This window comes from Microtus pennsylvanicus, chromosome 4 (assembly GCF_037038515.1).
Source record: "Microtus pennsylvanicus isolate mMicPen1 chromosome 4, mMicPen1.hap1, whole genome shotgun sequence".
NCBI classification, from domain to species: domain Eukaryota; kingdom Metazoa; phylum Chordata; class Mammalia; order Rodentia; family Cricetidae; genus Microtus; species Microtus pennsylvanicus.
The window spans coordinates 107,054,814-107,195,700 of NC_134582.1; the positions used below are offsets into that span (position 1 = coordinate 107,054,814).

At 43.6% G+C, this 140,887-nt stretch overlaps 7 protein-coding genes and 3 non-coding genes across 15 annotated transcripts in view; 5 read left to right on the forward strand and 5 right to left on the reverse strand.

Moving 5' to 3' along the window:
* The window catches only part of LOC142848264 (zinc finger protein with KRAB and SCAN domains 3-like), a 10,807-nt gene extending 1,435 nt beyond the window's left edge, over positions 1-9,372 (reverse strand). Inside the window, exons 1-3 of the mRNA XM_075970078.1 lie at positions 8,695-9,372; positions 6,068-6,224; positions 1-4,202 (exon numbers count right to left, since the gene is read on the reverse strand). The exon at positions 1-4,202 is cut by the window's left edge and continues 1,435 nt beyond it. Coding sequence (XP_075826193.1) covers positions 3,340-4,202; positions 6,068-6,224; positions 8,695-9,111 — 1,437 coding nt within the window. The 5' untranslated portion in view covers positions 9,112-9,372 and the 3' untranslated portion in view covers positions 1-3,339. The remainder of the gene's footprint in view (positions 4,203-6,067; positions 6,225-8,694) is intronic.
* A 9,319-nt stretch (positions 9,373-18,691) lies between these two features.
* Nkapl (NFKB activating protein like) lies at positions 18,692-21,285 on the forward strand. The gene has a single exon (XM_075970082.1). It carries the CDS (start codon positions 18,747-18,749, stop codon positions 19,926-19,928), a length of 1,182 nt encoding a protein of 393 aa, XP_075826197.1. The 5' UTR covers positions 18,692-18,746; the 3' UTR covers positions 19,929-21,285.
* A 6,801-nt stretch (positions 21,286-28,086) lies between these two features.
* On the forward strand, positions 28,087-41,160 carry Zscan26 (zinc finger and SCAN domain containing 26). Of its 2 annotated transcripts, XM_075970079.1 has the most exons (6): positions 28,087-28,233; positions 32,950-33,024; positions 33,121-33,180; positions 33,970-34,287; positions 34,538-34,655; positions 36,736-41,160. In XM_075970079.1, the coding sequence occupies exons 2-6, from the start codon at positions 33,010-33,012 to the stop codon at positions 37,632-37,634; spliced, it is 1,410 nt and encodes a 469-aa protein (XP_075826194.1). In that variant the 5' UTR covers positions 28,087-28,233; positions 32,950-33,009; the 3' UTR covers positions 37,635-41,160. The 2 variants fall into 2 exon arrangements, with proteins under 2 accessions (XP_075826194.1, XP_075826195.1); XM_075970080.1 differs by lacking the exons at positions 33,121-33,180; positions 33,970-34,287.
* Positions 41,161-50,508: 9,348 nt separating this feature from the next.
* On the forward strand, positions 50,509-50,613 carry LOC142849164 (U6 spliceosomal RNA). The gene has a single exon (XR_012910557.1). It is a non-coding gene; the product is annotated as a U6 spliceosomal RNA (small nuclear RNA).
* A 9,558-nt stretch (positions 50,614-60,171) lies between these two features.
* Positions 60,172-72,930, forward strand: Zkscan3 (zinc finger with KRAB and SCAN domains 3). 4 transcript variants are annotated; one of them, XM_075970072.1, is made up of 6 exons: positions 60,172-60,285; positions 66,128-66,605; positions 67,907-68,054; positions 68,368-68,432; positions 68,694-68,817; positions 71,219-72,930. In XM_075970072.1, exons 2-6 carry the CDS (start codon positions 66,189-66,191, stop codon positions 72,121-72,123), a joined length of 1,659 nt encoding a protein of 552 aa, XP_075826187.1. In that variant the 5' UTR covers positions 60,172-60,285; positions 66,128-66,188; the 3' UTR covers positions 72,124-72,930. The 4 variants fall into 4 exon arrangements, with proteins under 4 accessions (XP_075826187.1, XP_075826188.1, XP_075826189.1 ...); XM_075970073.1 differs by having other exon boundaries at positions 60,218-60,285; positions 66,131-66,605; XM_075970071.1 differs by having other exon boundaries at positions 60,247-60,564.
* Positions 72,931-76,532: 3,602 nt separating this feature from the next.
* On the reverse strand, positions 76,533-89,835 carry Zscan12 (zinc finger and SCAN domain containing 12). 2 transcript variants are annotated; one of them, XM_075970077.1, is made up of 4 exons: positions 89,687-89,817; positions 88,080-88,486; positions 83,575-83,719; positions 76,533-82,051 (listed from the first exon to the last, which is right to left on the reverse strand). In XM_075970077.1, exons 2-4 carry the CDS (start codon positions 88,479-88,481, stop codon positions 81,144-81,146), a joined length of 1,455 nt encoding a protein of 484 aa, XP_075826192.1. In that variant the 5' UTR covers positions 88,482-88,486; positions 89,687-89,817; the 3' UTR covers positions 76,533-81,143. The 2 variants fall into 2 exon arrangements, with proteins under 2 accessions (XP_075826192.1, XP_075826191.1); XM_075970076.1 differs by having other exon boundaries at positions 76,534-82,051; positions 88,080-88,533; positions 89,687-89,835.
* A 7,971-nt stretch (positions 89,836-97,806) lies between these two features.
* LOC142848269 (olfactory receptor 2B11-like) lies at positions 97,807-98,751 on the reverse strand. The gene has a single exon (XM_075970085.1). The coding sequence runs from the start codon at positions 98,749-98,751 to the stop codon at positions 97,807-97,809; it is 945 nt and encodes a 314-aa protein (XP_075826200.1).
* Positions 98,752-108,095: 9,344 nt separating this feature from the next.
* On the forward strand, positions 108,096-108,168 carry Trnam-cau (transfer RNA methionine (anticodon CAU)). Its single transcript has one exon. It is a non-coding gene; the product is annotated as a tRNA-Met (tRNA).
* Positions 108,169-112,360: 4,192 nt separating this feature from the next.
* Trnat-cgu (transfer RNA threonine (anticodon CGU)) lies at positions 112,361-112,434 on the reverse strand. The gene has a single exon. It is a non-coding gene; the product is annotated as a tRNA-Thr (tRNA).
* A 3,261-nt stretch (positions 112,435-115,695) lies between these two features.
* On the reverse strand, positions 115,696-121,277 carry Gpx6 (glutathione peroxidase 6). Its single transcript, XM_075971063.1, has 5 exons — positions 121,185-121,277; positions 119,683-119,836; positions 118,884-119,001; positions 118,341-118,440; positions 115,696-116,624 (listed from the first exon to the last, which is right to left on the reverse strand). The coding sequence occupies exons 1-5, from the start codon at positions 121,269-121,271 to the stop codon at positions 116,418-116,420; spliced, it is 666 nt and encodes a 221-aa protein (XP_075827178.1). The 5' UTR covers positions 121,272-121,277; the 3' UTR covers positions 115,696-116,417.
* Between the last annotated feature and the right edge of the window lie 19,610 nt (positions 121,278-140,887).

The following is a 140,887-nucleotide window of genomic DNA, read 5'->3' on the forward strand; positions in this document are numbered from 1 at the left end:
CATGTTGTGGGATAATCTTTTTGTACACTGTGAAGATATGACTTTGCCAAGGCACCTTCTCATTGATTTTCTTAAGGAGCTGAGTGGCCAATAGGTAGGCAGGAGAGGATAGGCAGGATTTCCAGGGAGAGAGAAAAGGAGGAAAAATCCAGGTGCATAGATTTTGCCTGCAGACTGGGACCACATCAGATCATACCAAGGAGAGGTAAATGTCCTACATGGCAGACTGTATATTAAAAAATATAGGTTGTTACAAGAGCTAGTTGGAAACAAGCCTAAGGTAAAGGCCAAGCTTTTATAATTAATAGTAAGTCTCCACGTTGTTATTTGGGAGCTGGCAATCCAAAGATAGTTCAACAAGAAAGTTTGCTACACATTCAGGCATTGAAGTACATTCATTTAATGCAAGTACTCAGATCTCGGTAAGTTCAATGCCAGTCTGGTCTACATAGTGAGTTCCTGCCTAGCCAGGGCCACACGAAAGGACCAGATTCTAAATAAATAAACAAACAAACAGATAATAAATGAATGAATGAATGAATAAATAAATAAATAGAGAAAGAAAGGAACAGAAGAAAATAGATAGGTTGTTTCACTTCAGTTGGAAGAGTCAACCAGTCAACACAAAATTCCTAAAAATTATTTAGCAAAACATGCAAAGTAGCATTTTTTTTGTGCTTTGTAAGTCCATCCCAGTGTCTGGAATAGTAGGCTCTAAAAACACTTTTCTATATTTCCCTCTTCGGCAGAAAGGCTTTGGGGTCAAATGCCTCAAAGAAGCAAAGGGTTTCTTTGTTAATGGAAGTCACATTGCCCCAAGTTTCCTGATTTGTAAAAGGCCTTCACAAGCATTCAAGCAATAGCCAAGCAAATTAAAGACCAAAGAAAAGTAAGCCAAGAAGCCCATAAAGAATGTTGAAGTTTCAGGGTTATAAGCAAATATTTTTTAAAGTATTTTATTGTCACGTAACTTATTTTAAATCTGCTTGACTTTTATATCATGTCTCAACTTGGCTTTAAACAGGTGAACCTGGAACAATATTAAAGGAGAAGAGAAATTGCCTAGTAGCTTCATGAAGATAGTATAAGTAAGAAAAAAATTAAATGCTAGAAGATTCCATGGATAAGTCTAAAAAAGTTTGGAAGGCTAAGTTAATTTTAATAAGACAGAAATGAAGGCAATGAAAGATTATAGGGAATTATTAAAGGGAGAGTTTTTTAAGTTTTGAAGCCAGAGACTTCAAAGCAGGAATTCAAAAACAGGTACTGTTTTTGAGCAAACAAGAACAGCATGCTGATAATTTACTAAAGTCTGATGTCATTTCACAAATGACTGACACCGTCTTCTGAGGTATAAGAAGAAAACCACAGATGATTGGACTGAACTATTTGAGTTATCATTTAAAAAAAAACCTTACTTCTTACAATCAACTTGCTGCACTGAGCCCTGACTGCCCAGGTTTGCCTGTGAGCACTTTCCACCAAAGATTCTCAACCTGCTTCCTAGCAGACGTGTTTTCTCCACTGGGGTTAATACACCTCACCCATTACTGTTCTTCTACTTTCAACCCATAGGCCAGTTTTGAAGGCATAAATAATAATGATGACTATTTGATGTGAAGCTTCTGACCTGGAGGAAGTTTGATTAGCTGACACAAGTCTAGAGTGAGTTTTATACAAAGAGGAGAGGGATACCCAATGTGTGCTAAAATTGGCTAGGCTCAAGGTATGGAAAAAGTGAGAAACAGGATGTTGAGTGTGATCATCTATTTTCATTGTTAACTTGACTGGATTTTAAATCCCCTAGGAGACACAGCTCAGGCAAGTCTGTGAGAGGGAATCCAGAGAGCTTTCATCCAGGAGAGAAGACCCAGCCTGAATGTGGGCAGCACCATCCCAAGGCCCGAGGTCCAGAAATGAATTAAAAGGGGAAAGTGGAAGACAGCAGAACATCGGTATTGACCTCTGCTTCCTGTCTTCAGGCAGAGTGCCACCAGCTGTCTCGTGTTTCTGCTATCATGCCTACTTCACCATATTGTATCCGTTCAAAGCATGAACCCAAACAAGCCATTTCCTCCTTAAATTGTTTTTCTCAGGTTTTTTTTTTTTTCACAGCCCTGAGAAAAGTAACACACATTGAGCAGTACAGAACGGACATCAACTGTATCATCATTCGCAGTGCTGGCTAGTTTTATGTCAGCTCAACACAAAATAGTCATTTGGGAAAAAGGCACCTCAACCTATAAAATGCTGCTACCAGTCTGGCCTGTAGTGCAAGCCTAGGGGGTATTTTCTTGATTGATGATTGCTGTCAGAGGCCCAGCTCACTGTGGGTGGTGCCACCACAGGGCTGGTGGTCCTGGGTACTAACATGCAGCAGGACGAGAATGCCATTAGGAGCAAGCCAGCAGGCAGCATTCTTCCATGGCCTCTACTTCAGTGCGCCAGCCCTGACTTCCTTCAGTGATGGAGTGTAACAAATGATTCTAAGCTGAAATAAACTCCCAGCCACCCACCCGAGGTTGCTTTTTGTCATGGTGTCTTTCACAGCAATGGAAACTCTAACTATTTTGCCCTATGAAGATAGGATTGCTATTTATTTGCCTGACTGAAAACGTTCACTGTAAAGAGAGAAAAACTAAATGTTTCATGAGTGTGCACTGATGGAGTTTTACAGACAGGGAAGTCTCCCTGTGCCTTCAGAAGACACAGGTAGCATTCTTACTATACTCTTTATCCCCATGAAGATATATGGCATCACCAAGTCAAATTCTGTAACATTACTTAGCATGAAAACTGTAGGATGGATTCAGAGTATAGAACCTTAGCAAACACAAACATCCCGTGAGAGTTTCTTCAGAAATCTAGACATGGATTTTCAGAGATTTGACGGTCATTTCATCAGTCCCTGTAGTAAATATTCACTAACACAAGGCACAACAGGAGGGCCAGGACCTCAGAAATCTGACCAAAACATCAAAGAGTCATGTTGACAAGCAAATGGTACAAAGAGTCTGCCCCCCAAATCTGGAACCATCCATCCAGGAGAAAAATGTGCTAGCTAAGGGCAACTATTCTGGAAGACCTTGTAGATCCACAGATTGGGAACAAGAGACTCCAGTGCCCCCTAATCCAGAGAATGCTCCCATATCTCCTTATTAGCGGGTATTATTCTAGTTGCTTTTAGAACAGAAAAGATAATTCACCTCAGCCAGATTATACCATCTAACACTAGCTGGTGTGTATGGGCAACATCCTCCCTTCTGCAGTCAGCAAGGGCTCCAGAGAGCCTTCAGCTCGCTGACAAGCAGGTACCAACTCTGGCAGGGATGGTACAGGTCACTGTGATGCAATCTTTTTCCCCACGTGGCTTCTCTGATGTTGAACAAGGTATGAAGTTCGGGTAAAGCCTTTTCCACATGTGTTACACTGGTAGGGCTTCTCGCCAGTGTGGATTTTTTTATGTTCGATAAGACTTCGATTCTGAATGAAGCTTCTCTCACACTCATTGCACTGGTGAATCACGGGAGTTTCAGTACCATCCCGCTGGCTTTCCACCTTACTCTGACTTCTCCAAACCTCTCCAGGCAAAGACTTGGGAGCAGTTTTAGCCCCGTGGATCCTCTGGTGTCTCAAGAGATGTGAGCTACGCCTAAAGGCTTTGCCACACAAGTTGCACTGGAACGGCTTCTCCCCGGTGTGGATTTTGTGATGCTCAATGAGGCTGCAGCTCTGGGTGAAGGTCTTCCCACAGTCATCACACTCGTAGGGCTTTTCCCCGGTGTGGGTTCGCTGGTGCTTGATGAGGTTTGAGCTGTGACTGAAGACCTTGCCACATTCTTCACACTCATATGGCTTCTCACCAGTGTGAACCCGCTGATGAATGACAAGGGCGGAGCTCCCAATGAAGGTCTTCCCACAGTCTTCGCACTCGTAGGGCTTCTCTCCAGTGTGGATTCTCTTGTGTTTGGTCAGGCCTGAACTTTGAGCAAAACTCTTCCCACATTCATGGCAATAGTGTCGCCTGTTCTTTGCGGCGTTCGTCTGTGTTGCCTGTAACTTGCCTTCCTGTTCACTGGCTTCTGCACCTGCAGGAATCTGAACAGTGTCTCCTGCCAGGACGCTCACTGGCTGCTCGGGCTTTTGTTCTGTGTACTCCTCAACTGGAGGCAAGCCCGTGGTTTCAGTCTTCATTTCCACACCTGAAACACAATTGTCAGGAAGTGTTTACTAAGGCTGCAAGGGAGAAAGCTCTGAGAAAAACAGCAAGGAGGCAAAAGTTATAGAGCTCCCTGAATGCCAAAGAGAAATATTTAAAGTAAATATTTAATAGTTAATTTATTTTTAACAAATAAGATAGTATGTTATTAATTATTTATTAATATGTTGATTAATTTTAAAATTTAATATAATCTAGAGTATATCAATTAAACATTTTTATGTTTAAATTTGATATTTCAATGCAAAAATAACGGTGGGAATAAAGGGAACAACAGGAGTGCTGGGGAGGAAAGAAACCTGATAGGAACTGGGATTCAATGGAAAAACAGGAAGTGGGGGAAGGTGGTGAGGACCAAGACCATGAAACCCAATGACGAGCCAATCAGCATAAAAATCCCTAAAAACCATTTAATAAAACATGAAAAGCGTCATTTTTGGTACTTTATAAATCCTTTCCAGTGTCCTGGACAGTGGGTTCTAAAACTATTTCTCTGTATTCCCCTCCTCTCTAGACAGGCTTTAGGCTCAGGATCCCCAGGTGAGGACCATAGACTCTAAGAACAGTGAGGCTGAGATGTACACTAATATTAAATAGACCTCAGATATACACCTAAGATACTAAAGGTGGGACAAAAGCAACATAAGCAGCAAGTGAAAATCTTTCTGAAACACGTTCTAATAAACTAAGGAAGTAAGGACTCCAAAAAGTCAATCAGCGGTCGGTGATACGCATTTTCACCTCTGTTCAAATAATCACTGACAAGGGGCTTTCTAAGGTGGAGACACCATCAAAGAACTCCACGCCTTGCAAAGTTCAGTAGGTTATATTTACAGCAGTTCTACTATTGCTGGGTGTGGTGGTCTGAATGAGAACAGCTTCCATAGGCTCAAATGGTTTGAATACTTGGTACCCAGTTGATGGAACTGTCTGGGAAGGACTAGGAGGTATAGTCTTATGGGAGGAGGTGTCTCACTGGGGTGGACTTTGAAGTTTCAAATGCCTATACCCTCCCAGGTAGCTCTCTCTGCCTCATGCCTATGAATCAAAATGCAAGCTCTCAGCTACGATGCCAGTGCCATGCCCATGCCTGCATGCCTGCTGCCATACCCCCCACCATAACGGCCATGAACTCTAACCCTTTGAAATTGTAAGCAAGCCCCAATAAGCTCTTTCTTCTATAAGTTGCCTTGATTGTGGTGTCTTCTCACAACAACAGAAAAGTAACTAAGACACGGGGGTACTCTGACTTTACAAATTGTACTTTGTTTTCTTTGTAGCACTCTTAAATATCCAAAATTACACTATTGACTTTTTTGTTATCTTGTACCACTAGAATATAAATCTACCAGAGCGAAAATTCAGTTTTATTGATGGTTCTATTCCCAGTACCAAACAACAATGCAATGGTAGAGAGGCCTCTAAAGATACCTATACCTACCTATATACCTACATACATATATACAACATATACACACCAAACTGAGATCAGTATGTTGCTAAAACTAGATTAATTGCTTCTAAATATCAATTTTAATTGCATCTTAAGATTCACGGGATTGGTTAGGAAAGCTTTCTGTTTTCTTTTTAATTTCCCCTTTTCAGTCTTAGAAATAATTGGTGGTGGGCATAGAAAGTAATTGTCAAATAGACCCATCTTTTAGGTGACCATTAAATGAAAGTAAATTAAGTCTTTATAATAATTTACACAATGTAGGACTGGGAATGTGGTACCTCAGTGATAGCATGTTCACTTAGCATGTATAAAGCACTGAGTTGAATCCCTCCCATCACACACACACACACAAACACACACACACACACACACACACACTCACATTCTCTCACCTCTTGCTTGTAAGGGTGAACACTCTGAAGATTCCTGAGATGAATGCTTGAGTGGACTCTTCCTTGTCTGGGAGTGGCTACTTTGTGAGTTCTGGGATGGCTTCAACAATGCCCCGTTGCAGCAGAGACGTTCTCGACTCCATTCGCCATTTGGGACCTAAAAGTCATTCATTTACTTTTATTTATTCAACCAAACTTTCCCATCACACTCTGTGTGAGGACTTTCTCTTACCATGCACTGATTCTAAGAGCTTTGTGAATATTAACTCATTGAAATACAGACAGCCCTGTGAAGTATTGGGAGCAGAGCAAGAAGGTCCTTGCACCCACAGATCTCCAGAGAATCCAGAAATGTTAAGCGTACAGGATCATCTTTCCAAAGGGAAAGATAAAAAACCTGTTCTTCCAACCAGAAAGCTGAGAACTGGAAGTGATTAATGTCCTGGTGATCTGTGTTATCTGTTGGGTCAGGCCATAGTAAACTCTTACTACCAAGACTGAAGGGGGCTAGTAATCTAAATGACCCTTAGAGCCAGAGGGTCCCCCAAGTTCCCACAATGACTAATATCCCAAATGATCTCTATGGTATCTGCATGACTGAGACCAGGCCAGACCCTTAGGCTGTTAAGATAGTGCAGGTCGCCTATCTCTAGAACCCATTCTCTCTCTTTTTTTTTATTTTCGAGACAGGGTTTCTCTGTAGCTTTTGGTTCCTATCCTAGCACTAGCTCTTGTAATCCAGGCTGGCCTCGAACTCACAGAGATCCGCCAGCCTCTGCCTCCCGAGTGCTGGGATTAAAGGCATGTGCCACCACTGCCCGGCTTAGAACCCATTCTCTTGGAAGACATGACAAGTACCCTGAGTTGAGTCTCAATGTAATTAGGCTTCCTTGTGCACTGGGAATTGTATCACACCAGCAAACTTTTCTAAACTATTCCGGGCTCTAATACACTGGAAATAAAGAGCCTGCTATTAGACTCCCCAAAGTCTGATCCAGGTTGAGGAAATCAATTTGCATCAGGTTTTCATTCTTATCTCTTCTTGGAGTTCACTTTCCTGTATGGCAGCTGCAGGGACCCTCCCCATTCAGTGAAATATGGGATTGTTTGGAATTTTGTAGCTGAAACTGAGGCCCAGATTAAGCAGCTTGTCCATGTCATTGAGCTCCTAAGTAGCAACGCGACAGTGGGAGCTAAGGCAGAACAGCCACAGAGCTTATGGATTAACCATCTTTTTTTGCTCCCTTGCTCTGTCTCTCTACCCTTATGAAGCTGATGGGAAAATCTATAGAAGTATTAATATCTTGTCTGAAAAATAAACATAGTAATTTCCACTGAACAGGGGTTTTAAGAAACAAATTTGATTGCAGTATGTGAAACCAACTAAGACAGAACGTAATAGGTGGTGGATCCTCATTAAAGTTTAGTTTCCTTGCAGGCACATATAGTAAAATGATGCTCAGAATTTCTTACATCTTTTACAAAGTCTTGAACTGACTGTCCACTGTTACAGAGCTCAGGACAGCAGCTCTAAGGCCAGAATCTTGGTCTCCTGATCACTAGTTAGAAGGTTCTAATCACATGTCCTCTGATGCAAGGACACTGGAGGCTGAAGAAAGGAAATCTCCTAAAAGAGGCCAAAATGTATTTACATGTGTAGATTGGTGCTGCCCCAACCTTATCAAGAGATGTTTTTCTACACAGTTGGCAGCAGTTAACATGGAGACTCAGAACTGTCAAAGAGCTGAGAATAAATGGCTATTGAGTACTTATCCTTAAATAGCACATGTACACCAACCTCTACCTCTCATGGCTCAGGGAACCTCATGAAAGACAGGGCAGAAAGAACCTGGGATGGGGAAGAGTATTGCAAAATGCTACTTTCTGGAAAAGACATGGCTACTGACTCAGGAGCTCACTGCAGCTGTGTGAACAAGATCAGACAACATCATCAGTCAACATTCCAGCGAGTGCTACTAACTGGACTTAGCAGGTTACAAAGAGGAGGGTTATATAAAGGGGGGAAAATATAATGGAGACACATAGTTAATGTGTACAGACTTCTCCCCCCTCCCCCCCCCCACACACCGGTATTGTTTTTAAGGCCAGAAGATGGAAGTTAAAACCAGGCCATTTTCTACCAGAGGATCAAACAAGGGGTCCATGAATTTGGACAGGAAAAAAACTTTCTAGATTCTAGGAAAACTGTGGAATTTCCCTCCACTGTCAATGAGAACAACAAAGCAAGGTGGCTAAGGACGACAGCACTGAAGATGCTGTCACATGTGACAAGCCAAGAAAACACGTATCAAGTCGTTTGTACCCACTGTGCTCAAGCCTGTCCTCGGGTCTTACTCAGCACACCGGTTAGGAGTTCACATCTAACCTCCACCACTCTGCTCGACACAGTCTACCCGAGCTGCGCTAGCTCTGAGTTCTCCCCAATCCTTGTACTTTCCTTCGTGCTTTTAACTATTCTGAGAGGTCCAGGCCACCTCGCTGTTGCCTCAGGTTCCCAGTTCAGACTGAGACTTCGCAGGCTCTAAGCAATGCCTCCCTTGGATCTTGCTCGAGGTTTCTGGAAGGCACAGGGCATAGGTCTCAGACCCTAAACCTGTTCCTTCTACCTGTGGAGGCGTCTCGTCCAGCTGCCTCTCCAAGTACTCCAACAGCGCCACCACCTCCTCCCCGCTGTCGGGGTGCTGCTCGCGCACCCAGGCCTGCAGCTCCCTTGGCAGGATGGTCAGGAACTGCTCCAGCACCAGCAGCTCCAGAATCTGCTCTTTGCTGTGCATATCTGGCCGCAGCCACTGTCTGCAGAGCTCTCGGAGCCGGCTAAGCGCCTGCCGGGGTCCAGCAGCCTCTGGGTAGCGGAAAGCGCGGAAGCGCTTGCGGGAGCGGTCGGATGCAGGGAAGCTCAGCCAACTGGCCTCCTCTGCCAAGGAGGAGACCTCTTCCTGTTCCACGTTCACCACCAGAAGCCCACCCCCCTCTTCTGCCGATGGAGCGATTAGGGCTGCGCTCGCCTGTGGCTCTCTAGCCATTCTGCGCCAAGCCTTGGCTCACGCAAGCTGCAAGCTGCGGATCCTCAGAGGATCCTCTGAAGATGGGAACTCAGTATGGATCTGTCTCCTCCTCTAGTTCCCCGGGACACACGGAGGCACAGCTGCACTGATATCTCCGACAAGCCTTGCCTTTGCGGAATCCTCCTTTGCACTCCAACCTAACCCCACAACAAATATTCCCAATGAATGCCCCGGTCAAATAAACTACATCCAGACACTGGCTGGAGCACAGGAAACATTGTGGAAACCCAAGCCACTTCCTGGGCTCTCTAGGATGCTCTTCTCAGTGGTTCTATCCGAATTAACTCATTAGTGTCTCTATCAGTACCTCAATTCAAGGGAGGATTGTTCGGGGAAGGATTAGAGCCCAGGGTCATACTGGTGTGTATATTTAAGTCCAGGAAATAAGTTGCCAGGGAGCTTTGATTGTTTTCCGATCTAAAGCTTACCTTCATGGTTGTCACAATGCTGACATTAAAATTTAACTAGGAAGTAGACTTTGAAGAAAACAAAGTTGGGACCTGATAAAAAATTTGGTACCTCTTAGAAACCACGAAAGAAGCAGGACACTCACTTGTCTGGAGAGTGTCCCGACCTCTTCCTGCCTCTCCCTTTCATGCCCCTCCGGGCCAAACTATCTGAGAGAAAATCATCCCGACCGTGACTCATGTCCCCACTGCCCACCATTTTGTGGACCGGTAAAGCGCCAGTGCGGCCCCTGCTATGACACCTGCCCAAATAGCTAGAGTCCCAACTCTGCTGAGCGCAGACTCCCAAACCTGAGAAAGGCAAACTGTCGTCCATTAAAAGGAACCCAATACACAGGTCAGCCAGGAGCAATAAACTTTATTTCGACCCTGATTAGAACAAAACGACTGTTGTGATGGGGCAAGATGGTGCACAAGCTCCTCCATCCTAGATTCCTGCTGAGGCCGTTTCCAGGTTTAACTAGAATCTGATCTCCTTGGGGTATCTTATGGAAAACTACCCAACTCTCTGCTGGGAACCAAAGGTCAGGATGTCCTATCTAACATACCTAACCTTTGTTGAAATTGCTTGTTTGTGCGGAACTGCCTCCAGCTAACCCTTTATCTTAGTTGTCTATTTGTGCAGAGTCCCCCTTAGGTTGGCTAACCTCTTATCTGAGCTTCTGTTAAAACTGCTGGCTTCAAATTGCTCACTCTGCGGAAGTCCCCATTCAGCTGCCTGGGGGAAGCCTCAAGAGGTCTCTACCCTTTAAAACCTCTTGTTCTAGACAGTACACCACACCTAGCTCTCATGAACACTTGGGTGTGGTACCAGCCAGCTGAATGAAGACTTCAATTGGCTATAGGCTGTGTCTGAGGGGCCAAGTCTGGTAAGCTTCCCATCACTGTAAAAAGATACAGCTGAGACAATGGGAAAAACTAGAGGGCAGTAATATTAAGCATTTATTGGCAATTTAACTATTAGAATGATCCTATCATTTTTATAAGATTTATTTTTATTTATGTGAGTCTGTCATATGTGTGTATGCCATACATGTGCTAATGTTTGTGAAAACCAGAAGAGGATATCAGGTCAGTCAGAGCTGCAGGCAAGTGTGACTCAAACTCAGGTCCTGTTGAAAGACCCGGAGAAATCCAGACCCCTCTAGCAGAAAGAATAGGGCCCAAAATCTAGCAGGGAGAGAAGAACCAAAAATCTAGGTTAGCCGGTTCAGTGACTCTGTTCCAGGAATTAGCTGACCATAAAGTTAGATTATAATCTTGAGAATAGTCTTGAGAAATGGGGAGTTAGCCCCTTGTGATGATCACTGGTATTTTTGGAATTTACCAATGACGCCCTCCCTTTGGGCTGTAGTTTCTTCCCCTAAATACCCCCTGTTGTAACAAGAGCAGCGGGCTACGTTCCTGGCACCTGGCCGCCCGCACAGCTAGCTTTATAGCCAAAATAATTACACGGAAACTCTATTCTTTTAAACACTGCTTGGCCCATTAGTTTCAAGCTCTTACTGGCTAACTCTCACATCTTGCTTTAACCCATTTCTAATAATGTGTGTAGCACCACAAGGTGACTTACTAGGGAAGATCTTAACCTGCGTCTGTGTAGGATGGGAGAATCATGGAGACTGCCTGACTAGGCTTCTTTCTCCCAGCATTCTTTTCTATCTACTCCGCCTACCTAATTTTCTGTCCTATTAAAGGGCCAAGGCAGTCTCTTTATTTAACCAATAAAATTAACAGAAGACTCTCCCCCATCAATCCCCTCTCCCAGTTACTCGGGGTCAAACTCCTCTACCCCTTTGTGGGATATGAGTCTCGGCCCCAGTGCGCTGGTTCCTGTCCTGTCAATAAACCTCATGTGATTGCAGCAAGGATGATCTTTTGTGAGTTCCTGGGGAGTCGTGTTGTCCCGAGATTTGAGTGAGAGTCTCCCCACTCTGGGGGTCTTTCACTGTCATGGTTAGGGTTACTTTTGCTGTGATAAACACCATGACCAAAAACTACATGGGGAGGAAAGGGGTTATTTGGCTTACAAATTCTAATTATAATCCATTGTGAAGTCAGGGCAAAAACTCAAGGCAAAAATGCAGAGAACTGAAGCAGAGTCCTTAAAGGAACACTGCTGAGTCCGTGGAAGAATGCTCCTTACTGGTTTGCTCTCCTGGTTCGTTTGGTTTGCTTTTTTTATATATCTCAGGACTACCTGCCCAGGGATGGCAGAGCCCACAGTGGTCCAGCTCTTTCACATCAATCATCTGCCAGGAAAATGCCACACAGACTTGTCTACAGGTCAGAATGATAGGGGCATTGTTTTCAACTGAGATTCCCTCTTCTTAGATGATGCTAGGTTTGTCAAATTGGCAAAAATCAACCAACAACGGTCCTCTGGGAGAAAAGCAAATGATCTTGACTACTGAAATATCTCTCCTGCCTCTCTATAATTTTTTAAATCATTTATTAGAACTTTATATTGAAATATCTGTATACATGTATGAGACAATATGATGTCTGAGGTTTGCTGAAGCAAATACTTATCAAAAAAAGGAAGAAAGAAACAAATGACACAATCATGGTAATTGTTGAAGCTGGGTGAGAGGCATATTGAGATCCAATGTAATGTTCTGTATAGAGCTACAAAAATGTTTCCACAGTAATTTTTTAATTAAACAAAATCCTACCTTCCTTGATTAATGAATAGTTCAATACAAAAACTATTAAGTAAGTCTAAAAGAGATGGGATAGGAGATAGCAGTTCATCCCAGAGTGAAGGTCCATTCTGGCTTAACCAGTTAATATTCATCTTGTCAGTTTGAGTAGATTCAGAAGAACCTAGGAGATCAATAATACACACACCTTCTAGATTGGCCATAAAAGCCACAACCCCACAAGCAGTACAATGTTTTGATGGATTTCTTATATGATGACGTAATTTGGATGGAAGTGGAAACCAGGAGACAAAGCCTAACTGGAGTAGGAAGGTCTTTGAGATTTTGTCCTTAGGGGCTGTGTCCTTTTCTTTGCTTCCTAGTTGGCCAACACATGTGAAGAGCCCCTGCTTCATGCTACTGCCACCATTCCTTCTCTGCCTCAGGGGACTGAAACCCACCTAAAACCATGAGCCAAAATAAGTCTTTCTTCCCAAGCTGTTTCTGTTGGGGATTTTGTCAGAGTGTCACAAAATTAACTAATATACCAGTGCTGTTAATTACTGTCTTATAGCTGTGGCAAACACCTGACAACAAGAAGCAGCTTAAGAAAAGTGTATTTGGCCTCTCAGCTTGAGGGTGCAGTCCATTATGGGAGGACCATGGCAACAGAAACAGCAGGAAGCTACTTAGCCATGTCTATGTCTTGGTATATCAATATCGGGAAGCAGGGAAAGATGAATTCTGATGCCCATCTGCCGTTCTTCTAGTTCTCTTTTATTTTATCTGGGATTCTGGCCTATGGGACAGTGCCACCCCTCAGCCTTGGTGGTCCCTTCTTCCTCAGCCAGTCCTTTCAGGAAAAGCCAGCACAACAGACACAACCAAGGGTACTCTGAATTAGTACCACCAGGTATTTATTTATTTGGGATAGGTATGTGTACACACACTTGAGCACATGTTTCCAAATGTGGAGGCCACAGAAAAATGTTTAAAAGCATTTAAGTTCCGTTGGCCCAGGGCTCACAAAGTAGGCTAGGCTAACTGGCCAATAAGCCTCGGGGATCCACCCATCTCCACCTCCTCGGCACCGGAATTACAATAGTTTTTACATGAGTCCTCATCTTTCACAGCAAGCACTTTGCTGACTGGGTTGTGCTAGCACCACACACACACACACACACACACACACACACACACATGCACGCACACCACATACACACATCTTAATTTAATGAAGTTAATTACCACACCAGTCATAACATATAAGGACTGAGCCCAGTGAGAGAAGTGAAAAGAGATGTGGAAACTGATATAAACAAGATTAATTAACCAAACAAATACTAGAGATATTAGTACCTTTTTACTCTCTTGGAAGTTATAAATATTGGAAAAACTCAAAATGTATCCTGTAGTATTAGATTGGGATTGAGATGTCAGTGTGAACCAAGGTCTCACTACCTGTAGTAACCTCCGGAAATGAACATAGGTATCCAGATGTGCTGTTTAGTTTTTTAGCTATTTGACACCAACTAGGATCATCTGGGAAGTGCGAAACTGAGTGGAGCAAGTGTCTCCATCAGAGTCTCTGTAAGGTAGACTGTGAAGGCATTTTCTTCATTAATTCTTGATGTGGGGAGACCTGTATCACTAGCGCCAGTGCCGTCTCTGAGGAGGTGGCCCTGGGTTGTATAAAAATGCAAGCCAAGTGAGTCATGAGGAGTGAACCAACAAGCAGTATTCCTCCATGATCTCTGCTTCAGTTTCTGCCTCCAGGTTCCTGGCTTTACTTCTCAGGTTACTTTTGTTCATGGCGTTTTATCACAGGAAAAGAAAGCAAACTAAGACACCAGATATACAGAACATATACACATGAGTATGCACATGTGCGCACACACACACACACACAACACACAAAACACGAAACAGGAGTCTTTCAGAGACAAAAACTAGCATATCCAGAACTGAGCAGTGTTCATATATCTCAGTCTTTTTTATTACTATAACTAAAAACTATAAACTGAATGGCTTATAAACAACAGAAATTTATTTCTCATGGTTCTGGAATATGAGAAGCTACAAGAGCTTTTCATTCTCAACTGAAGGTATCATCTAGCTAGAGAAAGGGCAAGGCAGCTCTCTGAGACATCTTTTTAACAGCACTGACTCCAAACATGAAGGCTAAGCCCTCACGCTAATAATTTCCAAAGGCCCCACTTCCTAACACCAACACACTGGTAATAAGGTTTCAACATATGAATTTGAAAGAACAAACATGCAAGCCATTTATGGAGATTTGGCAAACAATATAGATTAAAGATATTATATACAACCCACAGTCATTAAATGAATTCTTGATTGTTTCCCATTTTTACAATTATTATTGTTTCATGTGCATGGGTGTTTTGCCTACATATATGTCTGTGTACCAAATGCATACCTTGTGCCTGAGAGGCCAAAAGAGGGCATCAGATTCCCTGGAACTGGAATTAGACTATTGTGAACTGCCACATGAGAGCTGGGAACTGAACTCAGGTCATCTGGAAGAGCAACCAGCGTGCTTATCCACTGAACATCTTTCCAGCCCGATTCTAGATCTTAAAATATGTTTTTATTTGAAGGATATTATTAGATCAGTATACCCTGTACCATTTCTATTCAATTTCATTTTATTTTATTGTTTAGGAGTCCTAGTATCAGAGCTCTGTGGTGACGTGTGCTTATAATCCAAACACTTCAGAGGTAGAGGTTGGAAGATCTGGAATTCAAAGTCAGCCTCAGCTACCTAGTGAGTCTGTAAGTCAGGCTAGGCTATGTGAAACTTTGTCTTAAATAAAAAAAAATTAGCAAGAACAGAGGGCTGAGGAAACAGTTCAGTTGTTAAAAGTACTTGTTGCCCTTGCAGAGGATCTGAGTTCGGTTCCCAGTACCCACACGAGGCAGTTCAAAACTGCCCGTAGCTGCAGTTATCGGGGGCCCAACATCCTTTTCTGACCTCTATAAGCACTACAGATGTATATACTCTCTCACGCACATAAACAAAATCCCTTTTAAAAAACAAAACAAAAACCAGGCAGAGCTTCAGCAAAGCATCATTCCTAGATTTTGACTCACCTTACTTTGGGAATTTTTCAGCTCAGCCTCCTAGATTGCAATCTAGTCTAGATTGCAATGACTGTCAGATTAGGGAATGATATCATACATGAAAGTTTGCCATTTCAGATTCTGGGATGTAAAGTGCCTTCAGGGGGTACTTCTAAATGACTGTGTTTCTGAAGAAATATCCCTAGAAAAAGAGGAAGCTTCCAGACCAATGCATCTATATCTCTGGAGCAGAAGACTGTGAAACCAAGGAAAACAAGACTCTGGAATTATCCTTTACCTATTTACTTACTTATTTCCCATTATCAGAAACTTAAGCTCTAACTTTGGTTCCAGAAGTAATCTGGATTTTGCTTCCAATAGGGACAAACAGGCTTGTTTGGTGAGTCACCAGAAACTGAGCCTTTGGATTTACGAACACCAGGCATACTCCGCCGCTACTAAGCAACACTCTGAAAACTCTTCTGCTTTTTGATGCAGAATCTCATCAAGTTGCCATAAGACCCTGAACCAGCGATCACCTTGCCGCAGTTTCCTTGGTTGCTAGGCTGCAGACCTGCAACACGAGGAAGCTTACTAGTGCCTTTGGAGTAGGGCGTAGGGGTAAGCAGGAGTCCTTCACTAAGCAGAAAGGTGGAGGCAGAAATGAAAGTGGGAATGGTGAACCACGTGGCAGTAAAACACAAAAACCCAAAAGAAGAGATGGTTGTGTTGGAGAGTTCAAGTCCACTGGGAAAGACAAGACTCAATCCAAATTTAGATTAAAATCAGATGAATTTATTCTTACTGGTAGTGTTGTGCCCAGATTATGACCCCCAGAGAGAGACCACCAGCGAGGCCCAGACTGTAATAAGCGAGGTTTAATTAGCATAATACAAACATGTTTGGAAACCATCTCTGACCCCGCTGCAGTGAGGTAGAGAGGAGTTAAAAGTTCCTTTGTGGGGTTAGCTTATTTTAAAGGCAAGAATCCCAAGCAGCCTTTCTAGGCGGTGGGGGGGGGGGGAGGGGGGAGGTCTGGCACAGGTGCAAAGTCTTTGCTTCTTTCCATCCTTCTTTGTTAGGGAGCAAGGCCATGCCACTCCTGAGTCAGGACATCCTTATCACCAGATGGTCCCATCCTGACTCTAGGCTTTGTAGTCTCCTGAGTCGGGAGGGGCCCACTACCCTTCCTGGGAGCGTGAAGCTAGCCTGGGGTTTCTAATTTTAAAATATTCTGTTAGGAAATTTCTTCTCGCCCCTTTGAGAATAAGGGGTGAGGGTCCCACAGTAACAGGAAGGACGGGCATTTTATAACCAAATCAAGAGCCATAGATGGTTAAGGGAAGCATATTTAAGGTGTCCATTACAATTATCTTATTTCTGTGGAATCCATGGCTGCGTGGGAAGTTGCTCTACTCCCCTTAACTGTCTCTCACTCCCATTACACAGGGATAGAGAGAACTGCTTTGTTCTTTTTCCCACAGGGATAAGCAGGTTAATGAAAGCCAGGGCAAGTGGTGACTTATCTCATAGCAAGTACACCATGCTTTCATCCCTATCTCATAACAGTAACATCATTCTGCAGAGGATGCAGACAGCTACGCTAGGTGTTATTCTTTTATAAAGATATAAGGATGGGGGGGTCAGTCCCACGAGAGGCAGAGGTCCCATGAGGGGCAGCCACGGGTGACTTGAAGGCTCAGCAGGTCACCTTGGTGGGTAGGAGACTATGGTGGGTGACAGACAGAGAGATACATCATCATGCAGAGAGAGAGTTGGGTTATGGCATTTACTTACTGGGTTATGGAGGGGAAAGGGAAGGGGGAAGAAGAGAGAGAGGCAGAGAGAGAGAGTATGAGAGAATTAGAGAGAGGGGAAATGATGTGGGAGAGAGAGAGGGAGAGGGAGAGGGAGAGAGAGGGAGAGAGAGAGAGAGAGAGAGAGAGAGAGAGAGAGAGAGCAAAAGTTACCTCTTCAGGAGAGAGAGAGAGAGCAAAAGTTACCTCTTCAGGAGAGAGAGAGCAGAGGGAGAGAGAGAGACAGAGAGAGAGCGTGAGAGAGCAGGAGAGCAGGCTGGAGAAGGCAGGAGATTAGCTTGCCTCTATGGAAGGGAAGGGTTGAAACTGGGGCAGGGTTTTTCTCTTAAAGAGACAGGGTACCCAGGTCAGCAGATCATAACACTAGGAACCTAGGGGAATTTTAAGGCAAAGATCAACAGCTAATTGAAGAACTAAAGTTCCTCCATTTTGTCCTCCGCTTCCATCTTGTGTCTTGTGTAAGCTATTTCCCGTAAAACATTCCAGTACTCAGAAATGGCTAGGGGCAAAAGTAACAGGGTAGCCATCTGAAAAGTACGGATGAATGTCCCTGTCTGAAGGTCAGCCAATAAAAAAATTGACAAGCAACAGGCAAGGTTTGAAAATGAAAATCTGTGAAAAGTCCCTAGATATGAGCCAATCAGGATTGAACCCTTTACCCCAAAGCCTGCTAATGTAACTTTCCTGGGGTTTGCCTTTAAATAATGCTCTCTAGAAGGGTGGGGTACCTCCTCTCGCTGATGCACTGAAGAGGTCCCTGCTGGGTTGCAATTATGTGCACGATAATAAACCTTGCTTTTGCATTTTGGTGAGTTGGTCTCCCTGGTGGTCTTGGGCCCCCCATGGACTGGGCACAACACTAATAAGGAGATGACTCATATAGAGTTAAATTTTCTTAGCCATCACAGGTGTGGTGATGAAAACCTTTAATTTTAGTGCTTGCATGGTAGAAAGAGGAGGATCAGAAGTTCAAGATCATCTTTTCCACCTAGTGAGCTCCAAGTCAGCTGGGCTGCAAATGCTCCACTTAATAATAATAGGAAATAGCGTGGTGGTGGTGGTGGAGCACGTCTTTAATTCCAGCACTCAGAAAGCAGAGGCAGGAGAATCTCTGCAAATTTGAGGCCAGTCTGGTCTACAAAGTGAGTTCCAGGACAACCAGGGCTGTAACACAGAGAAACCCTGTCTCAATAATAATAATAATAACGATGATGATGATGATAGAAAGTACATACATGCATAGATACATACAGCAGAAAGACAATGATAATTCCATTTGTTATCCCAAGGAGCTCAATGTAGGGAATGTAAATCGTGAAATGTGGTATGAGTGAGTCTATTTCCTTGAGGCTGAAGAGGGCATCTTGCGCAGACCCCTGGCCGCTTTCCCTTCCATCAGAGGCAGGCACCAGGTATGTACTAACCCTTCCCTGGGTCACGCTGCAGAATTGAGCCTAATGCGCGTGCGTGCTGTCCCTAGTGCGCCTGCGCAGTTCCTAGCGCGCTGGCCTGTGTGGTAGTCATGTGCTCTCCATGATGCGGCCCCTGGAGTAACCGCCCAGCCAAAGGTTTGAAGTCGGCCCATGTCGCCCGTGTCCCGATCCCGTCCTAATGAGGACACTCTGGGCTCTGAGAAACGACGGCGTGCCTCGGACAGCCCACCGTCGGTGTTACAGATTCGACGATCCCCTCGGGGAGGCGGTTTCGGTCTTCGGCTCAGCGGGTCCGAGGGGCTCGGCCCTCCGCGAGGTCCAGAGAGGCCCGGCCCCAGGTCTGGGGAGCGGCCGCCACCGCCAGGGATCCGCACATTTGCCGCCTCTTGGTCCTCCTCTTCCGTCTCTGGCTACCGTTACCACCATTATGCGGGAGAGCGTTTGTGGGCCGAGGACCAGGAGAAGGAAAAGGAGGAGAGCTGTCGGCAAAGGAGGCTGAAGGAAAGAGAGAGGATAGGAGAGCTGGGCGCGCCCGAGGTGTGGGGACTGTCCCCCAAGTTTCCTGAGCCAGATTCGGATGAACACACACCAGCTGAAGAGGAGGTGAAGAACCCGAAGAACAGCAGTTCAGACGTCGCCAGTGAAGAAAAAAGCACGAAGACCGGTCATTCAACAAAGAGAAAAAGGAAGAAAAAGCCCTCCAAACGGAAACGTAGAAAGTATTGTGACAGTGACAGCAATTCAGACTCTGACGTTCAGTCTAGCTCCTGGGGCGATAAAAGGAAAGTTAAAGCCAGGAAGAAAAAGAAGAAAAAGAAACACCGGGCAAAAGAACTCAAGAAGAGGAGGAGGACTAGAAAAGAATCCAGCGAGATACGCTGCGAAGCTTTAGAAAGGGAATTGCCAGAAGAGGCGTGGATGGAACAGTCAGTGAGTGCAGATGCCCTGGATTTAATAGGCCCCAAAGCACCGGTAATACATACCTCTCAGGATGAGAGACCTTTGAATTATGGCCACGCTCTGCTTCCAGGTGAAGGCGCAGCCATGGCTGAATATGTAAAAGCTGGAAAGCGTATCCCACGAAGGGGTGAAATTGGGTTGACGAGTGAAGAGATCGCCTCCTTTGAGGGTTCAGGTTACGTCATGAGTGGTAGCCGACATCGCCGGATGGAGGCTGTAAGGCTGCGGAAAGAGAACCAGATTTACAGTGCTGATGAGAAAAGAGCCCTTGCATCCTTTAACCAGGAAGAGAGGCGGAAGAGAGAGAATAAGATCCTAGCCAGTTTTCGAGAAATGGTATACAGAAAGACGAAAGGGAAGGATGACAAGTGAGAACTTGTTTGTTACTCTGCGGGACTTTTAAACAACAAAGGTTTTGTATGGCGAAAATAATAGTAAATAGTTCTACGGTTCCCCAGTGATACTGCGCTCACTATGCTACTAAGTACCCTAGGGAAACACTTTTTGAGACTTCACTAGAAAGTTTTACAAACATTTCAGGGAATGAGTAAAAAGGTGAATGTCACTCCATTCCCACCCCCTCTACAAAAGCAAATTGTCTTCCATATTCTTTTGTGGTTTTGTGCATATGCAAGGTATTTTGCGGAACAAAAGTTAGTACTACTAAACGAAGAGTGCCCCATCCCATCTGTTACTGTGATCCTCTCCCCTCCCCCACCAGGAGTTTACCTTTTGGTCATTTGCCCCAGAAAGACAAAAAGAACTTGAGAGCTATACCCGAGAAAATAACCATTTGGACCTATCTGGATTCAGTGGACTGTGTTCTGCTGGCTGTAGTTACCACACTTGGTAAAAGAAACTGAGTTTTGTAACAGAAAAGCCTGGGAAACTATGTTTCCAGCATAATGTTAATAGAATTTGGGCTTTTTCTCTTTTTCCATGACTCGTTTTCTTAGAGTGGTTTCCCTTATAGAAAGAAAGAACTGCCAAATCTCTTGAACGAATATTTCCTTTTGAAGTGGTTGGGTGTTTTCTTACTTTAATACAATGTTGTTTCTTCATAATAAGAAAGTAGCACCATCAGCTGTGTGCACTGTAAAATTAGGAGAGTCTTGCTCTTTCTCTGACCCTGTGCCAGTTTTCCTCTGATCCCTCTTACTGCCAATGGGAAGATCCTGGGTTTGGGTTTGGCCAAAATGGTATGCATATAACCAAATTACAGTGGTATTTAAGGCTAATGATAACACTATTCTGGTAATTTGTTAATATGTACTCTTGCTTAATTTATTGATATGATAGAACTTTTATAACCACTTTTTGAAAGATGAGTTCATAAATTTTGAACATCAGAGCCTAGTTTAGTCTGAAAGTAGATATATAGATCTACTTTATATATATTGTGTTTACCTGCAGTCATTAAGAAGCTGAGGTATTTTCTCCCAGAAGCAGTACTTGAGAGTAGTTTCTTCTCCATGTGTATTACTACATTACTGAAAGTTTTATCCGCTATTAATTTAAGACAATCTTATTGGAGTAAGTTGTTTCACAGTAGTTTGTTTACGATGTCATATTTATTTCCAGATTTTTGTGTATTTCTCATATTTCTTCACTGAGTTCTTCCAGTGAAGTATTTAGAATCATCTTTATGTGAAGCATTTTTTTATCTTTTTATTGAAAAAATTTCTGCCTCCCATTTCCTTCCCCCTCCTCCCACTCTTCTCCCCTCCCCCACTCTTCCCCCCCCCCATTCCCTCTCCCTCTCCAGTCTGAAGAGCAGTCCAGATTCCCTGCCCTGTGGGAAGTCCGAGGTCCTCCCCCCTCCATTCAGGTCCAGGAAGGTGAGCATCCCAACAGACTAGGCTCCCACAAAGCCAGTTCATGCAGTAGGATCAAAACCCAGTGCCATTGTCCTTGGCTTCTCATCAGCCCTCATTGTCCGCCATGTTCAGAGAGTCCAGTCTTTGTTTTTCTGGTCAGTGAAAGTGGATTTTCCCTGTTTATTTTATTTTCCCTTGTCAAGAGTAAAGCATCGCTTCTTTTTCGGTATTTCTTATTTTGTAGTCCTTGTAATATAAAGTGTTCACTCTAGTGTTTGGTGGTTTTATTTGGGGAATGTTGGTCTTCTTATTCATCATAAAAGCTCTTAAGTAATAAAAAGTTAACTTCTTATCAACTGTCTTACAAATGCTTCTCTGTCACTTTTCTTTACTTGGTTTTCTGATCTTTGTCTTTGTTGCTTGGGAAAATGAACCAGCTGACTGAGCAGCTACAGCTTCAAAGTACATACAACTTACACACATGGATGTGTAGAGGGACCTGGCTGGTACATCTGCCTTAAAGGAGATGTGAAATTTGATTGTATATCATCTTTGCCTGGATATAAACTGAGAACAGCATTTAATTTGAAGTGATTTTTCAAGGAATTAATTGTGTGTTGTAGAATAAAAATAAGACAAAATGGCTAACATTTGAAGAAATCATTAGAATCACACACACACACACACACACCCTTTGAGAGGCTTATCTCATGCTATATCCCAAGCTAGCCTCAAACTCCAGGTAATCCTCCTACCTCAGCTGCGGTTACACTCTGCTTGGCTTTTAGAATCAGTTAATTAGTAAACTCTGCTGATACAGAAAGTTGATCAAGTGTCCAGAATTGAACTGAGTTTTAGTGCAGAGAAACTGAATTAGTGTCTCTGCTGCTGATCAACTTCCCATTGTAAATATCTAAAGCACAATATCCTCATAGGCCATTATTTTATGAGTTCACAAAAATACAGCATTTCACAAAGTGTGAAAATCACATAAGGTGAAGGGTGTGTGTATGTGTTTGTTTGGTTTTTTAAAGCAGGGTTTCTCTCTGTCCTGGAACTTACTCTATAGTCTAGGCAGGCCTTGAACTCAGACATCCACCTGCCTCTGAGTGCTGGGATTAAAGGTATATGCTACCACAGTCCAGCAATTTTTTTCTTTTAATATCTCTAGCATTGATCTGGAAAAATGGCTCCCTGGTCAAGGGCAGTAGCTATTTTTTTAGAGGTCATGGGTTCAGTTCCCAGATCCACATGAATGCTCACAGCAGTCTATACCCCCAGTTAAGGAGCTCCAATGCCATCTTCTGTCTTCTGCAGGTACCAGGCACAAACATAGTGCAAAAAAAAAAAATCATGTTTTAAGTATTTGAAGCACAAAGAAAGGTATTTCTGACTCTTAGCTATAAACAGCTTGCTAAGAATTGGGCCTGATATGACATAAATATAATACTGGCATTCAGGAGGCAGAGGATCATGACATCTACAAAAAAAAATGGCAAAATTCTTCTTTGAATTTTATTACATTTATTATTTTTATGTGTATATACATACAAGTTTTTTGTTTTTTCTTCCAAAAGTGAGTTTCAGGAATTGAATTCAGGTTGTCAGGCTTGGCAACAAGTGCTTTTCACCACCCCCCACGTCACCCACTGCCCACGAACCATCTTGCTGGCTCAAATTTGACAAAATTATTGTCTTAGCCCAGGACAGGCAGAGCATTATCACAAAAGAGTCTGCTGTTCCAACCTATCCCTGCTCCTTCCTGTACAAAGCAATTCCACAGGCTTCTGGCCCACGTCATGAGGATACACACAGCAGGTCTCCACTTCATCACCACTGTTCTGTTAGGTGTGCATGTCGTGACAAAATGCCTACGACGGCTCAGAAGTAGGGAAGATTTATTTTGGCTTCCTTACAGAGTTTCTAGCTTTGGGCCTTGGACAGGCAGGGCATCATATCAGGGAACATTTGGCAGAGGTATGTTCACTTCATGACAGCCAGGAAACAAAACGAGTTGAGGTCCTAGCATGTCCTTGGTGACCTGGATTTCTTCCATCAGGCCCTTTGTTGCTGGAAGCAAAGGCCTGTATTTTGAGATCTGCATTTTGGTTGCAGCCATCTTAAGCTCACAAGTTAAGAAAAATATTTACCTCTATCCCCTCTGCAGGATCTAGGAAATCAACCTGGTATCTTATCTCCTAGCAGAGACCTGCAGGCACCAGGCTCCCGAACCTATTAGCATTTTCCTTGGTTAGTCAACAATTACAGACCCTCAGTATTTACTTCTCAGCTAGGGGTGTCTCTGGACCGGAATTCCAACAGACCTGAGCTTCCTGACACCCTTCCCTTCCCCCTGACACCTTTCCCTCCTCCACCCCTTTGCCTGTTTGCTATTTAACAGCTTCTGAGGAAAGAATAAACGGACCGGCTTGATCAGAAATCCTGTCTTGCCATCATTTCTCGTGTCTCTTGTCTCCTTTCATTCCTCTCCACTAGGTTTATCAGGGACTCCCGTTCGTATCGGGATACTTTGTGAAAGCTCTAACATAACCTAGTAATGCCACTGGCTGGGAATGAAGCCTTCAGCACATGAGGCTTTGGAGAACAAAAGACTGTATAGTCTAAGTTCAGCTGAATTTTTATGGGGGTATACTTAATACTTTGCCATCAACGAGGAGCTTGGGTTGACAATGTGTTTATTTTTGCTTTATATAAGAAGTGTCCCCTAATTCTTTCTTTACTATTTCAAACTTTCAGAAATGCATACTGAGTTTTACTAAAATTTTGAGCATGAGTACAGGTCACCCAATTTTGTTATTTCATTTGTATGGTGACTGAAAGCTATAGAGTTGGTAACATTTAACTTTGAGCTAAATTTATTAGGTTAATTCATAAGATTTTCATTATTTATAATAATTGTAGGTCACAAAATTTTCTGGGTTTTCAATGTATTTTTATTTATGGGTATATGTTTGTGTGAATTTATGTCATATATATGTGAATACCTATGGAGGCTGGAAGGAGGTGTTGAATCCCCGGAACTAGAATTACAATTACAGGTATTCGTAAGCTGGGTTCTGAGACTTGAACTCAGATTCTTTGAAAGAACAATATATGCTCTTTCCCACTGAGCCATCTCTCCAGATCTATCCTCTTAAAGATGTATTTATTAATATGTATGTTTTTGTGAATATATAACAACTTTGTTTTTAAAAACTCAGAGTAATGGGCCTACAGAATTCTCTCTATTGATTTCACTTGCCAACAAGCCTGGAAACCTGGGTTGAATCTTCATGTAATGCAAAGAAAGAATGGATTCTACAAGTTGTCCTGCGCATGTAGTAGCTCACATGTGTGTGTGCGCGCGTTCTCTCTCTCTCTCTCTCTCTCTCTCTCTCTCTCTCTCTCTCTCTCTGACACACACACACACACACACACACACACACACACACTTGTAGAAGACACACAACAAAGTAAAAAATTTGAAATCTCCCTCAGGTGTAGGCCGTGATTATCAGCCATTGGGGTATCACTGGACCCAGACTTTCCACCTTTACCTTCTGAATGGAAAAAACTTGGGGCCATCTTGCCAGGAAGACCACACAAAGGGGCGGATTTCCTTAGCTTCATTTTTCTTACTTTTGCCCTATCTGGGCAGGCACTCGGGCCCTGCTTGTCCTCATAATCAGCCTTGGGAAGTCTGGTACTGGCTAAGGGCAGAAGAGCAAACTGGGTGCCTGCATCAAAACCTCCTGGCAAAGGCTCTTTCTCCAGCTTCCAGACTAGAAGACAACTGGGATTCAAATCTCAATGGGCAGCAGCTACATTCAGAAAGATATTGGAGATGTATCTTCAAAGGACTTAGAAAGTGGTCTCAAATCTAGGACGGGGCACAGTTCTGATGTTACAACAAAATCCAGTGAAGACCATCCAAATTCTTGAAGCAATTCTATGAATTAGATCAGACTTTGCCAACATGGCTCCTAACATCCTGGAAAATGCCATGATGGTGGGTATGATCTATGCTTCACAAAGTATCCATGACATTAGAAAGAAATTACAAAAGGTAGGAAAGAATGTGAACATGGCCCCTCTCAGTTGGAGGACACTGTCTTACAGTGTGAAACCACCATGAGCTTAGGAAGAGTCAAACCCACTTATCTTCGAAGAAGAAAGGACTTTGGGAATCAAAGCATTAGTTGATGAAGCAACAATAAGGTTTTAGAAGATAAGGCCTAGAGAGACGACGGCTCAGTGGTTAAGAGCACTGACTGTTCTCCCCGAGTTGGATTCATAGCACCCACCTAGTAGCTCACAATCACTCGTATCTCAGGGAATCTGATGACAACTTCTGGCCTCTAAGGGTACCAGGCAGCACGTGATACACATACAGGCATGCAGACAAACAGCTACACACACACACATACAAAACAACATTTAAAACAGTTTTGGAGATCTTCAGCGAGCCTTTTGTAAAGTCAACCGTGGTAGGGTGTGTGTGAAGAAGAAAAATAAAACCCCTGAGTGCCCAGAAAACTAGGTAACTCACAAATGTCTCTATATTCCAAATTCCCAGATACCATCAAGTATCGCCAAACAAACTTTTTTTTCCCCAGAAGACCAACAGCAACATCTGCAGATTCCTCTAGAAAACTCCTGGTAACTCATTCTGGAAGAAGTATCTGCCAAGTATGGCCTGGTGAGGTTCCAACTGAGATAAATCTTGAGGTCGGTGCATCGGAGGAGCACAGAAAATAAAATAATCCGGTAATTTAAATTTTATTGAAACAGGATTTATGAAGTTATTTTCTGAACTATGAATTACTGGTAGCTCATCCACGCATTGCCAATAGTATTACTAATGGAGAAGCTCCATGCTCACAAATACATTTATATAAGACCTCAAGGCAGTTCTTGATGTTTTGCAAGCTGTATACTAGGCTCTTCTTTTCCAGTCCAGTCTGGTGAACCACATTCCCTGAGATAGCTCATGTTTTTATTATTGGAATTGGAGGATCCTTTTCATTTTTAAGTGGCAGGACCCAGACTCAGCAATTTACAACTCTTAACTGTATTCCTGCCAGTACTTTGTGGGCTTAGGTGGAGTGAGCTTGGGGTGGTTTAGAATTCAGTGATCTTTGGAGAGGTACTGGGTCAAGATGTGCCAATTTTCTTTCTAAATGTGTGTGTGTGTGTACACTGATACCTGCAAGAGGTCAGAAGAACCTAGGAATCCCCTGGAGTTACAGGCTGTTGTAAGCCAAGAGCCAGACTGGGAACTGGGTCCTCTAGAAGGGCAGCAGCAGCTCTTGACTTCTGGACCATCTGTCTAGGATGAGATTTAAAGCCCTCTTGTTGAAAGTGGACATGTCACAGCGGGATGTCAATGACTTTCTGGAAACTAGAAACTGGAAGACTTTAAACCATTTACTGCAAGACCCAAATCCATCAGCAGGCTGAGAAATTTTTGGGTTTCCTCCTGCCACCTGGAAAGAGAAGTCAGCTTGGAAATCAGTAACAGACAGACAAATGGACAAACTATTACAATTCTCAGGCAATCGAAGGTATTCCTAGGCATGCAATTGAAGGTATTCCTAGGCATAGCAGATTACGGTATGCGCAGCCAGCACAGCCTGGATAGCCAAGACTGGTGGGGGGTGCGGGGATTGAGACACGGAGGCTTCTTTTCAGGTGGAAGAACAGCAAGTTTTATTTTGCCCAGCAACCTTTTATACCTCTACTCCTGTGGAAACCCACTGGCCAGAAAGAACACAAACATCCTTGTAAATTCTTGTAAATTACAGGCCACAAGGAAGTTCTGCTGTCAATCAGGGGGTGTGAGGGCAGCTGGATCACAATAACTGTAAAATTTGATCCCAAATTTTGATCTCACAGCTAAACATTTTATGAAGTTTTAAATGAACCCAGGAATATTTATGGGTTTTTTTTAACCTTTAAGAAGGGCATTGACATCTGCTCCTGCTACAGAAATTACAAACTTGCAAAAGTCTTTTCAGTTATATGTTCATAAAAGAGGTAGAGTGGGGTTGGAAGTTCTCACTCTGATGATTAGAGATGAACCTAAAATTGCAGCCTATTTGTCCAAGTAAATGGAAAATAATGGGGAATGATGGGGAGAGGAAGGTGGTGGGGGAACTTTGTAACAGACACTTTAGGAAGGACTCCGCACTTAAACAAAATGGTTTGTCTGTTCTGAGTTAGTCTACACACAAGCCATCTTAATACTGTGCTTGTTCTGAGTTAACTTTACATCCCATTGGCCTAGGGGACTGCAGAGCTCGTATCTGACACCACGGGACATTAGTCAGACTAAGCATTGTTGGGTGCCTAGGTTCAGAGGTCAAACAGATAGCAGTCTTTGGAATTCAGTCGTGAAAACGTGGGGAACAAAGAATAAGCTTGAACACTAATAATTAACTTTGTTTGCTTCGCTAGAAAACTTCTGGTTGAGATGGGGTCTTAAGGTGGCTTCTTTGGCGTGGTGGTATTCCTCGGTGGCTTGAGTTACAGTACGAGCTTTGTCCTTCCAGTGAGAGAGGACGCTGTGTGTGAAAAGTCCAATGAAATGGCTTGTCTCGTGTAAACGAAGTGTTTCGACTAGACCCAGCCAGGGCACCACCGAGTCGAGTCGTGGTCCTCCCACCGTCCTAGAGTGGAGCCGGAAGCTACTGGGCTGGAACACTGAGGGGCCATGTGACTGACCCTGCGGCCAGGGCGAGAGGACGTAGGGTCGTCGGGTTCGAGCGGGGTCGGAACGGCAGCCTTGGGACTCTGCAGCAGCGCATCTGGCAGAAACACAGAACCGGTCCACGCCTCGGAGCTGGGAGAACCAGAAGCGGGTGCGTGGCGGAAGCTGCCATTCTCGGGCATGGGAGGGGGTGACGCTGAGACTGTTTCGTGCTTATCCAGGAACGCTCTATGTAGCTCAGGCTGACGTCAGACTCCCTAATATCAGCCTCCCGAGTGCTGGGATTACAAACGTGATCCAACACGCCTGGCTTCTGTTGGTTTTATTTTTGTTGTGGTTTTGTTTTGAGAGGGTTTCGTGCCGCCTGTATTGGCCTCACTCCTTTAGCGGAAAATACGTTTGATTTGAGCCAAGCGCCGAGCTCATAGGCTGGCGCTACCACACATGGCTTCTGCTGCATGTTTAAGTAGTTTCCAATGCAAATAAACAGAATATTTGGGTAGATAATCCGAGGAAGATGGATAGACGTAGATGGCTTTAAGAGGCATGCGCGGTGGGGCCTGGGGTAATGGCGCACGCCTTTAATCCCAACATTTGGGAGGCGGAGGCAGATGGATATCTTTGAGTTTGAGGCCAGACTGGTCTACAAGAGCTAGTTCCAGGACAGTCTCCATAGCCACGGAGAATCCCTGTCTCGAAAAACCAAAAACAGAAAAGAAAAGAAAAAAAAGCGAGCAGTGAGAGCACAGAGACGCGAAAGCTGGAGTTTGTTTGTCTTATTTAGGGAATAACAAGGCCACCGGGGTGTTTTGAGAGCAGTGAATGAAATTGTCAGAAAGAATAAGTGTGTAGAAAACGAAAAGGTGGGCGTTTTGTTGTGTGAGGAACTTGGTCTTGGCGTGAAAGATATAATCCGACATGTTTTAAAGCATTTGTAATTGGAAATCCATAATAGGAATAGATGGGAGGATGGGCACAAATGAAGTCAAGAATAATTCAAAGTTGGATGCAATGAAAAACCTACACCTGAGCATGGTGGCTAATTTCTATGGTCTTAGCACTTGGGATACTGAGGCAAGAGGATTGCCATTACTGACTACCGAATGAGACCCTTGGAAGAAAGAGGAAAATTGGCAGGAATTCTGGTGGGAAGTGAAGTCTGACTGTTGTGGTGGTTGTGGTTAGGTAGAGCCCCCAGCATTTGCTTCCGGATCAGATGCACAGAAGCAAGAAAAAAGGGAAAAATAAATTCAAAATTTTGAGTCTGTGGATTAAAAAAAATTGGGGGGGGGGGGACAGAAGCTCTGAAGTTCAGCTTTAAGACCTTGTGTAAATTCTCCAACTCTCCACGTCAAGTTTTCTCTGTAGTATAAGATTAGAAATATTTCTTAGGTTTCTACGGAGATTGAATTAGCAAGTGAAAAGCAGGTGGAGCAACTCTGTTGGCTTGTTTATTATGCTGGGACATGACGTGTGACTGGTCATTAATAAGAAGAAAAGAAATTTAAGGGGTTTTTCATCTAAGAGTGAGATTTATAAGAGCCCAAGAACAAACAAACAAGCCAAAGTATTACAAATGTGAGAAACTGAACGTAATTCATTAAAGCATAAGAGAAGTTTAGACCATATTAAATGTCTTGAGCTTGATCTTAATGGTGATGGCCCATCTTTATACTCAACAGGCACAAGGGAGGTGTGCTTGTTTCCTCCTTAGGAAGATCACAAGTGCAGTGTGGGAAATGGGTTGATGTCAGGAACAGAGCAGTGGTTCTCAACCTTCCTAACGCTGTGATTCTGTAAGACAGTTCCTCATGTTGTGGTAATCCCTGACCATAAAACTATTTCCATTGCTTCTCCACAGCTGTAATTTTGCTATTGTATTGAATTGTAGTGTTAGTATTTTGGAGATAGAAGTTTGCCAAAGGGGTCAAGACCCACAGGTTAAGAATTGCTGCTTTAGAGTATTCCGAGTAAGAGACCATGTCACCAAGAAGCTACAAGAAAGATGTATTTAAGGGATATGAAGCTGTAGAAGCAAAAGAACATGGGACTGCTGGAGAGGTGACTCAACAGTTAGGAGCACTAGCCAATCTTCTGGAAGACCCAGAATCAGATCCCCACACCCACACGGCAGCTCAACTATTGGTAACTCGGGTTTTAAGAGATCTACACCCTCTTCTGGCACTCGTGTGATGCACAGACATACGTGCAGGCAAAGCACCTATACACAATTTTTTACAGGAACTTGATTAATTATATACATACAGTATGAAAAGAGGAAGAGGGAATGGTAAGTTTTCTGTCTTTAATCTCAAGGTAGCTGGACCCTCCCAAAGACGTTAAACTACTATATTGTGTATTGTACAGTTATAATTAATCACATTTATAAATATAATTACTTATCTACTTAATATATTTCATCTAATTAATCACATAATTGATTGATAAAGAGTCACCACTAATTTATGTGTTATGCTTGTGCTAGAGTTTTTACTACCTTTAAAAAGAGATTTGACTTTTAAATTGTCTGTCTCGGTTTGTACCATTGTCCTTGGAAACAAGAAAGGTACTTAGATTTATTGGTGCTAAAGTTGTCAGTATTGTGAGCCACCCAGCAAGGATTCAAGAAGCCTTGGTGGTACCCTCTGCAAAAGTAGGCTGCTCTCTTCACCACAGCTCTTCAGTCCCTTTATCAGTTATTTAAAGAAATAGGACCATTTTTTATATTAGTTTTGGTTAGTAGATGTCTAGAAAGAGATTTATTTTTAAAAATTTGAAAGTAGAAGGGGACTGTTTGGGAACAGGATCACGGGAGTGGGGTGGCAATTGAGATACATGTGTATGACATGCCATAATGAAATCCATTGTGCATAGTTAATAAGTGCTAATTTTAAAAAGAATAGGGAAAAAGGTCAAAGATTTATTGCAAGGATTGCCTCATGATTATGGCAGCTATCAAGTCCCAGTATCTTCAGGGGAATTAAGCTAGAAACAAAACAGCAAATGATTTCATTCTAGTGCAAGCCAGAGACGTGGGAACTACAGAAGTTGATTATGTAGTTCAGGTCTGAAGACAAGAGACTGAAGTCTCATCCAGAGCTGAAAGCAGAGTATCTGAGTTCAAAAGCTGCTAGAGAGGAAGCCTTACTTTACATGGGAGAGAGGATCAGTCTTTCTCTTCTCATACCTTCAGCTGACCGGGCAAGGCCAGTGCATTATGAAGGACAATCTGTTTTACTCAGTCTGCAATCTATTCAAATACCCAAAATAGGGCTGGAGAGATGGCTCAGTGGTTAAGAGCCTTGCCTGCTCTTCCAAAGATCCTGAGTTCAATTCCCAGCAACCACATGGTGGCTCACAACCATCTGTAATGAGGTCTGGTGCCCTCTTCTGGGCTGCAGACATACACACAGACAGAATATTGTATGCATAATAAATAAATAAATAAATATTAAAAAATGTATCCAAAATAATGTTTGACCAAATGTCTTCACACTGTTTCTCCCAGAATTAACTACCACAATACCAAACTACATTTTTCTCGCTATAGTCATCACTTTCTTGGACTTTTTCAAACATCTACTAACAGGACATGGTGATGCAAGCCCCGCACATTCTTGTTACTTGAAAGGTTGAAATAGAATTTTTTCAGTGCAGGCATATGCGTCTACGCAGAGTAACATAGCATGACCACATCACAAAAAACAAAAGAATGCACTTGGTAGCTTTTAAATTTAATTATTTTTTAACTTGTATTTATTTATTTATCTTAAAAAAACAAACTTTTTCATTAAATATACCAATCCAAGTTCCCATTCCTTCCATATATCCCTCACCCCACCCTCCATCCACTCCTCAGAGAGGGTAAGGCACATTGCTTTGGAGAAGGTCCAAGGCCCTCCCTACTGTATCTAGGCTGAGCAAGGTATCCATCCAAGAGAATGGGTTCCCACAAAGCCAGTACATGCAGTAGTGATAAATTCTGGTGCCACTGCCAGTGGACCTTATTTATTAATGCAGGATCCCATTATGTAGCCTGGGATGGCCTCAAAACATGCAAGCCTACTGCCTCAGCTTCTGGAATGTTGGGATGTAGGCCTGAAGTACCAACTCTGGTTTTAGATGTTTGATGTTTTGTTTTTAATGCACCAATTCATATTTCCTTTAGTCATGTCTCCTTAGCCTAGAACAGTAACCTCCCAGCATCTGCTTTATGTTTTGGGGAAATTGGATCCATGCCTGTTGTAGATGGACCAGAGTTCTGGATTTCTCAGAAAGTTTCCTCAGCAAGTTTATGATAAATAATGTTTATTAAAAGTGTTCCATTGGTGATAGGGTAGTTGGTGTTGGAATCTTTACTATGGATGCTGCTAAGTTTGATTATTTGGTTATAGTTGCAGCTGCCAGATACCTTTATTTCCCTTCATTAATACAGTGTTGTAGGTGATGCTGAGAACATTCTGTTCTTCCTTCTTTTGCCCCAGTGGTTTTAGCATTCATTTGTGGTTTTTAACTGAATTGTTTAATTTTGAGAGTTTAAAAATGATGATTTTTTTTTTTTAAAGCCAGGCCTTGGTGGCACACATCTTTAATCCTAGCACTTGGGAGGCAGACACAGGCAGATTACTGTGAGTTTGAGGCTAGTCAGAGGAATTCAAGGACAGGCTCCAAAGCTATACTGAGAACCATGTCTCAAAAAAACAAACAAAACAAAAACCGGTGATTTTTCAGATCACTATTGCTAGGTTATGTGGTATCCTATAAAGTTTCCTCACTTTGCTTATTTTGAAGAAAACAATCCTAAGGAAAGATTATTTTGCTGTTCTTACTACTAGCATTGCTGTTTCTGTGACTCTTGTGTCTTTAGGAGTGTCCCTGAGGATACCGTCAAAGAAAGTTCTCCAGAACAAAGTGCCTGCAGCACAGGATGGCACTGGCCTTGGTGAGTGTGTGTTCATGTGCATTCTTATTTTGAAAAAGTTCTTTGAGTTTTCAACGTGTTCTGATCATATTCTGTTCCACACATACCTCTTCCCAGATCCACCCTAGCAAGCGTGCATACTCTTTGGCTCCCCTGAGTCTGAAGGAGGAGCTGCAGGTAATGAGGGGATCACTGCTGTTCATGGAATCAGGTGTGACCTTGGGGGTCCTAGCAGACTAAATTTAGTGACTTGCCACTCAGCCCAGTGAGAGAAGTGAGTGGTAGTGAGATAACAGGATTTATTACTTAGCATGTCCATACTGGGAGGAACCAGGAAGACAGCGCCCTAAGCCCCGTCTTAGGGCCCTGACAAAAGCCTCAGGATTAAATGGGAAAAGGACAAAATCTGAGAGGAAGAGGGACAAATAGCATACATAGTCCTTGTCAGTCTGTCTTGGACAAATTGATCAGCCATTTTTTCATGCTGGTTCTGTAAGGTCCTGAAAACTCCAGCGGAGTCACTACTGCTGAGGCAGCCAGTACTGGTGCCCGGGGATCCCATCTCATGGGTGATCTGTCTGCAAAGTTCTTGGTCTCTTAGTGATATTAGCCAGAAAGGGGGACTAGAAGCTGTGCATTGAAGTTTAGGACTTTAATCCCAGCACTCAGTGGCAGGTAAATCGCTGTGAGGCCAGCCTGATTTACATACCAAATTCCAGGCCAGCCAGAGTTACCTAGTAAGATCCTGTAGAAGAAAGAAGAGTGGGGGTATTATCAAGACTAAGTAGATTAGGGACGATGGAGCTTTGTTTGCCAGTTGTCAGAGAGACACTGCTTAAATGATTAGGATATATATGCAGAGCTAAGTAGAAATCTGACTCCAAGTATAGGTAGCAAAAGAGATGATAGTTGCAGATCCAAGTCTGTGCTTTAAGCCACTGTTAAAACTACTGTGCTTGGGAACAGGGATTCAAAGTTCAAGGAAACAGAAAAGGCCTTGGGCAGGAGCCGTTGAGCAAACAGTTCAGGCAACTGCGCTATGAGGAAAGCACTGGACCTCGAGAGGTTTTACGCCGACTCAGGGAGCTCTGCAGACAGTGGCTGCAGCCTGAGACCCGCAGCAAGGAGCAGATCCTGGAGCTGCTGGTGCTGGAGCAGTTCCTGACCATCCTGCCAAGCGATCTGCTGGTCCAGGTGCTCGAGCACCACCCAGAGACTGGGGAGGACCTGGTGGGAATACTGGAAGATTTGCAGCGGGACCGTGGAGAAGCATTACAACAGAAGGTAAGGGGTACAGGTGTCCTTTTGCAGGAAAGTAAGTGAGCCCCCAGGTCAAATAGGTGGACATGAACACAGCAGTGGGGGGGGTCACTGCTCACTGCTGGTCAGTTTCGGCCTCATCTCTCCCTTGCCATCCCATGGTGTGAGGAGGCCCTTCATTCCTCTGCCTCTTAAAGTTTCTCTTTGTTCTCTTTTCTAACACTGAGGTGGCTTTTTGTAAACCAGCTTTCTAATTATCTGTACTTATCTCTAGGACCCAACCCAAGGAAACAGACAGACTGTGCTGGTTGGAGGGCCAGCCCTTCACAAAGAAGCACAGGAGCAGCTGGTCCTACCTGAGCATGAGCTGCAAAAGCCCGAGGAAGAGAAGGGTAAGAACTAAATGGCATCCTTTTACATTCGAGTTATGGTAGGCCTTGTAGTGCCCTCTGCCTTGGCACTCTTAGCTTTTTGTGTTTTGATTTTATCAGATATGTTGTGGTATAATTTATATATACAATCCACACTGTAGCCTCGCTAGTCAGTGAGTTTTTTGTATATACAATAAACTTAGTCAATACCACAGTCAAGATTTAAAAGACCAACCACTCCATAAACAATTTGAATAAACAGCACACCAAGGAGAAGTGGATCTGGACCCCCACCTACCTTCTCTTCTTACCCGAGACAATGGATCTCAGGATCTCAGGCACAAGTTTCCTCATGCATTTTCTTATCTCCTTCAAATGACTATAAATGCAAGTAATGAGGGCAGTTAGTTGGTCTGGGTTTGTTTGTTGGTTTTGTTGTTGGGTTTTGTTTTGTTTTTTGGTTCTCCTTTGCAACTGTTCTATTGCTAATAATTTTCTTTCTAGTCTGATACAGCCCTTATTTCTCTCCCCCATTTAGTGTCGTGTGTGTGTGTGTGTAGACAGTCTTCCTCTGTAACCCTGGTTGATCTCAACTGCAATTATGTAGACTAGGCTGGTCTTGAAATCTCCATAGTGTCTTCTTGATAGTTCCATTTAGTGGCCCTCTGTTCTTTTCTGTTGTTTAAATATAAATATATTGTTTTCTCTTCCTGAAAAGCTTTAGTGAACTGGGTACTTATATTTTTTCATATATGAAAACTGGCCATGTTGAGAAGAAGAGCAGCAAACCCCCAAGTTCAATAGCAAGTTGTCCCTGCCTCCCACACACAGGCACTTCTGTCACGCCCCATTTCATTTCCCATTTCCTCCTAGGTCCTCTCTCCTGGGTCTCTCCTGCCTCGTTCATTTTGTTCCCCACTTCTCCCTTTATCCTCTGAATCTGGGTCAGTGCCCCACATGTGCTGTCATGTTACATTATATTGTAGTTTCTAGCTTCTCTTCTCTTTCCAGAGTTAAAGGGCAGGTTTGTACGGTGCCCTACCTTTGAGTAACCAGTATCTACTAGTGTTTGGGTGTTCTTGTTTCTATAGCTGACTTTCTGTGCTCTTCCCTTACATGTGTAAGTTAAGAAGCCTCTGTTCCTCTCTTGGAGGGAATACTTCATGTTTCAACACATGATATTTTTGCGAATTCATTATTCTCAAGGTCTTGTGGCCCCAGTGCTGTTGATTTACTGATAAGGACTCACACTGCTTTTCTAAGGTTACATTCTGCTCAATGATCAGTTGTCGCTATGCCAACAGATTTTCATTTTTCAATGTACCATCCCTTTTTAATGTGATTGTCCTCGGGTGACTTAGTTTTATGGTTTTATGCTTTTTGTTCCCCATGTAACAAATCATGATCAAGTATGTGCATTCATGCTTAGTTGCTTCTATATCTGTGATTTATATCACATAATAAAATTTAGAACATTTCACCTCCCACCACGACCCTTGTTCCCCCAAGCCAATCATAGTTAACAATTTCTTGGCTGTCGAGCTGGATTTGCTGGCACATGAATACATGAATGTGATCTCAGGACTTGAGAGGTTGAGGGAGGAGGCTTTGTGTTAGGCCAGGTTGTTCTGCTTATTAAACCTTTTCTCAAGGAAAACCAAAAATCAAAACCACGGATTCTTGTGAATCGTTCCATAAATATATTTTAAATAATCATAAGCAAAGGTTTTGTTCGTTTGTTTGTTTGTTGTGGTTTTTGTTGTTGTTTACTTTGTGGGGACTGAAGAGATGGCTCAGCTGTTAAGAGCACTGACTGCTCTAATAGAGAACCTCGGTTTCAGTTCCTAGCAACCACACTGCCGCTCACAAAATTCTGTAGCTCCAGTTCCAGGAAACCAGACACCCCCTTATGGTCATCATGGGCACTACATGCATGTGGAGCACATGTACGCAAAACATTCATTCATACATATAAAATGTTTTGTTTTCTTTTAAATTTGTACAAATGGCTTGATTTAAATATTTCTTCCTATTTGCAGATATCTTTTCCTGAGCACCAAAAATGAAATAAGTAGTGATGTATATATATTTAATGTTCTAGGTAAGCAACTATGGAATGAGAATGGGCAGCTCATTGTAGTGGCAGACTCTTTTGGAAGAATACAATCATGTTACACAACATCTGAACACATCCAGGCTCTCTGTATGGACTTAAGCTTGGAAAAGCAACAAGCCACGCCCCAGGAGAAAACTAGCAGCCAATGGTTGGAAACTGAGGAGGGACTAGCCCAGCCCTCGGACCTGACTGAACATGAAAGGGCACATGCAGAAGAGTCCTATGAATCTACAGTGTATCAGAGTTCTGTTCCTACTGAACAGCCGGAAGACCTCTCTAGAGAGAAAGGTCACCCCTGCCATGTGTGTGGGAAAATCTTTCAAAGGAGTTCACACCTCGTCCGACATCAGAAAATCCATCTTGGTGAGAAGCCTTTCAAGTGCAAAGAGTGTGGAAAAGTCTTTAGCCAGAATGCAGGTCTTTTGGAGCATCTCAGAATCCATACTGGAGAAAAACCCTATCTGTGTATCTATTGTGGAAAGAACTTTAGGCGAAGCTCTCATCTTAATCGACACCAAAAAATTCATGGTCAGGAGGAGCCCTGTCAGTGCAAGGACTGTGGGAAAACCTTTAGTAAGGCCCTACTCCTCAGCCACCATCAGAAAGTCCATGGTCGCTTCAAAAGACATCATTGTAATGAGTGTGGGAAAGCCTTCAGTTTGACTTCGGACCTTATTCGACATCACAGGATTCACACTGGAGAAAAACCTTTCAAATGTAAAGTGTGTCAGAAAGCCTTCCGTCTAAACTCACACCTCGATCAGCATGTCAGAATCCACAATGAAGAAAAACCCTACCAGTGTAATGAATGCAAAGAAGCCTTTAGGCAGAAGTCGGGTCTCTTTCAGCATCAGAGACATCACCACAAAAAGAAAGCAGCTTAATGAGGTTCTCCGTCTGCGATAACAGAATGTCACATCGACAAGCAAACAATGCTTTGTAAAGTCAGCATGGCATCGATTCTTGGAGGCTAAATTGGAAGCCATTTGCCTCCATTGCTTATTTCTTCTTTGTTTTTCTTAAAGCCATAATTAATTAGACTATACTAATTTTACTTTAGATTATAGGATCAGAGTTAAGAGTTCTTCACTACAGGATGTCACAGAGCTTTTAATGTGATAAGTACACGATTATCTCTAATAGTCTTGTGTATGAATGAAATCTTTTAAATCAGCAAATCAAGTGCCTACAGATTTATACAGAATGGGAGCAAGCTGATATTTTTGCAAGTACTATAGCAACAGGCTCCTGTAAAATAAAACTAATGAGGTTCGGGGAGATGGCTTGGTGACTGAGCCAGTTGCTATGCAAGTGTAAGGACAGTGCTTTGGGTCTCCAGCATTCCTGTAGAAGTCAAATGGGTATACGGCCCACCTGTGCGCCCACCCCTCAGGAGGCGGGAATCGGATCTTTAGAGCAAGCTGACTGCCTGTCCTAGCTAGATCAACAAACTCTGGATTCAGGTGGAAGGATTTGGTGACCAGTTGGTAGAATGATCAAGGCAGACTCCCAGTGTTAATCTTAAGTGCACATGTATACCCACACCTGTAAACACTCATACATGTGTGCAGGGGCTGGAGTGATGACTCAGCAGTTAACACACCGCTCTTGCAGAGAATCCATCCATCTTCAGTTCCTAGCACTAGACAGCAGTTGACAGCACCTGTAACTCCAGTTCCTGGGATTTGATGCCCTCTTAGGGATGCTCTTGTACACAGTCCACAGAAGCTCACGCAGGTACACACATACACAAATTAGAAAATCGTCAAAAACACTAAGCCCAAAATAAATGTAATAATGCTTATATGTACACATTCTCGAAAGTCTAACATGGGTTAGCTAAACCTTCCTACTGGTTTACCCACACGGTCCTTATCTCCACTTTACCAATGAACCATCAATGAATGCAACTTCAGAAAGCAAAGAGAATTTTTTTTTTCTGTTTAACTGTGGAGCCTACCCCTCATGGATTAGCTCATGTTATTTTACATTTCCTACCTGTTTTAACCACAGTATCAAATTAAGCTATAAATCAGAGTTTTCTTTAAACTATGCAAGAGACTGTGAGTCATTTAAATGACCTGTGTTGAATTAATCTAAGCAGCAGCTTTCTTACGTGGCAACTCCAGTGCCATTAGCATAACTGCTTGAAGAACACTTTAATGAATGTCCCTTGGGGAAACGACTTTTTCCCTTTAATACCAATGATGCAAATTTTAAATGATATTTATTTTTGAAATAATTTTGACCGTTAAAATAAAATCCGGTTGGAGAGATGGTCATTATGTGATATTGATGCTGGTGATATAGAATAAGCTTGGGGAGTCTTCCCCGACACGTTGCCAGGGTGTTGAACATTGCTTTGGGAATAGCACAGGGTATAGTTCTCCCAGAAAAGGCTTCTCAAGTTATGTCACTCTGGGATGATAAGTGGACCTTTGTAGCCATTACAACTTGGTTTCACTACACTTGGTTTACAGATATGTTCCTTGTCCAATAGAAAAGGCTGGGGTCAGGCAAAGATGATTCATACTTTGACTCCAGTCTGAATCTCTGGCCTTTTGGCTCCATCATCACAGCCCATGCCGTGAGCTTTTAAGGCCATAAGACTGCCGACGTTGCACCCATCACATGCCAGGTGTGGACAAGGAGGGTAAAGAGGTTCTGCCTGGCTCCGTAAGCCCTTGTTGAGCAGCTTTCCCCAAATTTTCTTAGCATATGTGTCTTAGGCCAAAACTTTGACAAAGGAAGTAGGAGAGGGTCATGTTTTGTGCAGAGCTAAAAACGTGGCTAAAAGGATGGAAGGAAGATGTCACAGTCGCACCTAGCAATAGTCCTTGGCCTGTTCCCTCCTACTCAGAGCAAGCCGACTAGAAGCAACTTACCATCTTCTATAGGGATACCAGATGTGTAAGAGATAGGTGTGGCATTTTGAAACACTGAAAACCTTCATGCAAAGTCAGTTCTGTTGCTTATAAGCTAAAACTATTTTTTCTTCTGCCTTTAGAGACAAAATTAATTTGATATTATGGGTTCTTTTCCCAAATAATTTGAGGACTATACTAAGATCAATACCTAAACAGTTCCATGTTAAAATTTAAAACTGATTTATTTCAGTTTAGTAAGGAATCATTTAGATAGGATTATCTTGTTCTGATGGAGAACTTTTAAATTGGAAACCCTGTATACTCAGAATTACTTAGTTATTTGGTCTAAGCTTTGGATAGTATCCTGCCTTTAATATCCAAATAGAGTGTAATAGAAGATGGGGTGTCTCCTCCCTCTCAGTTCTCCCATTTGTAGAAGGTAAATGCAGTTATATGATTTGCCACTACAGAATGAATATGGGCAAATAGGAGAGGGGTAAGTAACTGGTTGTCATATCTTTATAAATTTATAATTTGCTTATCTTCTGCCTCAGCTCACTCCCCCCCACTCCTAGTCCCGAGATTAAAGGTTTGTGCCATCATGCCCACCACTTAGGTTTGTGATAGAAGTTTGTATTATATTTTCCTAGTAATTTTTAAAAATAATATCTTTTCTAAATTATGTGCCATGGGGTGAGGATGGGCAGGGGTGTCCATGTAGGCCAGAGTTGTTAGATCTCCCTGGGAGCTAGAGTTGAAAGCAGTGAACTGCCCAGTGTGGGTGCTGGGAATTGAACTCTGGTCTTCTAGAAGAGCAGTATGTTCTGCTAAGTTATCTCTCCAACCCCATTATAATAGTAATATAATACAACCAAAAAACAACCTTGAAGTTGGTACTGTGTTGCATAGGATACTGAAGCAGGGGACCACAGGTTCAAATCCAGCCTTAGCTACGACTTTTTATAAGACCCAATCTCAAAACACAAGCGCTAAAGATACATCTCAGTGGTAGAGCATTTGTATAGCATGTGCATGGGTCTGGGTTACGTCCCCAGCACCACCATGTTTTACTCATGTCCATACAAAAACCTGCATGTAGGTATCACACTTGTGCTATTCCTAACCCTCAGAAGACAGCTAGCTATCCTTCCTCAAATAGAAGCTGTTTTAGAACATGCTTTATATTTCTACTGTTGAACATTCTTTTCCATGTTGATTAATCATTTGCTGCTGGTTGTGTGAAAGTGATAATCTTTTTCTGGCTTTTCTGTTAACATTTTCTTTTACTCCTAAACAGCATGGCCCTTAAAAGTTAGAGAACTCTCAAATTTTTAAATGTACATTACTTTTTGTCAGTTTGTGTGTGTCATATTTACCCAACAGATATATTTAAAACAATGTAAAAAACATAATTTAAATATTGATAATATAAAGAGAATACTTTCGTATGGAAATAGTGATATTGACAGTACTTTAACAGTCTGTAAAGAGTTATATAATGTTTCAGAGTAATTTTTGAATAAAGTTCAAGCTTTAAAAAGAATTTAAAGATTTTGAATGGTGTTTCCTATAGCGTTACTTAGAATACAGCCTAAGCCTACATTAGTGAGGATACACTGTAGCCTTTACAATGGAATACCATTGTTAACTAAGCTTAAGCCTGGGGGAGGCTCAGTTGGAAAAATGCTTATGACGCAAGCATTTGAACCTGAGTTCAGACTGCCGGAACCTATGTAAAACGGTGAAGATAGTAGCACATAGCTTTAATACCCTTGGGGGCATGGGGATCCCTGGAGCTTGCTGGTCCGTCGGTGACGCTGCATCAGTGAGCTCCACAATCAGTGAGAGACCTTGTCTAAAAAACGAGAAGAGTAGCAGAGCATCTGGTATCCACCTCTGGCCTCCACACCCACATGCACGAGTGCATGCTCGTGAGCTAGCGTACAGAACACTTTTTAAAAGCTGGAAAAACATTCCATGCTATCTTAGCAGAAAAAAAAAACTGAAGTGCAAAATTCCATTGTGATTTCCATAAGTGCTTCGAGCACTAATATACTCTCGGAACAAAACGTTTCAAGGGGTGTCCTGAGAATTTATAAAACTCAGGGAGGCTGTGGAAATGGGGCCCTGAGTAACAGCGCTTGCCGCCAAGTCTGACAACCTGAGTTCAATCCCTAGGGCCTTTATAGCAAAACGAGAACCAACTCCAGGTTGTCCTCTGACCCAGTTTGAACAGACACAACGGAAATAAATGTAAATATGGTGATTCTTGAATTCACACTACCTGGGTTTTTGTCACACATATAAAATCTGTGTACTTCCTCACGTTGCGGCTTTGTGCCTTTTTACTCTTCTGGCTCTCCGCACAAGGCCGGGTAAAGGTAACTCGGCTTTGTCTTTTCAGATGCTAGTTGTCTAGGGAAGAAGCTATTTTTCTCTCGAGGTGCTGGGGACTGAACCCAGTAAGTATGCCAAGCAAGAGCTCGCCCTTAGGTACATCCCACGGCTTTTTGGTTGAAATGATTGATATAAATGTACGCCTGATTGAGCGATTCGCAACCACCAGGAGAAGCCGGTGCCGAGCAGGAAAACCTCGACCTGGCTCCACCGGAGCACCAGAGACTGGGGCCTCGCTCCTGAAGTGCACAGCGGCAGCCGGAAGTTGCCTCTGAGCTCCAGCTCCGTCTACAGGAAGTGCTCCATGGTGCCCCGCTCTGTCTGCAGGAAGTGCCCCTGTCCCTCATCCCGTTGGACCCCGCCGAACTGCACCATTGCGGGCTCGGACTAACAGCAGGCACAGCCAGACTGTGGCGCTCTGGCCTTCTGACTCCGGTAGCATCCTTTCAGGAGCTCGGCACATCCTCCTTGCACACGTCCCCTAAAGTTTTAAGCAGCAAATACACACTTAACTGCAGTGCGCAAGCGCTGGCTCAGAGTCTTAGCATAGATTGGGCGCGCTAGAGCCCTGGCTAGTGCACCTCAGGTACATCTGTTACATACGTCAAGAAGTCCATCAATCAGTCTGTGTTGGGTACCAGGTACGTGCTGCGTTTGAAGACACGCAGAGGTCTGCTTGGGGCAGGGATGGCTGTGCATTGATCTGTAATAACAGCTGGACAGCGAAGTGCACACTCGTCCCGGAGTGCTGCCACCTGTGTGGCTGTCTTCTCCATTCGTAGACTATGCACGAAAGACTATGCACATACAGAGTACAGAGTAGGCCACATGCCCGTGGGAAATTGAAAAGATAGCCCAGTACAAAGTGGGCAGGAAAATGTCAGCCTGCAGTGACTGCGGAGTTGAGAAAACTGATTTTCTTGTAGGTAGTAACTAACTTCTTGTATTCCAAGATTAACTTTACACCTGGAAAATAATTAGGCGTTTAAAATGATGGGTGGTAAACTGGAAGTAAAACGCAGGTAAGATCCCATTCTGGGAGTCTGAAATTAGTTCAAGAAGTGTTTGAAACTCGGCGGTGGTGGTGGTGCTGGTGAAGGTGCGGCTGGTGGTGGTGCTGCTGGTGGTGGTGCTGGTGGTGGCGGTACTGGTGGTGGTAATTTTCAACATCCAGTTTAAAAGCTCCAGCTTATTTTGCCCACGCTTCTGACCCACTGGCTGGAAGCTAGGGTTTTTACTACCCCTTCCAGAGCTCACAGAACCCAGGAGACATTCTTACTGGTGTGCTTAAAGTACATTGCGAAGAATACAGATGAAGCAGAAAGTGTACTTGTGTTTCCCAGGATAAGATTAAGGGGTGTGGTGCTCCCATGCTCTCTGAAGGCCTCAACCTCCAACTGCTTGGAAGCTCCACAAAACCTGCCATTTTGGGTTTTGATGGAGACTTTACTATATAGGCCTGATTAATTAAATAATTGCTTAGTGGCCATCGATTTAAGGCACAGCTTATCCCACCCAAAGAATTTTAGGAGTTGCGTGCAAGCAAACAGTACTCCACACTAACACAGGAAGCATGTTGAATTACGATCAAAATTGCACTTTAGGAAATATTAGTGATGGGAAGTCAGAAGTAAGAAACAAAATTATTGTAATCGTGCATGGAAATGGTAACTAAAGGAACAGGGGAAAAGGAATAGCTGCAAGAGGCATTTTGTAGAAATAATAGCTGAACTCAATGGTTATCTGGGACCTGATGTTAAGTCTAAATGCATGGAAAGTGCTGACCTCAATAAATGGAGAACTAGATAATGAACGCTCCTGTGAGCGGGCTCTGGTTTCCTTTCAACGTGGGATTAAATAATGGTGCAAGACAGGAATGAGGCTGGAGGTATCCTGCTAGCCCTGGAAGGTGGGGGTCTGGAGTCAAAGGCAAGGTGGAGCCAGTAAGGGATCTCCATGTCCTTGAAACAGATATGTTGAATTGAGATCACAAAAGGAGAAAATGAGATGAGGGAAAATAAAGAAATTGCTGTGTGTTTGCTGTTTCAGGTCTGCTGTGGTTCTATTTTTAAAAAATAATAAAACCCTAGTAATGTAAACAGTTTCTTGGGGTTCTACGGGTTGACTTCCCAGCTCTACTGCTTGGAGTTACTCATGTAACTGTATTAGCTAATAAATGATCTAGGCCCTAGGCCTGCCTAGGCTTTAGCTTAGGAGCACTGGTTCCAAGAGACCTCTACGAGACTAGCTCATGTTTCCTCACAGTATGGTTGTCTTATGGCAGTATCTTAAGAGCTACAGGGCACTTCCTTTTACTGTGCCGTGTCTGTCATGCTGTTTATCAAAGCCGGTCGTAGGCACACACAGATCTGAGACAAGAATTATGGGAGGCATATATGACCAGATCTCGCTACAGAAGGCATTTGGTGATTGGGAGCTTTGGAAGAATACTACCATACCTGTACATAAAGTGAAATATTCAATGCATGTCAATAAATGATCTTTGAACTATACTGTGTTTCTGCCAAGATAGCTTCTCCAAGTGTCAAATTATCCATCCTCTCTAGCTTAAGTATAACACATTCAAGCATTCTTACTGTGTATTTGTTTTGGAGGTTCGGTTTTCAGTTTCACTGAGCCAGAGTCTCTATATTTAGCCCAGGTTAACCTTGAGCTTGCTAAGTAGTACACACTAGCTCCTGCGCCTGCACGCTGGGATTTCAGGCCTGCACCACCAGGCCTGGACAGTCATCCTTATAGTTAGTCTTTCTCTCCTCGTGGTGTATCCCTTCCCTCTAGGCTCCGCTCCCTTAATGTTCAGGATATGATTTTGATGCATAGAACCCTATGTGTATAGCATAGTAGAGACAAAAATAAAAGTATGTTTCATGGGGCTTTGAAACTCTTTTGGCTTTAATTTTCTGTTCAATTCTTCTACTGTAGATGTTTGTTTAGCCATACATTCCTGAAGCATAGACTTCAGCCAAATGAACCTTACTGCAGCTTCTGAGTTCAACATATATGAAGCTTTGCCAGGTTCCACCCCTGAGATGAAGACAGTCTTGTGACAGTGAAGGAGGAAAAGACCAGCTGGTAGGAGCCAGGCAACTCATAGGCGGGCAGGAGCCACACTCAGGAGCTTTACCGCCTGAGATTTCGGCAGTTCTGCTACCAGGAGGCTTCTGGGCCCCGGGAAGCTGTAACCCAGCTTCGGGAACTTTGCCATCAGTGGCTGAGGCCAGACACCGGCAGCAAGGAGCAGATTCTGGAGCTGCTGGTGCTGGAGCAGTTCCTGACCATCCTGCCCAAAGAGCTCCGAGGCTGGGTACAAAGGATCATCTACAGAGTGGTAACGAGGCAGCGACATTGCTGGAGAATCTAGCCCCGGAACACGGAGACACAGGGCAGCAGGTGGGAAGATGAGGAATGTTCTAGGGTGGGAGAGACAGGGTGAGGAGTGTGTGTTCGCTAGCGTGTCACCTTTTATTCTGAAATAATCCAGTTAGAGAAGGACTGCAAAAACCGTGTAGAGCGCTCGGATCCTTTTCGGACAGATTTGGCTGTTGGTAGCACTAGTTCCGGGATATAGCCCACCTGCCCCGTCCATATTCTTGTGCAAGCCAAATTCATTGTCTTTTGCACAGGCATGCACATTTATCCAGACTCTTTTTCCCCTAACCAGCTGATAATTAATTATAAATATGTCTCTTTACCACCAACTACTTCAGCATGTATTTATGAAGATAGGGAAATGCTTTCGCAGTCTGAATAAGGTCATCAGATTGTTCCCTTTGGCTGCCTATCTACCCCAGGGGCAGCGCATTCGCTTGCCCATCTTCTCACAGGTACATAGGGTGGTTTTGCCTTAGTCATGGGGTCATGGGAGTGCTTGCCCAGATTTCTTCTCTAGAGAATTATCATTTTTCCCCTTGTGTAATTGGTGGAAGGCATCTTGAGAGCGTACAGACCCTAGTCCTGATGCCATGTTTGCTGTGTTTCTGGGGCACAGGTCCTTTGTCTGTCTTGCCGGCCTTGACTGCTCAGTCCCCAGATACGGAGGAGAGCCTGTCTGAGTGAGTCTGCAGTGCTAATTTGCTGAATGAATGTGTGTCAGTCTTCTTGAACCTTCTTTAGAGGGGTAAATGGAGCTCGTTCTGTGTTACCCAGCAAGAGTCTCTGCTTCCCACCAGAATACTTATTCAAGGAGAATCTTTTGTCTCCAGGCGGCTTTCTAGCCTAGTGGCGACAGAGTATCAAGGCGCCTCTTTGGAGTATCAGAGCCTTCAGTTCCTCCAGCCTGGGGACACGCCCATGACATGTGACCCTCTACAGCTGCCCCAAGAAGTGAGTGGTGAGTGCTAGATGGTGGGTTTGGTGCAGACACCAGAGGAGGCCACCAATAGACACATGGTTTTCTCAGAAGAGAGCTGACTGTCTCTAGCCTCAAGGTCTTCTTTCTTGTTTTTGTATACAAAGTAATTACAGTATCATCTCATAGCACTCGCATGGGCGCGCATGTGTGTGTGTGTTTATAATATTTAGGGGCTGGAGAAATGGCTTTGGTAAATATGCTTGCCCCTCAGCCTGACAACCTAAGTCGGATCCCCAGGACCCACACGGTGGAAGGAGAGACTCTTGTAAGTTGTCTTCTGACGTCAATGTGCATGCCGAAATGCATGTGTATAAACACACACACACACACACACACAAATAAATAAATAAATAAATAAACGGTTTAAAAACAGAAAATATTTGAGACCTACTTATTAAATTTTGAGTATGAAATTAGTCACAGTGATACAGTGACAACTCTGACATATGCCTGTAGTTCCAACTCTTCAGGAGACTGAGGCAAGATTGCTCAAGCTCAGATTTCTTGTGTGTGTGTGTGTGTGTGTGTGCTGTTATTGTTTTGGTTGGGGATGTTTTTGGGTTTTCTTTGTCTGTTTGTTTTGTTTTGATTTGAGTCTGGGTCTCAGTATATATGGCTGACTTGGAACTCACTAGGTAGACCAGAATGGACTTGAACTAGACCACCAGCCTCCACCTCCCAAGGGCTGGGGTTAAAGTCCTGTACCCCCATATATGTGTATATTTGTGTGCTCACAGGAGCCATGGCACAAGTCTGAAGATAAAAAGACGACTTGCTGGATTCAGTTTTCTCCTTCCACTCTGTGAGTTCTGGGAATCAAATCCAGGTCCACGGGCTTAGCAGCAAGTGCCTTAACCTACTCCTTTTTGTCTTTTTTATGCTTTCTTGGGACTTGAACCCAGGGTTTTATATGTGCTAAACGAGCACTCTACCAACAGAGCTATATCACCTCCCTTTTTGTGTTGTGGGGAGGCAGGGTCTCATGTAGCCCAGGCCAGCCTCAAACTCACTGTACAGTCAAGAATGACCTTGAACTCTTCCTCCTCTGTGCCCACCTCCCAAGCTGGGTTTATGGACATATACCACCAAGACTAACCAGAGCCCAGGACTTCAAGACCAGCCCGGGGAACATAGCGGGACATTGCCTTGATATATTAATCATAATATAAGATACTCAGGCATACAATTTATGATTCATGTTAGCTACCACAGTATTCATTAAATTTTCATTATTTGACACTTTTTATAAATACAAGTTTATATCTTGTATTTAAAGCTGTGGCTTTTGTTCGTTCCCATATCAAAGCAAGTTTTTAAAATGATACAAAATTGCAAACTGTTAGAATTGTACCACATTGTTTATCTTGCCTGTATGGTGGGGGGAGGTGTTTGTGCACATGCTATATAGCAAGTGTGCATAGGGTAAAGGATAAGTTGTGGGGATCAATTCCGTCCTTCTACCATGCGGATCCTGAGGATCAAACTCAGGTCCCAAGGCTTGGTGACTTTAGCCACTTTAACCACTGAACCATCTCACCAGTTCCGAATTATAACATCTTTTTATTTAATACCTTCAATTAATAGGAAAACCAAAATTTAGTTTAAATGATTTGCCCAAGACCAACAGATTCAGAGCTACTTCTAAAATGTAAGGCTCCTGACCTTTGGCCCTTGTCTACCACATGTCTGGTTTATAGCAAAAGCACAGGTCTTGTGTGAGGATTCACCTTAGCAAGCTCTGTTATCTGAATGCAGCCTGCACCAGCAGCTTCTTCCTTCTCTTTTCCTCCACAGTGACATACTTCCTCCAACAAGGCCACACCTCCAGATAATGCCACTCCCTGTGGGCTTATGAGGGCCAATAACATTCAGACTACCACACTAGTATAGCACAAAGTCAGAACAAGGAAACTCCACCATTGCTGCAATGCCACTATGCTTTTCGCCTTGTCTGTCAGGACTGGTCAGGTGTGTCAGGCCTGTCATCAGGCCAGGCCACCACCACCACCCACGTGTTCAGTCTAGTCAGTGGCTGTGCCAATACAGCACAGTGTAACTTTATCCTGGTGTATGCCATTAGGTGGGCTGAGAGGTCTCCTGACTGTATATAAAGTCTTCCTACACTTACAACAGGTGGACCTTTTCCATTGTCTGTTTGTCCACTGGCCAGTTCTGTCCCATCTGGAGCTCTGATAGGTGTGTGAAGTCTGCATGGAGTTGCTAAAGGGAGTTTGTATCTTCAGATGTCTCTTGCTTGACAGCCAGCTCATTTGGTTGCCCGTAGTCTCCACATTTTGAACTTTGGGAAGCTGGAGGATATAGCTCCATGCTACAGGGTCTGTATGGAATCAAGGTTCAGTCCCCAGTACAACCTTGGGAAGCTGGGGGATACAGCTCCATGCTACAGGGTCTGTATGGAATCAAGGTTCAGTCCCCAGTACAACCTTGGGAAGCTGGGGGATACAGCTCCATGCTACAGGGTCTGTATGGAATCAAGGTTCAGTCCCCAGCACAAGTGTGGGGGAAACTTTGGATTCTTCATCAGAAATTCAGAAGAAATTTGTCAACTCTTCCCCATTCCAAGAGAGGGAAAGATGATTCAAATGAAGTTACTGTAAACTCAAGTGCCAATAAAGGACTGCAGAGAGGCCCTGTGTAGGAACCAGGAAATCCAGGAGGGTGGGCTTGGCTAGGTTGGCTTGATAGATGTTTAGATAGCAAGGACAAACAATGCTGAGAGCTAGAATGAAGACGAGAAGAGCTTTGGGACTTAGTAGTCATTAAAAAAGGGGGCTTACTGAATAGAGCTTAAAAATAAAAGGGAGAGGTGGAGATATGGCTCCGTATTTAAGAGCACTTGTTCTTGTAGAGGACTCAGATTTGGTTCCCGGAACCAACATGGCAGTTCACAGCCATCTGCAACTCCAGTTCTAGAGGATTCAACACCATCTTCTGACCTCTTTGGGCACTGGACACATACATGCAGATAAAAAAATGAAAAATAAATAAAATACCCAAAGAATTTTATAGTATGATATCTGGGTTACAAGCTGATATGAGCAGGAGTCTGGTGCCAAACAGAGTTGTGGCAGAGACAAAGGATGGATGAATACCATGAACATCCTGATGGTGTGATGGAGAAGACTCCTAGGGGCAAAGAAAGGGGTGAGAAATACAGACTCGAAGGAATAAAGAGATTCTTAACCAGAGGAGCCAAGGAGGTGTAGAGGGGGCTAGTGAACTACATGGTCTGTGGGCCTACAAACTAGGTGAGTTCCAAAAGCATTTACCAAATCACCTGAACCAAAGCACCAAAGGAACTGTTCTGAGGCAAAGAGAGAGTGGGCAACTTTGGTCCCTCTGACAAAGGTTGGAATCATCATGGATGTGATTTAGCACTAACCTTGTGTGTTTGTGTGTCTGTGTCTGTGTATCTGTGTCTGTGTAGTGTAGTATGTTTATGTGTGTCTGTTTATATACATGGAAGCCAGAGGAAAACCTTCAGTGTCCTTCTTTCTCACGCACTACCCACACCTTCCTCTTAGTTTTCTTCAAACAGGCTCTCTCACTGGTCTGGACCTCACCACGAAGTTTAGACTAGGTGCCCCACTCCAATCCCTGCCTTCTGCCACTGGGATTACAAGAATGCTATCATCCCAGATGGTATATATATTAATTCTAATATATGTTAATAGGTTCTAGGGATCAAAGTCCTCATGGTTTCAGGACAAGCCCTTTACCAACTGAGCTCTTCCCAGCCCAGCATCTAGTTTCCTAAGCTATAGCTTGCAAATCCATGTGGGGGGTCATATAATTGAGTGGGGATTGTAAAAAAATGCAACAGTACAAGTTTCTGAATGTGAAATGACCAAAAATTAAATAAAAATGTGTGACTAGGAGATGTTCCTGGTAACTCCTGCCTATATTATGCCACACAGCAACTCCATTCTAGCCTTGGTTTTGAATGCACAACAAGCATAGCATTCCATCACACCCGGCCGTCCCAATAAGCATTGTCTAAAACAACCTCAGCTCAGATTTGAAAGCGCTGTGTGTTATGCACTGAAGTGTTTTTAATGTACATATAAAGCTTTCTGTTGTTACAGAAGCACAATGGCTTCTGTTCCTATTGACAGCACATATATGAAAATCAGAACAATACACAGAAGATTAGCACGGCCCTTAAGCAAGGATGACACTCAAATTTGTGAAGCAGTCCATACCTTTTAGCAAGAAATGGAACCACCCTAGATGTTCAGAGTCTATGGATTACCTGCAATCTACTGTAGATGGAAGTTTCTGTCCCACGCAGCCGTCTGGCTGTTCAATCCCAAAGAAATACACAAAGGCTTATATTAATTATAAACTGTTTAGCTTATTAGCTCAGGCTTATTATTAACTAGCTCTTGCAACTTAAATTAAGCCATAATTCTTGTCTGTTTAGCCACATGGCTTGGTACCTTTTCTCAGTAAGGCATTGTCATCTTGCTTCCTCTGCATCTTGCTGGAGACTCACTTCCTGCCTTTCCACTTCCCAGAATTCTCCTAGTCTGGTCTCCTCACCTATACTTCCTGCCTGGCTACTGGCCAATCAGCATTTTATTAAACTAATATGACTGACAAATCTTTACAGTGTACAAAAGCATTATCTCACAGCAATCCACAAAGAAACCCTTTTGTAAGCATTTTCTAAGTGCCTAATGTGTGTTAGGCAGTGAAGTAATTCTTGTTTGATGTGTTCACATTTTCCTCCTTCCGTAACTAAAAATTGAGAGAAAGTATATGAACATTTTTTTTTCATTGGCTTTGGTATACTTAGCAATAACAGAAAATTTCCCAAAGGATACCGGGTCACAATTACAGGGAAATAGAGGAATACCTTAAGTACCATGAAGACTCAAGCAAATCTGTAAGCAGATGATTTGTAGGAGAGTTAGTGGAATCTCAACAAGATGGTGGAATGGGAAGAAAGGAGAGGAGAGGTGGGATTATAACTAAAAGAAAATTTGAAACTACATACACCAAGTGGCCTACAATTACATTCTAGGTGGTAGAAATCAACAGCAAAAGAAATCTGTGAGACAACTGTGGGGGTAAAGGGAATCTGAGTGTAGTCTAGTATTAGGGAATGCTCCTGCTCATAGCTGTGTCCGCTAATAATACGATGATGTAGGAAAATGTCCTTAAAAATGTATTAAAGCCTGGAGAGATGGCTCAATAGTTCTTGCAGAGGATCCTTCCTCAGCACCCATGTGACGGCTTACGAAATGTCCATAACTCTTGTAGTCTAACTCTAGTACGGTACTCAGGGTACCACACACCTTCTCCTGGCCTCCATGGGCACCGGGCAGCACACACCGCACATGCACACGTTCAGGTGAACCACTCCAAACACATAAACAAAAATTAATAAATCTTAAAAAAATATATACTGGGGGATGACATGTCGTGATACTTGTAGTTTATTTTACAACAAAGAAAAGTACATGAAACAAATGCTACCTCGTGTTAACATTTATGACGTAAGAGTGACGGTATGGCTAGAGGTCTAGCTGACCGGCAGAACGGTCTCACCGCTAGACTGGCGCTTAGCATGTCCCTGGCTTCAATAACCAACATCATTAAATACAAATAAGGGCTGGAGCTCGGCGGAGGAGTGCTTGCCTATCGTAAGACGATGCCCTGGGTTCCACTCCCAGCACAATCAATCCACCAACGCCTTTACCCGTCTCAGAGGCCTCAGGACTGGGTTTGAGCCGGGAAGATCCGGACTCCTCCGGATTTCACCCAGTCTCTGAGCTCCGAATCGGGGGGGGGGGGGGGGGGGCACATCGCGCAGGCGCAGTTGTTCCCTCGCCCCTTTCCAAATAAGGGCCTTAAATCTGCTGGAAGCCTGAGATTCAGCAAAGCCGTCCGGACTCAACTTCCCAGCGCCGGAGCCGCTGACCGCCACAAAGACGGGAAGTGCGTCATTGGCCCTGAGCCCAGGCGTCAAATTAAGCCTTCCTAAATTCCTCTTTCTAAAAGCAGCTTTTCTCTGGGAATTACAAGATTATTAACGCCGCGGTGACCTGTAGTTGTCAGGCTTGGGCCACGAACGGCAGCCCCACGGCTGGAGGCTGAGTTTATAGGGGGCGCTGTTGCGAGCACGAACACCAAAAAGGAGACCGGAAAAGACTGCTAGTTCCCCACCTGTATTTCTTTAGTTCCTTAGTTCCGTTGACGAATCTGTCCCCAATCTTGACTCTAATTGACAGTGTGAAGAAAGAAGAGAGGCGGCAAACGAAAACATAAACTTGTTCCTCTTTAGTTTTTTTTTTCTTTCCCCTAAGTCCTCATGCATTTCTCTTCTGGAATCTCAAACCCCAGAAGACGAATGTGTAGGCAAATAACTGGAGCACTGACTTGGCGTATGAAATGAATTAAATATTTGTACGTCGATTAGAGGAGTAAATTCTGTACCTGCCTAGCAGGTAACATAGACACTGCCTTGCTAAAAATTAGCCCTCACCTGGACCCACAAGGTCACTAAATCCACGGTAAAAGCCTGTCATCTCTGCCTTCTTTTTGTAGTCTTTACGTCAGGTCTGCTCAACTCTGCATATAGGTATGTTAATCATTTAAGTAGGTTCTGTCTAAAACTTGATGATACTCCTCTCCCATCAAGGTTGAAGTCACACAGGTAAGAGTAAAAGAAGTACTTGTGGATAGCTTTTGTCATTTCTTATCCTGGGTCCTGCAATGGCACCGGAAAAGTCCTCAATCCTGGATCTAAGCCTCCAGTCACGCGAACAACAGGGAAAACAGAGCCCTACAAACAGATAATCCCGGGAATATTTGGGAGAGGATATTTCCTGGCTGACAGAAACAGTAAGCCGAACAGCCTGCTTTATAGCCAGAATGATGCAATGGTGTTTTTACGTGGAACCGTTTGCATCAGTCACAGTTGGATCACCAGGGGCAGCATTTGCCCTCTGGCCTGGGTGAAAATGGCTCCAGAGTTCACCAAAGCAAGGGATGCTTCAAAATGCCCGGCATTGCTAAACAGTTACAGCTGGAATAGTGCCTTCCAAACTGGAACTGTGTTTTAGCAGCAAGCAGCTAAAGTCGACATGTAGTCCTTAAGGTGCCCTTGGAGTACTTAAAGGAGATGGATTTGACATTAGATCAGCCCGGCTGGCTGTGGCTAATAGTCCTTGCTCAGGGCAGCTAGGACCAAAGGGAACGAAAAAAGAACCAGCTATTAATTAGTGAGTCAAATAGCCCCAACTTTGAATATCTTTGCTTACTTAAAAATATTAAAATAAGTGGTAATAATAAAGCCCTGTTACTAAATTCTAACAGTGCTTTTGGTAGTGCTTTAACAATACGTTCAAACGAGCAAATACTATTTGGGAAAGTTGAGATACCTGATGTATCCAAAGAATTGAGCAGTTCTGCCTGACTAGGAAGTAGAATTTGTGGCCAAGAGCTCCAACTGTATCCTGAACAGAGGAACCTGGGCAATATGATTACCTTTGCAGCTAGAAGTGTTCTTGCAGCAGTTCTGTGGGAGACAGACTCTATGGACATCAGGATGTGAGCAAAGAGGCCCGTAAAGAGACTGCAGTAAAACCCTGACTGGAATACTGTGAGTGGGAGTCAAGGGAGTAACCACAGAAACAGAGAACAGATATGTCCCAAGCTTAAACTGATGCATTTTTGTTTTTGAAACAGAGTCTCTCATAGTTGAGTATGACCTCAAACTCACGGTTCAGCCTAGGATAGCCTTGAGCTCCTGATCCTCCTGCCTCCGCCTCCCAAATGTGGGAATTACAATTTATGGTATTAACTGACTTGCTAAATTTTAGTAATTATTGAAAGTCTGTTTAATACAATATTATGGTACATAATAATCATGAACACAAGTTCCTCATTCTCATGAATGTTACAATACAAAATAAAAAACATACTATTTGCAAGACCATATCTAAGGAAAATAAATCAAAATTATAAATATAGGTACCAAATAGAGATTTAGAATGGAAAAAAATCATGCCAAATGTTAGAGTTTTAAAGTTTGCAGATATCTCAAGTTTTATTATGTAAATGTATGACACACATCTACAATATTTTATTATTTCTTTGACTTTATGCCCGAGGACCTCTTCTTTATATATGCATTTCTTTTTGATATCCTAGACTGGCCTCAAACTCAGCACGTAGCCAATGATGACCTTGAATTCCCACCTCTATCTCCCAAGTGATGGAATTACTGGCATGTGTCACCATGCTCTGCTTATGTGGGACTGGCCGACTGAAGCCAGGGCTCTGAGCATGTTGAGGATGGACTCTTATAGCTGAAACTACATCTTAAGCCTCTTCATATTAACTTTATTTTTTTAATTTCCATAAATAGATATTGGAGAAATGGTTCAATAGTTAGCATTTATTGCTCTTGCCAAAGCCCCAGGTTTGATTCTCAGCACCTACATGGCAGCTCCTGGCCACCTGTAACTCCAGCTGTAGTAGCTCCAGACTCTTTTCTGGCTTCCTCCAGTGCTAGGCACTCACATGATGGCAGACATACATTCGGGCAAAATACTCATACACATAAAAAATAGTGAAATTAAAAATAAAAAAGTCTCATTTACACTGGGTTTTACCAAACAGATGCTAATCATTTCTCCCAATAGAAGTGTTTTCAATATTTTTCTCCAGCCTGATGTGTATGTAATCTGATCCTGTACAAAAACCAACCCTACCTGAATCAAAGCCTTATTGAAAGACCTGAAACTGATACTCTTAGAGGGAAAAGTAGGAGAAATCCTTCATAGGCAAGGAATTACGAAGAAATAAATGCCGACAATTCACAAATGGTTTCTAAAGAAATTAAAATGTGTCTTTACAGCAAATGAAGTGAGTAAAAAGACTATAAGATGGGAGAAAATCTTCATTCACTGCATCACCGACAAGATTAATATCCACAATCAATAAATAGGCTAGTTAAATCAACAGACGGTTCTCAAAACTTTAAGTACAAATGTCCAATAAACAAATGAAAACTCAACCTTGTTAGACATCAGAAAAATTCACATTAAAACTAGATTGGGATTCCATTTTCCTCCAGTCAGAATGACATTAAGGAAAAAATGCTGATGAGGATGCTGAAAACACAAAGCTCTGAATCACTGCTGGGGGAAATGAGAACTAGTCCACCACTGTGGAAATCAGTATGGATTCTTCAGAAAGTTATACACAGATGTGCCTTGTGACCCAGTTATACTACTGCTGAGTATTATCCAATGACAGGTCAGTATAACAGAGATAATTGTATAGCGATGTTTATTACATCACTATTCACAATAGCTAAGTTCTGGAACCAACCTGGGCATCTATTCAACAGAGAACTATGTTTAAAAAAACTGTGTGTGTGTGTGTGTGTGTGTATACTATATATACCTATATACTGTATATATTTCATAATTTCTCAGCCATAAAGAATAAAGTTATTATTTACAGGAAAATGGATATAATTGGTGATAATCAACTAAGCAAATTTAGTTTCAGAAAGACAAATATTGCATGCTTTCATTTGGAGTTCCTAGATTTCATATAGACACTTAAAATCATGTACATGCTTATGACACAAAAGTAGAAGCAAAATCCTGGAGCAGTGGTTCTCAACCTGTGGGTCTCAACCCCTTTAGGAGTTGGATGACCCCTTCCCAGGTTACCTAAGATCATCCGAAAACACAGATATTTCCATTATGATTCATAACAGTAGAAAATTCTAGTTAGGAAGTAGCAAATGAAAATAACTTTATGATTGTGGGATCACCACAAAATGAGGAACAATATTTAAGCATTAGGAAGGCTGAAAACCACTGGTCTAGAAGAACAATACTAAAGACAGATACAGGATGGAGAAAAAGGGACTTGTGGAGGTATATACTCAAAGTACATTATATAGTTGTATGAGACATGTCCTTAAACACGCCAATGTCCTGTACAGTGAATATTCACCCAAGGGAAAATGTTCATTGGAGATGCAAAGCTGTCCTCATCATCCCCTCCTTTTTCTCAGTTGCCTATCCTCACAAAACCAGACAGATCCTAGGGAATGATAGTTAACTGCAAACTAAACAAAGTAGTTGCCCCAGTCAAAGCTGTAATGCCAGATGGGGTGTTATCTAAAAACAGACTAGAAGGACCTCAGGAATATAATAACCAGTTGTGGAATTTTCAAATGCATTCTTCTATCTCTTTTGGAAAGGAGAATAAGAAATTCATATTTGCAAAAGATGAACAAAACTTTGATTTCTGTTTCCCAGCGTTCTAGTTGTGATTTGAGTAAGAAAGGCCCCAAAGGCTCATAGATTTGAATGCTTTCATCAGGGAGGGGCACTGCTTGACAGGGGTTAGGAGGTGTGGCCTTGATGGAGTAGGTGTGACTTTGTTGGAGGAAGTGCGTCACTGGAGGTGGGCTTTAAGGTTTCAAAGGCCCAAGCCAGTCCTAGTGTCTCTGTCTTCCTGCTGCCTGCTGATCTGGATGTAGAAGTCTCAGCTCCTTTTCCAGAAATATGTCTGCCTGCATGCCACCATGCTTCCCACAAATGATGATAATGGACTAAACTTCTGAAACTGTAGGCAAGCCCTAATTAAATTCTTTTTTTTGTAAGTGTTGCTATGGCAAGGTGTTTCTGTACAGCAATAGAAAAGTCGCTAAGACAGTTCCTCTTCCATGCATCACATCATAGTCAGAAGGACCTGGAATAATAGGACAATATTTTATTAATAATTAATTTTTCCAGCCCCATCACATTTCCCCCTCTCTCTGTGAATAGCCTGAATGTATTCTTATCCATTTTTCCCATTTGGCTATGATTTTTTATTTATTTGGATATATTCATTTCCTATTCAGTGTAATGCTCTTTTCCTGATACTGTGTGTCACAAATAACTTCTCCAAGTCTTTCAACTGTCATTTCCACTAGCTTCTGCCATTTTTATTTCTATATACATAGTTCTAATTTCTAATAAGATAAGTTTTTTTTCCTTCAATTTGTATTTTGTTCAGTGTCTTAGTTGCTTTTCAATTGCTATGCTAGACACCATTACCAAGGCAACCTATAGAAGAGAAAGTATATTTGGGGCTTACAGTTCTAGAAAGATAACAGTCCATCACCGTCATGGGGAGCATGGCAGCAGGTGCCAGAGCCCCAGGTGAATACTCACAGGAAGCAGAGATAACTCAAAGGGCAGGAGTCTTTTTACCCTCAAAGCCCAGCGCCAGTGACATACTCTCTCCTGGAAGGCCAAACCTCCTAATCCTCCACCAACAGCCACCAAGTATTCAAAAGCAGGAGCTTATGAAGGTCACCTCATTCAAGCCACCACATTCAGTTTAAGAGAAATCCTGCCTAGAGTTGATGGATAAGCAATCCTATATATTTTTTAAAAATTAAAAGTTCTTTTTTTACTTTACAGTGGAATTGATCAGTCTGTGACATGTTAAGTAGAAACCCAATCATATTTTGTTCCTTCACTTAGCTACCTAAATGTCACCTATTTGTCAAGTAGCTACTGCTTTCTCCAGTGACTTAGAATGCCGCTTTTGTCATGTGTTGAACATCTATACATACGTGTTTGTTTCCCCATGCTCAGTTCAGTTTCACAGATCTTTAGTGGTGTCTCTATTACACTATTGAAACTCCTTCGCATTTTAAGCCAGTCTTTATTTCAGGCAAAGCCAGTTTTACGTTACTTTCATTTGCTTAAAAATTTACTTACGTATTCATGACTATCATTATTCTGTAACAATTTTAAGTAGAGCAATTAGGTTCCATTGGATACACACTGTTGGGGTTTCTATTTATTCTGGAGTCATTTTTTAAGAGTATGGAATTCTTTGTGAATTTTCATGTCATCCCGTGCAGTGACATAATAATCTGTGTATATGTCTAATTATAGGCTATGGTGCTGAAACAAGCACTCTGTATTAAATTTTTGTATTAATTTAGGGAAAAATAACACCCTAATACAGTTGAATTATCAAATACATGATATGGTATATTATCTTTATTATTATTTATTTATATTTGTTATTTGGTAGGGATATCTTTCAATAGGTATGTACTTTTATGGTTTAAAATTCTATTATTATTTGACAATTTCATACACTTACATTGAGTTTTGATTATCTTCATTTCTCATCACCCTCCCCTTTCCTCACTGAAATCGTCTCCCACTGAAATCCTTCTTCCATGTCTCCTCTACTTTGATGTCTTTGTGTGTGTGTGTGTGACCCACTGAGTTTAATTACGGTTGCTCGTGTGGTCATGAGTGGGGTTGTTTTGTTTTATGACAATGGATCTCACACTGTAATCCAGGACTCACAGTGTAGACCAAACTAGCCTTGAACATGAAGCTGTAATTTAAAGTGAGTCTCCTTCCTCAGCTTCCCACGTGCTGGGATTATAGACATAAGCCCACTTATCTGGCTCTCAACTATTGATCCTCCATCAATAAAGCCTTATGTTTCCATTTAGGTCTCTTTTATACTTTCTTGCTACTGTAATGGTTGCCTTTTTAAGGTGATGTTTTCTTATTTGGGTTGGTGATGAAAAATGTAATTATCAACATCAAATTTTTTCAATTTAACATCTTAAACCTAAATTTTTAATTGTAATTTGAAGATTATCCTGGATTTTCTGTAAAAGTCATTCAGAATTTTCATTTAAAATGTGTTGTATTTATAATATTTTAATCAGAAAATACAACTAGTTGTAAATAAAAAAAAACCACATTCCCCTCATCCTTAGTTCTCTTTTTCATCCAGTTTCTAAACATTTGCATAATTTTCTGATACATTTCCTTAGGACTTCTTTGCAATGACACAAGAAAATAGAATTTTCTTTTTACCTTTTTTCTACTCACAGAGATGTCAGCCTATATAAAGACTCATTATTTTGTTATCTTCCCTTAGTAGTCCTTGGAAAAATCACGTTTTGAAAGTCTGTTGGTGCTAGAGCCATCTTTCCTAGATAAATGCAGCTACCACCCCTCATCCAAGAAGCCTCTCTTTACAACCAATAAAGAAGACCATCATAGAAACCCGCAACTGGATACAATGTAGAGATCAAAAGATACATTTACATCTGCATCTAAGGCTCAGAGAACTTGGAGGAACAGGAGGAAAAAGATTATTAAGAGCCAGAATACCAAGAAGCCAGCCGCGAAACAGTTCCACCAAGAAATGGCTGCATACACAAGACTGGAACATGTTAACTTGGGGGGTGGCAAAATTTCACCGGGTGCCACCCCTAACCAGAGAACCACAGGCAACTATTGACTGCTGAGGAATGGAGAATGGAGAATTAGTCTGTCCCAGGGATGAGCCCTCTTACTGGTTGTCAATGCAAAGTGGTCAGCCTTGAAATCATATATACACAACAACAAACCCGGCTTAGCAGGTTGAGTGTGTGTGTGTGCGCGCGCGTGCGTGTGTAAATATAAATAAATAAATAAATAAATAAATAAATAAATAAATAAATAAATAAATAAATAAATAAAATTTGTGCATGCACATACATATGTACATATACGAATTTAACAGTAATAAAAAGAGGCAATCAACTTAAGAGTGGAAGGGTATGGAAGGGTTTCTTGGAAAGACCTGGAGGGAGGAGAGAAAGTGATGTAATTCTACTTCAGTTAAAAATATGTACTTTTTTTTAAAAAAATCTTTTTCACGAAGCAACCACGAAGAGGAGGGAGAAAGGGGGGGGGAGGGGGTAGGCGAACCATAGAGTGTCGCTGTTGCCTAGAGAGGCCGGAAGTGCCCTGTGCCCCGCCCCCCGGGGTCGGACTTTCGGACACTTTTGTGACTGCGGGGTGCTGCGCGGTGCTGCGATCGCGGGTGGGTTTGGGTCACGTCTTGCTACAGTCCTCCAGCGGGTCGGGCTGCTTGTGGGTCGGTGAGGGTGGGACAGAACGCCTTCCCCTGCGGCCTGGCGGCGCCGGAAAAAAACCTCGATGGCCATTTGGGCCGAGTGCCCGACAGGGCCTCGGGCGCCTCGCCTCGGGCCGGTTCCGGGTGTCTGGTCAGTCTCAGGGCGTTTGGAGATGGGATTCTTGGGTCTTGTACTTAAGCTTTGAAAATGGGAGACGGCACAGTTTTGCTTTTCCTGGAGACAAGGTCAGTTCCAAGGTCTTTATTCTGGGGTACTGGAAAAGAGCCAGAACTTTGGAGTCGGGTTGCCTGGTGGATTTTGGCCTGTGCTATTTTGTGACTTTCTCCCAGTCCCTTAACTTTTCTATGTTTTGCTATTTTAGGGGATAATGATATCGCCTAACTTACTGGATTGCTGTGAGGAGTAAAAGGCTTCGTTTGTGCAAGGTGCTTAAAATAGTACCAGGCACGGGGTAATCTGCAGTGTAAAGATTGCTTTTATTATTGCTGTCGCTCTTTCTAACTAGGACAGCACCTTCGCCTCGGTGACTAGCCTTGGTACTGGCTGTTGCCTTTTGAATTTTAGTGCTATTTACCAGTTCTCTTTGTAATGGGTAATTTCTGTAATGGGTATTTTAGGAAGGAAAATAAAACATTCTGGAGAAGAGCCTATCCCAAAGGAAAGATGAGAAGTGGTTTGTGTAGTGTGTTGTGATGCTCAGACTCACAGAGTTTTACAGTCTTGGGGATGCCATTTTTTTAGGGGGAGGAGGAGCCTGAGAAACAGAAGGAGCAGCAAGAGGTATCTAACAGTGAAGAGACTAAGGACCCTGGTGTAAGCTGACATTCCTGTTTTGCCACCTGCCAGCTTTCTGGCCCTCAGCAAGAATCCTCATCTGCATAAGGATCCCATGGATGGATGATCGATTTGACTGCTAGTTAGGTAGCTTGGTGACAGATTAGAGACAGATAGATTTGAAACTGAGTCATACTAACCCTTCGTTCTTGTTGCAGGTTTTTAAGGCTAATGTTGACCATATATCGTTTACCATTGTCACTGAATCGATGTCTCTTGCCATCTTTTATAATCCTTTTATCTGCCTCCTTTTCTTGGAGAATGTGGGGTTTTTAACATTCTTGGAACCTACAGGGATCCCTGTGACATTCTCTTCTCTATTTGTAACTTAACAAAAAAAAAAAACCCGAAAAACCTTGTCTTTGGTTTACTTATTTGGCAAACTCTCCCACTTTGTAAACAGTCCTGGTCCTGTACTTTTGAACTCTGCCCAGTTGGGCTGAGACTTCAGACAGGACAGGCGGTGAAACGTGAGTGGCTGAAAATGATTCCTAGGAATATATCAGTGTTCCTTTTTCTCCCTACAGTCTCTCCCTCCCAACACCCTTTCGATCTTGGGTTTACCCTTACCTCCCTTGACCCCAACAAAATGTTTTGGACTGTATTTAGGCAAGAAAGGATAGGATTTTGTTTCATGTTTAGTATTGTATTGAAAAAGGTGTAAATGTCAGTCGGCGAAAAACTTTAGCTCGACTGCGCAGTCAGCCCATCATCCAGCAGTTTTACTTAATTTCATTCGCGTTTTTCCTGGCTTTCCCATGTCCTTCTCTTTCCTCCTCTCGCCATCTGTCCTTCCCTGCCTCCTTTTCCTTTTTCTCCTCATCCTCCCATCTTTCATTCATTTTAGAGCAGACTAGAGGCCAAGACATCATAGCCATCTGCAAGCATGTCAGTCCTAAGATAGGAACTTTAATTTAGCCACACTGTCAAAATAAACAGAATTGACAGCAATTCCTTAACACTGTCTTCATGTTTTCCTGATCGACCCACAAATATCTTTTTACAGTTTGGGGATGTTATTTAAACTACATAGTTTGTACTGAATTGCTGTCTCTTCTAATCTATGCTAGTCTGCCGTCCCTTTGCTTCCTCTTTAGCATACTATTTACTTATGGGAAAATGGGTTTTTAATATTCTCATATCAATTGCTTTATTCTACTGATACTTAAAAAAAAAATCTCTTCTCTTTAGCTTCTTAGTTCTCACCCTTGGCTGTACTTTGGATCACACAGTAAGTTCTCAAATACTGAGGCCTGTAGCTCACCCCCAGAAGCTGGTTCAGTTGATCTTATCTGCCTCACTATCATAGGCTTTAATGGCTTTCCAGTGAGTCTGTTGTGTAGCAAAGCTTTAATAATTTTAATTTGCTCTTATGTTTTTACCTGTACTTGAGTTCTTGGACCTAAAGTATGATTAAATTAGGTTTACTTGAGAAAAAGTTAGAGTATACCAGATATCTTGTGACGGCTAATTAGAAGGAAGGTTTTTTTAAATTTTTAAATTTATTTTTTTTGGTTTGGTTTTGTTTGTTTTTTCTAACAGTTGATGTGATGTTCATCCAGATGTAGTGGTTCACACCAGTAATCTCAGCTCTTGGGAAGTTGAGTCAGGAAGATTGCCCTGAGTTCAAGGACACCATGAGTTGCATGGTAAACCCAGGGCCATCCTGAACTGGAGTGAGACCCTGTCTTACAAAACCAAAAGAAAAAGCACAATTAAGTCAAGGTTCCTTAGCTTCTGTCTGTCATCTATGCTGTCCCTGGAACTGTAGAAAACTGGAGTGAGAGGTAGAAATTGAAATGGGCACACACTTGGAAATATCCTTGCCTTAGCTGCTCCGCAGTCTTCCTCGCTCTGGTCTTGCTCCAGTGGGTGAAGAGGAGCGCTCTGACAGTACTCACTGAACTTGGCAGGCAGTTCTAGACTAGCCCCTCCCATTCCTTCTAGTCAGAGGAATCAGATCTTCCATCCCTTTTAGGAATCCCACGTCTCACAGTTTCTGAAGCTGTGAAAACCTTGAGGCACTGACTGGTTAATATGTGACATTTCCAAGTCTGATAGTGGGTAGGGGAAGGGCGTCCATAAATGTCTTATTCTAGTGTCCATATTCGAACTCAGGTGGGGTACTCATCCAGTCTTCTTTGACATGGATTATGCCAACTTCGTTTCCCTTGTGAAGCCTATTGGACAGCCACTGAATGCCCATTTAACACAGATTTGAGGTTACACAGTGAAGGAAAAGGAGGGGTACCTCCCTTTACTCAATCTGCATGTGTCCCAGATCTCCGACACATTGCCTGTCCATCTGCTATCTGTTGTTCAACCCTGGGAAATAAACATGCCTGCCGGTATGCTACGGAGGCAGCCTGTGTCCTTACCTCCTTAACCTCCTGGTTTCTAAGTTTCCTGTAAGCTTAGAACACGGAGATGAATCAGCATGTTTTCTAGTTTTGAAGTCTACAGTGTGTGTGGTATGTTTGTTTAAATGTTTGTGTGCTTGTACATACTGGTACATGCACACACTTGTGCACATGGAAGCCAGAGATCAGTATTGAATGTCTTCCTCTATTGTTCTCCACCTTTATCTATGTTTCTGAGACAGGTCTCTCACTAAACCTATTGCTCACTAAAGCTCACCAGTTGGGCAAGAGTTGGCCATCCAATCTAGGGATACTCTGTTCTGTACATTCCCGCTGCTAGAATTACAGGTCCACTGAAACTTGGCTGCCCTAATCTCAATTTCTCTCTCCAGGGGTATGAGGTATTCAGAACCATTTACGGAACATCCTTTGGAGAGCTTATTGTAGGGTTCAGGTTTCCTAATTATTCTAGCAAAATACCTAGCAGTATAGCTTAAAGAAGGGTTTATTTGAAGATACTGTCTACCATAGCGGGGAATCATAGTCGAAGGTTGGGGTGGCGGGTCACATTCTGTCATCAGGAAGCAGAGACAGAGATGGATCCCAGTGCTCTACTTTCTACCTTTTATTCAGTCTAGGATCTTAGCCCATGACCTTAGCTTACCTATATACACAGTAAGTCTTCTTACCTCAGTTAATGTTCTCTAAAAATGCCCTCAGAGCTTCCTGCGTGATCCTAAACCCTGTCACGTTAACAAGATTAACTTGTCATAATTAAATGCATCACTTAAATATAACATATTAACCCTGGCCCCCACGGTCACATTCTGATAAGGTAAAATGTGTTTTAGTCTGTCTCCAAATATCTATATAGTATTTAACAGTTCCAGCATTATTCAGAATATAAGTGCAGAGTTTTTTCTGAAACTCAGGCAATCTCTTTAACTGTGAGTTCCTATAAAATAATATAAGTAATGTACTTCTTATGTACATGGGCTCAAAGTAAACATTCCTATTCCAAACATGAGGAACAGGTACATAGCAGGGCAAGATTGGACTAAAGCAAGACCTGGAGGAAAACACCAAATCCTGCGTGCCTTGGGCTCGTGATGCAGTCATCTGGGCTTAACAACTCTGGGCAGCTCCACCTCTCTAGCTCTGTTGTCTACAGCACATGACCTCTCTCTCGTTCCAACTGTCCTCTGTGCCTTGGCTTTTCTCAGCAGATGTCCCATGATCATAGCATCTCCTATATTTTGGAATTTCCATTGCAATGTAGGCTTTATATTCCCAGCTTCATGCAACGACCTTCTTATGGGGAATCCGACCCCAGCACACAGCCTAGTTGGAGGATCTTTCTGGAATTGTACAAGCCTCCTTGATTCCTTTACTTTTATATCTTTCATGCTTGCAAAGCCAATACTACTTGAATGATTCTTTCAAGTATTGCTTGTTTGAAATGTACCTTGATTCCTTTATACTATTGTTATAGTGGTCTCCGCATGCCTTTGAGACTGACCCAGGGGTACATGTTTCCATAGGCTGCCATTTTGAATCAGTAAACTCTTATGGTGATCTTCGCAGTTTCGGTTCCCCCTTTTAAATGAATTTCACAAGTTAGGATTCTGAATGGATGTGTGGGGTCTTGCCCTCAGAGAGCTTTTCCTATTTCCCAGATGTAGAACAGAGATTTATCTTTCCCAATGCTCGTGTGACAGCTGCAGAAGCTTCAGCTGCCTGCACCCTCATTGTTTCATTGCACTGGACGCTCACCTTTCCTCAACAGACCACGGTTTTCATATATTTTTGGTTTCTCTACTGACTGATCTGAATAAGTGAGCACTAGTCATGCCACAGCCTGCATGCTATCCTAATTGGAATTTCTTCTGCCAAATAAATTAGTCTGCTATTTTTTAAATTCAGTCTTACGGTATGGACTGAATGCAGCCAGATTCTTTGTCAGAATGTAAACATAAAGAGATTCCATTCCTGTTCCTGAAACTCTGAAACTCCGTCAGCTAGGCTTCTACTGCTCACGTTTCTGGCATTCTTCAAGTCCACACTCTCACCAGAATGGCCTATTAAACTTTAGTTAGGACCATTTAGGGGGTAGGAAACACGTGGTCAAGTTTATCACAGCAGCGGCCCCTCTTGTCAGGTCTAGTTAAGTTAGGTACTTCCTTAGTGCTGTGACAAACTGCCCAACAGAAGCAAGCAGAGGAAGAGTTTCCTTTGGTTGACAGTTTGAGGGTACAGTCCAACAAGGAGGCAGCTGCTCACATCTGTCTGTAGTGAGGAAGCTGAGAGATGAATGCTGCTGTTCCACGTGTTAGCTCCTTTTCGTGTGAGGCCGGAGCACGTGGAATGATGCCGCCCGCAGTCACGTGGATCTTCAGACTCAAGTCTAACCTCTCCGGAACACCCTCGCAGACATGCCTAGTTGATTCTAAGTCCCCCAGAATGGAAACCTACAGAGGCATTTGAACATGGGGATCTCCCCAGCTGCTCCTTGGCAGGTCCCCCGGGGTCCTGGGCATAGGAGGAGGGGAGCATTTGCAACTCCAAGTGGCTCATAGTCCTCTCCACCTCTCAGTAGTCTCTTGCAGAAATACAGCTCACAGCTGCAGTGAAACGGGAGAACTCCTTGGCTCGGGATGGCTAGAGAATCAAGGGAAAGCACAGCCCTGGACTCACACTCTGCAGAGGACCAGATGGAGTTACTGGTCATAAAGGTGGAACAGGAAGAGGCTTCCCCGTTGGCAGAGGAGGCCAGTTGGCTGGGCAGCCCTGGGCCAGACCGCTCCCGCCAGCGCTTCCGCGCTTTCCGCTACCCAGAGGCTGCTGGACCCCGGCAGGCCCTGAGCCGGCTCCGAGAGCTCTGCAGACAGTGGCTGCGGCCAGATATGCACAGCAAAGAGCAGATTCTGGAGCTGCTGGTGCTGGAGCAGTTCCTGACCATCTTGCCAGGGGAGCTGCAGGCCTGGGTGCGCGAGCAGCACCCCGACAGCGGGGAGGAGGTGGTGGCGCTGTTGGAGTACTTGGAGAGGCAGCTGGACGAGACGCCTCCACAGGTAGAAGGAACAGGTTTAGGGTCTGAGACCTATGCCCTGTGCCTTCCAGAAACCTCGAGCAAGATCCAAGGGAGGCATTGCTTAGAGCCTGCGAAGTCTCAGTCTGAACTGGGAACCTGAGGCAACAGCGAGGTGGCCTGGACCTCTCAGAATAGTTAAAAGCACAAAGGAAAGTACAAGGATCGGGGAGAACTCAGAGCTAGCGCAGCTCGGGTAGACTGTGTCGAGCAGAGTGGTGGAGGTTAGATGTGAACTCCTAACCGGTGTGCTGAGTAAGACCCGAGGACAGGCTTGAGCACAGTGGGTACAAACGACTTGATACGTGTTTTCTTGGCTTGTCACATGTGACAGCATCTTCAGTGCTGTCGTCCTTAGCCACCTTGCTTTGTTGTTCTCATTGACAGTGGAGGGAAATTTCACAGTTTTCCTAGAATCTAGAAAGTTTTTTTTCTTGAGCCGGGCGATGGTGGCGCACGCCTTTAATCCCAGCACTCGGGAGGCAGAGGCAGGCGGATCTCTGAGTTCGAGACCAGCCTGGTCTAAAGAGCTAGTTCCAGGACTGGCTCCAAAGCCACAATGAAACCCTGTCTCGAAAAAAAAAAAAAAGTTTTTTTTTTCCTGTCCAAATTTATGGACCCCTTGTTTGATCCTCTGGTAGAAAATGACCTGGTTTTAGCTTCCATCTTCTGGACTATTATAGGAGACACTTTCCTCTCTGCGTTCCCTAGTGTTCTTATTCAGGAGACACATGGCTTTCTAAACAGTGACCAAAGTCAAAGGTCTTGGAGTTACTGCCTGAGTTTTCTAACAGTGAAAAGTCACCGCAGCTGCTGAGCTTCAGTCGGTGAAAGGTGTGGGGATGCTGAGCTTGGGAGAGAGCTGAACTTGGAAACTGTAACAATGACCGGAAGCAAACCTGCCTCAGCACGTGCCACGCCCTACTGGGTGGCTTCATGTACTGTGGGCTTTCTGGTTTCACCCATTCTATAGACTAAACTAGAAATAGCATCCTCAGGTTTCTGGTAAGAAATTAGCGTGGATTGGGTTTATATCACCGTTTTCCTAAGCGAGTTCATAAATCTACATATGTAGGAAGCATTGAATGAACTGTGGAAACATTTGCCTGGTCGCCCCTCTTAGCTTTGTCATTTAGAAGAGTGATTTTGAGTAAACTGTGCCCTCATGAAGTCGTTGTCTGTATTAAACCAGTACATATTTGTAGAGTTTGGAGACAGTGTCAAACTGAAATTACTTTGGGAATGTCTAATATATGGAAAATAAAATAAATGAATGACTTCTAGGTTCCAGATGATGATGATGGGCAGGAAATCCTTTGCTCCAAGGCAGTACTGCTGACATCAGCTCAGGGCTCAGAGAGTAGCCAGATGGAGCCCATGGAGCCTCTGCTTAAGCAGGAGTCTTTGGGATCCCTGCCCTCAGAAGTCAGAGGTTAGTGTTACTGGGCTTTATGTCATTTTCCTTCTTGTGGTGGTACATGTGATGAAATCCAGGACTTCACACATGCTAAGTGTGAAGCACACATCAAGTGCTTTCCCAATGACACAAACTCTGGCTCTCCAAGAGCTTTTGTGTATCTTCACAGAATATCTTTGGCTCTGGTAGCAATCAGGTATTTTGGAAAAGAAAATTTTTTAAAAACATGTATTTGCAAAAATTTATTGGTTAAGCTTTTAAACCTGGGTTCCACAATTTGAAGGGACTGTGTACTAGTGGGGGTCTCACCCAGAGCTTTCTGTTGTAGTCACCCAGGGGGGCCACTGTGAAGAAGATGGAGTGGCAGCTCCCAGGCTCACTTCCGAGTTGCAGGTGAGCTAGAGTTGTTCCCCTCTTCAACATCCTTTACTAGCATGCCCCCTTTTCGCTCCATCCCTCTCCTGGCCCCCATTCTCCACCCAGTCCTTAGTTGGAGTCTGCATTTCCATTTTCATCCCAAGGTCTTCTTACTGTTCAACTTCCCATAGCGTGCTTGAGACTTTGCCATTTGGGGGTGGAATGGTCGAGCCTGTGAACTTGCAACCCAGATATTCCCTGTCCCATTTCTTTGGTGGACTTTTATCTTTTTTTTAGGGGTTGCTAAAAATGGAAGATGTAGCTCCAGCCCTTTCTCCCAGATGGACAGAACAGGATTCATCTCAGATGAACCTCTACAAAGACGACATGCAGGAAGACCCTGGTAGCCTGGTTTCCCTAGGTAAGACTGGAAGATGCTAATTTCTTCTCGGGCTTCTTGCTGTCTTTTCTGTAATAGAACCTTCTTCCCCTGTCGGGCTGTTAGGAGCTATTGAGTTCATTATGTTTGAAATTATAAACACACTTTGAAAGCCTATTATTAATTAAGCCTAGCTCCTTAATGCTTATAATCTTGATTCTTTATCCTCTGTCGCAGTTAGGGTTTCTATTGCTGTCACAAAACACTATGAGTAAAAGCAACTTGGGGGAAGAAAGGGTTTATTTCAGCGTACAGTTCCACATTAAAGTTCAACATCAGAGTCAGCACAAAACTCAAGCAGAAACCTTGAGGTAGAAACAGGAGCCATGGCAGGGTTCTGCTTACTGGCTTGCTTTCCCCAGCTTATTTAGCCTGTTTCATTATATACTCCAGGACCTCGTGCTCAGAGATGGCACTGCCACATTTACAGTTCATCCAGAAAATGTCCCCACAGACTCACCTACGGGCCAGTCTTATAGAGGGATTATCTCAATTAAGATTTTTCCCCAGCCGGGCGGTGGTGGCGCACGCCTTTAATCCCAGCACTTGGGAGGTAGAGGCAGGCGGATCTCTGTGAGTTCGAGACCAGCCTGGTCTACAAGAGCTAGCTCCAGGATAGGCTCCAAAACCACAGAGAAACCCTATCTTGAAAAACAAAAAAAACAAACAAACAAAAAAAAAAAAGATTTTTCCCCAATATACCCAGATTTGTGTCAAGTTGACGAAGACAGTAGCACACTCCCTGGGTACTCTAGTCAAGATGAGTGGGATAAAGTAGATCCCGTCCCTAGTGCTGTGCTGGCTCAGAGGAGATTCTGGGTAAAGACTGAGTGCTGGGCCTGTGCATCTCAGAGGTAGATCACTTGCCTACCATGTATGAGACCATGGCTTGAATAAACTGGAAAAAAAATCTTCCCTTTCCCTTCCTATTCCCATCCATGACTAGTGAAAAAGCTGAGGAGCCTCTCCACAAGAGATGGGTCATGGAGTCACAGTGTGAGAATGAAGCAACATTAGATATCAGCTGTAGGTGTTTGTATATACACCTAGACATGCACACACACACACACACACCTAGAGGCAAGGACATAGGGTTGCCAGACTTGTCAGAAGTCACACAACTCATTGGTGGCATGATAGTGGCTCCGATTTTGTCTCAGAGAGCTGATGCTCTTTTCTGGTGTGCCCGCCACTGCCACGGCACAGGTCAGCATAAGTGCCTTTGTCTTTATCCTGAACAAATGTGAACACTGCCCTACTTTCTGTTACGTTCTGTACTCAGTCTTTCTCACATCTGTTCTAGTTTGTTTTCTCCTGCAATAATGAATACCACATGACTCACATACTATCACTCCTTGCAGGGCTCCAGGGTTTATTTCCATGACACCGTTGAGGGAAATTAGAACAGGAACTCAAGCAGGAATCTGAGGGCAGGGGCTAAAGCAGAGACCATTGACAAAATCTGCAAACTGGCTTACTCTCTTACTTTCTTGTATGATCAGAACTACCTGTTCAGGGATGGCACCCCCCACAGTGTGGTGGACCCCTCCCCACGTCAGTGATCAAACAAGAAAATGCCCCGCAGACTTGTCTACAGACTTGTCTGATGGAGGTGGTTACTTAACTGAGATACCCTTTTCAGGAGTGACTCTAGTTTGTGTCAGGTTGACAGAAAGTAACCGGCACAAATTAGTTGACCCTTGTCAAGCTGACATAAAAATACACCACTATTAAAGCAACCTTTCCTTTCTTGTCCCCAAGATTTTATCCCAATATAAAACAGTATAACTTTTTAAAATCTCATAGTCTTTTTAAAAATATCCAGTCTCTTTAACTGTTGGTTCCTGTAAGATTAAGAACAAGTTAAAGATTCTTTACCCCAAAAGGGCAGAACTGGGGCATAAAAACCATCACAGTTAAGCAAAGCCAAAGTCCAGCAGTACAGCTTTACACTGTAGTTCAGTATCCACGATCTATGACTCACTAATGATTTTCTGCCCTCCAAAGGCTTGGTCAGCTCCACTCCTCCCCAGCAGAGAAAGTGCAGTACTAACCTTGGGTGTATGTCTGTGCCCCCTTTCTACTATCATAACTTAAAGGTTCCTGCACCACCTCTACTCTGTATCCACAGGAGGCGTTGGTTCTCACTGGTGTCCTCTGCTCCCTCCTCTCAGCTGTACCCGTCTATCAACAGCCCCATTCCTGTCTCCAGGTCTCCCTAGCTTCTCTGTATCCTCCTTTTGTCCCGTCCCAATTTCTGCATTTCAATGCTTGACCTTGGTGTATATATATACAGACCTTTGTAATTCTTTTTGTCCATGCTAGTCATCATACTAGCTCCAATGCAAAACGTAATTAGCAGTTGTTGGCATTTGTGTTTCAGATCAGGACATGCAGACTAAGATTAGGGACTTGCCTCCCGCTGAGGAGTACACAGAACAAAAGCCTGAGCAGACACTGTGCTTCTTGGGTGAAGACACTGTCCAGATTCCTGCAGGTGCAGAAGCCAGTGAGCAGGAAGGCAAGTTACAGACAACACAGAAAACTGCCACTGGAAATAGGCGGTTCTACTGCCGTGAATGTGGAAAGAGTTTTGCTCAGAGTTCAGGCTTAAGTAAACACAAAAGAATCCACACTGGATTGAAACCCTATGAATGTGAGGAGTGTGGCAAAGCCTTCATTGGAAGCTCAGCTCTCATCATTCATCAGCGGGTTCACACTGGTGAGAAGCCATACGAGTGTGAAGAATGTGGCAAGGCCTTCAGTCACAGCTCAGACCTCATCAAGCACCAGCGAACCCACACTGGGGAAAAGCCCTACGAGTGTGATGACTGTGGGAAGACCTTCACCCAGAGCTGCAGCCTCCTTGAGCATCACAGAATTCACACCGGGGAGAAGCCGTACCAGTGCAATATGTGTCCCAAAGCCTTTAGGCGTAGCTCACATCTCCTGAGACACCAGAGGACCCATACTGGGGATAAAGATTTTTTTGTTCCAGAACCTTACTGGGAAAGTCATAGTAGGGTGGAAAGCCATTGGGAAAATATTGAAACTCCTGTGTCTTATCAGTGCAATGATTGTGCGAGAAGTTTCAGTAGGATTACAAGCCTTATTGAGCACCAAAAAGTACACACTGGCGAAAAACCCTTTGAGTGCAAAACATGTGGAAAAGGCTTCACCCGACCTTCATACCTTATTCAACATCAGAGAAGACACACAGGGAAGAAACCTGTCACAGTGACCCCCGCTGTACATTCCGAAGTTGGTGTTCAACTGTCATTGAACTGAAGTCACCCTTGAGCCCTTATGACTGCAGAAGTCATAGCCTGGGGCTCTATCTAATAATGTACATTCTTAGATATTAGGGATCTGGCTGAGACCCATTATCTTCTACATGCTAGAAGGTAACTAGAGGAAAACAAAAAACTTATTTCATAGGAGGTTATGAAAGAGTTTCTGTAAGAGTTCTCACCCATTGGAATCAAATGGGCTTCCTGACTGGCAAACTGCCTTCCCTTGACCTGCATCTCAGGTCTCCTGAGGGACACTTATGCTTTGGGGGTGTTACTCTGACCCTTTGTTAGGCTAATGAGCTCTTCATACGTGGTCAGACTTGGAAATCATATGTCCTGCTTTGTGCCTTGTATACAGGTGCTAACTCATAGAGACTTATTAAATATACTGGCAGTAGGTTTCCTGCATAGCTCTGAAAACCCATTATTATCTGGAAAATTTCACCAAGGCCATTTGTATATCTTAAAAAACAAACAACAGGATGTTTTAGATTGAGTCAATGTAGTACTGCCTTGCTTTTATTTTTGCTTTTTTTTTTTTGCCAAGTTCCCTGACTTGGCAGGGGAGGGGTGAAGGTGAGGTTACTATGCTAGAATCCTTTAATTCTTTACCTAATTTAGGAATTCTGTGAGAGTGCCTTAAGCAGCTTCTTTAGCATTAAGTCATTGTGAATGTGCCACCCATGGAATTCCAATAATATTTTTTTTTCTGTTAATTTTGTTACTCTTGGGAGGAAAAAAAAACCCTTTCCTACTCATGTAGTGTGAAAACCAGTTCCAGAATAAAGTGATCAATGTCTAAGGATTAGCCTCTTGATTCTCACTTTGGTGGTTGTCATGGGCCTAACCAAGAGCTTCTGCCTCCTCTCCTTATGTCCTAACCACAGGCTCAATTGTACTAAAGCGGTGGGTTATGATACCAAGAGATAAAAACAAACAAAACCCCATCAGAGCTGGGGAAGGTCCATAAGTACATGGGGTGCAGCAGGTTATTCACAAGATCCTGGGGGGGGGCAAGAGTCCACGGGAGCCTCACTATTGGATAGACAGCACATGTTCGCTTCATGTGCTGTTCCACAGTGCTTACTACAGGGAGAGGGATTTCACAGATAACACTAGGTAGGCAGGGACATTGCTAGTTTGCTATGTCCTTGTATGACCAGCTTCATAAGAACTAACATCAAATGTTTTACCTGTCTCCTACAGTAGTGCTGGGGAACTATGTGAACACTCTCTAGCTTGACTCTAAGTCTTAAGAGTATTTCTGTAGCCAGGCTTAATCCCAGCACTTGGGGGGTGGGGGTAGAGGCAGGTGGATTTCTGAGTTCAAGGGTAGCCTGATCTACAAAGCAAGTTCTAGGAAAGTCAGGGCTATACAGAGAAACCCTGTCTAAAAAACAAAATAACAAGAAGAAGTATTTCAGTAGGGCACTTGTTCTTGCAGAGGATCTAGACTCAATACTCAGTACCCACACGATGTACTGAAATTATCCATAACCCAGTTCCAGGAAATCCAACACCCTCTTCTGACCACTGAGGGCACTGAGCACACTTGGTGCACAGACATACATATGAGCAAAACACTCATAAATATATCTAAACACCTTTTTATAGAAAGTTTCAGGAACCTGGTAATTGATGTTCTACTTTTCTCGAAGATTATTCACCTACAACATATGGATAATAAACTGCACAAAACCTACCCCTGCTAAGTCCATACTTGAGCAAGCCAGTGAATTCACACTAACTATTTAAAATAGGGATTGCTTCTTTTGGGGTCCAGAGCACCAGTGTGAGTGTGCAACAGTCTTTGCTCTCTTATGTGTTGACTCCAAATCACCCATACCAATGCTGCTTAACTGCGCAGGCGAGTACGTGAGCTTTGTTTCCCTCTGCACTCGCCTTGGACACTGCAGAGCAGCATCTGGTTGGTTGGTTGGTTGATTTGTTCATTTGTTTGTTTTTAATCATGGTGAAAACTTCAGCTTATCAATTGAAGTCAGCACCGTGAAAGTATTTATTACGTATATTTCCAATGGAGTTGCTTCTACAAAGGTCTTAGAATACCTGCTTTCTTGCAAACTTTTGTTAGTCTATCACAGTGGTTTTCAGCCTTCCTAATGCTGCAACCCTTTAATACAGTTATTCATGTTGTGATCCCAACCATAAAATTTCTGTGTTGCTACTTAATAGCCATAATTTTGCTACTGTTATGAATTGTAAATATCTGATATGCAGGATATCTGATATGCAATCCCCCAAGGGGGTAATGCCCTACAGATTGAGACTCGCTGGTCTGTCACTTAGGAGAAATACTCTCATTACTGTATCTCCTCATATTTCTCCATTGGTTTCTAGCATCAGCAGTCTTCCATACTTATAGGAGTAATGTGGAGATTCTGAAGTTTGGAGATAGCAAACTTTTCTAGTTTGATTTCACAATGATTTTGCTTATGTGTTATATCTCTCTCACTAAATGCATTATTTTTTTAAGCTAGGAATCTAACCCCCTCACAGACTTATCTAGGTTTCTGTGTTTATGGGTTTCCACGGTTTGGTACATCAACGTTTTCAGAAACTACAGACACGTGTTTGACAAACCCTAATGTAAGTGGTTTGCATTTCAATAATAAATAAATAATATTTAAAAATAGTAAATTTTAATGTTTAGTTTTAATTAATAAGTTAACATTTAACAATATTTAAATCTAAAAATAAACAATAAATAATAATAAACCACATTTTTATTGTGTGAGCTTTTAAATGTAAAAATACATGGTGTGGTTTCTAAACTTTCTGAATGTGTATTACATACGATCATGCAAAAAATCAACACAATGTGAGTGTGTGTTGGAAGGGGGCATATCTTTGAGGAACTGGGTTGTGTGATTATGGACACTGCTTTATGTAATCTGGAGACCAACGATGTGAGTTTCAGTTCAAAAGCGGCATGGTTCCAGACTAAAAGAACAACGTTCAGTTTGCATCCAAGGACTAAGGAAGCCAATGTCCTGCACAAGGTTTTGGCAGGAATGCTATCACTTTTCTAGGGAGAGTCAGCTTTTTGTTCTCTCAGGCCTTTGGATGAGATTGGATGAGAGCTGGGGCGGGGTAGGGGCGGGCAGTGTACTTACTGAATTACTCATTCAAACGTTAATCTCCAAAACTACCTTCACAAGCACACTCAGAATGACGTCTGGCCAAAACCTGTGGTCCAGAGGACACAGGAGATTAACCCTCCTGATGCTGCAGTTGAGGATTAGACAGAACATTCGCATTTGGCATCAGGTTGGCTGTCACACTTTCCGTGTGTATTTCCTATCCCAGACTGACTTCAACTTCTCTTTGCAGCCAAGGATGATCTTAAACTCCATATCCTCTTGCCTCCACTTCCTAGGTGTGGGGAGCACAGGTGTGTATATCAGTCACACCTGACTTCTCCCACCTTTCCTCTCTGTCGTTCTTTCCATTGGTAGTGGAGCAAGGGAGGTAGTTTGTAGCCTCCCTACTCTGCTTCTCGATCAGAAGAGAAGCACTGTGAGGTTGAGATAAGATAAATGAATGTTCTACAGCATCCACAATACACAGGTTCTAGAAGAGTGCCTGTTTAATTCACAAAATTGACTGCTTCTACATTTTCGATATAAAATGCGCAGGTGCTTACTGCTGAAGACCAAAGTGTTTCTATCCTGTTTTCAGAAATGAAGATTCTCTATTCCCAAATTCTATCTTTAAAACCTCCGTGGCCTGACTATGTTGGGACAGGTTAGAAGGAATCAAAGATGGGCGCGAGTATGAGAAGAACTAAGTCCTCTTCCCTCTTGTCCACCCAACAGGGAACTGACTGCATGTATTATAGCTGCCTGGCAACTAGCATTGCCTGCATGTGCCACACAGATTAAGACTTCACACAGATGACCTAAACCCTGTAACCTACCCTGATCATAAGTGGATATTCTGAGCAACAAAACCACTTCCCACTCAGCTCACTGCCTACCTGGAGGCTTTCATGAGATGGATGCTTTGCTCTATGGAGGACTGGGGCTATCTACATCATTTAAGGTATAATTCCAAATTTATGAAAACTTCTTATCTGCGGCATGACGAGCTTCTTAGCTATAGAACGGCACGCATTCATATACTCTTTTGGTGCCACCCTGCATGTCATGGTTGGTCTTGGATGTTGACTGTACTTAGAGATGCCACTAACACCAAGGCTGTCTTCATCCTTGTCATCACCGCCTCCTGAGGAATGAGTACATACACACATAAAATAAAAATGAAAATAGGAAGACGCCTGGACCTTTGAAAGGCATCTCTGTGTATGAGGGTGTTTCCAGATCTGAGTAACTATATTACTTTTGTTGCTGTGATAAAATACCATGACCAAAGGCAACTTAAGGAAGAATTTTTTTTTAATCGAAAAGCTTTTTTTCATACAATGTATTCTGATTATGTTCCCCTCCCCTTCCAGCTCCTTCTTACCTCCTCTCCCATCCAGACCACACTTAGTCTCCTTAAAAAAACAAGCATCTAGCCAGTGGTGGTGGTGTACAAATTTAGTCCCAGCATTCTGGAGGCAGATCTCCATGAGTTCAAGGTCAGTCTGTAGACAGAAGTTTCTGTCCTGCCCAGCCCTGCAGCTGTTCAGTCCCAAAGAAACACACAGAGGCTTGTATTAATTATAAACTGTTTGGCCTATCAGCTCAGACTTATTATTAACTAGTTTTTATAACTTAACTCATAATTCTTATCTATGTTTAGGACATGGCTTGGTACCTTTTCTCAGTAAGGCATTCTCATCTTGCTTCCTCTGAATTTTGGTTGACAACTCTGTCTCTGCCTTTCCTCTTCTCAGAATTCTCCTAGTCTGGCTGTTCCACCAATACTTCATGCCTGGCTATTGGCCAACCAGTGTTTTATTAAACCAATACAAGTGACAAATCTTTACAGTGTACAAGAGCATTATCCCACAGCACCAACCTGGTTTACAGAGCGAGTTCCAGGACAGCCAGGACTATACAGAGAAATCCTGTCTTGAAAAATAAAACAAAAACAAGCATCTAAGGAATAATAATAAAATAAGATAAATAAAAAACAAATTAGAATATAACCAAACAAGATAAAGAGCGAAAGAAAAAGCATAAGAAACACATAGAGATGCAGAAGACACATATGTTCACACACTCAGGAATCCCATAAAAACTCAAAATTGGAAGCACATGATATATATATACCAACAAGGTAAAAAAGACAAACAAAACAAAACCAAAAAATGTCCCTGACCGTTGACTTTGTTCCATGTTGGTCATCTACTGCTTAACACAGGGCCTACCCTTAAGAGTAGTGTGTTTCCCTACTGAAACCCTCTTGGAGAAAACTAACTTTTTATTTGCAAATGGTTTTCAATCGGAGCTAGCTTCTGGGTTAGGGATGGAGATGTGTCCAGTTCTCCTTTCAAATCTAGGAACCCATTTGGTGCAGATCTATGCAGCCCCTGTGCAGGCTGCCATAGTCTCTGAGTTCATATGTGCATAGCCCTGTTGTCCACAAGGTCTTGTTTCCTTGGTGTCCTCCATCCCCTCTGGCTCGAACTCTCTGACTGCTCTTCCAGGGGATTCCCTGAACCCCGAGGGGAGGGGGGATAGTGATATTTCATTTGTACTTTAATAAATAAAGCTTGCTTGAAGATCAGAGAGTAAAACAGTCGCCCTGGTCAACCTCACAGACCAGGCAGTGGTGACACACATCTTTAATCCCAGCAGCCACACTAGTTTGGCATAGAAACCAGGTAGGTGGTACTGGTGCATGTCTTTAATCCTAGCACTAGAGAGGTATATAAGATGGGAGGAGACAGCTCTTGGTGAGTCTCATTTTGAGAATTCCTGGAGGCAGGATCACCATTTTGTACTGAGGTAGAGAAGAGTTAGTGGCTGGTTGTTTTGCTTTTCTGACCTTCAGGCTGAACCCCAGTATCTGTCTCTGGGTTTTTATTAATTGTGCTACAATAAAAATTCACAAATATGAGCTGTTTATACAATACATACAGAAACAGTATAAATCTACAAAAATGTGCAAGGATGCCTTACCAATCATTCTGAAGTACATTTGGAAGAGATATGGAAAACTAGTAAGATAAGTTTCTGGAGGGGTTGCAGTATGGGAACTTTCAATTAGGGATGGAAGCTGGAAAGAGATTCAAGTAAAAGTCAGCAAGTGGTTCTTCCCAGGGAGAGACACTTGTCACTCTAGGATTTGTGGCCTCTAGAATTAGCAGAGCACCTTCTGACCTCTAAGAGGAAAAACTGGAGCAAATGAAAACGTTCTTTTCAGTGCCAGAAAACAAGTCCACGATTAAACAAGCCGCTCGACAACTGCTGCTTCCCAGGCCCATTTTATAGAATATACTTTCTATCTTCCTGCTGCGAGACAGAACCTGTTGTCCAGACTGGTCCTACACAACTGAGTTCAAAGATCCTCATGCCTCAGCCTCCTGAGTGCTGGGGTGACAGTTCTGCCACCAGCTCCCTTCCCAGCCAGGGCTACAGTATAAGAGTTCTCGTTAACAACAGACGTGCTGAGTCAACGCCATTTGAGCTATCTCTCTAAATAGGATTTGTACTGAGAAGACAGTCAGATATCCCCTGTCTCTTGATAGGAAGGCAGAGTCTGAATTACGGTTTTAGGATGAAAGCTGATCCTTAAATAAGTGCTCACTTTTGAGGTAGACAGTCTTCTGCAAATCTTTCCTGTCCTGATTACCACTGGGGCTGACGTTTATGGGACACTGGCTAAATTGCACAAGATTTACTATGGAGAGACAATGATACCAGAATACTGAGGTGTTCAGACGAGGGTCTGGGCTTTCCTACTTAGGCTAAAAGGAGCTGAAACTGTCTGTAAAAAATTATGCAGGGTCCTGAAGACCAATGCAATGCAAGTTTGTCCAACTAAAATAAGCACCATGTGTAAGAACTTAAAAGTATATGATCTGGAACACAGCTGCTTGTGTTCAAACCTGATCTGACCGTGCACCGCGTGACTTTGAGCAAATGGAATCCAAATGCAGCCTGTGTTTACGATTGTGTCTTTCCACTCCGCAGAGACTCGGCTCCGCCCAACCACTTGTGCATCGTTTCACCAGGAAATGTCTCAAAGTGAATTCATTATAAAACAAGAAGCCAGACAATCTGCGCAGCTGCTTCTCTTTGTTGGATTACTGGCTGGTCTCCCACCTTGAACCCACTTTGTTCTTCCGGTCCTCCTGGTTTCCTGCTGTGCATTTCCAAATCTACATTAAGATGCAGAGGGAATCAGGTCCACAGCTCAGAGCCGTAATCCTAGCACTTAGAAGGCTGAGGTAGGAGGGCTATCAAAAACCTGAGACCACCCTGGGCTACATAACTACAAAAAGATGTCCTGGGGCATCACACAGCACTCTCCGCCACTGTGTCACACTGACATACGGGCGGGCGCACCCCACCACACACTCCCCATCTGTCACGGCCTCCATTTGACCCTTAGTCTCTGGGTTGCCAATCTGGCTCTATCTAGCCACATTCCACTCTATTTTGAGTCTGATCTCCTTCAAAGCTTTGGGGATTGAACCCAGGGCCTCATTCAGTGCGCACAGGCATTTTAAATACATGATGCAGATGTCCAACCACGTGGGAGTTTCACAGGCATAATAGAAGGCTGAGAAGCCAGTCCCAAGAACTAGGTTTCCATGTGTAGGAGTATTGCCTGCATGTATGCAAATTCATCACCTGTGTGCCTTGTGCTCCACAGAGGTCAGAAGAGGGCACCAGCTAACCTGAAACTGGAGTTATGGGTGGTTTTGAGCCACCCTGTGGGTGATCCGGATCTTCTGCAAGAGCAACAAGTGCTCATAACTGCTGAGCTACCTTTCCAGCCCCTAGCATCCTCTTTTCTTCTTGAGGTCTTGTGTAGTTCAGTCTGGCCTTGAATTTCCTAAGAAACCAAAGACAGCACAGAACTCCTAATCCTCCTGTCTCAGCATCACAGTGCTGAGATAGACAAGCATCATTCCTAAAGTGAACCTGTACTTAGAGCTATTTCAGAGATGAAGAGAAGAGTGTTTGTGACAAAGCACTGCCAAGTGTTGGCCAGCATTCCTAGCACTGGAACTCTCCTACTCTGTCCCCAAGCTACTTCCAACTAATACCCATCGGTTAAGCTCTTAAAATCAGCTCTCCAATAGGATGGCTAGTCTCATCACCGATGCTTCCGAACCACCCAAATTCTTGCTTCTGCTCACCTGTGTTACCCACATGTGTTTCTTCCTTCTGTCTACCAAGTCAATCCATCATACCCTTATTTTCAACAAAATCTTTCAGGAACTCTTCCCTGACCTAGTGTACAATAAGCTGTTCTTCAGAATTTACGATACTTACTTTCTCCTATTTTAATTCTAAAACACACTGAGCATCAACCCACTGTCTTTCTTTTTAACTGTGGCGGATTTTCACATCCCAGGCTGGGCTCTAAGAAATCTGGTGATAAGACTTCTTTCCTTCATGGCCCCATACAATGAGCAGTAGGGAGTGGATGCCATCAACTATTTATGGTCTCCTTACAGCACCAAGGGCTGAAGTGCGGCCACAAAGCACTACAAATACAGTCTTTCTCATCGTCCTGCACGCTGGGAGATGGCTGCCCTGCAGTCACCGCACAGAAAGAGTTCCTGCTCCTTTGTGAGCATCTGATGAGCAGGAGCTGAGCTCGGCCTGGACAATTCCCCACACGTGTTACCCTCAGAGGGGCCACTTCTACCATGAATTCTCTGGGCTTACTAAGGTCTGACCTCTGTCTGAAGGTCTGGCCACACTCAACACTTGTGGGGCCTCTCCCACTGTGGATTCCCTGATGTTGAATGAAGCCGGTGCTTCCCGGGAAGGCAGTCTCACACTCAGCACACTTGTGGAGCCTCCATGGTGGATTCCCACGTTTCGTGAGGACTGCCCTTCGAATAAAGGCCTTCCCACGCTCCACACATTAATAGGGTCTCTCTCCAGTATGAATTTGCTCACGTTCTGTAAGACTTGATTTCTGAGCAAAGCCTTTCCCACAGACATCGCGTGTGTAGGGCTTCTCCCTGGTGCGGCTTCTTTGCCGCCGAGAAGGACCCCTTTGGGCGAGGGCTTTCTCCTTGTGGTGCGTTTCCTGATGGCTAACAAGAGAGGAGTTATACACAAAAGCTCGGCCACATTCGTTGCACTCATAGGGTTTTGCGCCAGTGTGAACTCCTTGGTGCTGAGTGAGTGTGGACCGGCGATTGAAACTTTTGCTACACTTTAGACACTGGTAAGGTTTGTTCCTTTTGTGGCTCTTGAGATGGTGAAAGAGGCCTGCTTTCTGGCAAAAGGCCTTGCCACACTCATTGCAGTGGTAGTGCTTTTCTCCCGAGTGAAGCCTCTGATGTTGGTTAAGGACTGACCACTGGCCAAAGGCCCGGCCACATTCATTACACTTGTACGGTTTCTCTCCGGTGTGCACCACCTTGTGTCGAATAAGCACAGTCTTCCACCGGAAGGTTTTCCCGCATACTTCACACCTGTAGGGCTTGTCTCCAGTGTGGACGCTTTTGTGTTCGAGGAGGCGTGAGTGCTGACTATACGTTTTCCCACAGTCCTCACATCCATACAATTTCCGTCCCGGAGAGACATTCTGGTCTTTAACATGGTCTGAGTTCTCAGGCAAGTCTGTCCCATTTTCATTAGGCGGAGGCCGGTTGTCCTCACTAGAAGCGCTAGAAGGTTCCTCTCCAGGGTCACGCGTTTCCTGACACTGAAGTGCATCCTTTGTTAATCTGCTGGAGCTATTCTGTTCGGCTTCCATTCCTTCACAAAGGTCTTGCTTTAGAGTTATATCCCTGGACTCATTTCCAGTCTCAACACCTGAAACTGCAAAAAGGAGCCTGCGTGTTACCCACTCTCCAGGGGCAGTAAACAGTAGCTCATGAAGCCAGCAATAGAAAATTATTCAAATGAAAGACATATAAGACCTCAGAGTTTCTACTACAAACTATAAAACTGTGTTAGGATATAAGATGATCCAAGTGAAAAAGCACTCCACAAACAAATAAGGAGATAATAAACAACTCAACAGAAAACTGGGCAAAGGGAAACTACAGTTTCTAAAACAGGAGACACACAGCCCTTACCACAGCGAGAGAAACTGCTCCAGAATCAGGCAAAGATGAGTTACACAGCACAGATAAACTTTTTAAAAACCTTTTATTATTTTATGTGAGTGTGCACACGCCATGGCACGTGTGTGGAGGTCAAAGGTCAACTTTTGCAAGTTAGTTCTCACCTCCTGTGGAGTCTGGGGATAAATTCAGGGGTTCAGCTTTGCATAGCAAGGGCTTTGGAGCCACCGCATCAGCCCGAGGTGTAATTTTCAGTCACCGAGTTCATCGAGTTTGGCAGTGCACTATACTCACAGAATGGGCACATACTGCTACTGTGAGTTCATCCAGAGTGTTAGGAAGAGCAATGTCACATCTGCTTTTAAACCTCTGACACGGAGTACTACAGAGGAGTCTAAGCTATGTTATCTATTACAGAACTATTTGTAATAACAAAACACCAAAGACAAATTCGCAGCTGGCTAATCTGCTTCATGATTTGTCTGTGTTTTAATACTAAGCAGCTGTTAAGAAATAAAAAACACAAGAGACTACCATCATAATGTAAAGGAGAAGAAAATGTTTAATATAAAAAGTCTCTAGAAGGGCACAGAAGAAACCAAAAACAGTGACAATTTACTTCAGCTGGGGGAGGAGACTAGATGAATTAACGGCACAAACATTTTTTCATTGAATAATTTTTATAAATCTTTCTTTTAAAACCATAAAAACCGGAGGAAGCAAGGATGAAGAAGAATCCCCATTGATTCGCCTTCTGGCACGTTCTCCTTACTGCTCTTTCACTCACAGATAAATACCTCTTTTTCTCTCAGACTACTTGATAGCTGCAGACAGCATGGAGCAAAACTCAGTTACTAAAAGGGCTGAGGATACAGTCCAAGTGGAAGACAAAAATGCTGTTTAATAGCTCAAAGTCTACAAATAGCAGAGGTCAGAATAAAGGGTTACAACTATCAGAAGAATGAAATTAAATAAAGCTAAATAAAATAAAGCCAAAATTTAGAAAAGTACCAATTTTAAGAAGAAAGGGGGCTATGGATATGCCTTTGAGAGCTGCAGTGCCTGTCGGGCATGCATGAGGTCCTGGGTTTAAAGGAAGATGGGGGATGGGAAGGAAAAGTAAAGTGACAAGACATGACATCTGGAAGTCTACACACGAGCACCAGATTTCCGGACAGGCCCTCCTGATTTTACTGAGAAGAATGGCGGGAAGTACAAACAAGCCCTCAGGCCCCATCTTAGCTCTGCTTTCCCTTCTGCGCCTTTCTCCTTTACCTTGCTCCTCTGAGGCTTCCCATTCTGCAGGTTCACACTTCAGCCTGGCTTTCACAAGCTGATGGGATGCACTGGGTTCTGGCTCTGCTTCTAAAGTCTTCGTCTCCTGCAAAAACACTTTCTGTTCTTCAGTTTGCACTGAGGCCTGTGAGAGAAGAGAGATATACTCTAATAACAGCAAACAAGAGTACAGTGTTCATAGCGTTGGCATCTGGCCTGCTCAAGCCTGAAAGGACTTTTCCACAGCCAGCAGCCTGCCTCAATCCCCCTCATTTTTAAAGATCATTTTAAAATGTCACCCTCTCCAGGGAACCTTCCTTTCCCCACTACAGCTACATTTTGTTAATTTTCTACATTTTGTTAATTGTCTAATGCTCAAGAAATAGAGCCGGGAAAGAGGCGAAAAGAGATAAAAAGGAAGGCAGAAAGGAAGAAAGAATTTAGGTGGAAGCAGCTGGAGAAAAGGCTCGGTAGTTGAGAACATTTGCTGCTCTTCAGAGGATCGGGATTTGGGGGTCCCGGTATCCACGTCACGTGACTTCCAACTGTCTGTCCTTCTAGTTAATCAGTACAACTTCCCAAAATTATTCCCACCTACCATCACTGTAGGATACACTGAGTGCTTATGTCAGAAAATGATTCCCACCTAACATCACTGTAGGGTACACTGAGTGCTTACTTCAGAAAATGATTCCCACCTACCATCACTGTAGGGTACACTGAGTGCTTACTTCAGAAAATGATTCCCACCTACCATCACTGTAGGACACACTGAGTGCTTACTTCAGAAAATGATTCCCACCTACCATCACTGTAGGACACACTGAGTGCTTACTTCAGAAAATGATTCCCACCTACCATCACTGTAGGGTACACTGAGTGCTTACTTCAGAAAATTATTCCCACCTACCATCACTGTAGGGTACACTGAGTGCTTACTTCAGAAAATGATTCCCACCTACCATCACTGTAGGGTACACTGAGTGCTTACTTCAGAAAATGATTCCCACCTACCATCACTGTAGGGTACACTGAGTGCTTACTTCAGAAATTTTTGTATTTACAATTCAGAGTGCTTATTTTAAATTTTAGTTTATATTTCTTTTCTGCTCAAGCTAGGAAATGACTTTCCATCTACCAAAATCTAAATTCTTTATAATGGTCTGCAAGGCTCTACAGGATATAATTTCTTAATTCTTTCATCTTCTCCAATAATTCACCTCCACTCTAGCATACTAGCAACACCTAAGGCCTATGCAATGGGCATTCCTCTGCTGACCGCTCTGTGGCCCTGTCTATTGAATGGTACAGCCCTCAATTCCTTCATTATTCTTTTCCTCTATTGTTTTCAGTAGATTTATCAACACCTGACACCTTTTCCATCTGTGGACTTTTTCCCTCCATCTCTTCTCAGGAGACTAGAATCTGCATATGAACAGTAACTTGCATATGACATTCACTGCTGCATCCAAGGGTCTTTGATGGCACATGACAGAAAACTGGTATTTCGTTACTGCAGAATGGCCACCTACAGTCTTCAACTCTGCCAGAAGTGTCTTCATCACAGTTCTCTTACACACAAGCTTTAAGCCCTGAGTGCAGAGCCTACAACAGATTCCTCAGTAAGGACACCTCCATTGACACAGACCCTCCCATGTCAGAATGTGGCCCAGTCTGCCTTTGATTGCCTTATCTTCCGGCCTCTTCTACCTGACTACTGAGATTAATTTCCCTTCCTTGTGTGTGTGTGTATCAGACACCTCAGGTGTTTATCTTAAGGTGTTATTCACTTTTTTTTTAAAGATAGTGTCTCTCACTGACTGACAACTCACCTAGAGGACTACCCTGGCTTGTCAATGAGTCCTCTGGAACAATCTACTTAATTTTTAATACAAGGTCTGTGTGGAGGCCCGAAATGAGAGTCTATTTCCACACTAACCAAAGGTCAGAGTAGAAACTTACCACTAGTTCCTTCAAGGTTATTGTGTTTCCACCTCAAACAAAGGGCCCACTTAGAAGTAGCTCAGAGAGTTCTGCTCTCTCAGGGTTGTTGTCAACAGGTGTGGCTAATAGCCAGCTCTTGTACTTCAGGAATAGAGAAGATTTCTACCTCAAACAAAAGTCTAAGGATAGGACCAAGGGTCCAGTTCCCTTGAGATAACTTTGGATTCCACCCAGGGAATGGTTTGCCTACAGAATGGTTTGGTCTAGGGTGTGAGTGTGACTTGTTTTGTTCTAGCAACAGAATTATGATTGTAGCCCGCAACCTTCAATTGGCCTCTTCATTTCCTTGCGTTGCGTTAATGTAGTTTTTTGTCTTCCTCCTACCTTTTGGGGCCAGGGGTATTTAAAGCACTGGTAATTAAATGCAGGTGAATTTCAGAACTCAGTAGAACTCCCTCCCGATACTATCCCATATGTTTCTCCGTTTATTATTTTCATTCGTGTCTTCATATTATTTACTGTATTTCTAAATAAATAACGCCTCTACCCTGGCAAGAGGTATTTTTGTCTAGGCTGGTCCCTGACAGGTCTGTCACCGGCCTGAAATGCAAGTAGGATAGGCTGACTGGTCAATGAGCCCTAGGGAAGGAACTGCCTTTCTCTGCCTTCTAGCACTGGACTGAAGATGTGGGCCACCATGCCCAGCAGTTTCTGTGTAGATTCTGGGGATCATACGCCTACTTTTGTGCTTACTACGCAAACACTATACTGACTGACCTGGCCTATAGGCATAAGGCACAATGTCTGGCCCTCGAGCCTTCTTTATAGATCCTAACTGTAATCATTTCCACTCAATTCTTATCCAAGTTACACTTGCACTTTGTAGCTCTGATTTCATGACCCTGTTTCACACTTTTTGCCACAAGCTCCTTTTCTCTCTTCGATCTCTTTTATATCCGAATGCCAGGTTACATTTCAGTTATTTCTCAAGATTATGATCTTCATACTGAGATTTCTTAAGTTCAGCTTTTCTGACACACTCTCAATATGGTCATTATTGCTGTCTGAGGCTGGTTTGTATGCTTAAAAATGTGTAGAATCATATCTGCCCTCCAAGGTTACAACAGCCAAAATTTTTCTAAAAAATTGCCACATGTTCTCTTTGGCTAGAAATTACCACTGGGTGAAAACCAGTCTTGTCATAGTTGAGACAAAAATAAGAAAGGCAATATGCCTCTTTTACATAATTTTTATAGCTCACTTAGACGATGGAGAAAAGATACGGAGCCTTTGTACTAGAAGAAAATTTAAGCCAAGACGCTGACGGTCAATGTCATGAACTCTGTATCTCAACTTTCTACACAAACTTCATCTTTCCCATAGAGATGGGCTTTCTATACTGCAAACGTTTCCTGCCCGCGTGGCCCCCACATCTAACTTTCCATTCTCCACAAGCGTGTCCTGCCCACCCTGCCCCCTGCCCCCATCTAACTTTCCACGCTCTTCCCATATGTCATTCATTCAGGATAGCGATTTTGATTTTTTTTCCCATGTTTAAACTGTTTAATGCAGAATCAGGACAGTGGCTATATATGACATTTCCTGGGGGGATGTGAGCCAGCTTCCATTCGCTCCAGATAAAGATAACAGACCAAATAAAGATCCCATCTAAGCCTCACTTGGCCAATCAATGAGTTCCTTGAGCTTGCTTACAGTCCAGGGAAGGGGTTTCTTACCGAGACCAGGGTGACAAGTCCCACCCTAGCCCTGGTGAGGAGTTCATCCCATTGACAGCACTGGAGTCCTGCTGTCCACTAACAGCTTGGTGGGTGCGTGGGGGGCAGGGATTCATGGCTGGTATCCTCCCCAGTGTTTCTGCTAGGGAATATTAACAGCCCCATCACCATGTACACAGCTACCACAGTCCTGGGGATGAAGCACAGGACCTTGTGCATACTAACACTGAGTTACACACCCAGTCCTCATATTTGTGAGACAGGGTCTTGCTATATAGCCCAAACCGGTCTCGAACTCTCAATCCACCTGCTTCCATCCCCTTCTGGGTGCTAGTTGACAAAAGCATGTGCTCCTGCCCAGCTCAAAACCTTATTTCTTAGTAAACTTGTTTTACATTACATAACACCCTTTACAAACGGCTGCTCTCCACCTTAGTCCCACCATCTCTCTAATGCCCCCTCCTTCTATCACCTTCTGGTAGCTTCTCTCTGTAGTATAAATCTTGTGTTTGAACCAAGAAGCATATTCATCAGATAGGATTTTGTAGCTTAGCAAGAAGTGTCCACTCCCTCTGATGAAAAGGTATAAATAAGCTAAGATCAGACAGGAGTGGTGGTGCACACCTGTGAGGAGGAGAGATGTGGAGAGTACAAGCTCAACGCTTGGAACATACAAATTCGACCCCCAATTCCCATGAAACTACAGTCCCTTTTGGATCCATCTGAGTGTCAGTGTGCTTTGTGAAATCACGGTATACAATTCACTATGGCCTACAAATCCACAATTAATTTTAGGAAACAGAAACCACGTTTTTTTGTTCCTACCCGGTATCCTAGTTCATCAAGCTCTCTCTCTAAATCCTCCAGCACAGTCACCACCTCCTCCGCACTCTCGGGGTTCTGCTCCTGCACCCAGGCCTGCAGCTCCTCCGGCAGGATGGTCAGGAACTGCTCCAGCACCAGCAGCTCCAGGATCTGCTCCTTGGTGTGAGTATCAGGTCTCAGCCACTGACGGCAAAGTTCCCGGAGTCGGTCCAAAGCCTCGCGGGGTCCAGATGTTTCCTGGTAGCTAAACTGTCTGAAGAACTTTCGGAAGACTTCTCTGTTATAAGTGTTCTTTGGCAGGCTCCAATCCTGTCTGGCGGTATACTTACACTCTTCCTCCATCTTTATTTCCAAACCTCCATCCTGGTTCTTACAGATCTCGGTATCACCAGTAGAAGCCATTATAGCTATACAAAAGGTTTACCAGGATTTCAATAACTCCCTTGTAAAGGACCTAAGGAACAAGCCATCATTATTAACACAAACTACCATAAACAAATATTGCATATTTTAAGAGTTTTAAATGTGACAGTTGAAAGCCTGCCCTCCAGTTAATTTACTGTATTCAACGGAAGCGGAAGTACATGTACTTTCACAAAAATAGACAAAGGTGAAAAAGATGCCAAGTTGTTTTAGGACTTCGGGGAGTAAGGCTTAATAAGAAACTTATCTCTGTAGGACCCAGGGCAGCTTGGTACACACCGACCAAGACTGGCCCTGTCGACCAACAGGAGGGTAGGCTTGATCCTCAGTTTACCTGGTTCCAAGAAAGACTACAAATTGAGAGACTACCCATGCTCCACCCAGACACAGACAATCCTTAGGAAATACCTAATGTTCCAACAACCATTGCAGATAGGATCACCTGCCAGCACACACCCACCGCTTTTCACCAGTACACCCCCTAGACAAATGTCAGCCCAAACAGGCTGAATTTTAAAAATCCCTCTGCTATTATATAAAAACTGCACCCTAACTGTGCTCAGGGCTCTCCGATTGCGCCAATACGTTGGGCACACGGAGAGTCCGAGTCCGCGAACTTGTGTAAGAATAAAGGGTCTTTGTTTTTACATACGGGACTCGGTCTCTTTGTTGGTGTCTGGGGGACTCCGCGGATCTGGGTATAACAATCTCCACTTACTACTAAAGTAAAACACAACGATCTGAAATAGGACTTTTAGAATAAGTAGACAGCGTTGGGGAAGGGCAAGTGCTGCCTACCATCAGCGAGGTTCAATACCAGTACCACAAAAATAACCGAACGAGTGGAGAGCAGACAATTAGGGTACCCACGACTCGCTGCTTTTGAAACTGTTCAGTATACCTGATGCCTAGTGGGATAAAATCATATACACAGAATAGTCACAAATTGGCTTTTGCCGGGATATGATCATTCATAAAGGTTAAAGGTTGGAGGGTACTCTGCCTTCCTTCTGCCCCTCCAGTTCTGTGATTGTAGATCTAAGTTCCGCTGCGTTCCTGGGTCCCAGCCGGTTCTGCGCCCCAGACGTACGCATAGGCGGCCACACCGTGCCAGGAAGGCCTTCCTCCACACCTCGTCATCCAACCCGAGCCCTCCCACCAGCCGGGAGCAGCAGCTCGCTCACCTAGGAGCTCCTGAGTAAAGACGGGGAACCCAGACCGCGCTGGAACCGGAAGCCCTCGAAGACTGCCAGGGAGGACGGAACGCCGGAGCAGACGCGATGGCGCGCGCACGCCCAGAGCCACTCTACCGAGTCCTGCTGTTCTACTCTGTGGTTTGTCCCCCGCGCCTGCGCGGGAAGGCTGGGCTTGTCTACCCAAAAGGGAAGTAGAGAACTCCGGTTTGTTTCAGTATCTCTGAGATTAACTGTGCTTCAATGAGTTGTTTTCCCGACTCGTCCAGATGCAGCTATGCTTCCCCGCGTGGATGGGCTCCTCAAATCCAATTTATAGGGTTTTGATCACCTTTTCAATGATTAATCATTAAAAAATGATGGTTTTTTTAGTATACTGGTAATATGATCATAAATTTGAAAAGCCACGATAGTCAATTGGAAAAATATACTAAAAGGATATCTTAGTAAGTTAGGGTATAAACAACACTAAAATCAGCTTTCATATATATGATGGTGAATGAAAAGGCCACAGCTACACAAACAGCAATAAAAAAAAATACTTAAGACCAAGAAATGTACCACATTTGCTTGGAAGAAACTTTAAAACACACTTTAAAAGACCAAATATGAACTTAAATAGCAATATGCTTTCCTTAGATAGAAAAGCTCAACAAAGTAGTCAACGCCTCTTAAATATGATATCCCCAAAAAACAAATATTTTTCTAGAATTAAAGACTATTTTAAAATTAAAATAAAGAATGGAGTACAGACCTAAACAGAAAACTCTCAACAGAGAAATCTAAAATGGCTGAAAGACACTTAAGGAAATGTTCAACATCCTTAGTCATTAGAGAAATGCAAATCAAAACAACTCTGAGATTCCATCTTACACCTGTCAGAATGGCCAAGATCAAAAACACTGATGACAATTTATGCTGGAGAAATTGTGGGGTAAAGGGAACACTTCTGCATTGCTGGTGGGAATGCAAGCTGCTACAGCCCCTTTGGATGTCAGTGTGGTGTTTTCTCAGAAAATCAGGAAACAACCTTCCTCAAGACCCAATAATACCACTTTTGGGTATATATCTAAAGGATGCTCAATTGTGCCACAAGGACATGTGCTCAACTATGTTCATAGCAGCATTGTTTGAACCTGGAAACAACCTAAATGGCCCTAGACAGAAGGATGGATAAGGAAAATGTGGTACATTTACATAATGGAGTACTACACAGCAGAAAAAAATGACATCTTGAATTTTACAGGAAAATGGATGGAGCTGGAAAACATAATTTTGAGTGCGATAACCCAGACACAGAAAGACAATTATCACATGTACTCACTCATACGTGGTTTTTAAACATAAAGCAAAAAAAAAAAAAAAGCTCACAAATCACAATCCCAGAGAACTTAGACAACAATGGGGACACTAAGAGATCTAATCTACACGGGAAGAAGAAAAAGACAAGATCACCTGAGTAAATTAAGATCATGGGGACCTTGGGGGAGGGTTAAAGGGGAGGAGAGAGGCAGGGAGGGGAGCAGCGAAAAATGTAGAGCTCAATCAAATTAAAAAAAATAAAATAAAATAGAGTCAAGAACCCCTGAAAAAGAATAGTGATGAATAGTCTTATGACATACTAGAATATTCTGTTATGGAAGGGGAAAATCTCATTTTGATCTTAGGGAGCTAGTATTAGTACGTGGGGAAGGTGACCAAAAACAAACAAACAAACAAAATGCAAACTTCCAAAAACAGTAAGAGTTTATTAAGGAGCAAAATATGTGTGGAACATGGATTTAGGTTACAAGAACAAAAGAAAGCAATAAATCAAGGCATATTAAAAAATAATTGGTGGAAATGTGAGTTGGGTAGGTTATAGTCATCTGAAACGGTCTTAACCTGTGGATTGGTGGAACCGGTGACAGGTTAGGACATTTCAAAGGCGTTTCCCTGATAAGCACAAGGACTTTAAGTCAGACAGAGAAGTAGACAATGAATGGTTATAAAATCAGCTAAATGTAGCACAAAATAGTTTATCTCTGTAGCTGCAACATTAAAACTCTCTATAACCATTTATGTTCTAATCATTGAATCAGTCTTGTAGATAACAGAAACATATGCCAGCAGTTGAGGTAAGAGCAGTTTCTTGCCCAGTGGTTAACTGTGCCATGATAAAAGCAAACTCCATGTGGAGATTCTTCAATGCCCATCACCTTTTTCTAAAGTAAATTATTGTTGCCAGGAGTAATGTACCTGTCTTTGCCTTCCAGTACTAGGATAAAGGGAGTGTGCCATCATGTCTGGTATGCAAGATACTCTTAAGCATATTTCCAAAAACAGCAGCTGGGAGGGGGAAGGTCTTTATCCACCTGGAAAGACAGTCTATTTGTCAGGGATCAGCCTTGACAAAAATACCTCTCACCAGGGTAGAGGCATGGGGATTTAGAACATATTAGTAAAGAATACGAAGACACGAATGAAAATAATAAAGCGAAGAAACATATAGGATAGTATCAGGAGGGAATTCCAGTGAATATTGAATTCACCCGTGTTTAATTTCCAACTGCTTAAAATACCCCTGATCCCAAGAGGTCGGAGTAAGACAAAAAAAAAAAACTGCATTAACAAGACGCAAGGAAATGAACATACCAATTGAATGTCATAAACTACATTCATAGTTAAACATTCTGTTTTACTAGAACAAAACAAGTCACACTCACACCTGATGTGGGAGTGTCATATATCAATCTGTTGATTTCATTGGCTAAGCAATAAAGAAACTGCTAGGCCCATTGGATAGGCCCACCCTTAGGTGGGTGGAGTAAACAGAACAGAACGCTGGGAGGAAGAGGAAGTGAGGGCAGACTCCGCAGCTCTCCTCTCCGCAGCAGACACCTCAGAGAGAGACGCCATGCTACCTGCTCCAGGGAAGACGCACGCTATGAAGCTCCGACCCAGGATGGACTTAGGCTAGAATCTTCCCGGTAAGCGCACCTAGGGGCGCTACACAGATGATTAGAAATGGGCAAAATTAATATGTGAGAATTAGCCTAGAAGAGGCTAGATAGGAATGGGCCAAAGCAGTGTTTAAAAGAATACAGTTTCCGTGTAATTATTTCGGAGCATAAGCTAGCCAGGCAGGCGGCTGGGGTTTTGGGGACGTAGCCCCGCCGCCGCCCCTTATTACTACACACACCCTAGACCAAAACATTCTGTAGGCAAACCACTCCCTGGGTGGAATCCAAAATTATTTCCTTAACTGGAACTTAGTTGGATCCTTAGACTTTTGTTTGAGGTAGAAACAATCTACTTCTCTATTCCTGAAATACAAGCGCTAGCTATTAGCCACACCTGTTGACAATAGCCTTGAGAGAAAAGAACTCTGGGAGGTAAATCTAAGTGGGATCTTTGTTTGAAGTAGAAGCACAGTAACCTTGAAGGAACTAGAGGTAGTTTCCAACTCTCTGACCTTTGGTCAATATGAAAATAGGCTCACATTTTTGGGCCTCCACATCTATTACCATCAGTAAATATCTGTAGGTTTGAGTTTTGTTTTGTTCTGCTTTGCTTTGCTTTAGGCATTTCTGTGAAAGCTGCCCAGATACTTTTAAAGGCTCTCATTTTAGAAAGTCTCCTCTTTTTCTCCCTCTTTTTCCTTTGAAAAGTTACACATCCCTCACACACCTTTTATCAATGGTCTAGACACACAATTATAACTTCTGTAATGCAGTACACACAGCCTGAAGGTCCCAATATGCCCCTCCTTGTAGAATGGACACTCGTGTGTAATCCCTGCAGATTTTGTTGCCTATCCAATCAGGGGGACAGGCAATTACTTTATCAGAGAGAGTATCATTGTCCTGTAGGTCCTGTCTGACTTTAGAGGACAAGGACCACAATGGTGATTGTCCTCTTGGCCCTCTTGTCCTCATTTGTGCAGGCTTCCAAGTTTTGCTGAACTCCCAGAAGGATGGCTTTACCAGTCTTGCAATTTTAATTTCTGGGTAACATACAACTTAGAAAAAGCAAATAAGCAAAAACCCTAGTTTTAAATAAATTTTGGTTTTGTTGTGACTCCGTTTTCTCAAATGGTTAAAATATTACTAAATCAGCAAAAGTGTACTTAATTATCTTAATTAGACATGTGTGTTTTGTTCTTGTAAGTCAGTTTCTGCAAATGTAACTGTGAGTAGGTAAGTATAACTTTTGAGCATCTTAATCATCAAACACGTATCATCATTAAACACACTGGGGATATAGTAGAAAACAAAACAAAGTCCTTAATCTCAAGGGAATTTACATTCTAATATACTAGCAGTGGCTGACATTTATAATGCTTTTAGTGTACAGGAACCAATTTAATCACCAAGACAAACATGAATGTACTATTATTACCTTCATATCCAGATGAGATAACTGAGACAAAGAGATTGAGTCACAGGTAATGTGCAATTCAAATCCAACCAATCTATACATAAAACACATAGTCTCTTGCCCAGCATGGTATAATACAACTGTAATCACATATTTGAGAAGAAAGGGTTGCAGGCTTGCAAAAGAGTGGTCACCATGGGGTACAGAATAAGATCCTGTCTCCACAAAAAAAGAAGAACCTCAATTTGTATATTTATGTAGAGGGAAGAAGGTGAATGGACAAGGAAAGAAGGTGACAGGAGACAAATACATGTAAAGTGTCGATAAGAGAGAATAAACTAAATGGATATAGGGAATATGCATAAAAGACAAAAAGAAAGGAAAGCTTCCAATTCTCTGTGATGTAGTCAGGGAGGTTGTGGTTTGAATAAAAATGACAGCCATAGGGAGTAGCAGTATGAGGTTTAGTTTAATTGGAGTAAGTGTGGCCTTGTTAAAGGAAGTATATCACTGTTGGGGTGGGCTTTGAGGTCTTCTATGCTCAAGCTATGCCCAGTGTGCTACACAGTTCTTTTCCTGTTGCCTGAAGGTCAAGATGTAGAAATCTCAGCTCCTTCTTCATCTTATCTGCCTGCATGCTACCATGCTTCTCATAATGATGATAACGGACTAAACCTCTGAAACTGTAAGCTGGGCCCAATTGAATGTTTTTCTTTATAAGAGTTGTTATGCTCATGGTGTCTCTTCAAAGCAACAGAAACTCTTAGCTATGATAAAAGTTGGTACCAGGGACTGTGGTATTTTGTGATTGGCCTGACCATGTTTTCATTTACAGGAATATGAAACACTTTGGGACTTTGAACTAGAAAAGCAGTTAAACACTTTAAGCAGGGCACAATGGGCTATACTGGTGGGAGCATGGAAGACAGTGGTGCTGAGAGTGATTTGAACTGTGGGCCTGGCTCAAGAGGTTTTAGAAGAGAAGAATGTTAGTATGTGGCCTACTACTCACCATGCACCCTCCCTAATGCCCAGATCTAGCTTGGGTTCCCCATCCAGTCTGGTCAGTCTTAATTATACGACCTCAAACCTCTAAGCCTAGACCCCTACACGTATCCAGGTCCCTGTATCCACTTGACTTCATCCTGCCTATGCCATAGCCAACTTTCAGCCCAAACTGCCTACACACCTATGCTTTTCTCCAGCCTGCTGTATCCATATCAGAAACAGAACAAAAACAGTCCATGCGCCCAAGTCTCATCACAAAACAATAAAAAGATTTTGGCATTTCACGGTGTGTCCACATATTGAAAGACCACAATGTAAACCTTCGATAGTATTGTGTTCTAGAGTATTGTGTTCTAGAGTATTGTGTTCTAGAGTCTTCCCTGCTGCAGTATGCAGATATCACCTGTCACGTTAGATTTGGTTTTGTTTTATTTGTTTATTTGTTTTGTTAGATTTGTTGGTAGTGGTAGTAGATTTTTTTTTTCTTTTGCCAGAATAATAGGTGTTGGGATGGGGTTCATGAACCAAGATTGGTCTTGAACTCCTGATTTTCCTGTCTCCACTTCACTCTTGTTGGGATTCCAAGTGAGAGCCACAAAGCCTGGCATGATAGTGAAATTTAAAAGAAACAAATTTTTGCTTTAAAACTAATACTTTAGATTAGAAGAGATAGAGGGTTTCATCACAGCATGTGTTTTGTGGGGTGGACAAAGAACTCTTCATTCTGGAAAGAAGACCCACTCAAAGAAAGTAGATGTGTCTGGAAAGTAACACAACAGGAGAAGAATTGGATCTGCAGTACCAATCTTTTCTTGTGTTCCGGCAGGTCATAGATTGGGTGGATGTTGGGGTGGGTCAACTCATAGTCCTGGTTGGTTGCAGGGTTGATCAGCTCACCAGCTCTCCCATCTTCACTACCAGGGTGAACTCTCTAGCATTGCCCAGGCTAGTTCACCCCATGCTGCAAGGAGCAAGGGGTGGGGCTAGTTCTCCCACTTTCATACCCGCTGGGCTGTCTCACCCACACCTATACTGCCAGAGTCAGCTCTCCTGTGTTGCCCAGGCGAGATGCAGGGGTCACTCTCCTGAATGCCAGAGCTGGTAAGAGGGAGGTCATATAATATAGTTTGCTCATATTCTTTCCCCTCATGCAACTCTTCTCAGATCCTTCCTACCTCCCCAACTTTACACTTCATGTTCTTTCTTTCCCTCTCTCGAAACAAACAACAAAGGAAAATCACGAAAAAAAAACCTAGTAAGACAAAAAACACTAAAATAAGTCAAAACAAAAAGCATGCACACACACACAAAAAACATGGGCTCCATTTTGTGCTGGTCAACTACTCCTGGGCATGGAGCCTGTCCTAGAGTGTGATTGATATACCTCATTGTCACTCATTAAAAAAAAAAAAAGCAAAAGCTGATTTTCCCTGACCTAGCAGGTATAACTCCAAATAGCTTCTTGGTTAGGGTGGGACTTTGTACCCACTTCCCCTTCTCCATACTGGGGTTTTGTCTGGTTTGAATTAGTGCTGGCCTTGTGCGTGCTATCACAGTCTCTAAGTACATATGTGATCAACCGTGTTGGGTCTGGAAGACGCTGTTTCCTTAAAGTCATCTTTTACCTCTGGCTCTTACAATCTTTTTGTCTCCTCTTTGGCATACATCCTTGAGCCTTGAGGTGAGGGGTTTGATAAAAACATCTCATTTAGGGCTGAGTGTTTCAAAGTGTCTCATTCTCTGCACATTGTCCATTTGTGGGTCTCGGTGTTAATTATTATTTTTTTAAAGATTTATTTATTAATTATGTATACAGTGTTCTGCCTGTGTGCATACCTGCACCCCAGAAGAGGGCACCAGATCTCATTACAGATGGTTGTGAGCCACCATGTGGTTGCTGGGAATTGAACTCAGGACCTCTGGAAGAACAGTCAGTGTTCTTAACCGCTGAGCCATCTCTCCAGCCCTCGGTGTTAATTATTGTCTCTTGCAAGAAGAAGCTCCTCTGAGGAGGACTGAGAAATTGGGCACAGCAATATGTTGTTGCTATCGTTGTACTGTTGTGTTCATTTAGCAGAATAATAATAGTAAGTTCTCCCCTAAGCCTGTGATCCACCTAATAGCAGAGTCTTGCCCTCATTAACTGTGTCAGGGTTCTAGCTCATGGAGTAAAACTTAAATCCAATTCTTTTAAAAAATAGTCAGTTATTCCTATTTGTGCTATAGTTGCACCAATTTATTTTTTGCAGGCAGTCACTGTTGTAGCTTGCAGGTTTTGTGGCTGAGTGATATTAATTACTTTTCTCCTCAAGTAATGTTCACAGCACCTTCCAGCACCATGAATATTAGTTAGCAGTAAAGTTTTTGTTGGGCACCAGCTCAATTTCTTCATGGTCTATGACATAATTAAGTCAGCAATGGGGTCTTTCCATCAGGTTAGGGAGGATAGCCAATATCCTTGGCAATAATTTGTGATGTTTAGATGATCCTAGGGACCCATTGGGCCAACAACTTATTAAGATATAACGCATTCATGGCATTAGCAGCTTGTGGGTGGTGTTGATGAAGACATTTAAGCTGAGTGTGGTGATGCACAACTGTAATCCCAACACTCCAGAGGCTGCAGTAGGATGCCAGCAAATTCAAGGTCAGCAATTCCCCCATTTCAGACAAAACAAAATCAAAGTCCAAAGGATGCTTCATATGAATGTTGGGCCTTCCCATTCCGAATAAAGAATCGTTTTTCATATCCCCTTAGTTGAAATGGCCTTCCTCAGAAGCCTCCTCATAGCCCCTATGACGTCTTTGTTCCTCAGAGTGTAGATGAATGGATTAGCCATAGGAGTAATGACACAGTAAAACAGAGTCAAGACCTTGATGAGGTCTTGGGAGCCTTCTTCGGAAGGTTGCATGTAGATGTAGATACCTGGCCCATAAAATAAAGACACCACCAGCAAGTGAGATGAGCAAGTGTTGAAAGCTTTAAGCCTCCCAGCCGCAGAAGGAATTCGAAGTACAGTTTGGGCGATGTAACTATAAGACACAAGTATCATGGAGAGGGGACCCATTATCAAGAATGTGGCCACCACTGATAAAGTGATCTCATTGACTGTGGTGTCCCCACAAGACATCTTAATAAGCCCAGGCAGCTCACAGAAGAAGTGGTCCAGCATCTGGTTCCCACATAGGGGCAACTGTACAGTGAGGGTAGACTGCAGTAGAGAATTGGCCAGGCCAGTGAGCCAAGCAGTGCTGGACAGCTGCAGACAGAGCCTGTGGTCCATGATGACAGAATACCTCAGAGGCTTGCACACAGCCACATAGCGATCTAAGGCCATGATGCCCAGCAGAACACATTCTGTGCAGCCTAGCCAATGAAACACATAGGCCTGGGCCATGCAGCCTAGGTAAGTGATGTTCTTGTTGAACCCCTGTAAGTTGAAGAGCATTTGAGGGACAGTTGTGGTGGTGAAACAGAGATCCAAAAATGATAGGCTGGTAAGGAAGAAATACATGGGACTTCGGAGCTGGGAATCAAGCTGAGAGACCAGAATAATAGCAATGTTTCCCAGCAATGTGAACATGTAGGAGATCAGGAGGACAAAGAAGAGAGGACGATCCAGCCATGGGTATTTGGTAAAGCCCAAGAGAATGAAATCTTCTGGAAAAGCTCTATTGATGAGCTTCATTGAATTTCCAAAGGAGAGCGCCCCAATAAAATCAAGGAAAAAAAGGATGATCTGAAAAAAAATCAAAGTTGGCAGGAATTCTGAAAACACTAGAAAAATATAAACTTTTTATGGGAGAAAGACTGGAGGATATATGCCATCCACAGAAATCATCATAGAGGCTCTAATAAATGAAATGATTTATAGGTAACTCTTCTTGATATTGAACCTGTCTTAGTTAGGATTTTTGTTTGTTTGTTTGTTTTTCAAGACAGGGTTTCTCTGTAGCTTTGGAGCCTGTCCTGGAACTTGCTTTTGTAGACCAGGCTGGCCTCAAACTCACATAGATCTGCCTGCCTCTGCCTCCTGAGTGCTGGGATTAAAGGCATGCACCACCACTGCTCAGGTTTTAGTTAGAATTTCTATTGCTATGACCAAAGCAACTCTTAGAAAGAAAACATTTAATTGGGGTGGATTGCTTAGAATTTCAGAGGTTCAGTTCATTATCATCCCGATGGGGGGCATGGTGGCGTGCAGGCAGACATGACGCTGGAGTAGTAGCAGAGAGTTCTACATCTTGCAGGCAACAGGAAAGAGACTGTGACACTGAGCAAAGCTTGAGAGAAGACCTCAAATCCCACCCCCACAGTGAGGGTCTCCTCCAAAAAGGTCACACCTACTCCGACAAAACCACACCTCCTAATAGTGCCACTCCCTATGAGATTATGGGGCCAATTACATTCAAACTACTACAGGAACCTACCTACTTCTTAAACAAAACTGTAATTGCACAGAATAAAAGATGCCTGTAATTATAATTATAGACTGAATTGAGGATCCACTCTTGCCTTTTTAAAAAAAAATGATTATTTGAAAAATTGGTGTTGCTGGGTATTTGGATGCAGCAGAAAAATATCTTTCTCTTTTGAAGGAATGAAAAAAGTCATCTCTAGAAGAGGAAGAGTAATGGAGCACCTCATTCAAAAAGGAGGACTTGTGCTTGCATCAAAAGTCCCTGTGTGGAAAAGTTGGGCATGGCGGCGCATGCCTGCAGTCCTAATGCTTCAAAGACGGAGACAGGAGGGGCCCTGCAGCCTACAGCCCAGCTAATTGTGCCAAATTAGCAAGTTCTATTCAGTGAGAGACTTGACCTTGAAATATAGAGTGGGAAGGGGTTTGAAGAGATGCTCAGTGCTGAAGAGGTCCTTCTGCTCTTGTATTTAGTACCCAGCACCCAAGTCAGGTGGCTCACAGATGCCTGTAGCTTTAGCCCTGGAGAACATGCCCTCTTCTGTCTTCTGCAAGCATGCATGAGCACACATGCACGTGCACGCACACACACACTCACATTAAATAAATAAATAAATGAATGAACGAATAAATGAATAAACAAACAAAAATAAAATTTTTAAAAGGTGAAGGTCAGACATGGGACTTTAATCCCTGCACTCAGGAGACTGGGAAGCAACATGGGCTGCATCGTGAGTTCCTGACAGCTGGCATTGACCTCCACCTCACGAAGGTCTACCTACTCTCTCTCTCTCTCTCTCTCTCTCTCTCTCTCTCTCTCTCTCTCTCTCTCTCACACACACACACACACACACACACACACTCACACACACACACAGAGACACACACACACACTCACACACACACACACACACATACACACACACACACACACACACACACACGGATGACCGAAGACAAGAGATGGAAAGCTGGGAGAGGATATGAAGGCATCTGGGGACAGGGAGAGCATTAGCTGGTAAGGCAGTGGTGACAAACAGTAGCAAGGCATGGGTGTGAAACAGAAGGGTTAGAAACCCACACTTTGAGGTTCTAGAAGTCTAGAAAAGCAGTGATGAGAAAGGAAAAGCGTCATTGGTGTGAGCACTGCATGGGATAGTTTAAATCGAAACTCTCTTTGGAAATTCAATTTTAACTTTGGCAGGCAAGAATCAGCCTGAGTGTCTCTCCTGAGGACTCTTAGAGATCTCTGGCTCAACTTAACTAGCTTCTGAATTTAAAAAAAAACATAAAGTCCCTGAATTCCTGGCTGGGATGGTTTGTTATAATAGTTTAATCACCAAAACTAGGGACATATGGAGACAGAGGTAATGTTAGGGGGTTGTCTCCAATCAGAGGAAATAACACAGTTGTTGACTTGATGACAGGGACCAGGTCTTCACAGATAAAGTAGTACAGGAAAAGAATGAAGTCCTGTCTTCTCAAAAACATCCTTGAAATTCCTGACTTGTCCACTGTTCGCACAATCTGATTCTTGAATCAACCTTAATGTGTTGTATCTTAAAGAATTTGTTTGATCATGGCCTGCTCTCTCATTCTTTCCTGAAGTTGGCACAAGCAAGTGCTAGCAATTTCTTTGGTAGAGCGAAAGTTCAGTTAGCTGAAGTATCTTAGCCTGGCCAATCTTGTGTACCTCAGAACTCTCATATAGTCCTCCCCCCCAAACCAAATAAAACTGAACAAAACCCAGGATATTTAATATTGTGTTGAAGAAAGTGACATGACTGGCTAGCACATACCTCTGGTTTGGGGGTCTAAGCAGATGTGATCAGCTATAGAAATCTAGTCGGGAGAAACAATGCTGAAGAGCCAGATGCCCCAGGTCTGGAGTGGGGGAAGTGGTCTAGATGTGGCAGGTTCCTTGATGGAGAATATTCTCTCCTGGCTCAAAGGCTGACTCAGCGGCAGATAAAACCTATCTTTCACTCAGTGTACCAGTCATCCCTGAGAGACTGCCGCTGGTAAATTAATCTCCCTGGAGTATCACTTTTACGTTTACCACTTTGGCTACAATTAGAAATTGCGTCAGTTTTTCCATCCATTAATTTCACCTTACTATCGAGGGAGATATTTGCCTCATCAATTTTCAGAAAGCAAACACATGTATTAATAATAATAATGTTAGGGCCTGAGAGATGGCTTGGCAGCTAAGAACATCTTTTGCTCTTGCAGAGGACCTGTGTGATTCCCAGCACTCATATTGGGTGACTCACAGTACATGTAACTCTGTCTCCAAAGATGACCTCTTCTGGCCTCTACAGATACCCAGATATACATGCATAACCACACACACACACACACACACATACACACACACACACACACACACACGATATGGGAGTGTCATATATCAATCTTTTGATTTCATTGGTTAAGTAATAAACAAACTGCTTGGGCTCATAGCTTAGAACATAGGTGGGTGGAGTAAACAGAATAGACTTCTGGGAGGAAGAGGAAGTGAGCTCAGAGACATGCTCCCCTCTCCCGGATAGACGGACAGCTCTGCTCTCTGGAGCAGAGACGCCATGCTCCCGGCTCCTGGGCAGACACACGCCATGAAGCTCCGACCCAGGATGGACGTAGGCTAGAATCTTCCCGGTAAGCGCACCTAGCTGTGCTACATAGAATATTAGAAATGGGCTAGTCCAGGTGCGAGAGTTAACCTAGAAGAGGCTAGATAGAAATGGACCAAGCAGTAATTAAAAGAATACAGTGTCCGTGTAATTATTTTGGGTAAAGCTAGCCGTGCGGGCCGCCGCTCTTATTACTACACACACACACACACACACACACACACACACACAGGGAGAGAGAGAGAGAGAGAGAGAGAGAGAGAGAGAGAGAGAGAGAGAGAGAGAGAGAGAGAGCGCACAGGGAGGCCGCTTATTGGCTCCCAGCTGCTCAGCCCCGAAATAATCACACAGAAACTGTATTATTTAAATCACAGCTTGGCCCATTAGCTCTAGCTTCTTATTGGCTAACTCTTAGGTCTTAATTTAACCCATTTCCATTAATCTGTGTATCACCGTGTGGCAGTGGCTTATCAGCAAAGTTTCAGCATGTCTGACTCTGGAGGTGGCTTAATGACTTCTCCCTGACTCCACCTTTCTTTCTCCCCGCATTCAGTTTAGTTTTTGCCCTGCCTAGTTCTGTTCTTCCCTGCTCAAAGCAGTTTTTTATTCATTAACCTGTGTCAGTGGTGTGTGGAGTAATTCAGATTTCATTTGTTCAAGCTTCCCATAATCAAGAGTTAGGTCTTTTTTTTAGCTGCCTTAAAAATGTCATTTCTTTCATGAGTTGGTACAGTTTCGACCCATCTCCATCCCATGAGTTTTCAGAGGAAATTGTTCCTTAGAACAAAGTAGAAGAAAGGCAGCGGCTCTAAAGATGGCTAAAGACTCTCGCCCCGCCCCTTCCCAAACACCTAGGCTGCCCTTGTAAGGTTATTAGATGGCTCCTGACCAAGTTGCTCAGAGCGAAATGTCAAACAGTCCCTCCTCTGTCTGTTTTGTTTTGAGTCTGGCCTTGAACTGACTGTGTAGCTGAGGGTGACCTGGAACCCCAAGCCATCTGCCTCTAGCTCCCAAATGTGGGATTACAGGAATATACCACCACACCCGTTCCATTCTCCACCTCCCCTTTACAAGCCGAAGAACAGGAGGATGAACAGACAACGGCCACCGCACAAGTGCAATGAAACAGCCTAAGAGAAAAAAACATTTTCTTATGATGCCCTCCCTCCCTCCCTCCCTTCCTTCCATTCTAGATTGTGTTTGTATTTTATGATTGGGTCTTGTGTAACCCAGGCTGGCTTCCACCTCACTGTGTAGGAGAGAAGCTTGGACTCTCAATTCTCTTCCTTCTGCCTCCCACATGCTGGGATTACAGACCTGAGCCATAATGCCTGGTTCAGTCCGTCTGTTCTTCATAGAGGATCTCCTATATAGGTAGTTGGGGTTTTATTTTCTATTTTGCTCCTTCAGGAGTAAATTATTAAACAATACTTTACTAGACTGGCGTATTCTCTTTTTAAGACTAATCTAAATTACTACATTTTGTTTTACTTTATGGCTGTCAACCTTATTCTTGACTCTAAAGAAATAGAAGACAGATACCATGAGAGGGTCATGGGTCTCCAAAAGAGGTAGTCTTGGATTTGAAACTGACCTTGGCCACTTACTCTGTTGCCATGAATATCACTAAACCTATGTCTTCATCCACAAAATACTGATTGTAATACTTATTTATAGAATTATTTGATTAATTAAAAGAGATTATATATGAAAACGTTTTTGGATAGAATGAATTCCAGTAAATAACTCCTCTTGTCTATGTGATGATAGGAGAGATACAGCTTCTCAGTCAGCACACTCAGTTGGTAATGTTGGTGCATCTCCTGAGTCAGCACATGGTGATGCTGGTGATGTTAGTGCAGCTTCCCAGTCAGCACATGGTGATGCTGGTAATGTTGGTGCATCTCCTGAGTCAGCACACGGTGATGTTGGTAATGTTGGTGCATCTCCTGAGTCAGCACACGGTGATGTTGGTAATGTTGGTGCATCTCCTGAGTCAGCACACGGTGATGTTGGTAATGTTGGTGCATCTCCTGAGTCAGCACACGGTGATGTTGGTAATGTTGGTGCATCTCCTGAGTCAGCACACGGTGATGTTGGTGCTGTTAGTGCATCTCCTGAGTCAGCACAAGGTGATGTTGGTAATGTTGGTGCATCTCACGGTGATGTTGGTGCTGTTAGTGCATCTCCTGAGTCAGCACACGGTGATGTTGGTAATGTTGGTGCATCTCCTGAGTCAGCACATGGTGATGCTGGTGATGTTAGTGCATCTCCTGAGTCAGCACATGGTGCTACTGCAGATCATCTCCCCCTTCACGATTGTAACCCAGTGTTTTATAAAGTCACTTGTTTCAACAGCACTTGAAGTGCTTACTAAAATACACAGTTCTAGGCCACTGACCAAATAACATTAAAATTCTGAGACTGTGTCCCAAAGCAACTGTATTTTAAGTAGTTCCCTAGGCGATTCAAGTGTGTGTTTAGAAGGAAAGTCACTACGTTAGAGACTCAGACTGCTTCTTCAATTGCAGAGCTAAAATTCATATTCCAGTGAGGTTAATTTATTTATTCCCTTGAGGACTAAAAGTCTTCTCTGTAGACAAAAGACATATAAACAGATATAAATGACTGTCGCTAAAATTTAGTAATACCTGGAAAATTATGTGCAAAACAGTAACACAATGCTGGGTTATCGAGTAGCAATAACAAACTATATCAGAATTCAGAAAGGACTTTAAACACTGGGGACATTCATTTTTCCCAGACCCCCAAAAAGAAAAGACAAGGCTGGTGCATCATGGGTGCATCTGAATAAATGCAATGCCATAATTTTGTGAGAAAAATCTCCCCCATATGTGTGTGCATACACATATATGTGTGTATACATTTTGTCTGTTGAGGAATGTGGTGGAGCATCCTTTAAGCCCAGTTCTCCAGAGACAGAGGCAGGTAGATCTTTGAGTTAAAAGCAAGCTTGGTTTATACCAGGCCTGACAGGGATACATAGTAAGACACTGTCTCAAAAGAAGATGAGGAGGAGGAATCTGCTTGCATGTACTCCTATCCACTCAAAAAACACATAAGCAAAGTGAAAAAAATCAAAAGATAAACTATAGGAAAACCATTCTAAATTGTGCTTTAAAGAATTGAGTTTCATTAATGTTTAAGGAATCTCAGCAGGAAAAATCCTGCTTCAGATAAAAACTATGCAAATAACATGGGCACTAAGTTCGTGGAAAAGGACGGAAACCCTTAAGAACCAAGGATCAGCATCACCCTTCACAGGGAGGGTCACCTGTAGATCCATGCTGAAACAGAAAATTGTAGCTATAGCTTGGCAAACAGAGAACATTAGTCCTCTGAGGGCTTCTATAATAAATTACTACAAATGAAGTATTCCCTTTAAAAGTTATTTTTGACACTTTTATTTATGCACATGCCCTTGCGTGGGTTGACATGTTTCATATGCATACAGCGCTCTTAGCTCCCTGATGTGGGTCCTGCAGACTAAAGGGAAACTTTGTTTTTTCCTTTTTGGACAGGCTATCACTCTGTGACATGGAATTCACTCTTTAGCCTAGGTTGGTTTTAAACTTCTGCTGATCCTCCTACCTCAGTGCTGGTGTGACATGCTTGCCTTCAAGAAGTTTATTATCTGTTTTGAGGGCCAGGTATGAAAAACAAAAATCCATGTTTTGACCAAGCTCTATGGAGCAGGGCTGAGCTCCCTCCATGTGCACCAGAAATTCTGTCCTTGATCATTTAGGTCCCTGTTTTCCTAACAGTACCCTCATGGCAACAGCAGCATCAGCACCCTGGTGGCAACAACAATATCAGCATCCTCATGGCAACAGCAGCATCAACACCCTAGTGGCAATAGCAACATCAATCCCCTCATAGCAACAACACCATCAGTACCCTCATGGCAACAGCAGCATCCCTCTCTTTGCCTCTGTAGCACTTTGCCTTCTCTTCTGTTTCTGAATAATCTCTAGTGCCTGTTGTATGAGGATGCTTGTGATGGCCTTTAAGTCCATGTGCATAAATCAGGATACTTCCTTCTGCAAAGACTCTTTTCTTCCCCCTTTTCTTCTATGTAAGGTAATATGCATAGGGGGAGAGAGAGAGAGAGAGAGAGAGAGAGAGAGAGAGAGAGAGAGAGAGAGAGAGAGAGAGAGAGAGGACGGAGAAGGAGGAGGAGGAGGAGGAGGAGGAGGAGGAGGAGGAGGAGGAGGAGGAGGAGGAGGAGGAGGAGGAAGAAGGAGGAGGAGGAGGAGGAGGAGGAGAAGAAGAAGAAGAAGAAAGCATATTACTTCACACACAACATCTGGTTTTTAGTAAAAATTGAATTGACAGTTGCCATCACTACAACATATTTAGCCATTGTACTTTTAGCAAGTTCTCTAATATTACATATTAATTGTATGTGGATTGCTGTGTGACACTATTGCTGGAGAGGCATGATCTAATGTCTTCTCACCTGATAGGGAACTGATGCAAAAGTAAGGATACCACTGAAGTCCAACTTGGTGAACCACTGGGTTTTATTGAGTTTCTTTAGGAATATAGGTCAGGTGTTACTTCCAGGGCTACACCACCAAAATCCCATCTAGCATGGGTGACATCCCAGGGAAGCTGGAAACTGGTAGCTTACTGTACAACTTACAGGGAACACGACAGGTTAGAGACTGCCGCAGGCAACTCAGGTAGACCTAGCCATCCCAGGCTTCTTGGCTGATCTCTACTTTTTCCAGAAGTCTCAGCTGATCTAAGACTCCTCTTGTCAACGCTGCTTCTCTAAGAATCTCTCAACGATATTTATAGTTTGGATATGGATGTTCCAACCACCAATGGGATCTACAAACAGCCCCCCCTTCTTCTTCCACACCTTGTTGAAGCCTAATCAAAGGTGTCCTCAATGGAAGCCGATTGCCATGTCTTCCTCAGAAAACAGGGGATCCATTCTCCAAATCTCTCGCTCCAGCCTGGGTTGGTGGTGGGCTTTGCCAAAGGCAGAGACAAAACCTGAATCAACAGCCGGATCTTTGGTGGAATGTGCTGAGCTCCTGCAAGTTGCCGGACGAGTGTGCGCCCCTAAGTGCTGCGTGCGTGTCTGCGCCCCTCTTACCCACACACATTGGAAACAGGTTAAGCTCCCTAGCGCTTTCCTCACAAGTGAAATGGAGACGATAAACACATGCTTAAACTCTTGGTTACAACTTTATTAAATCCCAGATCTCAGGAGGCTGAGGACGGAAGTATTTGGGGTACATACTGATTTCCAGGATAGGCTGAGCTACAGAATGAAGCTGTCTCCAAACAGAACTCCCAAACGCCAGAGAAAAGATTAAATTTCTAGAAAATATAATATATATATATTTCAAAATTATTTAAAAGCAACAAAGTTCAGTGTCCTTGTTTGCGTCACTGATCAGTATTCCCCGACAACTTATTTGTGACGAATGTTCAGTGCGGTTCTGTGAGGTATTACGCCATTCTGCATACAGTCGCGCTTTTAAGTAATTTAGCACGCACAAAAAACCACGCGAATTACTTTCCCTTCCGACCCTCCCCTCCGGCCGTGTCTTTCCATCTCCTAGCTATCCCATCTCATCTTTATTACTCTAATTTGGAGCCTAGACAGGTAGAGAGCATTCAAATGGCACGGCTAAGGAACATGAATTGTAACTTTCTTGGTTGCGGCTCCTGCAGCTTCTGCGCTCCGCTGTCATCTAAAAAGTTCACGCTCAAGAACCGCTGTAGACGCACAGAAGCAAACAAGACCTCAGGATTTAAATTGAGTTTACGGTTTTGATGGGCTGCATCGCGCCTGTCGGTGGTTTCGTGCAGCTCGGGGCGTCGGGGTGGACAAGGCACAGTTTCTTTGACTTCTGTTGAAAAAAAAAATTCTGACTTCGGAAAAAGTGTAGAAGTGTGAAAAAATTGGAATCAATAGTTTTGGGCAAGGTGAGGACACTCAGTGCCTTCTTAGCGCAGTAGGCAGCGCGTCAGTCTCATAATCTGAAGGTCCTGAGTTCGAGCCTCAGAGAGGGCAAATACTTTTCTTGATTAAGAAGCCTAGTGTCAGATAAAGTCTCCCGATCCTGTGGAGTTTTACTATATGAAATCTAGATTCGGTCAACTGACACACCGCAAACGTAATGAGGCTATAGTCCTTCGAGATTTTTTTCTTTTTATTTTAGTACCTCTTGTTTACAAGATGGTTTTTAATATGCCTGCCACAGTTACGTAATTAAAATAAATGTGTGCCTAACATCATAAATCTCAGTTACCTCCTGACGCTCTAGAAAACTGAAGCAAATGTAGAGGCTTCAAATAGTTCAGATATGCTCTCTTGTTCCGGTGAAGTTAGCGCCTCTGTCCCCGGTAAGTCTCAGGCTCTGGGGACTTGGGGTCCGGTCCATAGTCCGCTGACCAGGATATGCAAATGCAGATGTCAACCACAAGGTGGCGGAGTTTGAAAAAAAACGAACCACAGACCCCTTTGCTGGGTGCCTCTCTGCATCTAACAGTCTCTCGCCAGAGAATTAACAAATCGGGAATTCCGTTAAACTTCTTTCAGTCGCGGTTTGAGTTGCTTGGAGCTGTGTTTAAAATTTAAGAGCTTTAAGTGTAAAACCCATTAAAGCGGGTGTGGCGCTGCACACCTGGAATCCCTGTAATTCAGGAGGCTGAGGAAGGTTTGGCAAAAGTTACAGGCTGAGACCTTGTCTCAAAAACCAGCCTGGTAGACGGAGCTATCTGCTAAACATTTCTGTTTGTTTCAATGCCACAATTTCAGGCCAAGATCTACTCTAGGACATCAAAGTGGCTCTGCGTCATGACATAGCTTTAGCAAGTCCAAAGAAACGTCTCCATTATCCTGGGAAAGTCTTTTCGCCTAGGGGGTCCTAGGATTGAGTGTGTCTGGTGTCTATTGAATTTTTGCCCCAATATGACAGGGTTGGGCTAATGGTGTAGCTCAGTTGTAGACTACTTGCCTAAGCATGTGGACTTTGAGTTTCTGTCCAGCAGTGTAAGGGGGACAAGTGCACAGAGGAGATCTGTGAGCGACCAAACCACACCTACATGGGCTCCTCTGCAGCCCCAGCAGACACAGCTCTGCCTCTAGATGGGGACCAAGCACTGGCTGGTCCTGTCCCAGTCGATATGCATGATCTGCTCTCTTGGCAAAGTGTTCAAGCCCTCCCATAGGTGCTTAAAAACGGACCTCAGCCTGGAGCACCTTGCCTGTACAGCCTGTTCTTTACCCACTGTCATCCTGCCTCTGCTTCCTAAGTGCTGGGATGACATTTATGCACCACCATGCTTGGCTCCTGTGCCAGCATGAGTATGTGAGGGTTGTTTGTTGTTTTTCCTGCTCCGGTGTGTGCTTGGCCAACCCTGCTGCTCTTATCAGTCCTTAGCTGGAAAGCAACTAGGACCCTTGCCTGCTGCGTAAGAGGGACGTACACACTGCAGCTGCAGTTTTTAACAGCATGACGAGATCTTGGCAATGGTGGTCCTCTCATTTAAATTTTCTTTAATTTTTTTCAGTTAATTTTTTGGTTTTGGGAGGATTTGGGGTTTTTTTGGTTTTGCTTTTGTGTGTGTGTGTTTGTCTAGTTTAGGGGGTTTTGTTTTTACTGTGTGTTGGGAGCAGTGAGACCCCAGATTCTGAATTTCTTGTAAACAACTTGTTTCCCCCTGATCTGAGTGCCTACAGCTGCTCTGAGCACGAGACCTACAGGAGTTCCTGATGGCAGGAGAGTGGTTCCTGGTGGGTTTGGCTGGGGTGTGGCTATCTCTATATAATCTGCTCCTGAACACAATAAAGGGGGCATTCTTGGGGAATTCAAGGATGACCCGTGTCACTGTCTCTCTGTCTGTGTGTGTCTGTGTATTCTCAACCTCCAGTCCCTTGCCCGAAGCTCGCTAACTGGGTTCTAGCACACAGAGAGCAGACACGGGGGTGCGGTGCGCAGCAATTGGAGGTCTCCATCGAGATATCGGCAACTGTGTATGTCCTATAAATATACTTTCACTTATCAGTAAGTATTTTCTAGGTTTGATAATATTAAAAATGGAATCTTCTTTAAAATTTAGATTTTAGGGAGCTGGAGAAATGGCTTAGTAATTAAGAGTGTCTATTGTTGCAGAGGATCCCAGCTCATTACCCAGAACCACATCATACTTGCCTATAGCTTCACCTCCAGAGGATCCCAGGTTCTCTTCTGGCCTGAGCAGGTGTTCACATATGCACGCACATACACATAAATAGCAAAATAAATGATTTTTTAAATCCATTTTTTCTTTGCTTTGAATGATGAACTTAGCATCCTGCTCAGTAATGATGTATTGTTGCCATTTCCTATACCATCTGGATTGATTTGCTAACAATTTGAAGAACATTTTCTTTTTATGGAGAACACTGACTTGAAATGTGTCATAAATGTTTGCCTGGTCTGTTAATTCTGGCCTTCTAAAGCTGGCTCAGATATTTGTGCTAGGTGAAAAAGTACACACTTGGGAGGTGAAGACACAGGATCAGGGTTCAAGGCCAACCTGGGCTGCATGAGACCCTATTCCAAAACAAAAAAGAATAAAACAAAACAGCAAAAGTTAGTTACTTCTACACTGAGTTTATTTCCAAATAAAGTCACATTAATAACAGTAGGCATAGGGGATTAAAGACTCGACACATCTTTTGGGAAAGCGAAACACACTCGTCAAAACATGCTTAGAATGTTTATTCATACATTTAAAATAAGAAGGGATCCAACATTTGTCACAAACAATTATTTTAAAGATGGAAACATTGACCTCACCACATACTAAACTTAACTGGCCCCTTGTGTATGGGTCAGATAGCCATTTCGGATATTCCATGGGGATTTATCCAGCAATGCCAGTCAACTCTCCTTGAACTTGTCACTGCTGCCCATAGAGCTGACAGAATTTGCCACAGGTGACTCAACCACCTGGTGCAGCAGCTGACGGTTGAATATGGAGACTGGGACCTACATCAAATCTTTACAAAATGGACAGAGATGAGATCCGGGCACAGTTAACGGTAATTTTCTGATTATTTTATGTTGCTACTTCTGGTACTTAGAGAGTGATATACTGGTTATATTATGACAATGTTCGTTGAGTAAAAAAAAAATAAAATAAAGACAGGGCCAGCGAGGTGGCTGAAGGGCTACGGGCACCAGGCACCGCGCCTGACAATGTAACTGGTTATTCTGTGTCCCTAGAACTAGCAAGCCGAGGAGAAAATCGCTCCCACACGTTGCCCCCTGACCTCCATATGCACGTACGCATGCACACACAAATAAAAAATACATAAAGAAATTTAAGGGCGTTTGCCAGTGACTTTATTTTACAGGATACTGTAAGTGCCTGCCCCACATTCTTTCCCCAGTTCACCCCACCCTAGACTGTCTCAGAAGCGGACACACTGACTTACTGTAGATTCATCTTTGTGTACCGGTCACTCCTACAAAGGCGTGTAAGATTCCCTAGAGGTTTGAGTTAGCTTTGCTCACAGCTGTATCTCCTCCCTTTGCCACATCAAAACAAACAGTTCATGTTTGTTGAGTTAGTGGACGAGACTATGGGGGATGAGGAGGCACCGACCTCTTACAGTTTTGGCACAATTGCTTTTTCGATCTGCTCCTTCCTTACTCTGGCTATCTTTGCTCTAGGCTTACTTGGGTCTAGTAAGTTTTAACCAGTATATCATCGGGAATGCTTTCTGGATACTTCCTTCAGAGGCTTAATTTAGGTGTTCTTCCTTTTATCCTCTTCAAAATGCCCATGACAGGGCTGGCCGTGTAACTAGGTGGTCGGGTGCCTGCCCAGCATGTGGAAAGCCTTGGGCGTCCTCTCCTACAACATAAAAAGGGAGAGGGTGGATGGAGGGCCCGGCCTCTTCCTACAAACATTCTAGCTTTTTTTTTTATATTGGCTCACTGAACTGGAAATGTTTAGGTTCTGGATCGTGTGTATCTATGCATCTAATTGTTGTTGCGCATAAATATCTTACTATGGCTTCATGTAAATTTATGAAAAGTGACCAACGTCCTGCCCATACATTATTCTTTTACCATGTTTTGAATTTGAATTATGTCACTAAAAATTGTCTTATTTTCAAAAGTATGAGGACCATGACAGTTACAATCTTGTAAAATAAAGTAGCTTTTTAACAACTGCGTCTTATTTTGTAGGTAGGATGCAAAAATGCAAGGCCCCACTGGGAGTCGAACCCAGGATCTCCTGTTTACGAGACAGGCGCTTTAACCAACTAAGCCATGGAGCCACATGACAGCAGGTATGAAAGACGGGTGAATCTATCCTGTTTTATTTCTGCTTGATGAGGAAAAAATAGCTTCCGCTATCCGGTGATGCCCGTTTTCGTCATAGAAGAAACAGCTGTGAAAAGATGCTGCATTTTCTATAGTCAAGCTGAAAACATCAAACACGAAAACTCCCAGTGACCGATATTTTCCTCTTATCACAAAGATAGTTATTTCACAAGAAAAGAAATCCGGCTGTGTAGTGACAACGGCCATCTACGATAAAGTCGATAAATGTGTAGGCGCGGCGCTTGTGCGTGCTGTACGAGTCTTTGGCCTCTTCAAAGACATGTAAAAAGCAAATCATATGCAGCGTTCTCGCTTGCCAGATTTGCTGGCGACTGGGTATAAAGGCGATCTTTAGCTACAGTTGTCTGCAGGTTTACACCCGCTTCGAACTTCGTAAGATCCATTTCAGGGACCGTAAAGACGTTCTCACGCAGAGCCCCTGGAGCGAGGGGTTGGGGAGGCTGGAGCCTGCGCTTTGGATACTGCGCGCCAGAAACCCCTTGGTTTCCCGGGAGTGGAGGTGGAGGGTTGTGGTCAAACTGGGAAGTTGGCCGGTGCTGGGACTGTTGGGGGCGGGGAGGGGGGAAGTTGGGGTAGAAGAGGGACCTTAGGAACGAACCTGCCAGGCCACAGGGATGGGGCAGGCAGGACCCTTCTTCTCAGGGCTGGGGAGGACTCCAACAGTCCCATAAAATGCAAACGAGTTTCTGAAGAATCGAAGTGTGGGAATTAAGTGCTACCCAAAAACGCCTTTGGCAAAGGCTTTCACCCTAAGGACTTTATAATATCAAGTAGAACACGATTCCCAGTACGTACAGTTGAAAGGCACGGGGTGGTAGCTGCTCTCATTAAAAACAACAAATTCTGTGGCGGTGTACACCTGCAATGCCAACACTTGGAAGTCTGAGGCAGGAGAATTGCCTTGAGCCAGAGGCCAACCTGGTTTACATAGCAAGCCTCAGCTTTAAAAATAAACAACATCCAAACTCAACTCTCTGCCACAGACAGCAAAGTGCAGCAGGGAAACTTGGAATGTCCTGGGACTGAAGGGACAGGTATGGGCTCAGGACCCCCAAGACCAAGTCCTCAACACAAAGGAGATTTATTTGCCTCACAGAGACAAAGGTCCTGGAATAAGAAAGACAGGAGACAGAGGATGAGGCAGAAGGAGGGAAAAGGAATATTGGGGGTGGGGTGAGGCAGAGAACTGCCTCTGGGTAGAAAGGACACAGACTAGGAGGTTTATAAAGAACAGGTAAATGGAAGTTTATAAAGATAAAAGGAGAAACCCCGTGTTAGGATAACGTGTTTAATTCTGATTCACCATCTTAATTAGGGTAACCAAAAGGGAGCGTTTGATTATTGGACTTCAATAATTTGATTGCTGGACCTTGGTAGTCTGCCTCTGGAGGAGGAAGTGGCCAAATAAGAGAATAGACCTCGGTGGCTAGCTTTCAGATAATAATCTGATCGTTTTAGCAGGGCAGAGGGAATGGGGGAGAAGGGAAAGGCCAGCCAGAGCTACGGTTGCCATGCTCAACCTGGCTAGAGACCTTCCTGAGACAGGTCATTGTCCCAGAACCCGGTTCTCTGAGCGAGGACCCTCGTGAAAGATTTTGTGCTGCTGACCATCCGTTAGGTTGTGAGCAATCACAACTTACGATTACACGATAGGGTTGTGGGAAAGTTTGGCTTAAGAAATTTGCTCCAGCAAAAATACTTAATTGTGGTGATAAGTAAAAGAGTTATACTGATATTCTGAGCACTGCCACACATCAGAGTGCCTCGGACACGCCAGTTTGCCCCTTTCTAGGTAATATGCATAGTTTTCCTCCAGAACTAAGATCCATCATAGAAAATGGCTGAGGAGTGAAATGGGATTTTTTTTCCTTTTGTTCCTTTTATAAAGACTTTTATCGTATTACTATGGTCATTATCATTTGGTCCCATATCACAAACCAACTCTCACATCTTATACAGCAGGGACATTTCTGTTTCTGCTTCCCCCGGCTTTGGCTGCGTTATGATTTGGATGTGAAATGTCCAGCACAGACTCACGGCTTTCAACGCTTGCTCCTCAGCTGATGGTGGCTTTGGGGTAGGTTGTGGTCCTTTAGGACGTAAGTGACTGCAGGGCAGGTTGTATGGGGCATTCAGAGATTCTCAGGCACAGAGCACATGGCAAGTTTCCAGTTGCTAGGAGATTTTCAGGGCATCTCCAAGTCCTAAAAGTCAAGTGTCCCAAATTCCTAGACCCAGATGCTTTTGTAACGTTAGCTGGTTAGCTGCTGTAAGAACCAGGGGGCTTGCCCAGACATGGCTCAAAAGCTGGAACACTAGCTCTGGGATCCCAATACCTAAGGCTTGGGAGCTGCAGAACTGGCTGGTACAATCACCACCAGCTCCTGATAAGGGCAGATGATTACAATTAGTGGCAAGCAAGTCACAGAGTAATAAGCCCCCACCCTACACGCTGGGAGCAGTAAGTCTCTGCACTGTGGAACCCATCGCCATAAGCCTGTAGTCTTCCAGACTTGTAGCTATAACAAGCCCTGGAGCCTGACACTAGACCATAATCCCTGTAACACTCAAGGGCCAGAACTACAGACACCAGAAAAGCTACTTTTCCTGCTTCAGGTTTCCATCTGAATAAAACAGAGTACATTAGTCAGCTGACCACTAACGGTGGGGCTTTCTGTAGGGCTTCTGCACCTCGATAAAGATCAGATTTTGTTGCTTTTTGACATTTTGTTCTGTTTATGTGCTTTCAGATTGTAACAGTAAGTATGAATCAATTTTATAAACAAATGAGAGAGGAGGGAGGGGAGGAGGGAGAGGGAGAGAGAAAGAAGAAGTCCTCTTTTGTCGGGACTTAGAGAGCTGGGCTGAATGACCAGAACAGGAGGCACAGAGAGGTCTGGCTCCAAAAAGCCTATGAGCTGGGTGTGACTGCAGTACCTGTGTTCCTAGATATTTGAAAGGCTGAGACAGGAGGATTGGAAACTCAAGGCCAGCCTGGGCTACATACATAGGTCTGTGCTTTAGGTCTGAGCAACAATGTGTCTACAGCACCACCTGATGCTTTTAGTAGTACCAAGGAAGATTCTAGAACACTTCTGAGAATACCAGAATGTTAAAGATGTAAGTGGCAAGGTCAAGAAAGCACATAATAGGGACTGAGAAACATCACTCGGAGTCCACTGCTGCGGGGTCTTTGATTATTTATTGATCATTATCTTGAGACAGCAGTCACAGGAACAAATTTAAAGATGTGAAGAGTCAGGGCGAGAGCAAAGTACATCATTTCGTGCGAAAGACATCCATGGCCAGGAACCGGGACCTGAATGCACTAACAGGAAGGCACCCAGGAAGGTTCTGGTCGGGTATCATCCAGAGGGACCCTGGGGCCTACTGGGATGGAGATGACCCTTCCTTCATGCCAGGTGAGGTTTCTGCTCTCAGCCTTCAGAATCCCCTAAGAAAACTACAAGATCACCACCAAGGGGACTAGACAGAAGAAGAGCTTGACAAAACATCCCCAGCTTGGGAGGAGAGGAGGCTGGGAAGGGAGCCCAGAGGGTCTTGCTACCCATTTCCACTTCCTTTAACTCACCGGGACAGCGAGTGATAGATTAGGATCATTGTGGAGTTACTTTTTTAGGTGTATAGGATTGTCTGGATCATCAACTCTAAAATATGACTTCCTTTTGGAATAGATTAGGAAAACTTGATATAGCAGAGCCTGGTATCTCGGTAAATAGATTTTCTTTTCCTTAATTTTCAATGCATGTGCATGCCTACCAGAACTACACTTCTGTATACAGTCATACAGAGCTGTCCACACAAGCATTAGTAGGGACCTAGGCAGTGTTGCAGGCTTTGGTCATATGGAGGCTGGTGAAGGAGTGGAACAAAGGCATTATGTGTAAGGCATATCCTAGTGGGTCTGGGTTTGGTTTAGGTACTTCATGATGTCGGATTGGACAGCGCTGACAGGGGTATGGTGGAACCAGCGCATGACGGGCACTCCATCGGACCCCACCAGGAACTTCTCGAAGTTCCAGCGGATGTCATGGACCTTCATGGGATTCCAGAAGAGATATTCTGTAGAGCCCAAAAGTTCAGAGGTGGGAGGACAGGAGTTCTAGAGCAGAGATATGAAAGATGGAAAGATGAAAAGATGATCTCGTTTCTGCTTCTGTGTTGTCCAGACTCCTCTTGGCTGCTGTAAGCCTTACTGTTTTAAGCTCCACATGCTTCCAGCCCCTCCCAGACCAACAGTATACGACTCCCAGCACACTAAGGCCGCTCTAGCCAGCGTGGAGAGTGTGGCAGTCAGCGAAAAGCACCTCACGTTCCTGCCTCTCCTCTAGTCGTATGAATTCTAGCCATGAGTAAAATAATACCTTCAGCCATGCATGGTGGCGCACACCTGTAATCCCAGCACTCGGGAGGCAAAGGCAGGCGGACCTCTAAGTACGAGGCCAGCCTGCTCTACAAAGTGAGTTCCAGGACAGCCAGGGCTACACAGAGAAAGCCTGTCAAAAAAAAAAATCTGTTTCTTACAGCAAGTCATGATTCCTATGGTTTCAACTCCCATAGGTGATAATGAATTGGCTTTAGGGCAGGAGCTCCCAGACTTTGGGACTTCATAGGCCAGAAAAATTCAATAGCTGTTTTAACAATGAGGAAATTAAAAATCTGCTGTAACTATAAATTGAAATCTTAAAATATTTTATGTATTTCCTTTCCTTTTCTTTTCTTTAGATTTATCTTATTTTTAAATTGTATGTATATATGTGTGTATCTCAAGTGGGTACGTACACCTGTGAGTACAAGGCCTGCAAAATTTAGAACAGGGTGTTGGATCCTTGGCTGAACAAGTGCTTGTAAGCTGCATAGACATGGATCTGGGAACTGATGAGGAAGATCAGTGTATGTTCTCAGCTGCTGAGCCGTCCCTTCAGCTCCATACTATTTACTTATTTTTTTAAATTAGTTTCACTCAACAGCCCAAGTTGGTCTGAACCTCAGTGTGTAACCCAAGTTGACTATGAGCTCGGTTTCCCAAGCGCTGGGATTTCAAGTATGAGTCTCTCCATCCAATAGGACTTTTAATTATTAATCAGCTGTGTATGAATAATATCACTGTTTCTCTTAAAAGAGGGCCTTGTTATGTAGTTGACTTACCTGGACTATGGACTAAGTTATCCTGAATTCACAGCCATCCCCCTGCCTCTGCATCCTGAGTACTGGCATTATAGGCATGAGCCACCACGTTTTGTCATGGTCATCTTCTGTTATGTGGTATAACTTATCCATAACTTATTATTGGAATTAATAATTGTCTTTTCTATTTAATAAGCAGATCTGTTGTTTCAGCTTGCTGTGGATGAGTGAACATATCCATAGGCAAAGCTTTGCCTGCAGACTACCCTCTGGGGACAAGCGACTAAATGATCCTTGTTGGGAAGGTCCTTCTTTCCTGCTGTTCTGCAGTTATAATACTCTGTGATTCTTCTCCCTTGGCACTCTCTTTTACCCATGTCTATGTCATCTCCTGACTTAATAATAGTTCCTTCGGATAAGAGACTAATCTACTAATAACGGTTAACATGTATCTCACAGTTTCTTGAACAAAGTAGGGATTTGATTAATGATTATAGAATAAACAGATCATTAGTGTTCGGCCAGGGAGATTAATATACATCAGAGCTACCATGGATATTTCCTCTGCTTAAAGCCAAGGCCTCATGTCTGTGAATGAACTCCTTCAGGAGTCCCATCCCATTGCAGATACCAGCCCCATTGCTTCCAGAGAATCCTAGCTGATTGATCCAGGCCATGTTTGCTTACTTACCTTTAGGAAAGAAAAAATCTTTTGTTCGTTTTCTCCATTCACATCCCCCTTTTCAAAGAGCTGGAAATTGGGGACATAGCCACCACCTGGACGCACATATCTGCAGTGAAATAAGGAATTAAATCAAGGAAGGTTAGGACTGGTCACCAATTGTCCTCACAAAGGGATGGAAAGGACTGTAGAAAGAGAGAGGAGGAAGAGGGGTCTCTGGGATCAGGACTCCAAGTGGAGCTTCATAGAATCAGAAAATTCCAAGAGGAAGGGCATACTTTGCCCCCAGATTTCCTGGCCCATCTCCATTTCCGATGTGTCCTTCTTTCCCCTGAATGTCTCTTCCTTAGATCTTCCCTGTTCTCACCCTCAAAGAAGCCAAGTGTGGAGAGAGTACGTGGGCATTTCCTGAGGGCTACATGGAATTCTAGGCATCATGATGCCATTCTTCAACCCATTGTTCCATCACCTACCTAGTTAGAAGATTCTGGAACGGGAAGGTATCTAGGCAGATGAGAAAAGCGTATCCCCAGGGCCCGACATAATACTCACTTGAGTCCAAGGAGGATCTCTGAGTTTTTTCCAGGTTCTTGTTTTCCAAACTGGTTGCAAGGAAAGCCCAGAACGATGACATTGAAGCTCTCCAGCTCCTCCTGCAGTTTGTTTAGTTCTGTAAGCAGAGGGTGAGCGGCATGGGCAGACTCCCCGAACATGACCCAAGGGACTACAAGGTTCACCCTCTTGTCACTTGAATACACTGGAGACGGTGAAAAGCTACAGACATTGAATAATAGGCAGCGTAAACAGCTATAACTCAGGTCTCTGGGAACTTTCTCAATGGCTGCTGATCTTGAGGCACAGGGTTCCCTAAATCTCATTGCTCTTCATCATGCATACAGAAAGTTTATTTTAAGCAAATATAGATCTGATTTCTTAAGATAACCAATCACATGATTGTTCCTTCTTCATTTCCTGCCAGCCTCTAATCCACAGCAAAGGTCCGGTTCCTTGACTCTTTCCCCACACTACCTGACACCAGCTCAGAGGGCCTGAATGTTTTCTATCCCTTTCTGAGAAGCCTCCATGTTTCCCCTTGGCAGACGGACAACAACTCCGGCTTGTTCAAGCACAGATGCGCTCTTAGTGGTCGTCCAGCCTATCCTGGGGAAAGCTTTAGTGCTCAGTGGAGATAATTCTGGCATGGAAAGCAGCAGAATGGCAAGCTTTAAGGGAATAGAGTCAGTGTGCTCATTCATTCCTTGATCCCCACAGCACAGGGAAACCGTCTCCAGTCACGATATGGTGATGTGACAAGCTGGTTCTCAGAGAGAATTGCAATTTGAGTTCTTACCAGGGTAAGTGGCCGTCAGGCCGCAGAAGGACGCCACGTTGACAAAGAGGACGTGCTTCCCTGCATACTGCTGGAACTGAACATACTCCCCACCATCCAGGGTCTTGGCTCCGTATTCATAGATGGTGCCGTTTACCCCCTTGTTGCAGTCCACCTGCAACAGAACACACGCAACTATGGCGGTATGGCCTAGAAAGCGATAATCCTCCACACTTGCCAGCATTTGCCAAACACTTGAAGATTGTTTTTTCACCCTGTAACTTAAAATTGTAAGAACTGAAGAATTTCTGTTTGAGGAACTCCACACCCAAGCAGGCCTTGGTGGTGGGCACAGACCTGGGTGCCCCTAGAGGATGCCCTCTCCAGTGGGCTATGACCTCACTTGATAGTAGGGTAACCTGGGACTTTACAGCTGCCAATCAGAAGTTTACATGCCTCCTTACCCTCCACATCCCCAATAACAGAGGTCAAAGCTCAAAGGTCAGAGTTAAGGACTTATCATAAACCTCGTGAGAGCATTTTAGAAATGTCTGGGCTCCCAAGAAGATACTGGATCAAAAGCTCTAGCCCTGGGACCCAGTCACCAGTGGATTCTCCGTTAGCTAAGGTCTGGGAATTACCGTGCTCTGTGATGAGATTGTTCCTCACCTTTTACAGAAGGGAGTGGGAGCAGACACAAGATATATAAGTAGCTGAAAGCCATAAGTGAGGTTGAGGTTTTCAATGAGTTGCTCTGATATTAAAGTTAACACATATTGGTTTCTTAAGTCATCCCCCACTAGCCCTATTCTGTCTCCTAAGATGCATGCATGAATTTTTTTAAAAAAAAAAAAAACAAACAAGGATGGACACTGACTCTCCATGTAGAAACTTTTGGATTCTAGTCCCTCTTTCTGGCTCCTTGTGAGGACTTTTGGCTACAGGCCCACAGTGTGATCCGTTCCCTGGAGCAGCACCAAGATCTGAGAAGTCCTTACACTGAGCTGAGCTCTCTGTTCGCCTTTCCCCATCAGTCACTGAAGAAAAGTCCCCTTTCCCTAACCACGAAGCCCAGTCCAGGTCTGCTGCCCCCGCCCCCTCTCTCTCGGTTTGGTCCAATTGGTTTGAGAACAATCAGTCTCCCTCCCAACTCACTTGCTACTTAACCACTCATTTCCCAGAACCCAAGGGGCTGATCCAAAGTGCAGATCAGCACGGGAAAGAGCAGATTCTGATTGTCAAGCAGCCATCAAGGGGGAGTGGCACAGGGAGCTGGTGAAGGGGGTAGCTCAAAGATCCACAAAGTGCAGAGAAGCGGAGAAGATATGCAAGGAAAACGCAATAAAGCACAGCGAACAGAGGCAGGCAAGGTGCTGTGGCAGAGGGCCTCAGTGGCAGAAGTCTGCAGAGAAAGGCTGTCAGGCAGCTCTCTCCCTTCAAGAGCAGGATCCTGAATCTCTTGGTAGCTGCATTAGATGTTGGAATCTGTTTAGATCTCCGGCCGGGTGAGGGGTGTTGCTTACCTTTGCTTTTTGAGGACCCAGAGACTCCTGAGCCAAGGCAGCTAGAAATAGTGTGAAAAGACAGGAGACCCAGAACTGCTGGGCCATGGCTGTACAAGGAACACTGGGTGAGTCTTGAACCTCAGGAACTGCGATCCCTTTTGAGTGTCCCCAGCAGGCACCAGTCTGGAGATGCACAGCCAATCACAGAGCTCCTTTCACTCTCCTCCTCTCTCCTCTCTCTTCGCCTCACCCTCGCTCTTCTGATAGAGGAGCCACGTGAATAGGCACTGTTCTGGCAGGTGAAGGTGAAATGAAGGTGGACACCTTTCTGTCTGGAACCTGAGAGGCTGTACCTCCCCTCTCCAAGTGGTGGGGGTAACTCGTGCCAATGAACCACAACCTCCTTTCCCACAACATGTTCACAGGTTTGCATGCAAACTAAAGTTAGAAAAGCCTTGACTCAGATTGTCAATGTGGCGCAGCCTGGAGACGCAGGCACTTGCACCCTGAGGAGTTCTCTTCGCCCATAGGGACCCCTGCTCCTGCTCAGGTAAAGCCAGATCCTTAACTATGCCTTTGAAAAGAACTCAGGACCAGAGAGAACAAAGCAGTCAGTATATCAGGTATTTAGACAAAGAGACATGAAGGGAAGGGCAGAGCACAGACCCAAAACATAGCTGTACGTTCTGCTGTGGTTTTCTAAGCTGATCCGCAAATCCTGTAATTTACAGCAAGATTAAGTGAAGCTCAGAATTTAAGTAATGTTTAAAAGTAAAAGATGCACGCACTGGTTTAGTTTGTAAAGACTTAAATTTTAATTTAGTATTTTGTGTATGGTGTGTGAGCGTGCATGAGGAGAACAGCTGTGTGTGGCTAGTTGTCTTCTACCTTACATGGGTGTCAGAAACTAAACATAAATCATGTTTGTGAAGCTGACACCTTTATAACTGGAGTTACCTTGTGTCAGTGGCCATGAGAAACAGGTGGCAACCAGTGTTCAGATGTCAGCCCACCAGAGGTATGGTTAATCTATCTGCTGGGGGGATTAATCCTGTCCAAAGACGGCAGGGGCATTGACTCTGAAAGTTGTTGCTCACTTTTGCTGAAGCAGCTTGGTGTCTCCCCAAAATCAGTACTGTAGTGTGTAATCTCATGTGATGTTTATATGTAATCTCATGATTGCATCTTAATTTTATGGACACGTATATCTGTGGGTGGTCAGGCTTAGCTATATAGTTCTTATATAGAGAATATATGCTGGGACTTGCTTCATAATTGGACCTATTTGGCCCACGAGGACTGGAGAGATTTAAAAGCCTGCCTTATTCTTTTGCTTATTGGATGACTTTGCCCACCCCTTAAGACATCCAGCGAGAGAATTTCGTCACGTAGCCAGAGACCTTGGTTCCCACATATCTCCATTCTGTTCCCTGAGCTACATTAGGAGCCACCTCCCTGCAACTATCTTCCAATTGACAGGACATGCAGTCATGAAAGGAGTCTTTTATATAGATCACATTTGGGACCTTCAAAGATAAAGGGAGATCCTGGCTCAGAGAATTGCCTTTGTTTTGTGTGTATATACAAACTGGAAACTTTACAGAACAGGAGAAGAATTGCAAAAGAAGAATAAAGAACATGATTGTAACAGTATGTTTGAGTGCTCATTCGGTTACTTCTTGGGCTAGAACCTTCCTAAGTCCATTGTTATGCTGAGGCCACCCACCTGAACCTTGACAGGGAGTCCATAGAGCTGGACTCTGCTGGCCGCTGATAATCTTGCCATCCCTAGTTTGTTCATTTTTGCTGTTCTTTGGTTTTTGGTTTGTTTTTTTAAGACAGATTTTCTCTGTGTAGTCTAGAAAGAGTTTCTCTCTGTTAGCCCTGATTGTTCTGGAACTAACTTTGTAGTTCAGGCTGGCCTAAACTCACAGAGATCCTTCTGCCTCTACTCCCAAGTGCTGGAATTAAAGGCATGCACCACTGTTTTGTTTTGTTTCTTAAAGGCAAGGTTTTGTGTATCCCAGGCTGGCCTCTAATTGATTTGCAGCAGATGATGACCTTGAGCATCTGACTTTCCTGACTTCACCTAATGGCAAGATATAGATGCTTGCCATTAAACCCAGGACTTTCTGCATACTAAGCAAGTGTCTACAAGCTGGACTATTATACATTTCCCGTCCTATTGTCTTAGTCAGGGTTACTTCTGATGTAACCAAAGCAACTTGGAGAGGAAAGGATTTATTTGGCTTACTCTTCCAGGTCACAATCCATTATCAAAGGAAGTCAGAATAGGAACTCAAAGAGGGTAGGAACCTGGAGACAGGAGGTGATACAGAGGCCATGGAGGAGTGCTGCTTACTGGCTTGCTCCTCATGGCTTGCTCAATCTGTTTTCTAATAGAACCCGGGACCACCAGCCCAGGGATGGCACCACCTACAATGGGCTGGGCCCTCCCCCATCAATTACTAATTAAGAAAATGCACTACTGGCTTGCCTACAGCCTAATCTATGCAGGCAATTTGCAATTGTTCTCTCCGATGACTCTAGCTGTGTCAAGTTGACATAAAACTAATCAATACAACTAGTCAGCCTTCCTTCATTCCCTCCCTCCCTTCCTCCCTCACTCCTCCTTCCTCCCTCCCTCCCTCCCTCCCTCCCTCCCTCCCTCCCTCCCTCCCTCCCTCCCTCCCTCCCTTCCTTCCTTCCTGTATCTTGTGTGTATGAGTGTTTTGTCTGAATGTATGTAAGTGTGCTACATGCATGCCTAGTGCCTACAGAAGGCAGAAGAGTACATTTAGATCTCCCTTGGACCGGGGTTACTGCCATATGGGTGCTAGGAATAAAACCTATAGAAGAGCAGTCAGTGCTTTTAACTGGTGAGCTATCTTTCCAGCCCCGTATTTTTCTTTCTTTCTTTCTTTCTTTCTTTTTTTTTTTTTTGTTGGTTTTTCGAGACAGGGTTTCTCTGTAGCTTTGGTGCCTGTCCCGGAACTAGCTCTTGTAGACCAGGCTGGCCTCGAACTCCCAGAGATCTGCCTGCCTCTGCCTCCCAAGTGCTGGGATTAAAGGCCTGCGCCACTACCGCCCGGCTCGTATTTTTCTTAAGGAATCCCATCCAGGCTATTGGAGCTAAGCAATTTGGCTTTGCCCCTCACTCTGGCCCCCAGGGAAGACTTCCTTAACAGAGGCGGAACAAAACAAGGGGCACACATTCCTAGGGGCAAGCTATCAAAGAGAAAGCTTTAGGCCACGAGTCAGGAAGGACCTGGCCTTCTGTTTCCTCCTCTGCAGATACTTGTAATAATCTCTGCCCTGCCTGTTCTAAAATGTGTTATTGTGAAGGTTTAGAAGCAGCCAAAATGTTGCTCCAAAATCTTTGAAGTGGGTGAGAACTGTGTCTCCCCGCTGCCTCCTCTCGCATCCATTCCCATGGACCTGGTTTTCACTTCCGGCTTAGACTCATGAGGAAGCCTTCCTCTCCAGGTCTTAGCCTTCTGTCATCCAGCTCCGCCACCCGCCCCGCCCCTTCCAAGATCAAACAAAGGGCCTTCTATGCCTTTGAGAAATGCGATCTGGATGGAGTCCAATTCTTGGCAACTCTTAGAAGGCACCCTTTTTGTTATCTGGAAATCTCTGCATTCCTCTTCAGTCCAGGATTTGACTGGACATCCGATGCAGCCATGCCACACTCAGGGCCCTGAGTCAGCTGTGCAGAAGGCGCCCCTCATCTCCAAGATCTTCAGCCTTCTCCCATTCTCAGTTTTAAGAATAGCTGAACCTTACGGTGAGTGTATTTTCCCACTTTACAAACGCAAGCATAAACTTATAAAAGGTCACTTGACTTAATATTTCTGTTTGCTTTGTTCATCAGACGCACTAACTACACAAATTAGGAACATGAAAAATGACATTTATTTATCTATCTGTTTGTTTGTATGTTTCAGGATCCTACACCATAACCTTGGACAGAAGGCAACCTACTCTGTAGCTCAGGCTGGGTCTCAAAACTCATGACAAATCTCTGCTTCAGTATCCCGAGTGCTGGAGTTATAGGCATGAGTCACTGGCTTTCCAGTGATGTGTTTGTTGTTGTTTCCTTTTATTTACATTTTTGTGCACGTTTTGCCTTGTACTACCTAATGCTTGAAGGAAACTCTGACTCAGGCTGGCTTTGTTCTGGTCCTGAGCTTTCATGATGCCCACTGGCCCTAACTTAAGGTCCTCCCTCAGCTCCATCGTTATTAGCAGAAACCCTACCTTCATCTGCTTCAGGAAATAGTTCTGGCAGTTGGTGGCACAAGAGGGAGACTGTGCAAAGATGAACAGGTGCCTTCCTGGGTGCTGCTCATGCCCATTGTTCTCAGCACAGTGGACCTCGGAGGTCTCACCATGTCCCCAGATAACCACAGCATCTGAAACACTGTGACTACCCTGGATGGAGATGCTCTAAACATGTAACCAATGGACACCAAAGGGCTGAAATCTCCCCCAGAGTCCTATGCTAGATATCAGGAAAGGTTGAGGCCCAGTTATCAACCAGAGGAAGAACTTCACTCCCATGTAGACATTTCACACAGGGCTGACAGCTTGCTTATCAGACCAGAGTTGAAACAATGTTGGGTCAATGTTGGGGGCGACAACATATTAATCAGGACTTAGATAAGAACAGCCTTTGCCCTCTATGTAAATCTAAACCCTAGTTCAGTATCCCAGAGATGGTCCTGAAGGTCATTAGACCTTTTTGCTGGTCCTTCTTCCCAAGAGGCCACAATGAATGAATTCTTCCTTCTCTTGCTTTTCACTACTGTTTCTTTAATTGGCCTTTTGGGAAGTGCTGACTATCGAGACTGCCAGGCCCAGGTTTTGAGCATGATAACTCCAATAACAACGTCCACAGTGCTCACAAGAGTTACTGTCTCATTTGGTCATAGGACAAGATGTTTCCCAACAAGGCATAGTCCCAAGGTTGCTGTAACTTAGGTTTACTTTTCTCTGAGAAGGAAGGAGAGTGCTTATATCAGGCTAAATTTCAGAGATGAGACTAAAAGATGATTGTATTAATTTATTTTCAAATTTATTTTCTTCCCTCCTGTCCCCCTTTTTTCTGAGGTGGGTCTCACTCTCCACATTAGGTTGACCTTCAATTCTTGGAAATCCTTTTGTCTCCCCTTTTAAAACCTGGGCATACAGTTATGCACTACCTCACTTGACTTCAGAGTCTTAATGTTTTCTCCAATTTTGAGAAACTCAGCTCTTTTGGTGATGTTGTTGTTTTTTTACTTTTTTACTCTGGCTTTTTTGGGGGGTCCCATCACTCAGCTCCCAAAGAAATCACATGCAGAACCTTATTATTACTTATGAATTTCTGACCTTAGCTTGGCTTGTTTCTAGCCAGCTTTTCTTAACTTATTCCACCTACCTTTTGCCTCTGGGCTTTTATCTTTCTCTTACTTCTGTAAATCTTTCTTTACTTCTTATTCTGCGGCTTGCTCCTTGAGTCCTCTCTCCTTCTTTTCTCTTGCTCCTTCCTTTGTCCAGAGTTCTCCCATTTATTCTCTCTCCCTGCCAGCCCTGCCTGTCCTTTCTCCTGCTTTGCTATTGGCCATTTGGTGCTTTATTAGACCATCAGGTGTTTTAGACAAAGAGTCACAGCTTCATGGAGTTAAACAACTGTAACATAAATAAGTGCAACACATCTTTACATTGTTAAACCAATGTTTCAGAGCATAAGCAAATGTAACACACCTTAAAATAATATTCTACAACACCACTGTGATCCCTGATATCTCACCTTGAGAAGACTAGGACATGACAGTATTGATTCTAAAAGTCTAGAACCTCAGCATACATATTTTCCAGCTATGTAATCTATATATAGAAAGGACAGGCACAGAAAGTGGAGGGGCTGGTCACCCTGACCTTGCACAGCTCTGGATAAAAGCCAGTCTGCTTCTGTTGCTATAGTGAAAAGTTAGGGCTCACTAAGACCCTGGATTATATTATATTTGATTGACCGAGGCTTTATTATTATTATTATTATTATTTATTTTTTTGGTTTTTCGAGACAGGGTTTCTCTGTGGCTTTGGAGCCTTCCTGGAAATAGCTCTTTAGAGCAGGCTGGCCTCGAACTCACAGAGATCCGCCTGCCTCTGCCTCCCGAGTGCTGGGATTAAAGGCGTGCGCCACCATCGCCCGGCTTATTATTTTTATTTGGTATTAGAGTCACAACTTCACTGCCTTTTTGATGTGTGTGCATACATATGTGTATGTGTGTGTACATGAACATGTGTGCGCATCCTCATCCTCAGCAGCATCGTCCACCTCCTTTGAGAAAGGATCTCTCCTTGACCTGAAGCTCCTCAGCTGGGGCTAGATTGGTGGGCCAGGGGATCCTGCTGGAAGATAGGATGCCTCCCTGTAACCCAGACTGGCCTCAAACTCATGATGTAGCCAAGGATGATGCTGAACTAATCCCTTTGCCTCTTCCTTCTGAGTGCTGGGATTGCAGGCATGCAGTACCACACCCAGTTTGTGTACTGCTGGGAATTAAACCCAGGGCTACTTGCAAAATAGGCAAGTAGTCTACCAACTGAGCTACACACATCCCAGTCCTTTTCTGTTCTGGGATTCTTATAAGGAGAGACAGAACACCAAAACTTTCTGCCAGGAAACCCATCTATTATGCCTTACTCTGGCTTGGTGAATTCACAGGTAGAGGCTGAAGCCTTTTATAACCTCCATTGATCCTCCCTTTATTACATTTCATTTCGCTCCCTTGTGTGGCAGCATTACCTTCTGGCAGTGTGGCCTGTGTTACAGGGTCGTTACAGACTTGATCATGTGCACATCAGTACTGATTATGCCACTCAGCTTCTCCTCCTTCTGAAAGGGTCTTTACCCCATCACTAAGTTTGAGGTAATTTGTTATAGGAAAGCAACATGAACTTTAATAGAAAGCAAGGTACAACTGTAACAAATACAGAAGTCAAGTCCGTGGAACTGAAAAATGTGCAGAGACTAGAAAAAAATGTGAGCGACATGATGGGCAAATGTTGTTTGCCTGACCGTTGCTAAACATGGATATTACAGGTGCTTCCAGTGAGGGTTCAGCAAGAAATGGGGAACATATTATTAAAAGCCAAAGGAATGGATAAAGGAACTAAATAGATATTTCTCAAAAGAAGACAGACATGGTGCACAGCTGTAATGCCAGCACTTAAGAAGCTGAGGCAAAGGATTGTTGCATTTGAGGCTAGCCTGGGCTACATTCAGATACCTTGTGTTTGAGAGAGAGAGAGAGAGAGAGAGAGAGAGAGAGAGAATATAGATGACCAACAAGTGTATAAGAAATCAACATCACTGATCGACATCTAATTTCAAATTAAAACCACAATGAGACATCATTCCATACCTATTAGGATAGACATGTAGAAGGGGATGCACACTGTTAGCGAAAAGGAGCATTAGGACAGCCTGCATTGTCTGCACTTCTCCAGTCTTCGGTAGGAAAATGTCCCTCTGCTTCCTCAAGGATATATGTGGTTGCATCAGAGATAATTCAGATAATCCAGAGTAATCCCTCCATCTACCTAAAAATCCTTATCTTAATCGCTCTTGCAAAAATAGTTGTTCTGTAAGAGCATTTCCAGGTTCCAGAGACTAAGACCGTCTTTGTGTCTGCCCTACACCCCCCGCCACACACTGTCCTCGCTTATGTCGTTCTCTTTCAGCCCTCATTACATGGCCCAGAGAGAACATGGACTTGGCTCCAACAAAGACAGAGAACTAAGGGGCGACCAGTGCCAACCCCTGGACAGCAGGAATTGAATGGGAACTTTCTGAGCTCTCCACCATGCAGTCCTGATGTAAAGGTCTCCTGAGTTGAGAGGGGTACGGGAGTCAGCAAACACCAACTTAGCTTTCATCTCCTTGTTTGTTTGTTTGTTTGTTTTCCAGATCTTGCAGACTAAAGGTTTGTTGCTAGTCCCAAGACCAAAAGGACCACCTGTATTTCTGGTCAAGCAATAATAAACTTAGGGTTCCTACAATGTTCTCGACAGTGCCGATGCTTTCCGTAAATAACTCAAGGACTCAAGTAGACACTTTATTCACATTTATTGGGTTATTATAAAAGACGCAACAGAAGAGCAGCCAAATGAAAGGAGGTGTAGGGCAGGAGACGAGGTGGGTAGATGCAAACTTCAATATCTTTTGTGTGTGCACGCTTTCCTCAGTACCCTTAGAATTCTCCACCTCTGAAGCTCTATGTCCTGCTATCTAAAGCATTTTACACCACTAATTAAATGTGCCATTGGCAATTGAATTAGATCTCAAGTACCATCCCCTCCTTAGAAGATGGCAGCAGACAGCATCTAGTTTCTGATAATCACGCCTTAATTGTTATGGCAACTAGAACCCATTTTGAAGAGCCATGTGTCTTCTCATTAGCAAATAAAAGACATACCTGTCAATCGGGCAATTCAGAGGGCTTTTGGACTTTTGTATTAGGAACAGGGACAAAGACTAAATATTTTCTAATATACTTGTTGACATGCTCTCCCCAGATATCTGAGTTTGGTCTCAAGCTCACATCCTTCTACGGAGTCTCTTCAGTGCTTGATTACACCACATACTTCTATACTTAAAAAATAAAAATGAACAAAAAAGCAATAGTGTGGAGATAAAAGTAAAGGCAAAAATTCTTACACCTTTAATCTCTGACTGTAGCCTGGCCCAGTGACTTGTGATGTTTTATGTAAACATTTAGAATCCATTTCCAATGACTCATTGCCTGGCTCAAAATGACTAACCTCAAGAAAAACAAAAATTTACCACATAATATTGTAGCAAAAAGCTTGTTCCACAGAACCTGGAGCTCTTATTTCACCTAGGCTCTCTGACTGGCCAGTGGACTCCTTTGATCTGCTTGCCACTGTCTCCCAATCCTGGAGCTGTAACCAAATGCAGCCATACCTGGCATTTCCCATGGATGCTGGGAATTCAAACTCAGGTCATCAAACTGGAAGACCAGCTGCCTTCAGCCACTGAGCTATTTCCTCATTCCTTACAATAAACCACTTTTAAATGAAGATTTTTAAAACTTATCCAAAGTAGGTGCATTGTATAATGGTTCTGAAGTGTCTTCCCCGATCAAGATGTTAATATTTTTCTCCCTTCTCCCCCTTCATCTTCTTTTGCTCTCTCCCCTAAATAGCCTTGTGCTTCTCCATTTTCTTCCATAACTACAAGATCACCATCATGCCTTACAAAGCCAACAATAATTATTTAATGTTATTTAGGATGCAACTTAGGTTCAAGCATCCTTGATTATCTCAATGTTGCTGATTCTTTTTTTCTTTTTTTTTATTGATAAAAGGAGAATAATAAAAAAAAAAACAAATTTCCACCTTCTCCCAGCCTCCCATTTCCCTCTCCCTCCTCCCACTCTTCTCCCCCTCCTCCCACCCCTCTCCCCTTCCCCCCACTCCTCTTCCCCTCCCTCTCCAGTCCAAAGAGCAGTCAGGGTTCCCTGCCCTGTGGTAAGTCCTAGGTCCTCCCCCCTCCGTCCATATCTAGGAAGGTGAACATCCAAACTGGCTAGGCTCCCACAAAGCCAGCACATTAAGTAGGATCAAAACCCCGTGCCATTGTCCTTGGCGTCTCATCAGCCCTCATTGTTCGCCATGTTCAGAGAGTCCAGTTTTATCCCATGCTTTTTCGGTAACAGTCCAGCTGGCCTTGGTGAGCTCCCAGTAGATCAGCTCCACTGTCTCAGTGGGTGGGTGCACCCCTCGTGGTCTTGACTTCTTTGCTCATGTTCTCCCTCCTTCTGCTCCTCATTGGGACCTTGGGAGCTCAGTCCAGTGCTCCAGTGTGGGTCTTTGTCTCTATCTCCATCCATCACCAGATGAAAGTTCTAGGATGATATGCAAGATATTCGTCAGTATTGCTCTAGGATAGGGTCATTTCAGGTTCCCTATCCTCAGCTGCCCAAGGAACTAACTGGGGACCTCAGCTTGGGCACCTGGGAGCCCCTCTAGGGTCAAGTCTCTTGCCCACCCTAAAGTGGCTCCCTTAACTAAGAATTGTGCTTCCGTGCTCCCCTATCCAACCTTCCTTTATCCCGATCCTCCTGTTTCCCCAAGTCCCCCCTCCTTCCCTTCTACCTTTTCTCTCCCCATCTCCCCTTACCCCCAATGTTGCTGATTCTTAAGGAAAAACATCGAAAGCATGAAACAAATGCAGTCACTGAAGTGTTACATGGTGATCACTTTATGACACATATGACAAATGCATATGACATATACATATGACAAATACATATGACAAATACGTATGACAAATACACATGACATATACATATGACAAATACATATGACAATTTATTTACTCATTCTCCTGATGCTAGGCATTTGTTTTATTTACATTTATTCTACTGTGGGTAAAACTGGTATGAACATTCTTACTCAAACTCTGTGTAAACATGCTTTACAATTTTCATGGGTAAATATTGGGATTGTTGGGTCATTGATTATATGAGTTTAACTTTCTAAGTTTAACTTTCTAAGAGCATTTCCTGCTCTTCCAAAGGTCCTGAGTTCAATTCCCAGCAATCATATGCTGGCTCACAACCATCTGTACTGTGAGATCTTGTGCCCCCTTCTGGTATGCAGGCAGAACACTGTATATACTAAATAAACCTTTAAGAAAAAAAATACTAATAAATCCCCAACGTGATTACACTTATTTAGCTTTTTGCTTTTGTTTTTTGAGACATGGTTTCTTTTTGTTGCTCTGGCTGTCCTGGAACTTGCTCTGTAGACCAGGCTGGCCTGGAACTCAGAGATCTGCCTGTCTCTGTCTCTTGAGTGCTAGAACTAAAGCCATGCACCACCACCACCCAGAAAGATATGTAGCTCTTTAATCGTCATATTTCTCATATTTACCTGCCCACAGAACATCCACACATCTGAAAATATAAGCACATTAGACTACATCATCTTAAGATTTTCCCTGCTTTAAGCAGTGAGAGATGCCAAGTCATTCAAAAGCAGAATTGTTAAAGAGCAAAAGTTTGGTTTAGATTTATATGCTGTGTTGGCTAGTTGGCATAATCTACAGACATTTCAGGGAAGACGGCCCCTGAGTTGAGAAAATGGCTATAACATATTGGTCTGTAGGCAAGCCTGTGGTGCACTTTCTTAATTGATGATTGCGGTGGGAGGCTCGGTTCACTGTGGGCAGCGTCATCTCTGAGAATGCCATCCTGAGAGCTATAAGAAAGATGTCTGAGCAAGCTGTGGGGAGCAAGCAAGAAGGCGTCACTCTTTCATGGCCTCTGTATCAACTCTGCCCTAACTTCCCTTAATGATGGTGTATGACCTGACAGTTGCAATATGAAGTAAGCCTTTCTTCCCAAAGTTGCTTTTGGTCAGCAATCCAAACCCTAACTAGGGCATAAACAAATTAAGTGAAGTCCAGGATGAGCATGAAGCTCCTAAGAGGTAGAAAGTATAGAGGACACTGCTGTGTTCTGTGGTGCAGAGAGGCACTAGCCAACAGTCAGGCCACAGAGAGTCTGCGATACCAAAGCTAAAAACAATACAGGATTACCAACCGCGTGGTTGCTCATACCTGTAATCCCAGTACTCTGGGGAATGAGGCAGGAGAATAACTGTGACTTCCCCTAGCTTGAACCACAGGGTGAAACTGTCTCAAAAGCAAGGAAATGAGGCAGAGACTGCAGCCCATAGAAGTTCTTGCAGGCTGTGATGAGGGTGAGACATCCAGGAGCCTCTCTAAGAGAGCCGTTCTAATAAATGGGACTTGAGTGGAGGACTTTCTGTAAACCCGGAAACAAGATAAGATAAAGTTGTACTCATCCTAATCCCATGCTATAAAAACTTAAGCTCATAATCACGCACTGTTGTGGAATGCAATCCCTGCAGACTCTAGCACATCTGTGTGCCATGGCACAGGCAGTGGCTGCTGCTGAGACTGTCTTGTGAAGAGAGCAAACAACACTGGAAAAAACCAGATCACCTTCAGGAATGGAAGGTTTGCCTGCGCCCCCTGGGTAGAGCTCATCTCTACCCCACGAAAGAAAGATATGCATGCCCACTGCTCTTGATGAAGCATTCAGGTCCCAGTAGACTCAGAGTGCCTCTCCTGAAACGCAACTTATTAGAAGGCAGGTGTAATCTCGCCCTCTTTGGTCACTCTTTGGAGACCTGGGAACTCAGCCTACATTTAAGAAGGCACGCTGAGCATCTGTCCGCTGTCCTGACGTTATAAACGCCTTCTATGCTCATGTGTCTTCCTAGTACCCACAACACGATAGAAAGTGGACTCTTAGCTTGGATTGGGGCAAAAGTTTAATCACTTCAAAATTCTTTCCAGTCACATATGAATATCTTCCACTCCACAGTTCCACATCCTAATTTGTCAACAGGGAAGTTCCACCTAATACCAGGAGTTAAAAACAAACAAACAAAAAAGCTACAGGGGCTCAATTACAGAGGTTCCTCAAAAAGTCAGAAATACATTTACCGTATGGCCAAGATATACCACTCTTGGACATATACCAAGAAGACTGAGTATTCTACTATGGATTTACTCATGTTCATTGCTGCTCTGTTCACAATAGCTACAACATGGAAACAACCTAAATATCTGTCAGCTGAAGAATGGGTAAGCAAAACACAATAATACAACAATGGAATTTCATTCATCTCTAAAGAAATATGATATATCCATGTAAATGAATGAAGCTGGAAAAATTATACTGAGTGAGGTAACCCAGGCCAAGAAAAACAAACACGTGTTTTCATTTATATGTAGTTCCCAACTTCCAATCTTCAAATCTGTGTGTCTGACTTGGGGGCCTATAGAAGCTAGAGAACTAGGAAGGGACCTTGGAAAGAGGAGAGATAAAGTGCCAAGGAAGGGGGACAGTCGAGCACACAGGTGTATGAAGGGATAAGGGATAATAATGGGGTGGTATTGAGGAGGGGGGTGGGGGTATGGCAGAGGAGGGGTAGGAGTAAGGGTTACTAACATTAAGGATGTTTAGGGGAAAAAAATGTGTAGGAACATACTCTTTTATAAGCTTCCTAAAAACATTTGTAAAGAGTTTAATTGGAGTTCCCCTGCATGGGGGATAATTCTCCTCATAGAAACCACAGGTTATTAACAAAAAGTCCAGTGCCAGGTTGAGTTGGTAGCTGGTGGCATCCTGGAGACCCCACAACACAATGTAAGCCATTGCCATTCCTCTTGGCTGTCCACAAGAATTTGATAGTAAGGCACCATTGGTGAAGATATGGCACACTTTCTCAGTGTGTTGTTGATTTCTAAACTTTGGGGCTCTGGGACAAGAATTTTCTTGCATTTCTTTAAAGAAAGTTATTTTGTTCTCACAAGTTGAGAGAAGACCATCCCTTTGTTCCGGGGAATGATCCTATCAAACACCTGTCAGATCTTGAAAAGCAAAACGAACCAAATTCATCCAAAGTTTCCTGAATCAGCAGAGTTGTCCAAAAGTCAGAACAGTTCGCACTGCAGTGTTGGCCTCTTACAAACCTTTCTCTCCCTCTCTCCCCCGCCTCTAGCCTTCTCTTGCCCATGAGTCAGAGTGGTGTGAGTTACTTGAATTCCCGTAGTTAAACCTGGGCACAGCACTGTCTCCCCCACAGCCTCCTCCAGCCCATTAAGCCGGGTGTAATGGACAAGAACAAGACCTCAGGAAGGACACATTATTCTTTTCACTGCCTTCCTACTGCAACCTCCAAGGGACAGACTTCCTTTCGGAGCCAGTTGGAGGAGGGACACTTGGCATTCAAGACAGACCCATCAGGAAGTCTGTATTCTGCCAGCTGCTTCAGTGGAGACACGAGTTTAAGGCACTGTTTGGCCATACTGCTCAAACTTTATCACGTCGGGCAGGTTGGGGGAGGGGTGCTCAGAAGTTTAGAGTATATAAGCTTGAAAATTAAATACACAAGGTCAGTTAGTGAGAGTCCTGTATTTCCACGCAGGTGTTATAGGGAATTTCCACGAGGTGGTGGAGGGATAAGTAAATTTGAATAAGAATTTAAGTTTTTGGTCTGGATCTACCCCACTGAAAGAATTCAGACAAGTCATTTTGGCTTTCAGAACCTGCTTTTTCCGCTGCACATCTGAGGAGTGACGCGTGCTCCGTCTCTGTAACTGGCTGACTGTGACGACGCTGAGTGAGGTTAGGGTGTAGCATGCTCATGAACTAGGAGTCGGGCGCAAACCTAAGTGGCGGTCCTTTACAGTGGCGGACCACTGGAGTGCGTCCCGTGTTTCTCTCTTGCAGTCTAGAAGGCAGGAAGACCCCGAATGGGGATCGACAAAATCAACAGAAGGGCCTAATTCAGAATAGCCAAGAGAAAGGGAAGGGAGGATAAAAGTGCCCGAGGTGGATGTGGGCATCGCAGAAGACGCCGTCTGAATCTGTTGAAGAGGTACACTACATCTCAAAAAGGTTGTCCTGTGTGTCCTTTGTGTTCAAAGAAGTCAACGCAGAAACCTAGTGTTGAACTTTAGGTAGGATTATGTCATGAACAAGGCCTAAAATTTAGTCTGCTGCTCACTGCGTGTGTGTGACCTTGAGCAATTTCCAGGAAGGCCGAAGTCTGACTGGAAAAAACAGAGGCTGGGATCTGATTCTTTGCACTCTGGTGCCCACCACATTTAAGGTGATAGGAGTTTAAAGTCAAGACATAGTGGAGCTTAGTGGAGGATTGGCTCCTCCTGCCTTCACTCTGAGGGCTCTCTCTGTTACCAACTCAGCCCTCACTATAAATGTGTGCAAGAAGTGGTTACTCGAGAGAAGCCCTTTATTGATTGGGTCTAGTGCTGCAATACCAGCAGAGGCAGTGTGAAAGAGTGTCTCCCAGCCAGCTCACTGAGCTCGACTATAGCTCACAAAGGGATATCTGGACCAATTATAGCTACTTGTTTGGTCAAATCACAGTTTACCTGTTAGCATCAATTATAGTCATTGAAGTTTCTGTTCTGATCCAATTACATAGCTTTTTATTTTGGACCAATCACAAGCTTTGCCTTTTTATCATCAAGTACAGTAGTCTCTCTTCCAGGCTATGAAGAATAATGCCTCTCAGGCCCCTCTGGCACAGGCAGAAATGGTTGCAGGGTCATCTAGGAAAGTCTGGTACAAACTGTTTCAAACAGCCATGGCCAAGGATGTGCCTTTGGGGACTGGGGCAATCCGTTGCCCTGACTGATAACTTTCATCATGGTTCCAAGATGCCTGCAGAGTGGTCCAGGTAGCTGACGTTGGTAAGGATCATGTGGCCAGCTCTTAGCCCCTTAGCTCAAAGCAGCCATGGCAGCAGGCAGCATCCAACAACTGCTAAGTAGGGGATCAGATGCCCTTATAACCACTCCTTCCCTTAAATTCAGGAAGACTAACATCAGAAAGAGTGCTTATAGTAAGAATTTACAGCTAACAATGATGGTGATTTTAGTGTGTTTTGCCAGTGTTTTAATAGTGTTTAATACTTGCACAGTACCCCAGAGGTTCCATCTCAACTGTCTCAATAGACTCCCCTTAAGATTTATCACCTAGTGATTCTGTTGCTATCTTTGTATATGGAACTTGTGATGTTGAACTTGAACTCTGTGATGCTTGCATGGTGATACTATTGACTGACAACAAATTTCTTAGAATGCATTCCTGTCAATAAACACACACAACTCTGTGCTCAAGATCAAGACCTTAGATTCAAAGGGGTGCTTTGAGGAATAAAAATCACCTCTTTTTACTGGTGGTGAAACTAAGGAAGTAAGCTGAGAGCCCACACAAGACTTGCTGGACCACACTGTGGTGCCTGTTTGGAGACCTAGTACATTGCTTCACATGCCTGACTGGGTGTCAGCGTTATCATCACAGAGGACGTTAGAATTTCCAGATGACATACATAGGGCATAAGAAAAGGGACTGAAGAAAAAGAACCCAGAAGAAGGAAGATGATTTCACCATCCAGAAAGGACATGATCAGGACTGAATAACTGCATCTGATGGGAGTTGGGAGGAAAAGAAGCAAGCAGCTAAGAGGGCAATAGGGCAGCTGGTTGGCAGTGCCCAGCTGTGGCCACCTGCTGAGTCTGGGCTCCCAAGGAAAAAAAGACAAGAAGTCCCAACTTTAGTCAAATCACTTTTCTAATTAAGTATTACTCCTTTTTTTGGGGGGGGTAACTGAAGTCTGTTGAATTAGCAACCTGTGAGTCTATTTATTTCAGGCTAGAAGTTGAAATAAATTGGGTGTCTCCTTCATTTTTTTAAATTAGCCCCTCATGCTAGTTAAGTTTTGTCAACCCCAAAAATCAGTCACCTGGGAGAAGGGAACCTTGACTGAGGAACTGCTTCCATCAGAAGCCTGTGGACGTGTCTGTAGGATATTTTGTTGGCTAATGATTGATGTGGGAGGACCCAATCCACTGTGGGCAGTGCCAGTCCTGTGCAAGTGGTCCTGGGCTGTATAAAGAAGCAACACGACCAGTGTTTCTCCAGCCTCTCCTTCCTCCGGGCTGCTTCTCTCAGCGATGGACTCCATGCCAAACAAACCTTTCTCCCCTAGTTGCTTTGGTCAGGATGTTGTATCTCAGCAACACAGAAGCAAACTAATATACTACATGATGTTTATATTCCTCAGTTCAGCAGATAACGTTCAAAGGTCTAGAACACAATTCAATCAAAGTCTAGGTGATTAGGACAGAAATCCAAGTATGTTGTTCCAAGATTTATTGTTCTAATCTTTAGGATTATCTGAACTAAAACACAGGGGAGGACAGGGAAGTCAGTGTCTTTAGGCAGGGAGGGAGGTGCCTTAAAGGATTTGAGGAGCTCTGTAGGTGGCTTAGCCTGCCATTGCTTTAGGTCCCTCTCTGCAGATTAGGGGCCTCCAAGATCAGAGGTCCTGACATGAGGAAAGGCTTCAGTTTCTCAAGATAAACCATGAACGCTTGGGCTCCGCCAGCACAGGGAGTAATTCCCACTCATATGCAGCTGCTTTGGTGTGAACTTGAGGAGGGAGAACTACAGAGGAAGAGTTTGGGAAGACGGCGGCTTAGAGCAGGAGCGGAGTCATTTCCGGTCTGGTAGCCACGCTCTCGTGCTCCACTAAGCGGAGCTGGCCGTGCTGAGCTGGCCCTGCAGAGCCTGTGGGCAGAGGGGCCTGAGTTCGGGGTGGGAAAGAGGGGAAAAAAATCTGAGAATCTCCTGCTAGTCAAAGTATTGTTCAGTGTTCTCTTCATAGTTATCCAGTCAGTTGTAGTTAGTTAGTTGGTCTGGTTAGTTGATGAATTTGCCTCCTTCTTAACAACTCTAGAGCATTACCAGGCATACTGGCTCAAACCTTTAATCCCAGCCCTCCGGAGGCAGAGGCAGGTGAATCTCTGTGAGTTCCAGACCAGCCTGGTCTAAAAGAGCCAGAGCTCTCTCGAAACAACAAAAAAAAAATCAATAAGATAATTCTCAAGCATCCTGAACAGCTATCGCAGATTAATATCCACCCTTCTTTATTTTATATCTTTTCACCATTTCAGTCAACACAGGCAACAGTTTAACCAAATATCTTGTTCTAGCATCGCCAAGATTGTTATCTTTCCAGCCTGGAGTATCTGTTTCCTTGATACAAAAATGGGTGTGGACTAGAGGTAATTTATTTTTTAAAGTAACACAGTACTGTGCCGCTGAAGACCAGAGACCACACTTTCAGAAATGATTGCCCTAGGCTGACCTTGAACTCCCAAGCTTTACCACTGCCTCTGTGGGTCTGCTCTGTCTGGGGGAGGCAAGAAGGCTGTGCCTTTGCCTCTCAAATATCAGCAGAGGGAACTTGACACAAGGCAGTGCGTTCCACAGAAGGCAGACCAAGAGGTTGCTGCTGCTGCTGCCGCTGCACTACCGCAAACTCTAGTGGAGCATGTGAAACTTCTTCAAAAGCAAAACTCCCCCAAAGGGACTTGAGATTAAGCCCTTCAACAGCAGGTGTCTTAATGAGATCGCCAAATAAGATCAAAGCAATGTCTAAACTGACAGAGATGCAAGTTTTTTCACTGAAACGCCATGAATCTGAAATAGCAAAATGACATGACTCCAAAACACAAAAAATTCTTCAACCATTGAGTTTTTTTGTATTTTCAAGACAGGTTTCCAAGAGCCTGTCCTGGAACTAGCTCTTGTAGACCAGGCTGGCCTCAAGCTCACAGAGATCCCCCTGCCTCTGCCTGCCAAGTGTGTCACCACTGCCCGACATATTTAATAAAATTATAGCAGAAAATTTTCAAGTTTATACAAATAAATGGTCATCTCTATTAGTTATGCTTTATTGCCGGGAAAACACCACAACCAAAGGCAACTTAAGGAAGACCGTTGTTTTGGCTGATGGTTCCACAGGGAAAGGTCATGGTGACTTGAAAGGCATGTCGGCAGAAACTGAGGGTTCACATGTCCATCCGCATGAAGGAGGCAGAGAGAAGAAATTGAAGTGTGTGAAGGCTATGAACTCTCAAAGCCTGCCTCCAGTGACATGACTCCTCCAGGAAGGCTGCACTTTGTAAGAGGTTCATAAATTCCCTAGGGGCACCCACTGGGGACCCAATGTTCCAAATATGTGAGCCTGTGGGGGACAGTTCTCATTCAAGCACCACGACATCCAAATACAAGAGGCATTTAGCACCCCCAAATATATGACTAAAAAAAGCTCTCTATAATATTCATAGTCAAATGTCAAAAATGTTAAGCAAAGAAATGATGATAAAGGATGTAAGAGAAAATGACAACTCACAGCAAAGGCAAGCCCATCAGTAACATCGGCTCTCTCAGCAACACCTGTAAACGCCAGGAACCAAGCAGGATAATGTGTCCCAAGCCCTGAGCATCAATAACTTCTGATCAAGAGTATATACCACAACAACCATGCCAGTACTACAGAAGATACTCAAAGGAAAGCTTCAGCTGTGAGAGCACAGGAGACAATAAACTTAATGGGGGGATCTGCGTCTCAGTATGGAGGTTTCTTGGAATCCAGAATCAGAACAACAATATGACCCAGCTATCTGTCCTTGGGCATATCCCTAAGAACTAACCCCTAGTACAGAGCTACTTGCCCATATCCATGTTTAGTGCCAGGAAATGGGTCCAGACTTTAGGTGCCCATTATTAGACACATAGATAAAGAAAATGTAGTATGTATACATAATGGAATTTTATTCAGCCATAAAGAAATATAAGATTGGGACAGGGAAATGAATGGAACTAGAAATTAATATGTTAGACAAAATAACCCAGATTCAGAAAAACAATATCATATTCTTTCTCTCAAATGGGCCCGAGGTTTTCTTTTCTATATATGCACATATGTATAGGTCATGAAACTGGAAAGGGACCATGAAAGGGGAAAGGGGGGTCTTAAGAAAATGAGGGAGCAATTAAATATGGGTAATAGAGGACATAGGTCATGAAAGTGGAGTGGGGACATGGATGGGAGAGCAGGGAACAGGGGAGTGGGGGCGGAGCATCAACAAAAGCAAAGTTATGTCAAAAATATGATCCTGAATCCCATTACTTTACATGATAACTTAAAAAACAAGCCCCCAAATTAATAAGTTCAAAAAATAGAGAGCCCTACATTCAGAGCAGCCACCTAAAAAGTTGACAGTGTTC

What these genes read in the sequence shown, in the direction of transcription:
- Nkapl (XM_075970082.1), top strand. Translation starts at nt 18,747, where the DNA reads ATGTCGCCCGTGTCCCGATCCCGTCCTAATGAGGACACTCTGGGCTCT.
- Zscan26 (XM_075970079.1), top strand. An exon ending in GTCTGAAGGAGGAGCTGCAG is followed by an intron (nt 33,181 to 33,969) that starts GTAATGAGGGGA and finishes GCTTGGGAACAG; the next exon opens with GGATTCAAAGTTCAAGGAAA. An exon ending in GAGAAGCATTACAACAGAAG is followed by an intron (nt 34,288 to 34,537) that starts GTAAGGGGTACA and finishes ACTTATCTCTAG; the next exon opens with GACCCAACCCAAGGAAACAG.
- Zkscan3 (XM_075970072.1), top strand. Translation starts at nt 66,189, where the DNA reads ATGGCTAGAGAATCAAGGGAAAGCACAGCCCTGGACTCACACTCTGCA. An exon ending in TGGACGAGACGCCTCCACAG is followed by an intron (nt 66,606 to 67,906) that starts GTAGAAGGAACA and finishes AATGACTTCTAG; the next exon opens with GTTCCAGATGATGATGATGG. An exon ending in GGCTCACTTCCGAGTTGCAG is followed by an intron (nt 68,433 to 68,693) that starts GTGAGCTAGAGT and finishes TCTTTTTTTTAG; the next exon opens with GGGTTGCTAAAAATGGAAGA.
- Zscan12 (XM_075970077.1), bottom strand. Translation starts at nt 88,481, where the DNA reads ATGGCTTCTACTGGTGATACCGAGATCTGTAAGAACCAGGATGGAGGT. An exon ending in TTGATGAACTAGGATACCGG is followed by an intron (nt 83,720 to 88,079) that starts GTAGGAACAAAA and finishes CTTCTCTCACAG; the next exon opens with GCCTCAGTGCAAACTGAAGA. An exon ending in GGAAGCCTCAGAGGAGCAAG is followed by an intron (nt 82,052 to 83,574) that starts GTAAAGGAGAAA and finishes TCCTTTTTGCAG; the next exon opens with TTTCAGGTGTTGAGACTGGA.
- LOC142848269 (XM_075970085.1), bottom strand. Translation starts at nt 98,751, where the DNA reads ATGAAGCTCATCAATAGAGCTTTTCCAGAAGATTTCATTCTCTTGGGC.
- Gpx6 (XM_075971063.1), bottom strand. Translation starts at nt 121,271, where the DNA reads ATGGCCCAGCAGTTCTGGGTCTCCTGTCTTTTCACACTATTTCTAGCT. An exon ending in TGGGTCCTCAAAAAGCAAAG is followed by an intron (nt 119,837 to 121,184) that starts GTAAGCAACACC and finishes GTTCTGTTGCAG; the next exon opens with GTGGACTGCAACAAGGGGGT. An exon ending in GAGATCCTCCTTGGACTCAA is followed by an intron (nt 118,441 to 118,883) that starts GTGAGTATTATG and finishes ATTTCACTGCAG; the next exon opens with ATATGTGCGTCCAGGTGGTG.